Source organism: Parasteatoda tepidariorum, chromosome 7 (assembly GCF_982258835.1).
Source record: "Parasteatoda tepidariorum strain Cologne lab strain chromosome 7, Ptep-v5.0, whole genome shotgun sequence".
NCBI classification, from domain to species: Eukaryota; Metazoa; Arthropoda; class Arachnida; order Araneae; family Theridiidae; genus Parasteatoda; species Parasteatoda tepidariorum.
In genome coordinates, this window is record NC_141761.1 from 70740576 (window position 1) to 70855911 (window position 115336).

Here is a 115336-nt window from a genome sequence, read left to right on the forward strand (position 1 = left end):
AAAAATTTTTTTTTTGGTAATTGCCACTGAAAGTACTTTAAAAACGTTATATTAACTATAATAAAACGTTTATATAGCATACGTAAAAACGTTATATTAACTATAATAAAACGTTTATATAGCATACGTAAAAACGTTATATAAACGCTATATTATAGCTAATATAAGTGTTTGATGAAGTTGATATACTTACGCGATTCAGAAATAAACATATCAGATAAAAGAATCGCTCTGAAGCAATTTATAAGCCTGCTTTGACAGAACTTGTTAGTTAAATGATTGTTAATGATTTTTGAAATGCCAACAGGAAGAATGAAGTTTGGGCGAGAAATAATTTAATATTATGATAATACTATTCAATTCCTTTTTTAATAATGTTTTTGCATAATGCTGAATTATTTTTTCCCTATAATGTTGTGTTTTAAAAATTTAATTTTTTTCGGTAAAAATTAATAATTTAAAAAGTAATTATTTTTCAGACTGAAATTATACCAATTTTTACTTTGGTAGAAATACCTGGTGCGAAAGCAAATATTCATATATTGCAGGTATTTATATGACATTCAATATTAGATTTATATATCTGTGAAAATATTCATATTGCAGAAATATGTTATCTGAAATCTCAAAAATGCCAATCATAGTAAAAAAGAAAAGAAAAATAGTTAAAAACAAACAAAATAGAATAAATAAAAGGAGGTAAAAAAGCCTGGTTCTAGAATATGCTCACAGTGAATGTTGCTTAAGTATTGGTTACAATGAAACTCAACAGATGTCACTACTTATTGGGAATCATGTAATGTTTTCTCAACAATCATTTCTGTTTTCTAGATAATGATAAGAACCAATTTTATTTTTGCTACTCAAAAAAATAACCGGACTAATCCAATTGAAACGCTATCTTTGTCCTCTGACCATGTTAGGTTACAGCCACAAAAGGTGGTTAGGTTGAGAACTAAGTCTTTATTTTTCAGAAACCAGCTCTTTCTGTTTTATAAATTATTTTGAAATTTGGGGAGAGTGTGCACGCATGTGGTTTCCTGATAGGAACGTCACAAACTGGACATTTCCCTCCACCCTGGCCTCCTATTTTCCATGTGGTGTATTTTTTAATGTTTTTTTTCTTTTAAATGTGGTGTAATTTTTTGGAAACCTGTTATTTTCCTGTTACCTGTTATTCTTTATGTTCCTATATTATACATAATATTTGTTTCCCAGATTGCTGAAGGACAGATGAAGAGGTGCGGAAGGTCGGATGAATGTGCTGAAGATGAATGTTGTCAAATTGTAGATACCAGTACAATTGTTAGAAAAGTGTATTGCAAAAAACTCCACACGAAGGGTAAATAATTTTCTAAGAATCATTTTTAAATCATAGAAAAAATGAATTAAACTAAATCTGATGGATATTTTTTAAAAAAATTTTGTTTAATCTTATCGAACAAATCCTTAAAGTTAAAGCTAAAATATTACATGATTATTAAATTATGTAAAATTAGATAATTAGTATTAAATTAAAAATAAACAAATATCTTACTAAGCTAAAACTATATTGTTAAATCATATAGCTATTAATTATATATAATATGATAATTAACAATAAACTGTGGGAGATATTGAATCTATTCTTTATTATCTAAACAAATTTTCCTACAAAATAAAACATTCTTTCTCTTTTCAAATTTAAATATTTGGTTTTTAAAACAATAACTTTTTTTAATAGCAGAAAAGCAGAAAATATTAAAAAAAGTTACTTTTTTGAAAAATAAAATAAACGTGAAATAAAGAAATTGTGAGAAATGATAGATTTAAAAAAATTCCATTAGGGAATGTGACAATGGAAAAAACTAAATTATTTGTGAATTAAAATTCGTATATTTTTATCTGAATAAATATATAAATGGGAATCCAGTGTATCCTTTTATATTGGTATTGTTTATATTTGTACCAAACTGGAGAAATAAAAAATAACAGAAAATAATTAAATATCGTTTTGTAGTTTTTTCTGGCTTCAAAGGAAGGAAAGCCTTCCCGCAACAGCTTGCTTTGGGACAAGAGATCAATAATGTTGTAGCTTCATAATTTTGTGAACAACGGTTTGATTATGGCGATGTGGTTACCATCGCACTCAGTTACTAACTGATAACCATCGATCTAAAACTGGATGGGCTGCAAGACTCCTCTGGGAATAACCAAATTGAGCAAATTTTGAACGAAATGTAAATTCAGCACAATAAGGGAATGCATTATTTTTATTTGCCACATTTGCATAGCAACTAATTAAAAAACTAGTTGTGCGAAATTCCAACACATTGAAAAGTATTACCTAATTGAGAATTGAATTCGCTTCAAAAATATACAAATATGAAATAGAAATCGACATATTTCAGGCACTTCGAAATGGGCATCCATTTTCACGACTTGCCAGACGTGGATATAAGGAAAAAAATGTTTCAAAGTTGCTAACAAGAGATTTAAAAATAAAGGGGAGAAGCATAGCTAGAAAACCACAGCAGCATTACATATATATATGTATACATATATATATATATATATATATATATATATATATATATATATATATATATATATATATATATATATATATATATATATATATATATATATATATATATATATACATATATATATACATATATATATATATATATATATATATATATATATATATATATATATATATATATATATATATATATATATATATATATATATATATATATATATATATATATATATACATATATAATTTTTCTAAATTACTTAAGGGGACAATGGACGTTCAAAACCAAAAATTTTAATTTTCCTCCTAGCCATATGAAATTTTTATTGAATATTGGTAAGCTCAATAGAAGCCCGTGTATAATTTTTTTAAAGAAAACGTTAATTATTTTTCAACTTACAGCTAAAAGTATATTTTTAATTAACGATAAATTAGCAATACATAAAATGTCCCTTGCGCATCAGTTTTGCTTTTTTCAAAATTATTTTTGTACAAAAAAGGAGGTTATAAGTACTTTAATGTATTTAACTTGTTTCAGGTACTACAATATGGAGCAATAATGTGTATCAAAAGTTTTTTTACACATCGCTCTTAAATTTTCATCAAAAAATTACTATTAATAAACTTTCGTTTAAATATTAGCAACACAAATTTTTGTGCAATGCTAACTAATTGTAGTTTTATCTTTAGAACAAACATCAAATAATCCCTGAAAAAAATTTCAGAGCAATAGAGCAAAAATTGATGCACAAGGAACTTTTCGAAGATGGAAAATCGTCCAAAAATCTTATTCTGAGAAAAATCTATCTTTTTCAATGCAAATGACTTACAACATACAAATTGAAACTCTTATAACTCGTTAACAAAAGCTCCAATTTGAATTCTGTTTGCTGTATATTATTCAGAAAAGCATGATTTTTTTTAATATCACAAAAAACAAAAACCCAAAGTTTTAAGGATTTTTCGTATTTTGAACGTCCATCATCCCCTTAATTTCATAATTAATTGTTTAACATACATTAAATCTTCAAAAAATCACGTTTTATTTTTTTCTATTCGCGTTTGATAGATTTGAATTGCGAATAACCAGGGGAGGAAAGTTATATAAATCTAATTTTCTTTCATGTTATTAGTGGAGTAACTAAAAATTGAGGTATTTTAGTATTAGCTCAGTTATGAAATGATCGGATGATATCTCGAGAATTGGTAAAGCGAATTGAGGCATTGTTACACTCAGTTTAAATTTCGTTTATCCAGAGATAAGTCAATGCAAAAAATAACTTTTAGTCAATATTTATTATTTTTTCTTACTTAATTTAAAATAGTCGAAAAATTTTTAATTGTTGAAAAATGTTAAATTTTGGTCACGAAACAAATTAGATGTATTTCCCAAAAAAGTTTTCATTTAATAGCAACCTATATATCTGACACAGCTTCTAAATAAGTCTTTTTTATGTGCTTGCCGTGCTTGTTTCTGAAGTAATGGCCATTTCAGGTATCAAATATTCTCGAATCTGTTCGACATAGCATTTATTGATCTAATACAGAGTTAGTCATCCCTTAGTATTACCACAGCTGACGCTTTTAATGTCACTTTTAGTGCTAACATTTATTTAAGAAGGGTTTAAAATGGTTGAAAGTGTAAGGTATAAAATTTTTTGTATCATTTGAACGAATGTAATTTTACATGGCAAAATAGAAAATTAGAGCGAAATAGGTTGAGCAGTTCCTAGGAAATATAATTTCAAATAAAGTCAGATATTTAAAACTCAATTTTTCTGGAACTATTCGACCAATTTGCGCTTAAATTTTGTATTTTGCCGTGTACAATTACATACTTTAAAATGATTCAAAAAATTTTATAACTTACAATTCAAAATTTTTCGACTATTTTAAATTAAATAAGAAAAAAATAAATAAATATTGACTGGAAGTTATTTTTTGCATTGACTTATCTTTGGATAAACGAAATTTAAACTGAGTATAACAATGTTTTAAATCGCTTTACCAATTCTCGAGATATCATCCGATCAAAAGTTATTCAGAGTGGCCCGTGTTTATTTATTTATAATTTTTTTTTTTTTTTTTTTTGCGCACTGTACCATCAGAAAATAAACCTTATAACTTTCAGAGTGGTTGCACAGAATTTCATTCTGTAAAGTGCTTTGGTGAAATCTTTTGGATAAATCTTTTAAAGCTCAAGAACCTCAGGAAAATCTTTTAAAGTAAGTGCAGCAAGTTACATGCTATCGTATCCGAATATGGTTATTTATACCGAAAAACGCACTTTTTGGGGGGAAACAAAGCTTTTTTTCCTTATGAAATTTTAATTTATCTTCCCCAAAATTTGGTGGGGGATGAAATTTTTCAAAAAGCTTGCCTTCATAGTTTAACATTTATAACCGATCAAAAATTTGCCACTCTAATATTATTTAAATGTGTCACGTTTCTCGTCATGCTTAGTTAAACGACAATAATTCTTACACAAAAAGTTGTATGCCCACGGCCCATGGATAAAAATGTAATTCCATGGAGAATTTAGACGAATGAAATAATTTTAATTAATTACTTTGCTAATGATAAAAAATTAATTGTATGGATTTATATTTTTGATCCTCAAATTATGAAGTGATGAAAAGTGATGACGATGTTTGAAAAATATGGTCCGAATAGTTCAAGTATTAACATTATTGCATTTTCGCTTTATGTGAAAAGATTTTTAAACGAATTGAAATCTTTTTTTCATAATTATTAAATTTTTTTATCTAAGAATAATTCAATGTAATTTCTGATAATTTTTCATAATTATCTACTACTTTTTATTTAACTTAATAAGAGTTGAAAAATTTGAAATTATAAGTTATAAAAATTTTTACATTCAATTTCTTAAGAATGTAATTTTAAATAGCAAAATATAAAAAGTGAGTGTAATCTATTCAATGGGTTTTACTTACCATTTTTTTTAAAGTGCGGGTTTAAAATTTGGTTTCTTAAAAACTATTTGACCAATTTCGTCCATTTTTTTTTTACTTTACGTTTTAAAATCGAATTTTTTAGATTGATGTAAAATGTTTATAATAATTTTTTTTTTGCTTCCATTAAATAAAAGAATAAAAAATAAATAGTTAGTAAAATTAATTTTATTTTGCACGGTGTACGAGGATTGTCAATATATCTTTGTTGAAGTTTATATGCGTTTTTGTTTGAATCAAAGCTTTGAAATCAGTAATTTGAAAGACAGTCTGAATTATCCAAAAACCTTTATGCATGCACCTATTCTTAAAAAAGCCTTATTTACCAAAGTTATACAGTGGTCTTAATATTTATTTGTAGCCAGTGAATTAGTTTCGGGAACGAAACAGCATTTCCTTGTAAAATTGAGTGGACAGTTGGGTACTTGCACTTCAAGAAGAAAAATACCACGGATACCCACAGATGCTCCAGCTGATCGTTTATAATCAAAATGGCGTGTTAAATTTGAGCAAAATTTCTATACATAAGTTGGGATATCCATTAACGTGAAATTAGTTAAATACAGCTACTACATCGAATTCGTTGAAATGTAAAGTTTTCACGTCTACGTCTTTTATTTAACTTAGATTTATTATTTATTTTTGTATTTTATTGAAACAGTGATTAATTTTTGTTTCAGTGTACCTGCAACTTCTTTTCATAATTAGTTTGTTTATGTTCTATATGGCTTCCTGCCTGTCTCTGTGTTAAGTATGAAATAGTGAAATAATTGAAATCTTTGAGAAATAATCTTTTTGTAAGAATATAAAATGTGTCTCATAAGAGAATTGATACTTGACGGGCTTTGCTTACTCGAAATAGAATAGAAAGAAAAGCTGCTAACTTAAACAAATACCACGTTTCAGCAACCAATCAGGATTGAGATACCCACATTACGTCACTTGCAGGTATCTCATTGAGTTTAATTTCTTCCCCATCAAAGGAGTTACATGAGCTTCCATGATGAGTTCAATGATGAATGAGTTCCATAATGAGCTTCCATAATGAATGAAAAATAAAACAAAATACGCAAAATATTTCGTACTCATAAAAAGCAGTCGTGTCCTGTTCGCGGGAGCAGGACATTCCGTTTTGCAGTTCAAATCAGAATTAGTTAATGATGTCAGTGCTCTTGATTATAAAATAAGCAGCTTTCAACACACAAAATGATTTATTTTGCAGTTTTACTTACAAAAATATAAGTGGATGGTAACGAAGAAAAGAAATCTTATACACTTTTTATAACAGAATCTTTACAAGGAACAGATCTTTACGAAAATTTAAGGTATATTTAAGGTTGATTTGAGGTATTTTTGAGGTATTAAGGTTGATTTGAGGTATATTTGAGGTATATTTAAGGTTGCTGAGAAAACAGCAATAAAAATTATACCTCGTAAAGGTTGTAATTAAGATGTACGAGGTTGTAATAAACCATACCCATATTAAAAATTCTACAAGGAAAAGTTAATCCTAAAAAAGGAAAATATATACAATATATATACAATATATATATAAATATATATATACAATATATATATATATATACAATATATATATATACAATATATATATGAATTAAACAGAGCAGTCCATTGGATAAAATAATAAGTACTGAATTCGAATATTACTCATAATAAAAGAAATGTACTTTATAACAGTATTTATTTTATCGTGAGTAATTATTGACCATAAAAGAATAAAAGCTAAAATATTTAACAGAATACTAGCAAGTTGAATATTTTTTTGTGAAAAAAATAGACTAAAAAAAAGTCAAATTTTTCTCACTAATTTAACGAAATTTTGAGGCTAATGATTGCATGAAATGATAACAGTATGATATGAAAAACAGTAGATGTAGTGTAGTTTCGAAGATATAATGAATGAGTGTTGAGAGGAAGTATTTCAATGGTATTAGATCAAAAATTAATGACATTTGAATATAAATGAAGTTTTTTACAGACTTCTAAACTTTTAAATGTTATTCGCTTTCCAAATGCGTTATAATTTATTCATTATTTTTTAATTGATTTTCCCAAGTTAAAAATGCCAAATTACAGCTTTCTTTTGCTATTACGAATAGCTGAACAAAACTATCTAGTAAGATTTTTTAGTCTTCATCCTAATGGAAAGAAACAGACATTAATTTATATAGATACAGATTTAGTTCAACAATTATATACACTGGGTGGCCAAATTATTATGACCACCTCAGAGTTTTATGCAAATGAGTTATTGCGTCACAGCGCTGCCGCTAGAGGGCAAGATAACTATAACACGTGAATGCTGGACAAGTAAGTCATCAGTTATACTGTGTTGCTTGCTCAGATATGGGAAGGAAAAGTGATTTAACTGAATTTCAAAGTGGAATGATTGTGGGTGCGGGATGTGTCGGAACGAGTATCAGTAAAACGGCTGCACTTGTGAAGTGTTCTAGTGCAGCAGTTATTAATGTGTACAAAGAATGGACAATCAAGCAAAAAACCGGGTCTCAACGTCAGACTTGTGGTCGTCACAGGGTACTGAATGCTCGATCAGAGAAAAGGCTGGCCAGGGTTGTGCAGCGCTACAGGATAGCAGCATGAAGACAAATTGCAAGTGATCTTAATCAAGGAGCAACAGTGAACGTCTCTAAACGGACTGTTCGACGCACATTGCGCCGTATAGGGGCGCTATGCGTCGTACTGATGGGGTGGTCATAATAGTTTGGCCACTCAGTGTAAATCCAGAATAGATTGTATTGTTTGCTCCCATTTACCGGAATTTCAATATAAACACTATCATTAGGTAAAATCCTATGAATCATATGCAATAATAAGCCGACCGGCCTGCGTAGGGGTTAGGGAACTGCCCTTGTATCAGAAAGGTTCTAGGTTTGAATCTCGGGCAAGGCAAGGATGTTCTTTAGTTTGTATTAATTTAAAGGATACATATCTGATGAAAGTTCAATCTAGTCAATGAAGACAACTCCAAAACCAAACACAAAACCATAGACGAGATTTGATAGGAAAATAATTAGTTTCTTCTAATGATGAATCATAAACACCAGAAAGTTTTAGGAGAAATTGAAGCAAACTATTTTTTAACAGGACCATATCTGGAGGGGGGGGGGAACGTCGAATATCCAAGTAAACCAACCATCTTATACCGTTCCAAAATAAAGAGAGGCTATTTTATTCCAAAATCATTTCGAAAAGTATTCGCAGCTGCACGTAACCACCGCTCAGTATTCTTCTTCAATTTGTAGTAGCCGTGAAGAGAAAAAGAATTTTGAAATTTTGAATTGAAGACCAGAAGATTTTTAACATTGTTGTTGTCAACCCAACTTTGCTCTGTGTGTTTTTAGGCATTATTTTTATGTAGACTTTTTATTCCCGTTAGTCTTTGTAATGTTCAATTCCTTTTATGGAAGAACTAGTTGGTCCAGTTGGGGGGATTTTTCGTTTGTTTGTGATTTTTGTAAAAAAGGGATTTCCTCCTGAGAAGTTGAACAAAAATTTTGTACTATTACTTAAAGAATAATTGTGGAAAATACAAATATTGCCGCATACAGACAGTAACAAAATAATAAGCAGCAGCAAGAAAAATTTGGTCACATTGAAAACCATAACTTAGTACAAATTTTAATAACGCCATGCACGGTCGCAATTATATTTTTATATTTTCCTTTTTAATTTAATTTCTATTATGGTATATGTGATGCCACACAAGGCATTACATGTTTCCCACCTTTTAAAATTTCTTTAACTTCTTAAACTTATTTTTTTAATCATTCTTAACCGAATTTTAATTAAACTAAATCAATTATTCAATTTTTATCAAAATTTATAAAAAGTGAATATAACATATTTGATTCTTTTCTTAGCGATGAAAGTAGCCGCTAACTTTTTTTATTTCAATACTAATGTAGACTCATTAATTCACTAAATCGAAAAAGAAAAATCTATTTATAACTCTTTCTTCTGTATTTCTTACCACGAATATGTTTCAGTTTCATGGTTGCAGTAATTCTAACATTTTTTTGGGATTCGCGATATCTAAATTATTTCAAATATAATATTCATTATATTTGTTTTATTTTTGGCAAGATTATCTTTCCATTATTCACCAACCTTGGATCACATTTCATGCTCCCTACTCTCCGTTGGGAACAACTTTTTGGGAAACACTTTTCAATATCCATTTTTTGGCGATTAGGGGTGCCCTTTTGGGCCATCCAGTCCCAACGGTTGGATATCAATCTTAACAAAAATTCTCGATATGAAGAAAATTATTTATCGTCATCCCTTTAAGGGGCTTTTCTCTATTTTTATATTTTGAATTATGGTCATTTTCTTTTAATAAACCAGTTTTTCTTAAAGGATTTTATTAATTTCTCTGATCATTATATTACATCGAAATTAAGATGTATCTGTAACGGCCAAAAGTTAATGATGATACCTGAACTAGCACTAAAAATTTGGAATGATGATCACCGCCTCCATAGTATCAATATGCCCCCAACAATAAAATGTAATCCTTCCTTTGTATGTACAATAACAAAGGTATTGTTATACTCAATGCACCGAGGTGCATTATCAGTAGCCTGTGTAAATCACTTGCTGGCGAACTTGTTTTCATAATACCACTAACCGAGTAGCATTGATTTTTTTAAATAAAGTTTCTGATATATTCACTTAAAAGGACTTATATCGAGACACGAATCCTATTTTCCATCTGCCGCAATCAGTTAAGTTCGCTATTAAGTCTCCTAAAATTATCCATCTTCTTGAAGGTCAACTTATAGTTCATCAACAAGGAATATTAAAAATAATAAATTTCTTAAGCAACTTATCTCCAAGCAAAACAGTCTTGATAGAGAAAATAAATCTTACTCAAGTTCATAATACAGAAAGTTAGAAACAGCTGCTTTTTCAGGGACCCAAGGAAATTGATATTTTCAATTCGATACTAATTCGATTGGTCACAGATTTTCTAAAAGATAGCATTTTCGTGCAATATTAAATGCATCGAATGATATTCAGTGTTTTTCAACTTAAAAATTATAAAAGATTTTCCAGAAATAATTATCGAAACTCTAATTATTATAAGTATTTAAATATGTGTTATCTTGTTTTTCCTATGATTTTTACTTTATATCTCGAAATTTATTACTATTTGGAATAAAATTACGAAACTTTTTCTTAATGTTAAGTCAGGGTTTTTTAAAAAATTTTTTCTCATTTTAATGACTTTTTCGTGAAATTTATTAAAAAAAATCATTTTAATTTGATTTTTTAAAAATTTTTGATTTTTTAAAAATTAATATTCAATCTTCACTAAACCCCAAAGTAAATTGCAGTCTTAATGAAGACGAGGTGTTTGCAAAAAATTTTAAATTCCTGGAATTATAATCTCGGCAAATTAGCTATCCAATCTTACCGTCAGATGGGGTGACATTGTACATTGAGGGGTGACTTTGTGCAAACTGTTAATTATTTAATAACTAGCATTATAATAATTAAAAACAAAATTAATGCATGATTTGTTATCTCAATTTATAAGACTTTTGAAATGTATCCTACTTTCCTGGCCAGGATAACTTGAACTTTCCAGCCTCTGATTTTGCAACGTTAAAAAATTTGAAATTGTTTGTAACTTGGGCTCGCAATTTTTCAGGAACGATGATCTTTACATTGCCAGTTCATGGTAAACCACTAGTTCGTTATGTTGACAGCTCAAATCAGTTGACACCGAACTTTAAAAAATACCTCTAGATGGCACGACGCAAAAATTGAAAAAATGACAGTTTGCACAAAGTCACCCCTCGTTGCACAAAGTCACCCCACATGACGGTGCATACAAAATAATTGAAAAATGCACCTAAATGCACCTTTCCATTTTAAATTGAAAACAACAATTTATGTAATAATAACTAAGACAGCAAATACTATTACTACTTTACGGTCAGAACTTCTTTCTGTTTGTTGTAGATTTTATTATAACTGTTATATATGCATGTATATCGGTTTCTTTATATCTGCATTACTTATATCGAAAACTCTAACTAGAACAAACCCAACCGTGGAAAAGGGAACTTTTGAATAAAATATGCGAACGCATAAAACTTTATTTTGGAAAACCTTTTTTTGAGTTAATCGTATAAGCATTCAAGAACAAATACACAAACTTTTCCAGAGGGGCGCAGCTCAAATAAGTATTTATTAAAATATTTAAAAAATGCGTGTAAATAATTATTTTATAGATTCAAAATATGTGCTTATTTTCAGAGAATAAAGAGTTCCAATCTTTTCCAGGAACATTATAATAGCAATATGAAATAGAATTTGCTGTCAGAGATATTTTGTATTGTATGTCACGATCCACTGGTAATTATAAAATGCTTTTTAGAAGAGCGAAAAATCGATTTTTCAAACAATACACTGAGTCGCTCTTTCGTGAATGAAGTTAGTTGGCCTTTAGCTAAGTTTTATATTTGAACAAATCCCATGTGTGAACTTATATTCGATAAAATGCTGCTATTCTAGGAAAGAATTAAATCAATAGGCGTGTGTGTAAGAATGTATGAAAGCCATTGACTCTATAAAAACAGGAAGTACAAAAAACAAACTGTTTCTCTGTAAAAAATATTTTTTATTATTATAATATTTACCAATTAAATTAGAATAATTTTATAAAACAACAAATAACGCAACTAATTTTCGGGCAAAACTTCTATCTGTATGTTGCAGGTATTATTATATCTATATCTTTATAATTTATACCGATATCTATGTTTATACCGATATCTATGAGTTTCAATTTATATTATTGAAAAAATTAATTATCTAAGACCTAACCTTAAAGGAAATCAAAATTTTCAATAAATATATGAAGGTATTATATTTGATTTAAAAAAGGCTTTTTTCAGCGAATCATACACGAATTTAACACTAGCTACAATGTTCTCAGAGCATACAGCTCGGCTAAATATTTAATGAAATATTTCTTTTCTAAGTGTGTGTAAATAAGTTTATTTTTGCAAAGTCTGCAAAATAATTTGGGTGAAAGCATTAAAACATTTCCCACACAGTTTTAAATATTAGTTTAATGCTGCCAAACCAAAAGTTTTTGCACACAATTTTAATGCATATTTTTTTTAAAAAAATGAATGAAAAGAGTGTTTCTTTTTATTTAAAAAAAATAGACATGCGTTATAAGCACAAAAGAAAATACAGAATGTTCCGTGAATTTATTATTCTTTTTTTAAATTTTTTTATTAACATAATTTTTTTAATTCAGATCACAAGGTAAACTCACTATTGAAGGCTGTTTTTCAAAGGCTCTGAAGTCGCCTGAAACTACGTGTTTTGCTTGTTTTTTTTTGTGTGTGAATAATATGCTATTTTTATAACTGAAGTGAGTTTGAAACAGCTACTCATGACGGTTAAATTTCAGCTCATCTTTAGTCAGCCTCCTCCGTTTTTATTCTGTAAATGACGCACAAAGTCAACATGGCCACAACGCCATAATTTTGAGAAAATGAAAAGAGCGTATGGTCTAATTTTTTTATATTTAGAAACTTACTCCATCGCTACATTACCTGTGCTCTTAAAAATTTTGAAAAAATTTAAATAAGGCATTGATTTGATAATTTTCATCTAAGTAGAAAAATCTCGACAAAATTAGCGATTTTGAAAATGTTCAATACTTTAAAAATATTTTAGTTATTTGTTCGCTCTAATGCCCAGCTAATTCTTTACAGCAAGAAGAGATAAACAGTTTAAAGTTATATTTTTGCTCCGAGAGTAGGGCAATTTAAATATGTTTAATTTTTTTATTTATTTTCCTTGGCAAAAGAACTCCGAAAAACCTTCTTAATAATAGCATAAAACTTAAAATAATAGCTTCATTAGTTTCTGACTAGGATTTAATTCAATATGGAGCAACGTTGTAACGAAAGAAAAAGTTCTAATTATGAGCACAGAAGAAAGCAGAAAATGTTCCAGTAATTTATTATTAATTTTTTAATCCTGTATTATCATAATTTTTTAAGCCAGGCAAACGCACCAAACATATTATTTAATTAAAGTATAAAACTTAGAAAAGAACCACCAGCTTCTGACTAGCAGTGAATTCAATATGGAACTACATTATGACGAAAGAAATAGTTCAAATTAGAGAAAATAAAAAGTTACAGAAAATGTTAAATTTTCATGGGGTTTAAAGGGCACCTTCTTGTTCTCTTGCACTTATTTAAGTTCAATTAAGAGAAAAACTGTGGAGCTCTTTCAATGATATTGTAGAAGCATTAGCATTCTTACTCTTCACTGGGGATTATTTGTTCTTGTGAAGATAGTTAGTAAGAGTTGGAAGGAGCTTTCAGCCCTCTGTCTTCGGGATTGAACTCCAATATAGATTTTGATCTATTTATAGTAAAATTAATGCAGCTTAACAGCAAGTCTTATAAGGATCAAAAATATCTATATAAATCGGTTACTCTTAATCTAAGCTAATTTCTTACGTGATTAGTTTTATTCGTTAGAAAATCATTTTTTGTTGATTTCATATTGATAAGAAGAAATAAATTATGGAAAGTAAAATAAGCATAAAAAAATAAGAATAAAAATTACACCCAATATCTGATATTGATTTGGAATCTATTTTAAAATGCTTAATTTTCCAGTCATTTATCAGTCAAATTTTAATTTCAAAAATAAATTGCTTAAACGGAGTTCATTAGTAGCATTGATTGCTTACAACTATCGTTCTTTTGTTGCATTAAAGTAATTTTTTTTTAGTTTTAGCCTTTTAAAGTACAATTTATTGGAAAAAAAACAGATCAAAAAGAAAAGATTCTTGAAAGCAATTTTTGGAAACAATGATACAGTCTACAGAGTGAATGAAATTGAATTCTAAATTCGTGGTAAAAACTGTATGATTAGATCTAAATTGCATAATTGCGAATATATAATTATATCTAAATTAGTTATTACTTCTAAATTGACAAAACAAGTATTTTATATATTATTTTTTTATAATTTATTTTCTGTGTATTACTTTTTCATATTATTTTTTCAACTAATAATATAACTGGAAAAAAAAACACTCAACACCCTCTGCGAGTAATACCTCTGGTATCATCCTTCTAATGAAAAACACCCTTAAAAGTTAAAATTATTCCTGAAGGTCATTGCTCAATTTTACTTCAATTTTCCCCATTTTTAATTTGTTTTTGTTGCTAATTCCAGATGACAAAAAGAGAAGAAAAAACTGTTGCTGTTTCATATTACTTTATTTTGGAATACCAACCGAAATCAAGCTACCCAATTCTTCCGAAACAAACAAAACAAACAACAACAAAAAAGGGGGGTAAAATTTCGAGCATATAGTTTACCGCAGGGCTCGAAAAACCACCCGTCCGCCGTCCTCGGCGGTCAAAAATTCCCTGCGGACAACAAATTTCTCGAATCCGACGTCCGCGCGGACGGCCATTTTTCCGTTAATATTCGTGATACATTTTCAGTTTTTGTTGTCTTACAAGAGTCTAGAGCCTCACTTCTAAAATGACCCTCTAATCTGGAAATATAGCAACATACTGCGCTGTTTGGAATTGATGTTTTCTCTGTCTGGGAGTACTGCAGCGGTTGAAAGGGGCTTTTCAGCAATGAGCTTACAAAAAAAACACATTACTTACTGGTCTTAAACAAGAAGCGTTAAACGCAATTATGAACATCCACCTAAATGGAAAACCCCTTTCATATTTCTGTGCAGAAACCTCTGTAAATCATTGACTTGATTGTGGAACTGCTAACGTCATATTTGTTTCATTTTAAAAACGAAGTACCCTCGGATAAATTGACATTCCAGATAACTTGACCTTTGTCATTTAAATTATTTCATAAAAGAAATAAATTATTTCATAAAAGAAATACAAGGTTTTACTATTAGTAACCTAGTATTTGTAATCCTAGTAACTACCAATTCATTGTTTAATCTATATAAATGTTTGTAATAAATAAGAGAAAATTATATTTTTATTTATTTAGAAGCTACGGGTTAGTTTCAAAGGAGGACGGGTACATTGTTGGACAAGCCGTCCTCGGGGACGGGTAAAATTTCTGACTTTCTTCGAGCCCTGGTTTACCGGTTTCACTCTCTCATTTACTCGATATAAACATTCTCAGCATTCATATAGCACACTTCTTTACAGAACTCGCATGAGTTTGACGGGGTGATGCATATCTTATGAACATATTCTGCCATGACGTCGTGGTCTGTCTTTGACCAAAAATGTCTAAAACTCCCTAACGAGGTTTGTGGGAAAAACATTTTCAACTGTCCTGAATATTGATTCAGAATTTTCTTATTCACTTTACTGGTGTGTCAACTATGAACGTATCAATAATTGTCGTATAAAATGCGTTTTTGTAAGTTATTCTGAATGTGCATATTTGTATCTTACGAATCAGTCTTTCGTTTCTTGGCCAACAAGTAAGCCTTTCCGTTACGATCAGATCTTGCATGCTAAGGGATCTATTGAAAAATAATAAATTTATTCCGATTTCTAAAGAAAATATATCGTGGAATTCTAATACAATGATTTTTAGTAACAAACTGAATGGCTATGTTTTAAATCAACCAAAATGGTTTCTCTAGAGAAGCGAATCAGAAATTTTTTAATGCCAACGTAATAGCTTAGATTTCATGATTGAAATTTGACAGGAAACATCCCACAGGTGAACATTAGTAAAAGAGTTCATGGGGACGCAATACTTGGGTAGTCCAAAATTAAGCAAAATTTGAAATGAATGGAGAGACAAATTCAGTTTATCGTCATTGTCAGAAGATACCGGTAACAACAATTACCAAAATTATTTAACGCATGGAACTGACAACTCAGAAAAACTACAAAACAATATTTTCAAAATGGTACGAGGAATAACATTTGGACAACATTAATAAAAGTTACTGCAAATATTTCAATCGGAATGGGCTGATATGCAGCAGAAAACATTGTTTTATTATAATATAATAAAGGTTTTTTGTAATATAAATTATAAACAATTTGTTATAGGGTAAAATCATCGTAAACAAAATGCGGTTAAATGAAATTTTCTCTCGTTTTGCATTTTTATTTTTTTTCCTTAATTAGCATTTTTATATCCCATTTGTTTCTTCTTTAATTAATATTTTAAATCCCATCTTTTATTTTTTTTCTTTAATTAATATTTTTAAATTCCATTCGATCATTTTGGGGACACCTGTTAATTCGGCTTTGGTAGAATAAGCAAATTGTTCATGGTAGAATAAGCAGAATTAATTATAGTACCAAAACGCTGAGTGAAACTCTGTTCTGCGTTCTTCCCTGGAATATAGTGATGAATAAATTGTACTTAAATTATACTTACAATATTATTATAAGTTGGTATTATTTCTAAGTTTTAATCGGCAGTTCTTTTTGGGCTAGTTAAAAATTGTTAATAACCGTTTTGAATAGGAAAAAAATAATTATTTTATACTATACTTATGAACATGATTCCCACATTTGCATGTTTGATATTCTGTATTCACGATATATTTATTTTTAATATGCTAAAAAACAGAAATAATAAATACGAAATTATTACAAATAAGATAATTAAAACGAAATTATTAAAAACAAGATAAATCCTTTTGTAAACGATCTTTTTTTTGCGCGAAAAAAAAGTATTTTTTTATTTATTAAAAAAAAAGCATTTTGTAATGAGCATGGTTTTAATCTTGAAACGAAAAGTATTTAATCTTTAGGTACTCATGACATTTACATTTCAATTAAAGGTACATTTTAAAAGACATTTAATTACCCAACAGCAGGTACATTTTAAAAGACTTTTAGGCACACATTGGCAGACATATTTAAAAAAAACTACATTTGTTGTTCTGTCTTAAGACATTTTAAACAACTTAATGATACTTTGTGATCAAAAACATAATATTTTACAAGTATGACCACCAGATGACAGCATCATTCAAAAATATTTCTCTGGGTTTTTAATTCACACAAGATGGCAGCAGTAACTTGTAAAATAAACACGCACTCTCATTACTGTAATTCAATTTAACATATTTTAATTTTTTGTACCAAAAAATTCAAATAATTGATCATGATAATTTAAAAGCTCTTCGTAATAGTTTCATGACAAATTTTACTTTAAAGCTCCGAAAATATAACTTTAGAACATAACAGAATAGAGAAGAATATAACTTTAAATGTATCAAAAATTGAAGAATGAGACTATCTCGAATTTTTTTAACATTGTCCAATTAATATGTAATAAATTGGAAATAGTTAGATAATCTTTCTTTCCTCCTTTTATTCCACATTTTCATTCGATTTTTTTCATTTTTTTTTTTTTGCATATTGCATCATTTTAAAATTGACATTTACAGTTTCATTGTTGAAAAGTATTTCTTACTTATAGATATATTTCAAAAGGCTATATATACAAGGTTTAATGCAAATATGTTTCACTGCGTGTCTTTAATATGTAACTTCAAAAAAGAACATTGTTTCTAGATTAATTTTATTTGTTAGCCAAGTAAGTAGAAATTTATAGTTTCTGTCTTAACATTTACATTAGCTTATATAAGTCAATTATCTTTAAAGATTTTCGATATATTGAAGTGATTTGAAAGATGCATGATAAACAAATAACTAGATGAGCAGATTATTAAAAAATAATCTAAAGTTTAATAAAATGTTACGTGACATTATATATAATTTATTTTTGAGTAAGAGGTGTAAGGAAATTTTAAAAGAGACAGTTTAGTAAAAAGATCTCTTAAAAAGTAGAGAAGCTTTATTTTTTAATTTTTTAAAATCAAAATAACTGACATATCGAAATTGAGGAAAGAATTGGGTTTTTTAATTAGTTCGGTTAGTTTTGTTATTTTATCGATAGCTTATAGAATAATTGTTAGAGAATAATATCGCTGCTTATAGCAGTCACAGCTATAAATATTTAATCAAGCAGCTAGCAAGTTTCTCGAATAAAAATAAAGGCTGAAAGATTACCCAAAATCTAGCCATGTAGCCTTAACATAAATTTGAAAGATTTATCAGTCACCTTGTTTTTCCTAAAAGAATTATTTTGAAAAATAAAAAGAGATAGAGAAAAATTTTCCTACATTGGCGCAATTATTATCTACATTATTGAGACTATAAAATAAAGCCATATAATATAAATATAAATTGAAAACTAAAATAATTAAAAAAATTTCAAAGCAATATTAATTTTGACTAGGTTTTAAGGTGAAATGCAACTAAATTTTTATTACATAGTTTTAAAATAAAAAATGCTATCAACTGCTTTACAAAATGTTTAAATTGATATCTTCATTTATTTAAGAAAGTAATATTTATAATGATATTTTTAGGAAAAAATCTCTGGATTATGATGAAAATCGGCTTTGGTTTTTTAACAGTTGAGGTGGCATGGTACGTAAAACTAAACTTAATATAGCTGGAATAAATGTTATTATATTTTTTATATAATAACATTTATTCCAGCTATATTAAGTTTAGTTTTTTTCGTCATCTGAAAATTAGATAAAAGTTAAATCAGTTTGTTAAATACAGTTTTAACTCATAGTTAGATTATATTTTCCGTTATAGTTTAAATCACCATAGAAACAAATAAAATGTTAAACAAGTAAAATCATTATTCTAGTAACCGTAACTTTTTCTTTAAAAAAAACATTTGGATGATGCTACTAGAAACATTTTGACAGTAGCTCCTTGAATAGAGATTCTATGTCTCAATTCAAGCACTTAAAAATTAAATAAGCTTTATTTGCTTTCTTAATAAGATTTGTATGAAATACTGAAATTGCAACGATAATTATGTTCTTGGGGTTCGGGGTTCTAGCTTGGACATTGAGGGTGGGCACTTAAATAAGTAAGAGGAGGGGGGAAAACAAATAAAACAGCAAAAAAAGCTGAAATCAAACAAAATATAATGGAGGAAGGCACATTTAATAATCATCAAAATAGGCTTGATTTGAATCGTTAGTTTGTGCTCATCACAAACTAACGATGTGAAATATAAGTATAAAAAGAATAAAAAATCCACCCATTTTTCTAGGTAAAATCCTCTACTGCCAAGACTATACGGATTTTGTCTAATAATGAAAAACATAGTTCTAAGATATTATTTTAAATTTAACAAAGCACGAGTAAACCAGACTGTACTTCCTTGTAAATTTTAATCTCTACCAATAAATTTACTATGCGTATTTTTTCATTTTTGCTACATGGTTATATTTAATAAATGTATGCAAAAATATTCGAATTATTATTTTAAGTACTTGCAGCCATAAACAGTCAGTAGATGCCAAAAGTGAAACTCATAATTGACCCTTACCTAGCAGCAGCTGCAATAAAGAATGTTATTGAATGATCTCCAGACCACGATTTTAGATGATGGAAAAACGAAATTATAAGGCTTTGCTTTTTATCTGAATGCTGAATCTGAACCATATATTCAATTTATTTGTTGTATAATTCTCGTCATTATTTAAGTAGCTTAAGTATTATAGAAACTTATATAAAAGAAAAAGAAAGAATTTGTGTAAATGTCACATTTATTTTTACTGTTTAACTGTTGTATATAAAAGGGAAACAATTGCAGAAAGTATATAATCTACCATTAACATGTTTCAACTTTCTTATATTAATATACGCATGATATATATATGTATATATATATATATATATATATATATATATATATATATATATATATATATATATATATATATATATATATATATATATATATATATATATATATATATATATATATATATACTAGCTGACCCGGCAAACGTTGTTTTGCCATATGATTTATTTCTAGAGTATGAAAATATATCTTATTTATTGTAAGTGTGTGCGTATGTGGTATGTGAGTGGCAGTGGCATGGAGCGCTGTGAACGATGACGGAAGGTGAAAATAACAACACACCAAATAATAATTTTTTAAATTTATTGTAACTTTTTTTTATAAATTATATATACAACTAATTCTGAAAATATTAGTAAACAATATTAATCTCTTAGTGCAATGGAGTGTACAATATTTTTTGTCATTCCGTCTTTTGCTAACACAAATAAACTGGATGGTTTACCCACTCGAGAGCATGCCACGTATAATTGTCCGTGTGAAAAACATGGTGTGCTCAAATCTAAGCCACAAACAGACATTGTTTGGCCTTGAGATTTATTAATAGTCATTGCAAATGCCAATCTAATGGGGAATTGAATGCGTTTAAATTGAATTGGCACATCTGTGGGTATAATAGGGATTCGTGGAAGTAATACACTTTCACCCCGGAATTTTCCATTTAAAATAATGACTTCGATAACGTTGTTCATTAATTTTTTAACGACCAATCGCGTGCCGTTGCACAGCTGTGGTGGGTTCAAATTACGAAGCAAAATAACAGGAGATCCAACTTTAAGTACTAAATTATGCGGTGGCATGCCTGGTAAATCCAATGAATTTAAAAACTCTGTTGGAAAATATGCAGCTTCCATAGGATCGCAAACTGCATCAACGGATTTGTATGTCACCATGTTACCTGGCAATAACTGTTGTATTTTCAGATTCAATTCGTTGACGTCCACATTTTTTGCTGCTAAAATCGCCCTTTCTGCAAGCCACTCATGATTAATGTATTGCGTGTGTAAATCGGGAAATATAAGGTTAATGAGAGCATCTTTTGAATCAATGATTGTGCAGAAATCCTCCGGTAATTTTATGCATCCTGTCTCATCCTTGGTAACTTTTCCATCACCGATATCTAGCAATTGTTTTGAGAATGTTTCAGCAGATGGATCCTGAAGCATTTGGACTCGCATATTTACTGTTAGTTGAACTTTTTCAACATTATACCACAGTGGAGATGATTTCAAGCAAGCATTGATCTCATCAGCGTACGTTGAACGCGGAATGACGGGAAGTGTTTGCCTGAAATCACCTGAAAGGAGTAGCAGAGTGCCGCCAAATAATTTGTCATTGTTCTTTATATCTTTCAATGTCCTATTTAACGCCTCAAGCGAATGTTTGTGAGCCATTGTGCATTCATCCCAGATGATAATTTTACAGTGTTTCAACACTGTGGCCATAGACGATTGCTTTTTTATGCTGCACGCTGAGTCCGGGTTGTTTTGAATATTTAGTGGCAGCTTAAATACTGAATGAGCTGTTCTGCCTCCATCCAATAAAGTTGCCGCAATGCCAGATGATGCAACGGCCAACGCGATGCCATTATTTGATCGTATTTCAGCGAGAATTAGCGAAATAATAAATGTTTTGCCAGTTCCACCTGGTGCTTCCAAAAAAAAAATCCACCTTGACCTGCCGAAACTGCGAGCATAATGCGGTCATATATGTTCCTTTGTTCCTCATTCATCAGTGGAACATTGCGAGTCACAATAGCTGCCATTTCTACTGTATTGTAATGAAGTTCACGATTCATGTCATTGTTTAAAAAATCAGATGCACTTCGATTTGGCGAAAGCATACCGAAATGACTGAGAGGCAAGTTGGCAATAGTAATGCAAAGATCCTCAATAGCAATCAGTGCTTCATTGTACATAGCATCGCTGAATGCTATCGTTAGATCGTTACAACGTGTGCGATGGTGATACAGTATATCATCAGTCATCGAATCTTTGTGATTATCCCATAAAGTTTCTATTCTGCCCGGGAAACATGTAGTTAATACTATAGCGAATAGTACACGAATTTGCTTAGCAGTACAGTTCAATGCTGCTTCAGCAAGCATACATTCCCACTGGTTGTCATCTTCCAGCAAGCCGAGTGCAAGGCATGCATCTTTATACGTTGGATGCTGATGCCCATCGACTTTACGTATATCGCGGAATGACAATGAGCCGGTGACATTAACCAACAACAGTCGAAGATAAAAGCACTCAGTCTGCCTTGGATTGACTGTAAATACTCTCCCCAAGGCGTTTGATTTGAATAAACCGGGACATGCTTCAACCGGTGTGCCTTGCTTGCGGGGTATCCATTTTTTTGTTTGAGACCATATGAAATAGTGTGGTACTTCTGAGTAAAGTAATGTCCGTGCAAAAGCACCAAAAGCATCAGCACGATTACACAATTCAAAAAATTCGGTTAGTGTAGTTCTTGGTGGATTTATAGCTCTGTCAATCGCTGTCTCGTTCGTGAAATATACGCGCTGACCGTTTTCAAGATGGACGGCTAAATGAATAACGGTTGGATCCCGTTCATGAATTGGGAAACCAAAGATACGCCAAACTGCTTCATTGGAGCTGATGTACCGGCCAATTTGGTACAGCGTTATTTCATCGTTGTTATTCACTGGAGGGGCAGTCACATTGGTATTTTCAACTCGAAATACTGCCATATCACTGCCTTTATTCACATACTTGCAAATATATTTGATGCTCTTCACTGAACTACAAAACTCTACATTAATATGAGCTTGGAATGTTTTGCTCAGTAGAGGTGAATAAGGCACCACCCAACGATTGTCAATGTCAATGTCGATGTTGCTGATATTTTTAATAAACGATTGTCCGCCATTATCGGAATTTCTTCGACGATAGATTGGATATCCGTCAACATTTGTGATCGTATCGTTAGTGAAATTTTTAGGAAACCCTTTGGTACATTTTCCATTTGCCATACACGGCGATAAACGATTAAAATTGCCGCATGGGCCATGAATCATGTTAACTGTAACAATATCAAACAGCAATTGATCAGTAGACGGATTTGGAATTTCCGCAGAAATTACACTATCGATTTCTTCAGGACGTATTTTGTTGATTAACCAAATCAAAATGTGCGCATGAGGTAATCCCCTCTTTTGCCATTCAACCGAATACATCCAGCAACGTGTAGGACCAAATACTTGTAATTTCGTAATGAAACTTATTAAAGACTTTAACTTTTGTCTGAATACACGTGCTGTAATGTCATGACGATGTATTGCATTTTGGCCGGGAATTAGCAATGATGTAATCTCTGGCCATTTAGGATTACACGTGAACGTGATAAACAAACACGGTCGTCCGTACTCGCGCACGTAAGCCAGAGCATCCTGGATATATTCTTGCATATGACGTGGACTGCCTATATACGATGATGGTAGAATGACCGAGTTACCAATTTCGGCGGCATCGGCGCTGCTGACAATAGCGTCTCGCAAGTGAATGTATTCTTCAGCACGCAGCTGTTGTTGATTATATCGCAAGTATCGTAGTCGTTCACTCTCTATCTTCACGTACATGTCGACCATGAATTGTTGACAAAGCTCACGATATCGTAGAATGATGTTGTCCTGACCGCGTCTATTCATCAACTGATACGCATAATAATCCTTCGCACTAACATTCTTGTTTGTTTCGGCTCCTGTAATAATATATACTAATAAATATAATTATAAATAAATAATAAAAATATAATTATAAATAAATAATAAAAATACAATTATAAATAATTCATGAATAATTATAAATCATTAATAAATATAATTGAAATTAATTAACATTAGTTTAGTTTGATAAATTGAAATTAATTAAGTTCTTTGTTAAATGAGTAATGTTCAAGTCCACAATGAATGAAGTACCTGTTGCGGGATCACGTTGTTTAATATTTACGCAATATCCATCTTGTCCCTTCCAAAAAATTAGCGGATATTGGAGAGCGTCATATGAACGGTGTGTTTCAGCAATGAACTGGAGATTATTATTTCTTCTACGAATCACGATTTGTCGTGCAGTTGTTCGATCGCCAACCATGATTCCAGCAACGTCGTCAACAACAGGTGCATTGAATCTACGAATATGCTCTCCAACAGGTGTTTTATCAGGGCTGATGACAATAGCGTGATGATCACTTTGTAATTTAGGCAAGTGTGATTTGAATATTTTCAATAATTCATTGTGCTCATTCAATAGAGCGTCCAGCTCACCAACGATGCGTTTGGCAAAAAATGAATTGAGGTGATTGTATTCACAACGTGCGTCTACGCGCGCATCTTTGCCGCCCATGAAATAGATTTGCAAAAATTTATGCGCTTCGTTTGGCATTGGCAGCAATGAGCCCACTTTGTGATAAATTTGACCTTTGACTTTAAATGTTGAATTGAATTGTTGACCATATACCGTATTATTTTTAACTATTTCTGTTGCTCCGAATGATGTCATTTGGAAACAGGAATTGAATGTCCGAATTGATTTCAGGAACACATTTGAATCTGGATTCGTGCCAAACAGTAAACCCTTTAATGGTTCAGGTGGTGTATCAATTACATGTAGTTGTACCTTTCCTGATGAGCAACACATCCCGGCTGGCTCATTTTTGAACTTAAGAGCATTGCAATGCAGGCATTCCTTGTCCATAGCACCAATTATGACTTTTGAATGAGCATAATATTCAACATTAGGCTCATACTCGAATGCTAGGCGCAGGAAAGACTGAGAGTTAAAAGATCGATGTGCCTGTTGGCGTTGTTGTTCATTTACTCTTAGTCTGTTAAATGTGAGTCGGCGCGATCGTCTTTGTTCCAATCTTCTTTCTTCATTTCGGTCAGCTCGTGCATCTTCTGATTCTACTTGATGCAATCGTGCCATGCTCTCACGTGCATCAGTATTGTCTTGCTGGATTTGTTCTGCGTTTCTCTCGGCTCTTGCATTCTGCATGAATGTAGCTTGACATGTTTTACGGCCCAAAGAAGCCCCTCTACGTCGTTTTGGCATTGTTTGCTGTTAAAAAAAATTAAATTACTTAATGATGAAAAAAAGTATTATGTATTTATTTATATTTTATTTAAGTTATAATTCTTTTGGAGCGTTTGGATGAGAGTAAACTTTGTGAGCTGCGCGCGCAGAAAACGACAGGATAAAGTTAGCCATAGAATGGAATTAATTAAAAATATATATTTTTACTTAAATAATACCTTTTTGATTGATTTTAATATTTATATTTGATCATTACAGCATTTTTATTATTTTAAATTTTTTTCCATACGCCAAAAAAGTATAACTTCTAACGCATATACATAAGTACACACACACTTTTTTAATTTAACATACTTTTCATGATATTTCTCTTTTGAAATAACAGAGCAGAATTACTCTTAAAATCAATAATTGTATCAATTATTTATAAAATAGGAATGAATAATGACAGCTCTGCAGATTAATAAATTAATAAAAATTTACTTGAGAATAACACTTAAATAGTAAAATGATATTTGTAAACGTATGATGAAAAACAGCATAGTAGTAATGTGTTTATTTATCTTTTATTACTTAACCTACCTTTCACAATATTTTTCCTTCAGAATAATACAGTAGAAATACTCTTAATATTAATAATTATTATTAATATTTACAGCACTGCAAATTAATAATAATTACACGGAAATGATAATTGTAAACGTCACAACGGCGTTCGATGTACAAACAATAATAATGGCCGAAATTTTTCCGAAAACTGCGTGAGAAGTGAGATACTGCTTATTGCAAACCTGCCAACTTTTAATCCTTTTGAGGATGATTTTACCCTGCGGTAGTTAAGCGGAATTTAAATTATAATTTTAGACAGAAATATTCGCTGTATTTAAATCAAGCTTATGCGTACTTCTACAATAGTATTACATATTAATATATATGCTTAATTTTTTTAAAAATAGTAGTGGATCAAAAAGATAATAAATTAAGTTTATAAATGCAAGGAATATATAGAAAGCATACATTTTGCTACTAATTGAAATAAAGAAATAAAATTCTACCTGGTTGTCGTCTTCCAGCAAGCCGAGTGCAAGCCATGCATCTTTATACGTTGGATGCTGATGTCCATCGACTTTACGTATATCTTGAAATGACAATGAGCCGGTGACATTAACCAACAACATTCGAAGATAAAAGCACTAAGTCTGCCTTGGATTGACTGTAAATGCTCTCCCCAAGGCGTTTGATTTGAATAAACCGGGACAACGGCCTTCATCGGTGTGCCTTGCTTGCGGGAAGTCCATTTCTTTTTGTTTGAGCCCATGTGAAATAGTGTGGTACTTCTGAACAGAGTAATGTCTGTGCAAAGGCATCAAACGCATCCGCACGATTACACAATTCAAAAAAATTCGGTGAGTGTAGTTCTTGGTGGATTTATAGCTCTGTCAATCGCTGTCTCGTTCGTGAAATATACGCGCTGACCGTTTTCAAGATGGACGGCTAAATGACTAACGGTAGGATCATGAATAGGGAATCCAAAGTTGCGACAAACAGCTTCATTGGAGCTGATGTACCGGCCAATTTGGTGGAGCGTTATTTCGTCGTTGTTATTCACTGGAAAAGCGGTCACATTGGTATTTTCAACTCGAAATACTGCCATATCACTGCCTTTATTCACATACTTGCAAATATATTTGATGCTCTTCTTTTAAGGGCGAGCATAAGTATTAGAGTTTAAAGTGAATTGTTGCAACGTGCGTGAATATTACTTTTTGATTTATCAGGTTTCTATGTCTAGTTTGGATTGGAATATGATTAAATAAAGATATATTTAAAATATACGTTAAATCTGTCCAAAAAATGGACAAAAAATTAGTTATAAACCTATTCTCATACCTACTGAATATACATATAAAATTTCATCAAAATCGATCCAGCCGTTTAGGAGGAGTTTAACCACTAAAACTGTGACAAGAGATTTTTATATATATATATATATATATATATATATATATATGTATCTGTGTGTGTGTGTGTGTGTGTGTGTGTGTGATACCACAATTTGGCATTACATATGTATTTCCTATCTTATTAAAAATTTCCTTCATTACTTAAGCTTATTTTTATTAATAGAATTACATTTAAAATATTTATTTCTTCTCTTCCAGATCAATGTAACGGATACTTTCTTTTTATTTCATTATTATGCAGACATATTAATTCACTGTCGCCTCTAATCGAAAACAGAAATCTATTTATAACTTTTTATTCTAATTTTCCAACGGCTAAATGTTTCGGTTGCATGGTTATAATATTTCACATAAATTTGTTGGCGACTCGTGATCGCCAAGGTGTTCTTTTAAACCCATGTGGATATGCTAGTTGGCTTTGTTTTTGGCTATGATATATTATGATAAGTCGCCAAATTTTGGAATAAATATATTGACTTTTAATTTCAAATTTGTGGAGGCTGGGAGCCCTTTGGGGCCTCCCAGTCTCAATTTTCTAACCGTCAGAAAGGATGTTCTGGCTTTATAATCTCTCAATAGAGAGTATTGTTATTTCATCCCTTTAAGGGATTTCTTATTTTTTTTATGAAGAAATGGCCATTTTCTAATTCACAAATTAAGCTTAATAAAATCTAAATTTACATTCAACGATTTGTACATTATTTCCTGGAAACTCAATTGTTCAACTCATTCATTAATGGCCTAAATGAATATTCATATATTACACTATACAACTATACGGCTAATGACGGAGAGGCAAAGCTTCCCTCACAATATATATATATATATATATATATATATATATATATATATATATATATATATATATATATATATATATATATAATGCACCTATAGATAATGCACCTAAAGTGCCGGTACTTTATATCATAATTTTATCCGAAATTTTTGACAGTATAAGGGAGAGAAAAAAAAGTAATATTTTTTAGATTCTTTTAAATGAAAGCTACAATTTTTCAATTATTACAAATCAAAAGTATTTAATTCATTCCTTAATTCATCCATTTTGTCTAAACACACCATATCATTTTTTTTTAAAAATATTATCTCTTTTATACAAAATATAAGGATCCTCTATAAGCACAACATAAAAATGATTTAAACTAAATATCTTAAAATTAATTAAGCATCATCATGTTATCAGAAGCGGAGTTTCAGCAAAATTGTACAATTGTACCATTTGTCGGTAAACTAAGGGGGCCCCGATTCGAAACAAAGACTTTTCCTTTACAAATTAGTACCTTCCTTTACAAATTAATTCTGTTTCTCCTTTAGTTTTCCCTTTAAATACTTAACTTATTATTTTTTCTTTCAATTATGCTGATTTTAAATTATTCAGTTTTATAGATTTGTATTTTTAAAACATAACATAAGTAAATAAATACGTGGTTTCATATAACTTTAGGCATACTAATTCGGAGACGTGATCCGCCAAGGCTATCAGGTTCATGCAGATCATGAAGTTCACCTGACATAGTGAATAAAAAATAATTAAATTTTAATGTATGTGCAAAAAAATCCTTTTTTTTTAATGAGAGCAAAATATTACTGATGTAATGTTTAAAATAATTGGAAATGAAGAAAATCGTCTGCAGCAGTGTAATTTTTATCAATGGCGAGTTCTAAACCAATGAAAATTTTTATTTTTCATTCACGGCCAAACCGATCAAATTAATTAAAATTTCAGGATCGGACGCAAAATTTGCCCATGCAGCAACTGTCCAAATTTTAGGATGGTAGAACAAGCCATTCTTGAATTATAAAAAAAAACGCACACACAGACAAACTCTTTATTTAATTATTGCAGATAAGAAATATTTGAGTAGTTCAGTTTCTTTATAAAAAAAACAAAAACGATACAAAGTGTTTCTTCTAACATCAAAATGATTCTGAAATAAAGGAATTAAATAATCTTATATATTTAAATGAGTATTTCTGGTTAAAGTAATACGTTTATTCTTTGCACTTTCATTGAAAAATTCTTTAATGACATTCCACTTTGACAATTTTAGCGAACTTTAATCTTAGTTATTGAACAAAAATATTATTAGTTATTGAAATTAGTTATTTAAGAAAAAACGCAAAGCGCATTATTAAGTACGGTGCTTTCAGGGTAGGTTTCCAAACGAAAAATAAAAATAAAAATTAAAAAAAAGACATTTCTCCTTCCTACAATCATTGCGTTTAAATCGGTACCTACACAAATACAAAATAGGCATGTACTTAAAAGAAAGAGAGAAAATAGTTTAATTTTCTAAGGTAGAAATCAAAATGTCCTCACAAAAAAATTTAAACTTGTGAATGTATTTTCGTTAACAGCTTTTCCTCTATAATAATTTTTATAAAATATTTAAGAAAAACTTGATATTCGTCTGCAAATGAATAAATGTTAAGCGAAAATTATGAAAAATGATGTCACATTTTATATAATGGTGTATCATTTTATACAATGAAGTTTTAGTTTATATAACAATGTTTGATAATTGTAAAGTTTTTACTCGTTTGGGGTGCAGAAAAAAGTATAGCTTTGAATCTGGTGAAAGTGCAGAAAAATGGGACCAATAAATAATTGTGAGGAAGTATTGTGGGTAATTGACGTTGAAATCTAACTAGAATCATAATGTTGGTTTAAGCAAAATGTATATCCCTTCCCCAAGAGCCATTTGACAAAAATATTTTTTATAAACATATTAATAGAAGGATTATATTCAACCTGATATTTTAAATTTTGATATGCATTTAGTTTTAACGAAATTAAATTCAAATGGTGTAAGAATAATTGTATGGTATAAATGAAAACAATACTTATGGGTTTTTTTAATAATAAAAATAAGAAACGCAATTTCCATATAAATAAGAAATTCCAAAACACGTGAAGCATTGAGAGATAGTTAAATTAGTTAACAAATGAATAAATACTTTAGTGTAATATATTAAATGCTTTGTATTAAATTAGGCTTCAAATCGAGCCATTAGTTTTGTGATCATTTGGTATTTGTAGCCAAATTAGGAAAATCAATATGTTTAGTAATCAAATGGTGTAAACTGGTGTAAGTGGTTTAACTATTAAGGAAATAATTAGTTCAATATTTCATTCAAAAGAGCTAATTAATCTATTTCTGAATATTTAATACTTTTATATGTATATATGTTTATATATTTTATAACTAAGTATTGCATATCATTATTTTTTATTCGTTTGCTGAGTTTTATTCGTTAAACTTTTATTTATCCATCTAAGATAGTTATAAAATGTTTCTTTTCAAATGTCTTTCTTTATAGTTCTCTGGAAAAAAAAATTTAAATTCTACATTATTTAGATTTTTTATAGGGTACAGTTTCCTTTTTTTGAAATTACAAAAAAAAACATTTTATTACCAGACAACTTTTTGATCTCATATACAGCGCGTGCTTAAGGTTTTTATTATTTTCCCTAATACAAAAATACAAAATGTCAAAACATTTAGGTTTGATGAATATGTTGATCTAAAATATATATAGGTTATATAAATATAAATAAATATAATCTAAAATATATGCTAAATATTTTAGATCATTTTTTACATAAACTGAAAGGTAAGCAATATATTATATATATATATATATATATATATATATATATATATATATATAATACTTATTTTTTTTATTTTCAAGGAATTGTTTTTAAAATTTAAATCTCATTAAAGGCATTCTCATCTTGTTTTTGATGCTCTTTGGGCAGCTGGGATGATCAGTTGTAGACAATTGACTGCACACGACTCTTTTATTATCAGTTTAACATTGTTGGCTCATCTGTATACAAATTCTTTTTTGTTCAATTGGACAAGATATGAATTCGTCAAATCTTCCCTTTATTCTAACTATAAGAGAATTTGACTGTATTTCTATATATATTTATGCTCAAAATATATATTGATAACAACTATAAATTTCTACCTAATTTCCGTCCTTGTATTTTCCTCATTTCATATTTAAAGTGACTGAATTAAAATTTTATTTTGTGAATTGAAAGTGATATTGAGACATTACAATGAGGAAAATTTATGGTATGATTTATAATAAACTAATAGCATACTTGACAAACTCTGACGAAGCGATAATTAATGACATAGCATTTAATAAAAAACATTTTGCGTAAATCCCTGCAGAAAATGTATTAAAATATCATATAACAACTCGCTTCTCGAGCAACAGATATAAAATAAACTAACATAGACATCTGTGTTCCTACATTATCATATTTGATGCCAATTAAAACAGCACAAATTACCATAATACTGGTAGTGTATATTACCAGAATTAATTATAATCATTAAACATCACGATCAATTAAATACCACTGGATAGTGCACTTTCTTAAGAACCTTTTATCCATCAATTTAGCTCTTTAATTTACTACTTATTTCGTATAACAATGTTAATACGAAGGTTTCAGCTTCGGCGTAATGCAAATTGTAACGCTTGTATACAATTAATTAACAAAGTAATTTATTAATAATACAGAATCATGTTATACTTATTCATTCCATTGCAGTGATTTAAGCGTTGAATATTGTTTTATAGTACTTAAATACTTACCATTTTGCTTTAATTTTATATCTAAAAGAAAAAGTACAAAAAAGAACTCTAGAAATTAATTTAACTTTAAGTTCATTGCATATTTATTTTCAAGACAATTTTATAGAAGAACAATTTGCCTCTTGATTTCTTTAGCAATATATTTGGTCATAAATATTTTTCAGAATCCTATTTTTCACATTGCTTACTCCAGTAAAGTAAATCTACCAAAAAGGAAAACAAATAATATTAAACAGAAAATATAAAATTTTCATATTAATTGAAAAGCTTAGTGGAACAACTAGGTAAGTGACATTTTCAGAACAAACAAAAAAGTTTCCACTGAACTATTTCATTAAAAATTGGCAATAAAAAGAATCGGAGGAAACTTTAAGAAGGTGAGATTAATAATTCTTTGCTTTAACCATCGCCAAATTTGAAAACAAAGTCATACAAACATTTTGAAAATGGATGTGATTAGTTATGTTAGATTTACGTAAAAGCAAAAACAGTTCTGTTGCATTAAACATACCCATATTGTCACAACCCTAATAGTTATTTTCTCTGATTCATTCATTCCTTCTAAATTACCCCGCCCCCCTCACACCTCAGAATGACTTTGCGTCAATTTTATAATTTACATCCCAAGAAATTTTGCTTACAGGAAAAACTTTGAACAGAAAAACATCTCTTCTCAAATTTTTTTACCCTACAGCATGAGGATTTTTTCCCAAATTGCAAGTAAAATTCCTCCCATAGAGAACAAATATGTAAATGAATTGGGATATATGGTTTTAAAAATTGATGTGAATGAATAATAATAGATAGTGGATCAAATAATTTATTGTAATTGATAATGGATAAAAAAGGAGTTGCAGAAGAAACTCTTTTATTATATAAAAAGATTATTCATACTTACATACAAGTAATTAACCAATTGTTTTGGAGAAAACATTAATGCGTAAGTTCAACTTGCCAACATACTAGTAATTAACCAATTGTTTTGGAGAAAACATTAATGCGTAAGTTCAACTTGCCAACATACTAGTAATTAACCAATTGTTTTGGAGAAAACATTAATGCGTAAGTTCAACTTGCCAACATACTAGTAATTAACCAATTGTTTTGGAGAAAACATTAATGCGTAAGTTCAACTTGCCAACATACTAGTAATTAACCAATTGTTTTGGAGAAAACATTAATGCGTAAGTTCAACTTCCCATCTCTTAAAATGACTCATATATCGAGACACGAATCCTATTTTCCATCTGGCGCAATCAAATAAGTTTAAACGCTATTGCGTCTCCAAAAATTATCCATCTTCTTGAAGGTCAACTTGCAGTTTATCAACAAAGAAAGTTGAAAATAATGAATTTCTTACGCAACTTATCAATCAGTCTTGATAGAGAATATAAATTTTACTCAAGTTTATAATACAGAAAGTTAGAAACAGCTGCGTTTTCAAGATCGAATCAAGGAAATTGATATTTTCAATTCGATGCTAATTCGATTGGTCGTAGATTTTCTGCAAGATAATATTTTCCAGCAATATCAAATGCATCGAATGATATTGAATGTGTTTTAAACTTGAAAATTATAAAAGATTTTCTAGAAATAATTATCGAAACTCTAATTATAATTATAATTATATAAATATGCATTATCTTGGTTTCCTTATGATTTTTACTTCATTATAACTCGTAATTTATTATAATTTTGAAAAAAAAACTACGAAACCTTTTCTTAATGTTAAGATAGGATTTTTGGTAAACATTTTTTCATGTTAATGACTTTTACATGAAATTTATAAAAAAAAAATTATTTTAATTTCAACTAAAAAAATTTCATGTGAGATGAAGAGTTATTAGTTTAAAAAGAATTTTTAACTGAAAAATGTTTAATTTTAAATTATCAGACAGAGAATAAACTTAAAATGTTTCATTTAGCAATACATTTAGTTCATTTTCCAGTTGTTAATAGAATATAAAGTTGCGACTAGTATATCCTTTGATTCAATATATTTTAACTGCATTAAAAGTAACGCCAATGTATACATTTTAAATTTGCTGATATTTTAGAAACCTTTTTTGTAATCTTTTGTTTGCAGCCAAATCTATTTTTAAGCCTACAACTTAATCGAGTGAAAGTTAAACTTAAAAATTCAATAGACCTTTATCTCTGATCGACGCAATTGAAATTTATAACACAGTTAAACAATTAGGATTTTATTAGCAGATGTAACTTTGGAATTTTGCATCAGTTAATTTTGAGAAAATAGTTTTTTTGTGATTTAGTATTGAAATATATGGCAAAATATGTAATTGAAAAGCATTCATTTCGTATCAAAAATAAACTGAAAATATATAAATATACAATACACCTAATTCTTTTAATGCTATAGTTTAAACTTAAAAAATATAATTTATTAGAATTTAGAGATTATTTCTTTCAATACTTAAATTTTAAAAATTTCTTAGTTGTAGTTAAATAGCATGGATCAATGATTGACTCTAAAACAATGATTAGCCACAAAAATTTTAAAAATGTAGTTTTACTTGTTTTAACTACTATTTAAATTTTAAAAGTTTATAATAAAATAAACTTTTAAGTTATACATATTTCTCACAACAAATATGCATAGTTATTATTCATTCTTCAACCCATTTTTGAAAATACATGAAATGCAATAGGGAAAGGATTGGGGAAAAGGAGAGAAAAATATTGTTATTAATTGTAACAATGATGCTTTGAATTTTATTAATAATAATGTAGTTTCTAATAATAATACTTTCGACTTTGAAAATTTGAACACCAGTATACCACATGCACATATAATTGAAATTTGTAGTGGCATTTTCGATAAATATTTATTTAACGAAAATATTGATAAATCTTATTGGATGGATATTTGTGAGTTTATCTTCTTTGAAAATGTACTTTTTAATGGTCTTAATTTTTATAAACAAAATATAGAGATTCCACTAGGTAATTCTTTTTTATTTGCTTTTGCTAATATTTTTTTACTTTTTTTAAGCTAAATTTCTTGAGGAGCATAATGATTTTAATGCTTTTAGATACATATTTATATATTTAGATATACATTTATATATTTAGATATATATTTATATATTTAGATATATATTTATATATTTAGATATATATTTATATATTTAGATATATATTAGATATATATTTATTTTTAATATAAATCCTAAAGATTTGATTTTGAAGAAGACTAATGAAAATTGTTTAAATGCTGAATATTTAAATTTTAAGATTGATATTATTGACAAGCAAATTTAAACTGCTGTTTACGATAAATGAGAGGATTTTAAATTTATAGTCATTTTTTCAGTAATTTTTAAACTAATTTGTGCTGTAAAATTTTCCAGAAATTTAGTTTTTTCTCAATTGTTTAGAATTAATAAAATCTGCAATAATGGTTCAAAATTTTCACGAGGCAACAAGTAAGTTTTAAAAAATTTAGAAAATAATGGCCTTTCTTTTTTTTGTATTATTGATTTTAAAATTAAGAAAATGATTGAGAATTATTAGTTTTGTCTTCTTTTAATAGGGCAAAATGAAGTCTTAACCGAGTTGCCCCAGTCAAGCAATTCTATTAATGATGTTACCATTTTCCCGATCTTTTTCTCTGTCCTTTTTTTCTTCCTTCTGTGCAAATTAAGGGGCGTTGTTTTTATGTTTAATTCAATTTAGTTGTTATGTGGTGGTCAGTTGTGTAATTTGGTTATTGGATTTTTGTTTCAAGTAAGCTTCTGTGCGTATTATTCTTATGTATTTACTTGATCTTATACTTCTCTATTTGCTTTATGTATTTTATATATTTTGTATTGTATTCTCTTCCAGGACTTTGACAAAACCTTTGGGATACCGAGAGAGCAATTTAGACATTTGTCATGCTCTCTCATTAGAAAAAAGTTTGCTTTTAAGGCTTTCGGAACTGGTACCCCCTGAAGACGCCAGCTTCGGTTGTCATATTTATTCATTTTTTTCATTTTTCATTGTTTCTTTTATATCAAACTAAACTTATTTTTGTAAAAAAAAATTTGGGGGAAAATTAGACTGGACAAAATTGTTCTAATAGAATAATGTACAGTTTGCAAAAGAGAGTAAACACTTATAATAAATTTTAATCTTATCCGCACAGTTTCTGCATAGCTCTTCTGCATAGCTCTATATTCTTATCCGCATAGCTTCCGGAGCTGGTACCCCATGAAACCGTCAGCTTCTGTTGTCATATTTATTCATTTTTTCATTTTTAATTGTTTCTTTTATATCGAACTACCTCATTTTCGTTAAAAATCAAGTTTTTTTTTGGGGGGGGGGGAGATTAAACTGCACAAAATTGTTTTAATTGAATGATGTACTGTTTGCAAAAAAGAGTAAACACTTATAATAAATTTTAATCTTATCCGCACAGTTTCTGATTTTTATGAATCAAAATTTAATCATCAAGTTTCAAGAGTCTAACCTGAACTACGCAAAATAATTTGGCCAGACGGTATTTTAAGTTACGATATTAGACGACGCAAAAACGTACTTTCAGCGAATAAACATGATTTTTATGACGAATTTGTATATTTATCTTCAAAATATGGAGGATATTTTCAATCTGGAATTTATGTAGTTTAAGCAGGAGAGAAGTTGAATTTATGAACCAATGTTGGTTTAAATTTTTGCGTATTTCGCTGCATATCGATTTTTTTAAAGAATTCAAAGATTTTTTTTTTTCAAAATTATAGAAATCACTTATGTAAGGATCATTCAAAAAAAATTTTCATATTTTTCTTATGATTATTTACTATTTGATTATTATTTTACTTAAAAACAGGTGAATAATTTTAATTTTGTTCAAATTTATTATTTAATATAACATTTTTTCCTAAATGATGCAAAAATTTGTGTATTTATCATCTAAATAAACATTTGTTAATATTAATTTTCCTCTGTTTTTAAAAGATCTTATTTACCTGAGATTTAATTTTGTCATAATGTTCACTACCATTTAATTTAATACGTGTCTTTTTTCATCATGTCTATAAAATAAATAGTTATTTGGATGCACAAATGGAACTCATTATTGACCCAAACAGCTGCTGAAATACAAAATTTCATTCTTTGACTCTAAACCACGATTTTAATTTATGGAAAAATAGAATAATCAAGTTTAGCTTTATATCTGGATGAATAATCTTAATCATGTTCAACTAAGCTGTATAAAAGGAAAGCAATGGCTTGAAATTTATAACTTATCTATCCAGACATATAACCTATCAATAACTATTAAAATAAAATGAATTTCTTTTGTCTCATTCTCATATTGAGCTTGGCATTCATGTGGGTAAGTACTATAAAAATGCATTATTCCTTATGAGAAAATTTTTAAAAAGAAAACATTGTTTTCATATCTAAAATTTTCGTTTAAGGTATTACATCAAAACAATGTCCCTATCTACAGTAAGAAATAAACATTAGCTGTAATAAAGAATAAATAAAGAATGTTGATAATTTGAAATTGTATATATTTTCAACTTTTCAGTAAATTTGATAATAGGATTAAAGGACAGAAATCAAAAATTCTTTTACCCTGTTTCTCATCATTGTTACAAGTTTTTTAAGCTCATTTTTAACAGTTGAAGGACGATGCCTAACCTCCCCGGACTGTAGCTTAAAGTCCATTGTACGATCCGATTAAGACGAGTTGACGAGTTATGACAAATTTACGAGCCGTCATTGCAATTCGATAGGAAAGAATGCTTAGAACAGTTAATATATGATACGGGACCTGTTTTTAAAGTTTAAAATACTAGTCAAAATATATGTAATCAAAGTTGAATTTATTCAGAAAAAAACTTGGGGCAACCTTCAGAAAATAGCATTTGTGAAATAAAATTCGAAATATATTTAATCAAATTCTCCAAAACAGTGTAGTTGACAAGCAAGTACTCTATTCTGTCATGTCATTCATTCAGAACTAAATCATCGCTATCTTTAATTTGATTCCCTTGATTCTTCATAAAGTCGGCAATAGTTTAGTAAAACTTAGAGTTTCAATTTTATTAACACCTCGGATTTTTCTTATCTCCTCATTGTGTATACAAATTACTCACGTAATAGTAATTCACGTTCTGATAACGAGTGTTAAAGAACTTGTTACTCAGGCAAATATCTCGAAGATAATGAGAACTAAAAGAATAAAAAAAATTATGTACAGAGGAGTTTCGAAAATAAAGCTTAATGACATGTTTGATTGTTGTTCTAAATTGTTACTATTAGTCACTAGCTAAATACCCGTTCTTCGCACAGCATGAAAAAGTGAAATAAGGAATTAGTCAGAATTGGCCAATATTACAAAATAAAGCATAAAACTGAAAGACAGTTGCTAACACAATAAATGAAATTAACTAAATTCTATTTTTCATCGATTATTATTTTTTTCTTGGTAACTTTCCGTTATAAGATTGAGAAAACTCCATTTTTAGAATCCATCCCAGCAAAACAAAGTATATCTATTTTCAGAATTATTCGACATGATGTTGTTGCTCGAAACCAACACATGATTGTTAAAATTTATTATAATCAGGCTATTTTCTCTTATAATTATTTTTTGGAGGCATGTTATAACATGTAACTCTCATTATAACATATAACATTAATGTCATATAACATTAGTTTAACTCTCCAGTTCAAAACATAATTCTTATTCAAATCATCATTTATTTGAAACTATAGAGTTTTGTTTTATAGAAATGCATTTCAAAAGGGTAACTGCAATTTAAAAATAATTAACTTCATACTGGTATTATCTTTTAAATATTTATTGGACGGAATCAGAGTCGTTAACAGTTAAATTTATAACAATTGATAATGCTTTGTCCAATTAGAAAATTCTATTTATCAAAAATCTCTCAAACAACCAAATTGAAATTTTTAAACGTCTTTTAGGTTTGGAGATCAAAATTACCTGTTAAAGCTACAGTCTAAAATTCCAGATGATAGTAAAAATGATTTTAGAATTGACCACAACCACGTGTAAACTCTTCACTTTATTAAAGACAAGCTGAATACCCGTTCTTTGAATGAGATTAAAAGTATATAAAACAGTTACTGAAACACTATCGAGTAATGCTACGAAATCATGCACAAAATTCATAGGCATGTACCGACGCAATTAACAAAGCTAAAATAATTAGATCATTAAAAGCTTATTTTCATTGGTTCATACTATTAAAATAAAGAATAAACTTTATTCAGAATCATAAGACATAATACTGTTTCTAACTGTCAAATCATATTAGTTAAAACTTTCGAAAATTAAGCAATTTTATTCAGTACTTATCTCTTTCGCAGAGCCATAAATAATGCATTTCCACTATTATATTATAAAATTGCACAGTGTTGGGCCAGGTATCATCACCGATGATATCTTTGAAATAAACAGAAAATCAGAAAACATAAATATATAAATCAAATCAATTCCAACTCTCTTATATTAGATTTTTTTTTATAATTATAAGTAAATGTTTTTTCCGTCATATTTTTATTTATTTTTGCTCATTTCATTAAATAATATAATCATTTTTACTATAAATAAAGAACAGAATATTTATTTCATCATTAAAATATATTTAAGAACAAGAAATAGGGCGAGAATTAAATTTAAAATAAATTGTAATACAAAATGTATTCTCTTTTACATTCTTGCTTACATATTGCATATTCTTAATGTAATAGCATCGTAAACGTTTATATATATATATATATATATATATATATATATATATATATATATATATATATATATATATAATTCTCCGAAGAAAAATATAATGAAATTTATTATTTTATTTAGTAATTGTCTAAAATGTTTTGAATTTTGAATTGAATGTAGTATGCAATTATTTCGTCAATATAAAATATATAATTTCACATGGCAAAATTCAAAATTTGATTGAAATTGGTTAAATAGCTCTTGAGAAATCGAAATTTATATATAAGAATTCTCGATTTCTCAGGACTATTCAACAATCCCCACTGAATACCAGTATTTTTTCGGGTTTTTTACAGCGAATTTTAGCAAAAAAATGGAAAATCTAAAATTTGTATAAAAAAAAAAATATGAATATATATTTTTAAGGAGAGCTTCATGCGTGAAATTAACTTCTACCCTAAGACGATTGACAACAACAATAATTACTTATTCGAATTCTTTCGATTCTCTTAAAAAAAACAGAGCTATGCTTTTTATTATAAAAAAATTGTCAAGTTGTTTTTTTATAAAAACATTTTAAAAAATCAGTTTTAAAAAACGAAATGATTTTAGCAATTAATTTTTTTCTTTGGAAATAAAGCTGATTTCAACTATAAATATTTAAAATCAAAGTTTAAAAAAACGCAAAATAATTTTGATTTAAAAAAATTATATTAAGCTTGATTTTTGCTTATCACGCTACTAAATTAATACGGTAATTTTGTGAGTTAATGAAATGAATAGTTATTTACATATACTATACAGATTGAGTCAACAAATATTGTGTAATACATTATTGTCAGTACAGTTTCCTCCACACATATTCATTTATACGCATACGTTTTGTTAAATTTTTTTAAATATTATCCACGTCCTATGAGTGTATTTTTCTCAAAACGATTTCCGAAGTATTATTTTAAATTTTATTTCTTTACTTCTGATGTATTTTAACTAGACTGCTGTAACTGGGTGTATTAGAAACGGTAATTGCAAAGAGGATGAATGTTGTAAAGGAGGTGGAGTACAAGGAGTGTGTACTAAGCTAGGATCAGAAGGTGAGGACCTCTGTACTAATATTTTATCACAAAAATAGACTTTTTAATTATTAACATAATTGAAGTTATATCTATATCATTCAATTAGCAAAAAAATCTAAATTTTTTCTACGTTTTTTTCTTCAACAGATTTTCTACATAGAGTCAAAAGGGAAAAAATACTGTAGTATTTCGTGTTTTCTTTCAAAGTTTTAAAAAAAAGAGAGCGAAATTAAGTTGATAGGGCTAACTACAAGAGGATTAAATTTTTTAAAATTATAATTTCAGATATTTGTAAACTCTTAAATCTTCCAAAACATTACTTTTATTAATTTCGCAACTATTTTTATTTTTGTGGATATCAATATTGAACTTATCTAATTTGCAAATTCAATAAAATACATCACCAAAAGAAAAAGTAAGAAATGTTTGTAACTCTAATAATTTCTGAAATCGGCTTCTACAACTTGGTTGTGCTCCAGTTAGATTAAGCCTAAGTTAAGTGTGAATATAAAAATAGGTAATTCTGGATGATTTCGTGATCATTTATTTACGCTAATAATTTACTTTATTTATTCTGAAACAGTTTGTAGTCCAAAGCAATAATGAGAACAGATTTAGCTTATCTTAAGTTTTAGGTGGCGATATTAAAACGTTTTTGTGGAATAGCTGCACGATGACACACTTAAACATAGGGCATTAAATATCCTCTCAATAACTGAATTTTAAAGATACGTGAAATGTTTGCAACCTAACGAGCACCGAACATGTTTTATTTGCCTCTTTACTGTACAAAGCATTATTTCTTACGTCTAATAATTTATTTTGATTCTAAAATATACTCTGAATTAAAGGTATATTAGAATTCTCTTAAAGATATTTAATTTTTCATTTCATATTTTATAATCGTTGTTGAGCACACTACTCAATTCTCAGCTTATGATTTTTAAGCCTTGTAACTTTGAGCCCAACCTAGAAGACAAATGAATTCCTGGATCAAGCATTGGGAAAAATTAGCTTTCGTGGAAGACTTTTCGATGGAAAAGAAAACGATGAAAATCTACCACGGTTAACCTGAAGCCAATGGGAAGTATACCCTAGAGCCGTCAACCAATGAGGGTATTTTAAGTCAGCACTGTAAACAGTGCAAAGTGTTAGCAGAAGTTAAACAGTTAGCCACTGCTGTGATTCGAACCTAGTCGCCATTCTGGGAGACGAATGCTCTATATACTGACCAATTACAAAGTAAGCAAAGAATGTCTAAAGCATTAAAATAATTTGAAAAAGAAATTCAAATTTGTAAATAGACTAAGAGACCTCTTCTGCTGACTGCACTCCCCAACCGGCGGTATTGGTTTTTATTCATCATTGTTTTTATTTGCAGCACACTGGCTCTCATAACATTTTTTACTGCAAATTCAACAGTTAATAATTATTAAAATAATTAGTAAATGTTGTTTTTTACTCATTCGGTACTTGTTATTTTTTTCTACACCTGACATAACTCAATTTTTAGGTCATTTGAAGAAAACCAGTAAAAAAAATTGCAAAAAAGCCCTCAAAATTGAAACAATTTTAAAACATATCAGAATTTAGTAAAACACTCCTGTAAATTTCATAACGAAACATAGATATTTAAATAAGCCAAATTCTTCAAGACCTTTAAGCAAGACAAAGTATTTAAACATACTTCTTGTACACTTGTTCAAACACGATTCTATTGCAAGGTTTCTAAGTCTACAGACTTTTGGGCACCAAAACAAAATAAACATAAAGTTCAATACCAATAGCGGTACTTACGAGTTTATTATATAGAAATATATTCTTGTTGTTTGAAACAGATAACATCTAATCTAGAAACTGAAAAAATTCATATTTAACAATGAAAATTAAAAATGCCATTGGTGATGTGTAAATGATCATCAAACATGAAATGGACTAGTAAATACACCTTTGTATACCAGGTATAAGAGTATGAATTATAATATATATTATATTTCATTCTCTCTATATATATGAATAATAATATTTACAATGAGAGATCCCTATATATATAAATAGAATAAAAATTTTAAAGCATATTGAAATTTTGAAAATTACTCCTGCGAAGTTCATAAGTAAATGTAGTGCTTTAGGTAAAATACATTTAAATTTTTTAGTTTCCTGTCTATGTTCTGTCGTGTAGCTCGTATGATATATTTTACTCCAAGTTAAACAACTATTAATTACCTAATTATTTATTGCATGCTAATCGTTTTAGTTCATTGTAATCCATGTACCTTTTAAAACACATTCCTATTATTGATACCACCTGCCAAGATATTTACAGATTCTCTCTGGGATATTCAACTCCTAAATTACAAATAATTCTGGAAATAAAATATCTCTGGAATAATAAACTTCGTATAAATTGGGTCAGGGCTCACATTGGTATGAATTATAACATATGTAGGATCTATATATACAATATATATATATAGAATTTTGAAAAATACTCTTGTAAAGTTCATAAATAAATATAGTGCTTAAGCTGAAACACATTTAAGTTTTTTAGTTTCGCGTCTACGGTCTGCCGTGTAGCTCGTATGATATATTTTACTAGTTAAACAACTAGTAATCACCGAATTATTTATTGAATGCTAATCATTTTATTTCATTCAAATCCATGCACATTTTGAAAGACATTCCTATTTTTAAAGATTCTCTCTCCTCCACTGGAATACTCAACTCCTAAATTACAAATAATTCAGGAAATAAAATATTTCTGAAGTAATAAACTTCGTATAAATTAAGACTAGCATCGCATTGGAATAAACGGTAACGAGGAGGAAGATTGGATGCAGAAGCAGCTACTCAATTCTGACGACAGGATATAAAGGTCCCAAGCAATAAATCTCAGATCAAATCTGTTGCTAAGCAGATCACTACGAGAGTTTTTAAACATAATCCTAGGGTAAGCGACAAAAGCAGATCGACGCACACTCCTTAAGGATCCTAAGATTTGAAGACTGCTTACAAACTTTTATTTCAACCAATTTCTTACAAGTCATGGAGTGTTCGGGTTCTATCATCAGAGATTCTTTAACAAAACATCAGCAGCATGCAGCTATTGTGATGCAGTCCAAGACAATACTCATTTAATAAAATACCTTCCCGTATTCTGGGATCTCTAAGGTTCAAACTTTAAGGATATGGAAACTGAACACAAGTGGTTTGCTATTCTGGCCAGTAGAAAAGTCATTATTAACATCATAAAGCAAATAATAGAAGACCCGCTGTTCCCTGATACACTGTTCCCTATTCACTTGATCTAAGGGTTGCACCATTTCAACTCAACAGTTCATCGTAAATCAGCTTGTGATTTTACACCTATGGACTTTAGTTCATCCCAAGGGTCTTAAATAAGCTTGACTTTTAGTTTCTTTTTTTCAAGTTTATATGAAACATTTTTAACTGAGCAATTTTATAACAATATAAACCAGCTTTTTTACTACCTATAGAAACTATTTTTGGTTTCATGAACTTAAGCTAATGATTGGATTTAGTTTTTTAATTTAGTTCTTTAATTTCTCTTTGATTCCAGGTAATGTTTTCTTTCTTTTAACTACATATTTTAACAATCTAATCTTAATTTTTTATATCAAAGTTTTTCAAAGGGGGAATTCGCTAAGTCCCTCAAAAAGGGAATGTTCCGGTTGAAACCTGCACCTCATTTCCTGAGGTGCAGGCTAAACTTTTACCTGAATACTATACTTCAGGGGAAAGTGGTGAAATTATATTTTAAATCGAAATATATTCTTGCTGTTTAAAGCAATAAAAAATCTAATCTATGCACTGAAAAAAATTAAGATTTAACAGTGAAAATTAAAAGTGCCAATAGTGATGTATAATATATTATCCACCTTGAATCGGGATATATGGAGCCCTATATAAACAGTAACAAGGCAACATGTTTATGGATTATATAAATATGCATTAGGAAACTATATATAAATATATTTTAGACAGCATATTCATACTTTTCAGGTTCATCTTGCACCCTTCGTAAGCACCATGTTTACTTGACTGGTGATTGTCCCTGTCTACCAGATTTGATTTGCGATCCTGTTGATGAGGTAAATGCTGATATATTTTCAATTGATTTTTTGATATTTTGGTTTTCGTTTTGAATGCATCTTTTATCTTAAAAATTTGTTAATGTTTCAATTTTCTTATAAAAAAATATATTAATTTATGTTTATTTTTTTTCGTAAAAATTCAAAGGTTACAATTGAGTTAATTTTTTCATATAAATCATTGAGTCAAAATAAATTTTGATGGAAATGGCCTTATTTTTACATACTCTTAGGTATCGACACAATAAAAATAGGTCAATGATCGAACTGTTAAATTTCGCATGAATCTTCAACTCGAATGATGAATTAATTACGGAATTCGAAAATATAACTAATTACATGCTATCAATTTCTTGATATAATTTTGGCAAGCATTGATTAAAAGAATCATGTTTGCATCTTAATTATATGAATTAATTATTACAAATAATTATGATTACTGGTAATTATGATAGCAAGTAAACATTAGTTTACGTAATCATGTAATATTTTAATTGAAATTCAACTATATATATATATATATATATATATAAGCTGAGATAGGTCAACCTTCATCTTTTGCACTAAATGTAATGTTTTTCACTTGTTAGCATTTCTTATCTAGATTTATCATACAGGTTTCTCTCGACCTGGAAAAAAAATAAAGGACTGGTATCTAAGGTTTTTGAAGATGATAGAATATGACTCGCACTTGAGAAATAAATATCTATTCCCGAGAAGTTTTTGCACTCTTTTGTTAGGTTTCTTTTAACTTAAATATTTTGTAAACATTAAATGTCAAATTTTATATCACTTTTAAAGACCATGGAAACATGTCATACACTTCAATTTCTCTTGTATATCAACATTCCCACCCTGAAAGTATAAAACTGGCACATTTTCTGATAAATACTATAAGTGCTGTATAAATTCCTTCATTTCGTTTCCTTAAATTGTCCCGCCTGATCTTTCACACTTGAAGAGAAAAATTTTAAGACAGACCACTCTTTTTAAAAAGAGATGATTTAATTTTATTTATTTTAATTATCGCTAAATGCGATTTCAGAAGTTTTATTTCTAATTAGACGGAGCTACATGAGAGCCGTCTGTCATTGTGGAAGTTTCAAAATCTTCTGCCGGTTGGGGCGCTGACGCGCATGCGCGCCAACATCCCGCTCGGCCTTGCAATGTTCATGCAAGAACTTAACATATAAAATTTTAAAAATAAAATAAAATATTACATACTTGACAATATATAAATCATAAACACTATAAAATGTAGGACACAGAATATATAACATAATGAAAAATAGTCTTTTTTTTTTTTATGTATCAATTGGCAAGACAGCTATTTTAGAAGCAGCTTTTTTAAATATTCCTGCTTTTGTACGAATTTTAACTACACGCACTTTATTATCCGAACCATGATAAACATAAATTATTCGGCCTAAAATCCAGGTATTTAAAGGCAAGAAATCTTCTTTTACAAGTACCATTTGTCCTATCTTTAAATCGTTTTTTGTTACCATCCATATTGATTTAGCTTGTAATGTATTTAAGTAATTCGACTTCCATTTTTACCATATAAGTTGTACAACTTTAGTAGTTTTCTGCCACCGACTTAGACAATTATCATTGAGATTAGTTAAATTTGGCTCGACAATTGATGTTATAGGCCTCCCTATTAGGAAATGACCTGGTGTTAAAACATCAAAACTGTCATTATCACCGCTTAAGGAGCAAAGGGGGCGACTATTTAGAATTCTTTCGATTTGAATAACTATTGTTTCCATCTCTTCGTAAGTGAAATGAAATTTTCCAACTGCTCTTTTAAGAGGATGTTTTACTGATTTTACACCCGCCTCCCAAAGACCACCAAAACGGGGTGATTTTAGTGGAATAAAATTCCATTCTATGGCTTCAGAGGTAAAATAATTAGCCAAACTCTGATCTGAAAAATTAATTAATCCAGTGTGGCAATCATCGAATCGAAAGTCAAATCAGACAACTGTTCAAGATGGATGGCTTTTGTCGAAAAACAAATGAAAATACAAATATATACTTTGTTGAGAGTACCCTTACGTTGATGTTTATATTTAACAGCAAAAGGGCAGCTCAGGTCTTACCTGTGACGGAAAATGGGGGTGACATGTTGACTCTTTCACTTGGTAAATTACCCATAATTTGAGTGGAAAGGAAGGGCTTAGATTTGAAACATGTTATACATTGATGTACAGTTTGAAGTGCAAGATTACGGCCTCCTAAAGTCCAAAATTTTAACCTAACTGCACTTAACAAACCTTAAGGGCCAATATGAAGTAATTTCCTGTGTAAACTATCGAAGTAAATTTTACTTAATTTGGACTTTTTCGGTAAGATTATCTGATGCTTTTGATCAAAGGATACTCAAGCATTATCTAGCCTTCCACCTACTCGTATTAAACCTTCCCTATCTAGAAAAGGATTTAAGCTAGAAATATTGTGAGAAAAACTTTTCTTATTTACCAGTGTCTTCTGAGAATACTTAATCAGGATACTTTCTGAATACTTTACCTCGTCAACTGTCAAGGGACCCATTTTTTCATCCTTATGTTTACAATTATGAAGAAATCTGCAAATATAACACAAAATATGATTAATTTTATAATAATTATTTAAGAGTTCTAAAAGTTTATCAATCAGGATCTTTGAGTCATCAGTTAGCAAAACAGTCTCTTCCATATTCTCGGCTGAGGAAACAGTTTTTTCTTCTCAGAGTATTGTTTCTTTTTCGCCTTCTGCAAGAGATTCTATATCAGGAAATGATTAATCTAAAGTTTCTCGAAAATCAGATTCCATCAAAACTTCAGCACCTTTTTCTTCACTTCACACCACGAGAGAGAATATCTGCAGGATTATCTGTACCTGCACAATGGTGCCAGGAGTTTGGATATGTCAAAGTGACTATTTATTTAACTCGATTAGCGACGAATTGTTTCAAACGAGTTGTCTTTCCCTTTATCCAGTAGAGTGCAATTTTAGAGTCAGTCCAATGATATGCAATTGAAGACCTTTTCAGATTCACAATTTTTTTCTCTTTGGATGTCAAGCGAGCTGCAACTAGAGCTCCCAGCAATTCCAGGCTAGGCAGAGTCACACTGTTCAAAGGAGCTACTCGGCTTTTAGAAGTCAAAAGTCTAATGATCGGTCCATTTGGTGTGTAAACTTTCAAATATACTGTAGCACCATATGCGTTCTTACTGGCGTCACAAAAACTATGAATCTCGACGATATCCTCCTTGGATATTGAATTAATAACCAGTCTAGGTATCTTAAGATTTTCCAAAAAAGGTATCTCTTCACACCATTTTATCCACTCTTTCTCTATTTTCGGAGGCAAGGATTCATCCCAAGGAATTTTTTCACTCCATAGTTCTTGGATCAGACATTTCATTCGTATGGTGAAGCATGAAATTAACCCTAAAGGGTCAAATATCTTCCCTATAGCTTGGAGTATCGAACGTTTCGTACTTTTCTTGAGGAGACGAATTTTACGAGACTTCCGGAATCCACAGAAAAATAATCTTCACTGGTGTTCCATAAAAGTCCCAACACTTTAGTCTGATTGGAGCCCAGACTAACACTAGCGTTTGCAGGATGAGTATCTAATCCCTCATTCTTCCACTGCTCCATCAAATCAGCGTCATTAGTAATCCACTTCCTTGGAGTCATTCCAGCAGCTTCTATTATTTTATTAGCATCTTTAGATATTTCTAATGCTTCATCAAAATCATTGCTACCGGAAATAAAATCATCCACATAAAGATTTCTATCTAGAAGTTGAACGATAACAGGAAGATCATTTTCATACTTTTAATATGGTGTCTGATAGTAGCAGCGAGTAGAAATGGACTTGAGTTGACTCCTAAGTTCATTCTATTAAAATGAAAGATAATTATTTCGGGATCTTTGGAAACACTTGGTTCATCATTGCTCCAAAAGAATCTTACTTCGTTTTTGTGTACCTCAGCAAGACCTATTTGAAGAAAAGCCTGCTTCACTTTAGAATAGTAAGCTGTTCAGTTGAGTCTAAATTCAATAAGTATGTCCAAAAGATTGGGGTTTAAATTGGATCCTGGCCACAAACAGTCATTGAGAGAGAGTTCATTGACCTCGTGTGCCGCAGCGTCAAACACAATTCTTAACGATGCTGTTAAACTTTCTTTTTTAACGGCCATATGGGGTAAATAAAATATAGGTCTTTCACATTCATCATGTATACTATCAGGTTAACTATTTCTATAATGCCTTGACTTAAATAATCCTGTATAATTTCGCGGTATCTATCATTGTGGGTGAATGACAGTTTTGTGTTCTAATAGACCAGGGTCACCCATTGAAGAGTGCTGGACAGTGAAAACTTATCATGTACTAAAGGAATGAGAGCTTCATTACTGGGATACGAAACCCTGTTCAAATATTAATGAGATTGGCTGATTAGCCCTTTTAGCGACAGAATGCACTCTGTTGCACGCATCAAAAGGGTTCAGAATGCACTCTGTTGCATGCATGAAGAATTTAAATCTGATTTTTTTTCATATGTCATGATGCAGAAAAGCTTCTATTAAAGAAGTGTTTGTTTTTAACTAAATGAGTATTTAAGTTCTCACAATGTCCGTGATGTATATGTTCTGGTAGGTCAAAATTAATTAACCGTATTAGACAAAAGCAACGTCAATAAGCATTTTTCCTCGCCTTTAACAGCTTGAGTATCATATGGCATCTTGAGGTATGGCTGGTATGGTATGGTATATGGCTGGTATATCATCTGGTATGGCTATTCGATTGCTTTGGTTGAATATGGTAAAATTAAATAAATTGTTATTTTAACCGTTTTTACTGAGACCTTTCCAACAGTGTAATTGCATTATTATTTTATGGAATTTGGTTAGTATTGAAGCTTTGCTGTAAAACTTTTGTATTTGAGTACTGACGCATCAATACAAGAAAATCGAGGCGTTTTTCGTAAGAGTATAATTTCAATTTGTACCTTCATTGAAACTGCTTAAAAGTGCATTTTCATTTGGTAGCAAAATATCCATATTCAGTTCTTTTGGCAAACCAAAAAACGGATTTAGGTATATTATAGCCACCTTTGCAAATGACAGTAAAGGAAAAATAATTTTAAAAAAATCACTTTTGAACACTAATGCAGCATGTAGTGTACTTTAAAGCACTTGGGATATGTTAATTCACTATTTAACATACCCCTATTTGGACAATGATAAAACATAATCATTCGTCACCTGATTGCTGAAAGTCGAGTGAAGGCTTCAGAATGAGAATAAAGAATAAAATGAGATGATTAATATGAAGAGACAGGCACCGGCTTAATGATGCCGGTTATAGTGTGTGTGAGTCAGATTATTTACACGAATTAGTGTAGTATCTGTTCTATACTGTTACAAATTGCTCGGAAAAATTGTTAAATAACAATTTATTTAAATGTTATCATATTCAAACAAACAATCAAATGATTATAAATGAAATGTTAAGAGAACTGTGAGAAAAACCGTTTAATAACTGCTTTCGCGAATATGGTTAAACAATCAGAATTTTATCGCACTGACTACGCTCTCATAATGAAACTACTTAGCTCTTTTCAGCTGCATACCTATTACAGACAAGAGGACTAATTTTTCTGTCTTATGACCGACAGAACTGAGATTCAAGTCGCAGCATCAAGTCGCGGCAGCATATTATCTCCATCCTCTTCAACACGTGACCAATTTTCAGTTCCCTGCAAACTCTAATGCCCATTATCTAACGAAGAACTTAGCTCTAATATCCAGTATGAATTTCCTCTTTGCGGTTGTAAATTGTTTAAAAAAAAACAGTATAGTTTCGTATTTACGGTTTTATAACCATTCTAGTTGTAAACGGTTACAAAACAGTAAAGGTAGAAAGAATGTTTTTACCCTAAACTTAACTATTAGTCAGATGGACAGACAGTTGCCGAATATTTTATCATAATTTTAGAATGAAACTTACGGCAGTGTATTATGTGGACTTCTAACTTCAAAAGAAAGTTAACTGTAAAAGATGAAATTTATAAATATTTAACAAACAGTTTGTTTCCTTAGGTTTTTTAGAAAGCTGAATTTGAAATACAGAAAGACAAATCTCGCTAATTTAACGAAATTTTGCTGCTAAACATGGCTTAAGAAGTATAAAAATGCAATAATATTTTTAAAAAAAGTATAATGATTATAATAACTAATATAATAATTATTATAATAATTATTATAATTAATGTAAAGAGTTTTAAATGGAAGTATCTGAATGGTATAAGAAGAAAAGTATTATTTCAGCTTAATAATGATTTTTTTACATATTTCGTAACTTTTAGCCCCACCTCAAGATACCATTATTTTGTTTACTGTACTATGTATCTTAATTTAAGAATAACAAATTACCTTTATTTTTGTATTATAAGTCTCTAATTAAAGATGTCAATCTTCAGCCCTCCCTAACATCTATGCAGAGTTAGGACAAAATTATGAAAACACTTCTATCTAAATTCATTTTTTTCCATATTTCTGAAGAAATACTGAGAGATTTGTTTTAAAACTTTACAGTTGTTAAAGTCGTTCTTTTCATTAGGTCATCTAAACCTAAGATTTCTCTTACGTATCAATAACATTTAAAACTTTTTGAGTTTCAGTGACCAGCAATAAATTAAGAACAAAAAATAGTGTATTTAAACATAAATATGCCAAGAATACAGCTATAAACTTGTATCTTGAATCAATTACTCTGGTTATAATATGCAACATCTGCTCAAATCAAGCTTATAAATATCCATGGAGATATGGACCTTTTTATTAGAAATAACTTCTTATTTAACTTAAATTTTCTTACCATAACTTCAGAAATATTTAATGAAATGAAACAAAACTTTTGGTGTAATTTTTAATCTAGCAAAAATATCATTTTAGAATTTGTAGAAAAGTGATTAAAATAGTTTAAGATTTGAGTATTTTTCAGAAGTTGTAGAATTTGGCTCATGATTTCAATGTCATCAACGTTTCTGCTGTAGTTAGATTAATTTTCCCCCTTAATCGTTTTCACAATTTAATGACGCGCCCAAAGAAATGTATTAAACTTGCAAGTCAAACACGATGACAACCAAAAACATTATACAAACCATAAAGTATAAGAACCGAAGAAATATAAATACTTTGTATTTTTAATAGTTTTTAATGCCATTCTGTTGATATTTAAATGATTTTTTTTTACTCAAATTTGATTTATTTTTATTAATAATTATTAATTTTTTTCCTTTCTAGAAGATGTTTAGAGCTTTTTCCAATATATTGGTAAGGAATATTTTTCTGGATTATCAAAGAACAAGACTAATGTTAACTAAACTGTACATTGATTCGATGTAAAGTAAATGGTAATTAGAATCAAACATATCGCAACAAAACTATTTAAACTGTTTACATTTAAAGAAATCTCAGATTAAAATTTCAAAACAGTATTCTTCGGAAACAAATTTTCATGTTCTTTATGTAACATGATGTTAAAAATTAATGGTAAAGACAAATTTTAATTTGAAAAAATCCAAAATAAATAAAATTTTAATCGTGATTAATTAATTTCACTCGATAATAAATTAAATAAATGCTTTAAAAAATATTTTATTCGACGATTGCTCTCATATCAACATTTTTAAGTTATAATCAGAGGTCTAGAGAACAGGGTTGGGAAAAAGTGTAGTCATCTCTTCCCCAAATTCGTAAAAGGATTCCTCCAGTTAACATTTTTTTCTGTTTCGTTTCGGCAGTTTTGACAAGCAGGCGGAATAGAAAATATTTTGTCTAGGGACAAATTTCTTTATCATCTTTTGGCCCACAACGCTGCGTTCAAAACAAATGTCGGTCTATTAATAACTAAACTAAAAAGTATTTTCTAATCAGTTTTTTAAAGCGATTGGGTATGAAAGATTTGAAGGGAAAAAAGTAACAATTTTAACGTATTAAGAGAGGCCCTGTTTTGCGTTGGGCAAATTCTTTATTTTGCTTAGTATGCTCAATGTTCTAAAATACTGATATCAGTCAACATTTTCACTCTTTAAAAAACGTTTTCCTTGTGGAAGAAGTAAGGAAATGGCAATTAAGATTAAATGCTGACGTTTCGTTAAAATTTTGCCACCCATGTAGCATTTCACATAAGCTTTGGGAAATTGATAATGCACTTTATACTTTACTTTTACGTAATATTGACAGAATAATATTGCCATTGAGATATTTAATAAAAAAAAAAATTCTTATATTTTGCGTAATATTAGATGAATGGATTTTTCTAATTACCCTTAGGTAAGATTGCTTTCGTATATTTTACGAAAGATTGACGAAAGAATATTCACTATTTATACCTAGTAAAACTGATTTGGTGTATTTCACATATTATTTACAAAGCAAATTATTATTAAAATTTCGTTTCGAATTTATTTACTCAAATTTTCTGTTTTTTAAATAACCTCTTTTTGTATAATTTAGCGTTTTACCATACTCACATGATGACGTAAATATTATATAAAATAATGTACTTATTCCTACCTAGAAAAAATGTTTGGTAAAGTATTCGTAAGAAAAATAATTTATTTTCGGATAATTTTAAGTGAAATTTACGTTTTTTGGATTACCCTTTTTCTATAGTTCAGTTTTTCAGTCTTATGTAAATTTTACGAACACTCAGTAAAATTTAAGAGGTATGTAATATACGGCCTTAAATTGGTAGTTCTCTGCTACCTGGGCAACTATTTTAAAAACATTTTTGGCGATTCTGCAAGCCTACCATATAAAATTATTTAGTTCAATGTTTGTCGAATTCATTAAATATGAAAATAAAATTTTCCGATAAATTCAAAAGTTTAGGCCGGTGTTTAACGGAAAGAAGTAATGAGTAACAAAAAAAGAAAAAAGTTCGCAAATTATTTGCAGAGGCGAAATACGCTGCGAATCATGTGAATGTATAGGCAACGGTGTGTGATAAAGCTGTAGACGTTTAAAAATCAAGAAGACCTTAGATTTTTAAAAAAATGTCGCATTGCAGCATCATTTTTAGAACTAAAATTTTATATTTAGTACAATTGATAGATAGGGCAGAATCTGTAAAGGTAACTTGTTTATGTTTTAAAATGTAACTAAGTACGTTAGCATCAATTAGAAAAACAAAAGAATATTCAACAGACCGAAAAACCAGAAATATACAATAAATCACGAATTTTGAATTTAAAAAGGCAACTATGAAATTATTAATAATTCTATTTTATAGACAAAGCTAAAGTAATCTCGTTGCCACCTTGTCACATTTTTTAATCTTGTGAAAAAGTGCATGATGGAAAAGGACATATTTAATTTAGACCGATACTGCGAAGAGTTCATTTTGTAATTTGTCTTAGTTTAACAAACTGGCGCACTAGAAAAGATAGCTAAGAAGTTCTTTCGGAGGAACAACTCAGTATAAGCCTGTAAAAAAGAAAGATTTATTTAATTGTGCAATGATTGTAATAAATTTAACGTACTACATTTTTCTGTCTTATTGTACGGATTTTAGTTATTTACTAGTTACATTATTTAAATAGTTACATTATTAATTATTTCATTATTTAATTATGTTATACATACAAAAATTTAAAACATTAAATCTTATCTAAGACAATGACAATCAAAGACATTATACAAACCATAAAGTATAAGAACCGAAGAAATATCAAATACTTTGCATTTTTAATAGTTTTTAATGCCATTCTATTGATATTTAACTGATTTTTTTAACTTAATTTTTATTTTTTTTATTAGTGATTATTGATTTTTTCCTTCTTAGGGGCCATTGGATCTTTCTTCCCTTGGATTGGTAAGGAATATTCTTTCTGAATTATCATATAACAAGACTAATGTTAACAAAACTGTACATTGATTCAATGAACAGTGGTAGTTAGCATCAAATATATCGCAACAAACCTGTTTTAACTGTTTACATTTTAGAAAATTCCAGATTAAAATTTCAAAACAATATTCTTCGGAAACAATTTTCAGATTCTTTATTTTATGTAGTGTTAAAAATTAATGGCAAAGACTAATTTGAATTTAAAAAAATCCAAAATAAATAGAACTCGCGATTAATTGACATCACTCAATAATAAATTAAATAAATGTTTTTTGAAAAAAAAAACATTTTATTCGACAATTGCTCTCAAATCAACATTTTTAAGATATAATCAGAGGTCTAGAGCAGGGATGGGCAAACTTTTTTGGTCGAGGGCCAAAAATCGAGAAAAAAAATGTTTGGTGGGACAAATAAAACTTTCAAAATTTAAAAAAAAAAAAGCGATATACAAGTTTTAATTTAAATATTTAGTGAGATGAATGAAATTGCGATTTCGTTTTTAAAAGTTTCTTATATTAAGGTTCGAAGCGAGATGTTCCTATTTTACGGAACAAGGCTAAATGCTTTTCTGTTAGTCCACTTCTGAAATGATTCTTTCTAAGGTTCAAAGTTGAAAACTCTTGTTCACATATATAAGATTAAGCAAACATAGAGCTGATTTTCGGGGCATGAAATATTAAATTTTGGAAACTAGCTTTTGGTAATGATTTGTAAAACTTTGGCATATTTAGAAACAACTGCTTCAGATGATTGTTAGATTGTCCGCTCGTTGGATCTTAAAATGCGTAGTCTGCCAAATGTGAAGTACAATTTACCTATATTAGATTCCTCGAGAAAGACAAACGCTAGTTAGAGCCAATCTAAGACTATTCTATGAAGAACTTCTGCTTTCAACACTTTACCAATTGAAGCTGTCTGTGCTAACTATTTCCATCAATTTATGTTTTGTAGAACAAAAATAGAGAAAGTAAAAAGGTCATCAGTACTTTGTTAAAAAAGGAAGAACAGAAATAATTTTAAATAGTTGACAAGAAAATGGATGTATATTGTTTATGTATATTGCCACTGATCGGCAAATTAAAATTATATCCGCGGGCCGGATAAAACCTTCCGGCGGGCCACAGTTGACCCGCGGGCCGTAGTTTGCCCATCCCTGGTCTAGAGAGAAGGGTTGGGAAAAAGTGTAGTTATCTCTTCCCCAAATTGGGAAAAAGATTCTTCTAGTTACCAGTTTTGTCTGTTTTGTTTGGCATTTCTGACATTTTTGACAAGCAGTCTAAATAAAAAATATTTTGTCTAGGGACGAATTTCTATGTAATTGTTCGGCTCACAAATTAAAAAGTATTTTCTAATCAGCTTTTTAAAACGATAGGGTATGAAAGATTTGAAGAAAAAAAAGTAACAATTTTAACGTAGTAAGAGAGGCACTGTTTTGCGTTGGTCAAATTCTTTATCTTGCTGAGTATGCTCAATGTTCTAAAATACTGATATCAGTCAACATTTACACTCTTCGAAAAACGTTTTCCTTGTGGAAAAAGTAAGGAAAATGCAATTGAGATTAAAAGCTGACGTTTCGTTAAAATTTTGCCACCCATGTAGCATTTCACATAAGCTTTGGGAAATTGGTAAAGTTAATGCACTTTATACTTAACATTTACGTAATATTGACAGAATAATATTGCCATTGAGATATTTAATAAAAAATGCTACAATTTGACTTTTCGACTTACGTAAATTTTAACGTCGTTTTGATGTATGCAATATGCATAAATGACGTACTCATTCTTACCCAAGAAAAAGTGGTTGGTAAAGTATTCGTAAGAAAAGGGAATTTATTTGCGTATAGTTTTACATGAAATTTACGTCTTTTGGAGGAACCTTTTCTACAGTTCGACGTTTCAGTTTTATGTAAGTTTTACGAATGCTTAGTAAATTTTAAGTAATATACGCATTATACGTATTACATTACGTAATATACGTATTTTTGGTTTTAAATTGGTGGCTCTCCGCTACCTGGGCAGCAGTTTTAAAACAATTTTAGGCGAATCTGCAAGCCTACTATATATAGTTATCTAGTTGCAATGAAAAATAGTTTAGGCCGGTGTTTAACGGAAAGAAGTAATGAGTAACAAAAAAAGAAAAAAGTTCGCAAATTATTTGCAGAGGCGAAATACGCTGCCAATCATGTGAATGTATAGGCAACGGTGTGAGATAAAGCTGTAGACGTTTAAAAATCAAGAAGCCCTTAGATTTTAAAAAAATCGATTTCACTGGATCATCATTTTGAAAACTAAAATCCAATATTTAGTACAATTAATGGATAGGGTAGAATCTATAAAGGAAACTTGTTCATGTTTTAAAATGTAACTAAGTATGTTAGCATCAATTAGAAAAACGAAAGAATATTCAACAGATCGAAAAACCAGAAATATACAATAAATCACAAGTTTTGAATTTAAAAAGGCTACTATGAATTTATAAATAATTCTATTTTATAGACAAAGCTAAAGTAATCTCGTTGCCACCTTATCACATTTTTTAATCTTGTGAAAAAGTGCATGATGGAAAAGGACATATTTAATTTAAACCGATACTGCGAAGAGTTCATTTTGTAATTTGTCTTAGTTTAACAAACCAGCGCACTAGAAAAGATAGCTAAGAAGTTCTTTCGGAGGAACAACTCAGTAGAATCCTGTAAAAAAGAAAGATTTATTTAATTGTGCAATGATTGTAATAAATTTAACGTACTACATTTTTCTGTCTTATTGTACGGATTTTAGTTATTTACTAGTTACACTATTTAAATAGTTACATTATTAATTATTTCATTATTTAATTATGTTACACATACAAAAATTTAAAACATTAAATCTTATCTAATGAAAAGTTATCCCTCATTAGATGTACTCATAAGTTGAAAAAAATCATCCTTATTCAATTCCTTTTTTTTTTCAATAAATTTTAGTTATAATAATTATCTTAATTCTTATCTGCGATCAAAATAACAAAATGAAGAGGGCAATTAGCAAATGAGAACATTTAGCATTTTAAAAATAATTAAAAATTTACTCAGGACACAAACAAATTGCAAGCTGAATAATTTCATCCCACTTTCCTCCACTATTAAAACTTTCATTCTAAAATGAACTCAACTAACCATAAATCTAATTGACCGTAAAGTTTACTGTAAAGAACATTTTTTACCATTGCGGTTTTAAAAACAGTTCACAAATAATATGGTTAAAAAAAAACATGAATACAAAATTAGTCGGGTTTTTAACCATTTGCAACTAGCATAGATTCAAAACTGTAAAAGTGAAATTTTACTGGTTTAGTAGCTTTATGGTACCGCCATCTATATGTTATTGAAAATATGGTATTCTAATACCCAGTGTCACAAATTGTGGAGGGCAGGACACTATAAACTCTTCACGTGTTGAAATGAATAGAAAAAATATTGTATTGTCAACGCACGCAGGGACTCAAACCCCAGTTCTGTCGGTGTTCAGATTGATAAATCAGACCTTTCAGATCTGATATAAACCAAGTTGCAAGAAACTAAGTGACTTCATTAGGTTAAACTAGTTGGTTCAGGTTGTTTGAACGTGAACGTGAATGCAGTTAATATACGGTTTTTCATACAATTTAAATGAACGCAGAACAGTTTGAATAATACCATCTTATATCTGGTTATTAAAATGTTTTGTTTGACTATGGTAAAATGACAATTAAATAAAATGTTATTTAACCATTTTTTCCAAGAAATTTCAAACAGTGTGGAATAAGATTGTTGTTGGCGTTTTTTTTTTTTTTTTATATAGGTGATAATGTTGCCAAAATTTGAAGAAAAGGGAATTAAGTTATGAAGAAAGGTGGGGTTAACTCTTTCGAAAATAACGGGACACATACATCCCAAGCAAATTTCAAAAAAATCTTTCGGGACAGAAACGCTTCCCTGTCTAATGGGAAACTTTCCCACCATTCCTGCCAATATTTTTCAAAGTATTTTCATTCACAGAACATAGATGGCGCTACCGTACATAATGCTACCTTATTTGCATAATGTTTATGCTACCAAAATTGTTCTGTTGTAAAAAAAAAAAACTCGTCGCGAAAAGGTTAAAACATATAAGTACATTATTTTTCAATTGGTTTAAAATATATTATTTTTCATGTGAATAAAAACAGCTTTTCTTTTCCTCCAAATGTTTCCTTTCATTTCTTAGAAATGATCTCCTGTAAAATTTAAAAATACAGGAAAATAATTAATATCTGTGGAACGAGCTTTAAATTGAAAAAAAAAATCAAGCACACAATAGATACATTTAATTTGATCAGACAAGAAATTTTTATTTCAGCTAAATAGAAGACATTTTATTTAATTAGTTTAAATGCAATAGATAAAAAATAGAGAAATTTTGATGAAGAAAAATTCTTCATGAAAGATGTGAATTATGAAATGCGTCACATAGAAAATTGTTAAAAAATAATAACAATTGGCATAACGATGCCTATCTGAAAGCCTTTACGAAATACCATGTACTTTGTGTAAGAATTAAATCAAAATTAAGTATCAGACATGTCAGTCCGCTTCCCTCAATTCCCCGGATTGCTTGCCATACATAGTTGATTTCTTCTTACTATGCAATATTTTCTCCAAAAAAAAAAATAATAATAAAAATTATTTTCTGTGAAATATAATCTCGTAAAACATTTTGCTAACATGTGAATCAAAGTAAACCATTTCCTGGATATAAAAAATAATCAACTGCGTTATAAAAATTTCATGCTGTGAAAAAATTCCTTTCTGTACTAAAGTTTGTGTTATTTTCTGTTACAGTTTGGCAGCGTAAGTATTCTCCAGAGCACAGCATTTATTTTTAAATTTTTCTAGAATTCATTTAATTTTAACATTTTAGAAATAATTTACTTGATTATAAAAATCATTTTTGAAATGATTTTTTGAGTAAGAATAAAAAATTTGAAAACGTCTACACTATTTGATGCTTTAAGCTTATTCTTTTATTATTTATCTCTGTCAGTGGGAGTTGTGAAATCTGTGTATTAGAAAAATTTAAAAAAAAATGCAAGCTGTGATCATGTTTAATGGAAATTCATTATATATTTTTTTTAAATAATTTAGTAACAAAATACTTCATTAATATATATCCAGTAACTTTTATTAATAGATTAGAAAATGAATTTCCTTTCTTTAAAAAGCCTTTTTTATTAAAACCAAAGAATATAAAATAAGATATTTGGAAAATGAAAATGCTAAAAACTCTTAACTATCTGCCATTCAGCTTATTCTTTTGCTTTTTTTTCTCGATTAATATCAGTTATGGAATGTGCCATATAGTAAATTTTAACTAAGCAGAAATAATGCTCAACTTAAAGTTATTATGCACTAATATATCTAATTAAAATATTAACAAAAATATAGTCCATAGAAATGCGTTTAGTATCTGCAATGTGTAAATTTCAAAAAATTGCTTTCTGTTTTAAAATTTTAATCAAAATTTAAGAAAATATTTTTTTTACCTTTTAAATAATAAAATGATAGAAGATAAAAAAGATTTAAAACAAACAAACAATTTGAAGTTTTAAACTCTTTCTTTTGTTATTTGTCTCAGATTGAGTCATTGAATATACCAGATAGAGAAACTGAAAAATAATATGCAGTGAAATTCTTTAAAAGAAAGTTATTATGCATTATTAAATTTGTTTAAAATTTTAAATAAATAAAATGTTTCAAAGATGCACATAATGTTAATGTTTATTTTAGAAAAAAAAAATAATTTCTTTAGTAAATCTTTTGAATTAAAGCTTTTGATGCTCTTATTCACAGGAAAGTGAGGTAAGTTTTCCTTGGAACGTTATAGTACTTCTTACTTTCACGGCATTGTTTTTGTTTTCACGTTTAAGAAACTGCTCTTTCACATTAAAGTAAGAAAATACAATGACAGTATGTATCCTAACACAAACATTATTGCCCCACGTAATCCTCGAGATCTATTTGCTTAAAAAAATGAACACATAAGTTAAGTATTGAAAAAGGACTGACTGCTAATCATAATAGATATTAGTACTAAATGGAAACTATTGCAATTGTTATAGGGGCCAAAATATGAGTAGTATTTTTTTCATTTGCTTGCACCGTTGCAGATAAATGCACCGTCGTCAAACCAAAAATACCGGAAATGGCCTTCCTTTTACATACTCTTAGGAATCGGCACAGTAAAAATATGTTAATTTATTTCATATCGGCTGAATTTGAAAAAAAATGAGGCTAAAATAGGGGCAGGCATTAAAAATCCTTAAAGTTAAAAGGTGAGGAATATCGAACTGCATGTATTTAAAGAAGGATATTTTTGATAAGAGACTTGTAAGAGCAATAGAAAAAGTGCAGAGAGACATTTGAGAAAAATATTTTATAGAAATATTTCTGTGCCGCAATTCCGGTTGTTTAAAACATTTAAACCAGATTTATTTTCATATGTCATGACACAAAAAAGGCTCTTATTAAAGAGGTGATTTTTTTTAACTAAATGATTATTTTCTTCTGTTAGCTGCCTCTTGAGTTTTGGAAATTAAAAATCATCAGCTTGCTGTGAAAACAGTCCCTTTTTTAAATCAGAAGAATTTTCACAGAATTCTCACAATTCCCGTGATGTATATGCTCTGGTAGGTCGAAATGGGTTAACCGTATTTAGACAATAACAACGTCAATAAACGTTTTTCCTCACCTTTAGCAGATTGAGTATCATCTTTTATATGGTTATTTGACTGTTTTGGTTGAATATGGTAAAATTAAATAAATTGTTATTTGACCGTTTTCACTGAGACATTTTCAACTGTGTAATTATATTATTATTTTATGGAATTTGGTTTGCATTGAAGCTTTGCTGTAAAACTTCTGCATTTGAGTATTAACTCATCAATAGAAGAAAATAGAGGCGCCTTTCTTAAGAATATTATATCAATTTGTACCTTCATTGAAACTGCTTAAAAGTGCATTTACATTTGTTGGCGAAATATTCATATTCGGTTCTTTTGGCAAACCAAAAAACGGACGCAGATATTTTATAGCCACCTTTGCAAATGACAGTGAAGGAAAAATAATAAAAAAAAATCACTTTAAAGCACTAATGCAACATGTAATGTACTTTAAAGCAATAAGGATATGTTAAATCACTATTTAACCTACCCCTATTTGGACAATGATAAAACATAATGATTCGTCACCTGGTTGCTGACAGCCGACTGAAGGCATCAGAAAGAGAATAAAGAATTAAATTTGATGATTAAGATGAGAAGACAGGCACCGGCTTCATGATGCCGGTTATAGTGTGTGTGAGACAGATTAACTACGTGAATTATTGTACAATCTGTTCTATACTGTTATAGATTTCTTGGAAAAATAGTTAAATAACAATTTATTTAAATATTATCATATTCAAACAAACAATCGAATAGTTATAAATAGAATGTTAAGAGAACTGTGGGAAAAACCGTTTAATAACTGTTTTCACCGAATATAGTTAGACATCAGAATTTTATAGCATTGACTATGCCCATTTAATGAAACCATTTAGCTCCTTACAACTGCATGCATCTTAAAGACGAAAGAACTAATCTGTCAGTCTTATGATCGATAAAACAGAGATTCAAGTCGCAGCAACACATTACCTCCATTCTCTTCACGTGACGAATTTTCAGTCCCCTGCAAACTCCAATACCCATTATCTAACGAAACCCTGGCTATTATATCCAGTTGAATTTCTTCTTTGCTGTTGTAAATTGTTTAAAAAAAAACAGCATAGATTTGTATTTACGGATTTATAATCATTCTAGTTGTAAACGGTTACAAAACAGTAAAGGTAGAAAGAATGTTTTTACCCTAAACTTAATGGTTAATCGGATGGACAAACAGTTGCCGGATATTTTATCATAATTTTAGAATGAAAATTACAGCGGTGCATTATGTGCACTTGTAAATTCAAAAGAAAGTTAAATGTAAAAGATGAAATGTAAAAATATTTAACAAAATGTACGTTTCCTTTGGTTTTCTAGCTAGCTGAATTTGAAATACAAAAAGTCAAATCTTGCTAATTTAACGAAATTTTGCTGCTTAACATGGCTTAAAAACTATAAAAAGGCAATAATATTTTTAAAGACTGTATAATGATTATAATATAATATAATAATATAATAATATAATATAATATATAATATAATATATAATATAATATATAATATAATATATAATATAATATATAATATAATATATAATATAATATATAATATAATATATAATATAATATATAATATAATATATGATATAATATATAATATAATATATAATATAATATATAATATAATATATAATATAATATATAATATAATATAATGATTAGAACTAATATAATAATAAATATTATAATAATTATTATAATTAATGTAATAAAAATAAAAAGAGTTTTAAGTGGAAGTATCTGAATGGTATAAGAGGAAAAATATTATTTCAGTTTAATAATGATTTGGGAATTTTTTTACATATTTCGTAACTTTTAGCCCCTCCTCAAGATACCATTATTCTGTTTACTGTACTATGTATCTTAATTTAAGAATAACAAATTACCTTTATTTTTGTATTATAAGTCCCTAATTAAAGACGTCAATTTTCAGCCCTCCCTAATATCTATGCAGAGTTAGGACAAAATTATGAAAACACTTCTATCTAAACTCATTTTTTTCATATTTCTGAAGAAATACTGAGAGATTTGTTTTAAAGCTTTACAATTGTTAAAGTCGTTCTTTTCATTAAGTCATCTAAACCTAAGATTTCTCTTACCTATCAGTAACATTTAAAACTTTTTGAGTTTCAGTGACCAGCAATAAATTAAGAACAAAAAATAGTGTATTTAAACATAAATATGCCAAGAATACAGCTATAAACTTGTAACTTGTATCAGTTACTCTGGTTATAATATGCAACATCTGCTCAAATTTTTATAAATCAAGTTTATAAATATCCATGGAGATATGAACCTTTTTATAAAAAATAACTTCTTATATTGCCTTAAATTTTCTTACCATAACTTCAGAAATATTTAATGAAATGAAACAAAAATTTTAGTTTAATTTTTAATTTAACAAAAATATCATTTTAAAATTTGTAAAAAATTCATTTAAATTGCGCAAGATTTGAGCATTAATCAGATGATGTTGAATTTGGACCATGCCTTTAGTTTTATTAACGTTTTTGAGATAGCTTGATCAATTTTTAACCTTGATCATTTTCACAACTTATTAGCTTCCCACAGAAATGTGTTAAACGTGCAAGTCAAAGACAATGACAACCAAAGACATTATACAAACCATAAAGTATAAGAACCGAAGAAATATCAAATACTTTGCATTTTTAATAGTTTTTAATGCCATTCTATTGATATTTAACTGATTTTTTTAACTTAATTTTTATTTTTTTTATTAGTGATTATTGATTTTTTCCTTCTTAGGGGCCATTGGATCTTTCTCCCCTTGGATTGGTGAGGAATATTCTTTCTGAATTATCATATAACAAGACTAATGTTAACAAAACTGTACATTGATTCAATGAACAGTGGTAGTTAGCATCAAATATATCGCAACAAACCTGTTTTAACTGTTTACATTTTAGAAAATTCCAGATTAAAATTTCAAAACAATATTCTTCGGAAACAATTTTCAGATTCTTTATTTTATGTAGTGTTAAAAATTAATGGCAAAGACTAATTTGAATTTAAAAAAATCCAAAATAAATAGAACTCGCGATTAATTGACATCACTCAATAATAAATTAAATAAATGTTTTTTGAAAAAAAAAACATTTTATTCGACAATTGCTCTCAAATCAACATTTTTAAGATATAATCAGAGGTCTAGAGCAAGGATGGGCAAACCTTTTTGGTCGAGGGCCAAAAATCGAGAAAAAAAATGTTTGGTGGGACAAATAAAACTTTCAAAATTTAAAAAAAAAAGCGATATACAAGTTTTAATTTAAATATTTAGTGAGATGAATGAAATTGCGATTTCGTTTTTAAAAGTTTCTTATATTAAGGTTCGAAGCGAGATGTTCCTATTTTACGGAACAAGGCTAAATGCTTTTCTGTTAGTCCACTTCTGAAATGATTCTTTCTAAGGTTCAAAGTTGAAAACTCTTGTTCACATATATAAGATTAAGCAAACATAGAGCTGATTTTCGGGGCATGAAATATTAAATTTTGGAAACTAGCTTTTGGTAATGATTTGTAAAACTTTGTTATATTTAGAAACAACTGCTTCAGATGATTGTTAGATTGTCCGCTCGTTGGATCTTAAAATGCGTAGTCTGCCAAATGTGAAGTACAATTTACCTATATTAGATTCCTCGAGAAAGACAAACGCTAGTTAGAGCCAATCTAAGACTATTCTATGAAGAACTTCTGCTTTCAACACTTTACCAATTGAAGCTGTCTGTGCTAACTATTTCCATCAATTTATGTTTTGTAGAACAAAAATAGAGAAAGTAAAAAGGTCATCAGTACTTTGTTAAAAAAGGAAGAACAGAAATAATTTTCAATAGTTGACAAGAAAATGGATGTATATTGTTTATGTATATTGCCACTGATCGGCAAATTAAAATTATATCCGCGGGCCGGATAAAACCTTCCGGCGGGCCACAGTTGACCCGCGGGCCGTAGTTTGCCCATCCCTGGTCTAGAGAGAAGGGTTGGGAAAAAGTGTAGTTATCTCTTCCCCAAATTGGGAAAAAGATTCTTCTAGTTACCAGTTTTGTCTGTTTTGTTTGGCATTTCTGACATTTTTGACAAGCAGTCTAAATAAAAAATATTTTGTCTAGGGACGAATTTCTATGTAATTGTTCGGCTCACAAATTAAAAAGTATTTTCTAATCAGCTTTTTAAAACGATAGGGTATGAAAGATTTGAAGAAAAAAAAGTAACAATTTTAACGTAGTAAGAGAGGCACTGTTTTGCGTTGGTCAAATTCTTTATCTTGCTGAGTATGCTCAATGTTCTAAAATACTGATATCAGTCAACATTTACACTCTTCGAAAAACGTTTTCCTTGTGGAAAAAGTAAGGAAAATGCAATTGAGATTAAAAGCTGACGTTTCGTTAAAATTTTGCCACCCATGTAGCATTTCACATAAGCTTTGGGAAATTGGTAAAGTTAATGCACTTTATACTTAACATTTACGTAATATTGACAGAATAATATTGCCATTGAGATATTTAATAAAAAATGCTACAATTTGACTTTTCGACTTACGTAAATTTTAACGTCGTTTTGATGTATGCAATATGCATAAATGACGTACTCATTCTAACCCAAGAAAAAGTGGTTGGTAGAGTATTCGTAAGAAAAGGGAATTTATTTGCGTATAGTTTTACATGAAATTTACGTTTTTTGGAGGAACCTTTTCTACAGTTCGACGTTTCAGTTTTATGTAAGTTTTACGAATGCTTAGTAAATTTTAAGTAATATACGCATTATACGTATTACATTACGTAATATACGTATTTTTGGTTTTAAATTGGTGGCTCTCCGCTACCTGGGCAGCAGTTTTAAAACAATTTTTGGCGAATCTGCAAGCCTACTATATATAGTTATCTAGTTGCAATGAAAAATAGTTTAGGCCGGTGTTTAACGGAAAGAAGTAATGAGTAACAAAAAAAGAAAAAAGTTCGCAAATTATTTGCAGAGGCGAAATACGCTGCCAATCATGTGAATGTATAGGCAACGGTGTGTGATAAAGCTGTAGACGTTTAAAAATCAAGAAGCCCTTAGATTTTAAAAAAATCGATTTCACTGGATCATCATTTTGAAAACTAAAATCCAATATTTAGTACAATTAATGGATAGGGTAGAATCTACAAAGGTAACTTGTTCATGTTTTAAAATGTAACTAAGTATGTTAGCATCAATTAGAAAAACGAAAGAATATTCAACAGATCGAAAAACCAGAAATATACAATAAATCACAAGTTTTGAATTTAAAAAGGCAACTATGAATTTATAAATAATTCTATTTTATAGACAAAGCTAAAGTAATCTCGTTGCCACCTTATCACATTTTTTAATCTTGTGAAAAAGTGCATGATGGAAAAGGACATATTTAATTTAAACCGATACTGCGAAGAGTTCATTTTGTAATTTGTCTTAGTTTAACAAACCAGCGCACTAGAAAAGATAGCTAAGAAGTTCTTTCGGAGGAACAACTCAGTAGAATCCTGTAAAAAAGAAAGATTTATTTAATTGTGCAATGATTGTAATAAATTTAACGTACTACATTTTTCTGTCTTATTGTACGGATTTTAGTTATTTACTAGTTACACTATTTAAATAGTTACATTATTAATTATTTCATTATTTAATTATGTTATACATACAAAAATTTAAAACATTAAATCTTATCTAATAAAAAGTTATCCCTCATTAGATGTACTCATACGTTGAAAAAAATCATCCTTATTCAATTCCTTTTTTTTTTCAATAAATTTTAGTTATAATAATTATCTTAATTCTTATCTGCGATCAAAATAACAAAATGAAGAGGGCAATTAGCAAATGAGAACATTTAGCATTTTAAAAATAATTAAAAATTTACTCAGGACACAAACAAATTGCAAGCTGAATAATTTCATCCCACTTTCCTCCACTATTAAAACTTTCATTCTAAAATAAACTCAACTAACCATAAATCTAATTGACCGTAAAGTTTACTGTAAGGAACATTTTTTACCATTGCGGTTTTAAAAACAGTTCACAAATAATATGGTTAAAAAAAAACATGAATACAAAATTAGTCGGATTTTTAACCATTTGCAACTAGCATAGATTCAAAACTGTAAAAGTGAAATTTTACTGGTTTAGTAGCTTTATGGTACCGCCATCTATATGTTATTGAAAATACGGTATTCTAATACCCAGTGTCACAAATTGTGGAGGGCAGGACACTATAAACTCTTCACGTGTTGAAATGAATAGAAAAAATATTGTATTGTCAACACACGCAGGGACTCAAACCCCAGTTCTGTCGGTGTTCAGATTGATAAATCAGACCTTTCAGCTCTGGTATAAACCAAGTTGCAAGAAACTAAGTGACTTCATTAGGTTAAACTAGTTGGTTCAGGTTGTTTGAACGTGAACGTGAATGCAGTTAATATACGGTTTTTCATACAATTTAAATGAACGCAGAACAGTTTGAATAATACCATCTTATATCTGGTTATTAAAATGTTTTGTTTGACTATGGTAAAATGACAATTAAATAAAATGTTATTTAACCATTTTTTCCAAGAAATTTCAAACAGTGTGGAATAAGATTGTTGTTGGCGTTTTTTTTTTTTTTTTTATATAGGTGATAATGTTGCCAAAATTTGAAGAAAAGGGAATTAAGTTATGAAGAAAGGTGGGGTTAACTCTTTCGAAAATAACGGGACACATACATCCCAAGCAAATTTCAAAAAAATCATGCGGGACAGAAACGCTTCCCTGTCTAATGGGAAACTTTCCCACCATTCCTGCCAATATTTTTGAAAGTATTTTCATTCACAGAACATAGATGGCGCTACCGTACACAATGCTACCTTATTTGCATAATGTTTATGCTACCAAAATTGTTCTGTTGTAAAAAAAAAAAACTCGTCGCGAAAAGGTTAAAACATATAAGTACATTATTTTTCAATTGGTTTAAAATATATTATTTTTCATGTGAATAAAAACAGCTTTTCTTTTCCTCCAAATGTTTCCTTTCATTTCTTAGAAATGATCTCCTGTAAAATTTAAAAATACAGGAAAATAATTAATATCTGTGGAACGAGCTTCAAATTGAAAAAAAAGAATCAAGCACACAATACATACATTTAATTTGATCACACAAGAAATTTTTATTTCAGCTAAATAGAAGACATTTTATTTAATTAGTTTAAATGCAATAGATAAAAAATAGAGAAAATTTGATGAAGAAAAATTCTTCATGAAAGATGTGAATTATGAAATGCGTCACATAGAAAATTGTTAAAAAATAATAACAATGGGCATAACGATGCCTATCTGAAAGCCTTTACGAAATACCATGTACTTTGTGTAAGAATTAAATCAAAATTAAGTATCAGTCATGTCAGTCCGCTTCCCTTAATTCCCCGAATTACTTGCCATACATAGTTGATTTTTTCTTACTATGCAATATTTTCTCAAAAAAAAAAATAATAATAAAAATTATTTTCTGTGAAATATAATCTCGTAATAACATTTTGCTAACATGTGAATCAAAGTAAACCATTTCCTGGATATAAAAAATAATCAACTGCGTTATAAAAAGTTCATGCTGTGAAAAAATTCCTTTCTGTACTAAAGCTTGTGTTATTTTCTGTTACAGTTTGGCAGCGTAAGTATTCTCCAGAGCACAGCATTTATTTTTAAATTTTTCTAGAATTCATTTAATTTTAACATTTTAGAAATAATTTACTTGATTATAAAAATCATGTTTGAAATGATTTTTTGAGTAAGAATAAAAAATTTGAAAAAGTCTACACTATTTGATGCTTTAAGCTTATTCTTTTATTATTTATCTCTGTCAGTGGGAGTTGTGAAATCTGTGTATTAGAAAAATTTAAAAAAAAAAGCAAGCTGTGATCATGTTTAATGGAAATTCATTATATTTTTTTTAAATAATTTAGTAACAAAATACTTCATTAATATATATCCAGTAACTTTTATTAATAGATTAGAAAATGAATTTCCTTTCTTTTAAAAGCCTTTTTTATTAAAACCAAAGAATATAAAATAAGATATTTGGAAAATGAAAATGCTAAAAACTCTTAACTATCTGCCATTAAGCTTATTCTTTTGCTTTTTTTTCTCGATTAATATCAGTTATGGAATGTGCCATATAGTAAATTTTAACTAAGCAGAAATAATGCTCAATTTAAAGTTATTATGCACTAATATATCTAATTAAAATATTAACAAAAATATAGTCCATAGAAATGCATTTAGTATCTGCAATGTGTAAATTTCAAAAAATTGCTTTCTGTTTTAAAATTTTAATCAAAATTTTAGAAAATATTTTTTTACCTTTTAAATAATAAAATGATAGAAGATAAAAAAGATTTAAAAAAAACAAACAATTTGAAGTTTTAAACTCTTTCTTTTGTTATTTGCCTCAGATTGAGTCATTGAATATACCAGATAGAGAAACTGAAAAATAATATGCAGTGAAATTCTTTAAAAGAAAGTTATTATGCATTATTAAATTTGTTTAAAATTTTAAACAAATAAAATGTTTCAAAGATGCACATAATGTTAATGTTTATTTTAGAAAAAAAGAATAATTTCTTTAGTAAATCTTTTGAATTAAAGCTTTTGATGCTCTTATTCACAGGAAAGTGAGGTAAGTTTTCCTTGGAACGTTATAGTACTTCTTACTTTCACGGCATTGTTTTTGTTTTCACGTTTAAGAAACTGCTCTTTCACATTAAAGTAAGAAAATACAATGACTGTATGTATCCTAACACAAACATTATTGCCCCACGTAATCCTCGAGATCTATTTGCTTAAAAAAATGAACACATAAGTTAAGTATTGAAAAAGGACTGACTGCTAATCATAATAGATATTAGTACTAAATGGAAACTATTGCAATTGTTATAGGGGCCAAAATATGAGTAGTATTTTTTTCATTTGCTTGCACCGTTGCAGATAAATGCACCGTCGTCAAACCAAAAATACCGGAAATGGCCTTCCTTTTACATACTCTTAGGAATCGGCACAGTAAAAATATGTTAATTTATTTCATATCGGCTGAATTTGAAAAAAAAATGAGGCTAAAATAGGGGCAGGCATTTAAAATCCTTAAAGTTAAAAGGTGAGGAATATCGAACTGCATGTATTTAAAGAAGGATATTTTTGATAAGAGACTTGTAAGAGGAATAGAAAAAGTGCAGAGAGACATTTGAGAAAAATATTTTATAGAAATATTTCTGTGCCGCAATTCCGGTTGTTTAAAACATTTAAACCAGATTTTTTTTCATATGTCATGACACAAAAAAGGCTCTTATTAAAGAGGTGATTTTTTTTAACTAAATGATTATTTTCTTCTGTTAGCTGCCTCTTGAGTTTTGGAAATTAAAAATCATCAGCTTGCTGTGAAAACAGTCCCTTTTTTAAATCAGAAGAATTTTCACAGAATTCTCACAATTCCCGTGATGTATATGCTCTGGTAGGTCGAAATGGGTTAACCGTATTTAGACAATAACAACGTCAATAAACGTTTTTCCTCACCTTTAGCAGATTGAGTATCATCTTTTATATGGTTATTTGACTGTTTTGGTTGAATATGGTAAAATTAAATAAATTGTTATTTGACCGTTTTCACTGAGACATTTTCAACTGTGTAATTATATTATTATTTTATGGAATTTGGTTTGCATTGAAGCTTTGCTGTAAAACTTCTGCATTTGAGTATTAACTCATCAATAGAAGAAAATAGAGGCGCCTTTCTTAAGAATATTATATCAATTTGTACCTTCATTGAAACTGCTTAAAAGTGCATTTACATTTGTTGGCGAAATATTCATATTCGGTTCTTTTGGCAAACCAAAAAACGGACGCAGATATTTTATAGCCACCTTTGCAAATGACAGTGAAGAAAAAATAATAAAAAAAATCACTTTAAAGCACTAATGCAACATGTAATGTACTTTAAAGCAATAAGGATATGTTAAATCACTATTTAACCTACCCCTATTTGGACAATGATAAAACATAATGATTCGTCACCTGGTTGCTGACAGCCGACTGAAGGCATCAGAAAGAGAATAAAGAATTAAATTTGATGATTAAGATGAGAAGACAGGCACCGGCTTCATGATGCCGGTTATAGTGTGTGTGAGACAGATTAACTACGTGAATTATTGTACAATCTGTTCTATACTGTTATAGATTTCTTGGAAAAATAGTTAAATAACAATTTATTTAAATATTATCATATTCAAACAAACAATCAAATGGTTATAAATAGAATGTTAAGAGAACTGTGGGAAAAACCGTTTAATAACTGTTTTCACCGAATATAGTTAGACATCAGAATTTTATCGCATTGACTATGCCCATTTAATGAAACCATTTAGCTCCTTACAACTGCATGCATCTTAAAGACGAAAGAACTAATCTGTCAGTCTTATGATCGATAAAACAGAGATTCAAGTCGCAGCAACACATTACCTCCATTCTCTTCACGTGACGAATTTTCAGTCCCCTGCAAACTCCAATACCCATTATCTAACGAAACCCTATCTATTATATCCAGTTGAATTTCTTCTTTGCTGTTGTAAATTGTTTAAAAAAAAACAGCATAGATTTGTATTTACGGATTTATAATCATTCTAGTTGTAAACGGTTACAAAACAGTAAAGGTAGAAAGAATGTTTTTACCCTAAACTTAATGGTTAATCGGATGGACAAACAGTTGCCGGATATTTTATCATAATTTTAGAATGAAAATTACAGCGGTGCATTATGTGCACTTGTAAATTCAAAAGAAAGTTAAATGTAAAAGATGAAATGTAAAAATATTTAACAAAATGTACGTTTCCTTTGGTTTTCTAGCTAGCTGAATTTGAAATACAAAAAGTCAAATCTTGCTAATTTAACGAAATTTTGCTGCTTAACATGGCTTAAAAACTATAAAAAGGCAATAATATTTTTAAAGACTGTATAATGATTATAATATAATATAATAATATAATATAATATATAATATAATATATAATATAATATATAATATAATATATAATATAATATATAATATAATATATAATATAATATATAATATAATATAATGATTATAACTAATATAATAATAAATATTATAATAATTATTATAATTAATGTAATAAAAATAAAAAGAGTTTTAAGTGGAAGTATCTGAATGGTATAAGAGGAAAAATATTATTTCAGTTTAATAATGATTTGGGAATTTTTTTACATATTTCGTAACTTTTAGCCCCTCCTCAAGATACCATTATTCTGTTTACTGTACTATGTATCTTAATTTAAGAATAACAAATTACCTTTATTTTTGTATTATAAGTCCCTAATTAAAGACGTCAATTTTCAGCCCTCCCTAATATCTATGCAGAGTTAGGACAAAATTATGAAAACACTTCTATCTAAACTCATTTTTTTCATATTTCTGAAGAAATACTGAGAGATTTGTTTTAAAGCTTTACAATTGTTAAAGTCGTTCTTTTCATTAAGTCATCTAAACCTAAGATTTCTCTTACCTATCAGTAACATTTAAAACTTTTTGAGTTTCAGTGACCAGCAATAAATTAAGAACAAAAAATAGTGTATTTAAACATAAATATGCCAAGAATACAGCTATAAACTTGTAACTTGTATCAGTTACTCTGGTTATAATATGCAACATCTGCTCAAATTTTTATAAATCAAGTTTATAAATATCCATGGAGATATGAACCTTTTTATAAAAAATAACTTCTTATATTGCCTTAAATTTTCTTACCATAACTTCAGAAATATTTAATGAAATGAAACAAAAATTTTAGTTTAATTTTTAATTTAACAAAAATATCATTTTAAAATTTGTAAAAAATTCATTTAAATTGCGCAAGATTTGAGCATTAATCAGATGATGTTGAATTTGGACCATGCCTTTAGTTTTATTAACGTTTTTGAGATAGCTTGATCAATTTTTAACCTTGATCATTTTCACAACTTATTAGCTTCCCACAGAAATTTGTTAAACGTGCAAGTAAAAGACAATGACAACCAAAGACATTATACAAACCATAAAGTATAAGAACCGAAGAAATATCAAATACTTTGCATTTTTAATAGTTTTTAATGCCATTCTATTGATATTTAACTGATTTTTTTAACTTAATTTTTATTTTTTTTATTAGTGATTATTGATTTTTTCCTTCTTAGGGGCCATTGGATCTTTCTTCCCTTGGATTGGTAAGGAATATTCTTTCTGAATTATCATATAACAAGACTGATGTTAACAAAACTGTACATTGATTCAATGAACAGTGGTAGTTAGCATCAAATATATCGCAACAAACCTGTTTTAACTGTTTACATTTTAGAAAATTCCAGATTAAAATTTCAAAACAATATTCTTCGGAAACAATTTTCAGATTCTTTATTTTATGTAGTGTTAAAAATTAATGGCAAAGACTAATTTGAATTTAAAAAAATCCAAAATAAATAGAACTCGCGATTAATTGACATCACTCAATAATAAATTAAATAAATGTTTTTTGAAAAAAAAAACATTTTATTCGACAATTGCTCTCAAATCAACATTTTTAAGATATAATCAGAGGTCTAGAGCAGGGATGGGCAAACTTTTTTGGTCGAGGGCCAAAAATCGAGAAAAAAAATGTTTGGTGGGACAAATAAAACTTTCAAAATTTAAAAAAAAAAAAGCGATATACATGTTTTAATTTAAATATTTAGTGAGATGAATGAAATTGCGATTTCGTTTTTAAAAGTTTCTTATATTAAGGTTCGAAGCGAGATGTGCCTATTTTACGGAACAAGGCTAAATGCTTTTCTGTTAGTCCACTTCTGAAATGATTCTTTTTAAGGTTCAAAGTTGAAAACTCTTGTTCACATATATAAGATTAAGCAAACATAGATCTGATTTTCGGGGCATGAAATATTAAATTTTGGAAACTAGCTTTTGGTAATGATTTGTAAAACTTTGGCATATTTAGAAACATCTGCTTCAGATGATTGTTAGATTGTCCGCTCGTTGGATCTTAAAATGCGTAGTCTGCCAAATGTGAAGTACAATTTATCTATATTAGATTCCTCGAGAAAGACAAACGCTAGTTAGAGCCAATCTAAGACTATTCTATGAAGAACTTCTGCTTTCAACATTTTACCAATTGAAGCTGTCTGTGCTAACTATTTCCATCAATTTATGTTTTGTAGAACAAAAATAGAGAAAGTAAAAAGGTCATCAGTACTTTGTTAAAAAAGGAAGAACAGAAATAATTTTAAATAGTTGACAAGAAAATGGATGTATATTGTTTATGTATATTGCCACTGATCGGCAAATTAAAATTATATCCGCGGGCCGGATAAAACCTTCCGGCGGGCCACAGTTGACCCGCGGGCCGTAGTTTGCCCATCCCTGGTCTAGAGAGAAGGGTTGGGAAAAAGTGTAGTTATCTTTTCCCCAAATTGGGAAAAAGATTCCTCTAGTTACCAGTTTTGTCTGTTTTGTTTGGCATTTCTGACATTTTTGACAAGCAGTCTAAATAAAAAATATTTTGTCTAGGGACGAATTTCTATGTAATTGTTCGGCTCACAAATTAAAAAGTATTTTCTAATCAGCTTTTTAAAACGATAGGGTATGAAAGATTTGAAGAAAAAAAAGTAACAATTTTAACGTAGTAAGAGAGGCACTGTTTTGCGTTGGTCAAATTCTTTATCTTGCTGAGTATGCTCAATGTTCTAAAATACTGATATCAGTCAACATTTACACTCTTCGAAAAACGTTTTCCTTGTGGAAAAAGTAAGGAAAATGCAATTGAGATTAAAAGCTGACGTTTCGTTAAAATTTTGCCACCCATGTAGCATTTCACATAAGCTTTGGGAAATTGGTAAAGTTAATGCACTTTATACTTAACATTTACGTAATATTGACAGAATAATATTGCCATTGAGATATTTAATAAAAAATGCTACAATTTGACTTTTCGACTTACGTAAATTTTAACGTCGTTTTGATGTATGCAATATGCATAAATGACGTACTCATTCTAACCCAAGAAAAAGTGGTTGGTAGAGTATTCGTAAGAAAAGGGAATTTATTTGCGTATAGTTTTACATGAAATTTACGTTTTTTGGAGGAACCTTTTCTACAGTTCGACGTTTCAGTTTTATGTAAGTTTTACGAATGCTTAGTAAATTTTAAGTAATATACGCATTATACGTATTACATTACGTAATATACGTATTTTTGGTTTTAAATTGGTGGCTCTCCGCTACCTGGGCAGCAGTTTTAAAACAATTTTTGGCGAATCTGCAAGCCTACTATATATAGTTATCTAGTTGCAATGAAAAATAGTTTAGGCCGGTGTTTAACGGAAAGAAGTAATGAGTAACAAAAAAAGAAAAAAGTTCGCAAATTATTTGCAGAGGCGAAATACGCTGCCAATCATGTGAATGTATAGGCAACGGTGTGTGATAAAGCTGTAGACGTTTAAAAATCAAGAAGCCCTTAGATTTTAAAAAAATCGATTTCACTGGATCATCATTTTGAAAACTAAAATCCAATATTTAGTACAATTAATGGATAGGGTAGAATCTATAAAGGTAACTTGTTCATGTTTTAAAATGTAACTAAGTATGTTAGCATCAATTAGAAAAACGAAAGAATATTCAACAGATCGAAAAACCAGAAATATACAATAAATCACAAGTTTTGAATTTAAAAAGGCAACTATGAATTTATAAATAATTCTATTTTATAGACAAAGCTAAAGTAATCTCGTTGCCACCTTATCACATTTTTTAATCTTGTGAAAAAGTGCATGATGGAAAAGGACATATTTAATTTAGACCGATACTGCGAAGAGTTCATTTTGTAATTTGTCTTAGTTTAACAAACCAGCGCACTAGAAAAGATAGCTAAGAAGTTCTTTCGGAGGAACAACTCAGTAGAGTCCTGTAAAAAAGAAAGATTTATTTAATTGTGCAATGATTGTAATAAATTTAACGTACTACATTGTTCTGTCTTATTGTACGGATTTTAGTTATTTACTAGTTACACTATTTAAATAGTTACATTATTAATTATTTCATTATTTAATTATGTTATACATACAAAAATTTAAAACATTAAATCTTATCTAATAAAAAGTTATCCCTCATTAGATGTACTCATACGTTGAAAAAAATCATCCTTATTCAATTCCTTTTTTTTTCAATAAATTTTAGTTATAATAATTATCTTAATTCTTATCTGCGATCAAAATGACAAAATGAAGAGAGCAATTAGCAAATGAGAACATTTAGCATTTTAAAAATAATTAAAAATTTACTCAGGACACAAACAAATTGCAAGCTGAATAATTTCATCCCACTTTCCTCCACTATTAAAACTTTCATTCTAAAATGAACTCAACTAACCATAAATCTAATTGACCGTAAAGTTTACTGTAAAGAACATTTTTTACCATTGCGGTTTTAAAAACAGTTCACAAATAATATGGTTAAAAAAAACATGAATACAAAATTAGTCGGGTTTTTAACCATTTGCAACTAGCATAGATTCAAAACTGTAAAAGTGAAATTTTACTGGTTTAGTAGCTTTATGGTACCGCCATCTATATGTTATTGAAAATAAGGTATTCTAATACCCAGTGTCACAAATTGTGGAGGGCAGGACACTATAAACTCTTCACGTGTTGAAATGAATAGAAAAAATATTGTATTGTCAACGCACGCAGGGACTCAAACCCCAGTTCTGTCGGTGTTCAGATTGATAAATCAGACCTTTCAGCTCTGATATAAACCAAGTTGCAAGAAACTAAGTGACTTCATTAGGTTAAACTAGTTGGTTCAGGTTGTTTGAACGTGAACGTGAATGCAGTTAATATACGGTTTTTCATACAATTTAAATGAACGCAGAACAGTTTGAATAATACCATCTTATATCTGGTTATTAAAATGTTTTGTTTGACTATGGTAAAATGACAATTAAATAAAATGTTATTTAACCATTTTTTCCAAGAAATTTCAAACAGTGTGGAATAAGATTGTTGTTGGCGTTTTTTTTTTTTTTTTTATATAGGTGATAATGTTGCCAAAATTTGAAGAAAAGGGAATTAAGTTATGAAGAAAGGTGGGGTTAACTCTTTCGAAAATAACGGGACACATACATCCCAAGCAAATTTCAAAAAAATCTTTCGGGACAGAAACGCTTCCCTGTCTAATGGGAAACATTCCCACCATTCCTGCCAATATTTTTGAAAGTATTTTCATTCACAGAACATAGATGGCGCTACCGTACATAATGCTACCTTATTTGCATAATGTTTATGCTACCAAAATTGTTCTGTTGTAAAAAAAAAACTCGTCGCGAAAAGGTTAAAACATATAAGTACATTATTTTTCAATTGGTTTAAAATATATTATTTTTCATGTGAATAAAAACAGCTTTTCTTTTCCTCCAAATGTTTCCTTTCATTTCTTAGAAATGATCTCCTGTAAAATTTAAAAATACAGGAAAATAATTAATATCTGTGGAACGAGCTTTAAATTGAAAAAAAAAATCAAGCACACAATAGATACATTTAATTTGATCAGACAAGAAATTTTTATTTCAGCTAAATAGAAGACATTTTATTTAATTAGTTTAAATGCAATAGATAAAAAATAGAGAAAATTTGATGAAGAAAAATTCTTCATGAAAGATGTGAATTATGAAATGCGTCACATAGAAAATTGTTAAAAAATAATAACAATGGGCATAACGATGCCTATCTGAAAGCCTTTACGAAATACCATGTACTTTGTGTAAAAATTAAATCAAAATTAAGTATCAGTCATGTCAGTCCGCTTCCCTCAATTCCCCGGATTGCTTGCCATACATAGTTGATTTTTTCTTACTATGCAATATTTTCTCAAAAAAAAAATAATAATAATAAAAATTATTTTCTGTGAAATATAATCTCGTAATAACATTTTGCTAACATGTGAATCAAAGTAAACCATTTCCTGGATATAAAAAATAATCAACTGCGTTATAAAAAGTTCATGCTGTGAAAAAATTCCTTTCTGTACTAAAGCTTGTGTTATTTTCTGTTACAGTTTGGCAGCGTAAGTATTCTCCAGAGCACAGCATTTATTTTTAAATTTTTCTAGAATTCATTTAATTTTAACATTTTAGAAATAATTTACTTGATTATAAAAATCATTTTTGAAATGATTTTTTGAGTAAGAATAAAAAATTTGAAAAAGTCTACACTATTTGATGCTTTAAGCTTATTCTTTTATTATTTATCTCTGTCAGTGGGAGTTGTGAAATCTGTGTATTAGAAAAATTTTAAAAAAAAAGCAAGCTGTGATCATGTTTAATGGAAATTCATTATATTTTTTTTAAATAATTTAGTAACAAAATACTTCATTAATATATATCCAGTAACTTTTATTAATAGATTAGAAAATGAATTTCCTTTCTTTTAAAAGCCTTTTTTATTAAAACCAAAGAATATAAAATAAGATATTTGGAAAATGAAAATGCTAAAAACTCTTAACTATCTGCCATTCAGCTTATTCTTTTGCTTTTTTTTCTCGATTAATATCAGTTATGGAATGTGCCATATAGTAAATTTTAATTAAGCAGAAATAATGCTCAATTTAAAGTTATTATGCACTAATATATCTAATTAAAATATTAACAAAAATATAGTCCATAGAAATGCATTTAGTATCTGCAATGTGTAAATTTCAAAAAATTGCTTTCTGTTTTAAAATTTTAATCAAATTTTTAGAAAATATTTTTTTACCTTTTAAATAATAAAATGATAGAAGATAAAAAAGATTTAAAAAAAAAACAAACAATTTGAAGTTTTAAACTCTTTCTTTTGTTATTTGTCTCAGATTGAGTCATTGAATATACCAGATAGAGAAACTGAAAAATAATATGCAGTGAAATTCTTTAAAAGAAAGTTATTATGCATTATTAAATTTGTTTAAAATTTTAAACAAATAAAATGTTTCAAAGATGCACATAATGTTAATGTTTATTTTAGAAAAAAAAATAATTTCTTTAGTAAATCTTTTGAATTAAAGCTTTTGATGCTCTTATTCACAGGAAAGTGAGGTAAGTTTTCCTTGGAACGTTATAGTACTTCTTACTTTCACGGCATTGTTTTTGTTTTCACGTTTAAGAAACTGCTCTTTCACATTAAAGTAAGAAAATACAATAACTGTATGTATCCTAACACAAACATTATTGCCCCACGTAATCCTCGAGATCTATTTGCTTAAAAAAATTAACACATAAGTTAAGTATTGAAAAAGGACTGACTGCTAATCATAATAGATATTAGTACTAAATGGAAACTATTGCAATTGTTATAGGGGCCAAAATATGAGTAGTATTTTGTTCATTTGCTTGCACCGTTGCAGATAAATGCACCGTCGTCAAACCAAAAATTCCGGAAATGGCCTTCCTTTTACATACTCTTAGGAATCGGCACAGTAAAAATATGTTAATTTATTTCATATCGGCTGAATTTGAAAAAAAATGAGGCTAAAATAGGGGCAGGCATTTAAAATCCTTAAAGTTAAAAGGTGAGGAATATCGAACTGCATGTATTTAAAGAAGGATATTTTTGATAAGAGACTTGTAAGAGCAATAGAAAAAGTGCAGAGAGATATTTGAGAAAAATATTTTATAGAAATATTTCTGTGCCGCAATTCCGGTTGTTTAAAACATTTAAACCAGATTTTTTTTCATATGTCATGACACAAAAAAGGCTCTTATTAAAGAGGTGATTTTTTTTAACTAAATGATTATTTTCTTCTGTTAGCTGCCTCTTGAGTTTTGGAAATTAAAAATCATCAGCTTGCTGTGAAAACAGTCCCTTTTTTAAATCAGAAGAATTTTCACAGAATTCTCACAATTCCCGTGATGTATATGCTCTGGTAGGTCGAAATGGGTTAACGGTATTTAGACAATAACAACGTCAATAAACGTTTTTCCTCACCTTTAGCAGATTGAGTATCATCTTTTATATGGTTATTTGACTGTTTTGGTTGAATATGGTAAAATTAAATAAATTGTTATTTGACCGTTTTCACTGAGACATTTTCAACTGTGTAATTATATTATTATTTTATGGAATTTGATTTGCATTGAAGCTTTGCTGTAAAACTTCTGCATTTGAGTATTAACTCATCAATAGAAGAAAATAGAGGCGCCTTTCTTAAGAATATTATATCAATTTGTACCTTCATTGAAACTGCTTAAAAGTGCATTTACATTTGTTGGCGAAATATTCATATTCGGTTCTTTTGGCAAACCAAAAAACGGACGCAGATATTTTATAGCCACCTTTGCAAATGACAGTGAAGGAAAAATAATAAAAAAAATCACTTTAAAGCACTAATGCAACATGTAATGTACTTTAAAGCAATAAGGATATGTTAAATCACTATTTAACCTACCCCTATTTGGACAATGATAAAACATAATGATTCGTCACCTGGTTGCTGACAGCCGACTGAAGGCATCAGAAAGAGAATAAAGAATTAAATTTGATGATTAAGATGAGAAGACAGGCACCGGCTTCATGATGCCGGTTATAGTGTGTGTGAGACAGATTAACTACGTGAATTATTGTACAATCTGTTCTATACTGTTATAGATTTCTTGGAAAAATAGTTAAATAACAATTTATTTAAATATTATCATATTCAAACAAACAATCAAATGGTTATAAATAGAATGTTAAGAGAACTGTGGGAAAAACCGTTTAATAACTGTTTTCACCGAATATAGTTAGACATCAGAATTTTATCGCATTGACTATGCCCATTTAATGAAACCATTTAGCTCCTTACAACTGCATGCATCTTAAAGACGAAAGAACTAATCTGTCAGTCTTATGATCGATAAAACAGAGATTCAAGTCGCAGCAACACATTACCTCCATTCTCTTCACGTGACGAATTTTCAGTCCCCTGCAAACTCCAATACCCATTATCTAACGAAACCCTGGCTATTATATCCAGTTGAATTTCTTCTTTGCTGTTGTAAATTGTTTAAAAAAAAACAGCATAGATTTGTATTTACGGATTTATAATCATTCTAGTTGTAAACGGTTACAAAACAGTAAAGGTAGAAAGAATGTTTTTACCCTAAACTTAATGGTTAATCGGATGGACAAACAGTTGCCGGATATTTTATCATAATTTTAGAATGAAAATTACAGCGGTGCATTATGTGCACTTGTAAATTCAAAAGAAAGTTAAATGTAAAAGATGAAATGTAAAAATATTTAACAAAATGTACGTTTCCTTTGGTTTTCTAGCTAGCTGAATTTGAAATACAAAAAGTCAAATCTTGCTAATTTAACGAAATTTTGCTGCTTAACATGGCTTAAAAACTATAAAAAGGCTATAATATTTTTAAAGACTGTATAATGATTATAATATAATATAATAATATAATATAATATATAATATAATATATAATATAATATATAATATAATATATAATATAATATATAATATAATATATAATATAATATATAATATAATATATAATATAATATATAATATAATATATAATATAATATAATGATTAGAACTAATATAATAATAAATATTATAATAATTATTATAATTAATGTAATAAAAATAAAAAGATTTTTAAGTGGAAGTATCTGAATGGTATAAGAGGAAAAATATTATTTCAGTTTAATAATGATTTGGGAATTTTTTTACATATTTCGTAACTTTTAGCCCCTCCTCAAGATACCATTATTCTGTTTACTGTACTATGTATCTTAATTTAAGAATAACAAATTACCTTTATTTTTGTATTATAAGTCCCTAATTAAAGACGTCAATTTTCAGCCCTCCCTAATATCTATGCAGAGTTAGGACAAAATTATGAAAACACTTCTATCTAAACTCATTTTTTTCATATTTCTGAAGAAATACTGAGAGATTTGTTTTAAAACTTTACAATTGTTAAAGTCGTTCTTTTCATTAAGTCATCTAAACCTAAGATTTCTCTTACCTATCAATAACATTTAAAACTTTTTGAGTTTCAGTGACCAGCAATAAATTAAGAACAAAAAATAGTGTATTTAAACATAAATATGCCAAGAATACAGCTATAAACTTGTAACTTGTATCAGTTACTCTGGTTATAATATGCAACATCTGCTCAAATTTTTATAAATCAAGTTTATAAATATCCATGGAGATATGAACCTTTTTATAAAAAATAACTTCTTATATTGCCTTAAATTTTCTTACCATAACTTCAGAAATATTTAATGAAATGAAACAAAAATTTTAGTTTAATTTTTAATTTAACAAAAATATCATTTTAAAACTTGTAAAAAATTCATTTAAATTGCGCAAGATTTGAGCATTAATCAGATGATGTTGAATTTGGACCATGCCTTTAGTTTTATTAACGTTTTTGAGATAGCTTGATCAATTTTTAACCTTGATCATTTTCACAACTTATTAGCTTCCCACAGAAATGTGTTAAACGTGCAAGTCAAAGACAATGACAACCAAAGACATTATACAAACCATAAAGTATAAGAACCGAAGAAATATCAAATACTTTGCATTTTTAATAGTTTTTAATGCCATTCTATTGATATTTAACTGATTTTTTTAACTTAATTTTTATTTTTTTTATTAGTGATTATTGATTTTTTCCTTCTTAGGGCCCATTGGATCTTTCTCCCCTTGGATTGGTGAGGAATATTCTTTCTGAATTATCATATAACAAGACTAATGTTAACAAAACTGTACATTGATTCAATGAACAGTGGTAGTTAGCATCAAATATATCGCAACAAACCTGTTTTAACTGTTTACATTTTAGAAAATTCCAGATTAAAATTTCAAAACAATATTCTTCTGAAACAATTTTCAGATTCTTTATTTTATGTAGTGTTAAAAATTAATGACAAAGACTAATTTGAATTTAAAAAAATCCAAAATAAATAGAACTCGCGATTAATTGACATCACTCAATAATAAATTAAATAAATGTTTTTTGAAAAAAAAAACATTTTATTCGACAATTGCTCTCAAATCAACATTTTTAAGATATAATCAGAGGTCTAGAGCAGGGATGGGCAAACTTTTTTGGTCGAGGGCCAAAAATCGAGAAAAAAAATGTTTGGTGGGACAAATAAAACTTTCAAAATTTAAAAAAAAAAAGCGATATACAAGTTTTAATTTAAATATTTAGTGAGATGAATGAAATTGCGATTTCGTTTTTAAAAGTTTCTTATATTAAGGTTCGAAGCGAGATGTTCCTATTTTACGGAACAAGGCTAAATGCTTTTCTGTTAGTCCACTTCTGAAATGATTCTTTCTAAGGTTCAAAGTTGAAAACTCTTGTTCACATATATAAGATTAAGCAAACATAGATCTGATTTTCGGGGCATGAAATATTAAATTTTGGAAACTAGCTTTTGGTAATGATTTGTAAAACTTTGTTATATTTAGAAACAACTGCTTCAGATGATTGTTAGATTGTCCGCTCGTTGGATCTTAAAATGCGTAGTCTGCCAAATGTGAAGTACAATTTACCTATATTAGATTCCTCGAGAAAGACAAACGCTAGTTAGAGTCAATCTAAGACTATTCTATGAAGAACTTCTGCTTTCAACACTTTACCAATTGAAGCTGTCTGTGCTAACTATTTCCATCAATTTATGTTTTGTAGAACAAAAATAGAGAAAGTAAAAAGGTCATCAGTACTTTGTTAAAAAAGGAAGAACAGAAATAATTTTAAATAGTTGACAAGAAAATGGATGTATATTGTTTATGTATATTGCCACTGATCGGCAAATTAAAATTATATCCGCGGGCCGGATAAAACCTTCCGGCGGGCCACAGTTGACCCGCGGGCCGTAGTTTGCCCATCCCTGGTCTAGAGAGAAGGGTTGGGAAAAAGTGTAGTTATCTCTTCCCCAAATTGGGAAAAAGATTCCTCTAGTTACCAGTTTTGTCTGTTTTGTTTGGCATTTCTGACATTTTTGACAAGCAGTCTAAATAAAAAATATTTTGTCTAGGGACGAATTTCTATGTAATTGTTCGGCTCACAAATTAAAAAGTATTTTCTAATCAGCTTTTTAAAACGATAGGGTATGAAAGATTTGAAGAAAAAAAAGTAACAATTTTAACGTAGTAAGAGAGGCACTGTTTTGCGTTGGTCAAATTCTTTATCTTGCTGAGTATGCTCAATGTTCTAAAATACTGATATCAGTCAACATTTACACTCTTCGAAAAACGTTTTCCTTGTGGAAAAAGTAAGGAAAATGCAATTGAGATTAAAAGCTGACGTTTCGTTAAAATTTTGCCACCCATGTAGCATTTCACATAAGCTTTGGGAAATTGGTAAAGTTAATGCACTTTATACTTAACATTTACGTAATATTGACAGAATAATATTGCCATTGAGATATTTAATAAAAAATGCTACAATTTGACTTTTCGACTTACGTAAATTTTAACGTCGTTTTGATGTATGCAATATGCATAAATGACGTACTCATTCTAACCCAAGAAAAAGTGGTTGGTAGAGTATTCGTAAGAAAAGGGAATTTATTTGCGTATAGTTTTACATGAAATTTACGTTTTTTGGAGGAACCTTTTCTACAGTTCGACGTTTCAGTTTTATGTAAGTTTTACGAATGCTTAGTAAATTTTAAGTAATATACGCATTATACGTATCACATTACGTAATATACGTATTTTTGGTTTTAAATTGGTGGCTCTCCGCTACCTGGGCAGCAGTTTTAAAACAATTTTTGGCGAATCTGCAAGCCTACTATATATAGTTATCTAGTTGCAATGAAAAATAGTTTAGGCCGGTGTTTAACGGAAAGAAGTAATGAGTAACAAAAAAAGAAAAAAGTTCGCAAATTATTTGCAGAGGCGAAATACGCTGCCAATCATGTGAATGTATAGGCAACGGTGTGTGATAAAGCTGTAGACGTTTAAAAATCAAGAAGCCCTTATATTTTAAAAAAATCGATTTCACTGGATCATCATTTTGAAAACTAAAATCCAATATTTAGTACAATTAATGGATAGGGTAGAATCTATAAAGGTAACTTGTTCTTGTTTTAAAATGTAACTAAGTATGTTAGCATCAATTAGAAAAACGAAAGAATATTCAACAGATCGAAAAACCAGAAATATACAATAAATCACAAGTTTTGAATTTAAAAAGGCAACTATGAATTTATAAATAATTCTATTTTATAGACAAAGCTAAAGTAATCTCGTTGCCACCTTATCACATTTTTTAATCTTGTGAAAAAGTGCATGATGGAAAAGGACATATTTAATTTAGACCGATACTGCGAAGAGTTCATTTTGTAATTTGTCTTAGTTTAACAAACCAGCGCACTAGAAAAGATAGCTAAGAAGTTCTTTCGGAGGAACAACTCAGTAGAATCCTGTAAAAAAGAAAGATTTATTTAATTGTGCAATGATTGTAATAAATTTAACGTACTACATTTTTCTGTCTTATTGTACGGATTTTAGTTATTTACTAGTTACACTATTTAAATAGTTACATTATTAATTATTTCATTATTTAATTATGTTATACATACAAAAATTTAAAACATTAAATCTTATCTAATAAAAAGTTATCCCTCATTAGATGTACTCATACGTTGAAAAAAATCATCCTTATTCAATTCCTTTTTTTTTTAAATAAATTTTAGTTATAATAATTATCTTAATTCTTATCTGCGATCAAAATAACAAAATGAAGAGGGCAATTAGCAAATGAGAATATTTAGCATTTTAAAAATAATTAAAAATTTACTCAGGACACAAACAAATTGCAAGCTGAATAATTTCATCCCACTTTCCTCCACTATTAAAACTTTCATTCTAAAATAAACTCAACTAACCATAAATCTAATTGACCGTAAAGTTTACTGCAAAGAACATTTTTTACCATTGCGGTTTTAAAAACAGTTCACAAATAATATGGTTAAAAAAAAACATGAATACAAAATTAGTCGGGTTTTTAACCATTTGCAACTAGCATAGATTCAAAACTGTAAAAGTGAAATTTTACTGGTTTAGTAGCTTTATGGTACCGCCATCTATATGTTATTGAAAATATGGTATTCTAATACCCAGTGTCACAAATTGTGGAGGGCAGGACACTATAAACTCTTCACGTGTTGAAATGAATAGAAAAAATATTGTATTGTCAACGCACGCAGGGACTCAAACCCCAGTTCTGTCGGTGTTCAGATTGATAAATCAGACCTTTCAGATCTGATATAAACCAAGTTGCAAGAAACTAAGTGACTTCATTAGGTTAAACTAGTTGGTTCAGGTTGTTTGAACGTGAACGTGAATGCAGTTAATATACGGTTTTTCATACAATTTAAATGAACGCAGAACAGTTTGAATAATACCATCTTATATCTGGTTATTAAAATGTTTTGTTTGACTATGGTAAAATGACAATTAAATAAAATGTTATTTAACCATTTTTTCCAAGAAATTTCAATCAGTGTGGAATAAGATTGTTGTTGGCGTTTTTTTTTTTTTTTTTTTTTTTTATATAGGTGATAATGTTGCCAAAATTTGAAGAAAAGGGAATTAAGTTATGAAGAAAAGGGGGTTAACTCTTTCGAAAATAACGGGACACATACATCCCAAGCAAATTTCAAAAAAATCTTTCGGGACAGAAACGCTTCCCTGTCTAATGGGAAACTTTCCCACCATTCCTGCCAATATTTTTGAAAGTATTTTCATTCACAGAACATAGATGGCGCTACCGTACATAATGCTACCTTATTTGCATAATGTTTATGCTACCAAAATTGTTCTGTTGTAAAAAAAAAAAACTCGTCGCGAAAAGGTTAAAACATATAAGTACATTATTTTTCAATTGGTTTAAAATATATTATTTTTCATGTGAATAAAAACAGCTTTTCTTTTCCTCCAAATGTTTCCTTTCATTTCTTAGAAATGATCTCCTGTAAAATTTAAAAATACAGGAAAATAATTAATATCTGTGGAACGAGCTTTAAATTGAAAAAAAAAAAATCAAGCACTCAATAGATACACTTAATTTGATCAGACAAGAAATTTTTATTTCAGCTAAATAGAAGACATTTTATTTAATTAGTTTAAATGCAATAGATAAAAAATAGAGAAAATTTGATGAAGAAAAATTCTTCATGAAAGATGTGAATTATGAAATGCGTCACATAGAAAATTGTTAAAAAATAATAACAATTGGCATAACGATGCCTATCTGAAAGCCTTTACGAAATACCATGTACTTTGTGTAAGAATTAAATCAAAATTAAGTATCAGACATGTCAGTCCGCTTCCCTCAATTCCCCGGATTGCTTGCCATACATAGTTGATTTTTTCTTACTATGCAATATTTTCTCAAAAAAAAAAATAATAATAAAAATTATTTTCTGTGAAATATAATCTCGTAATAACATTTTGCTAACATGTGAATCAAAGTCAACCATTTCCTGGATATAAAAAATAATCAACTGCGTTATAAAAAGTTCATGCTGTGAAAAAATTCCTTTCTGTACTAAAGCTTGTGTTATTTTCTGTTACAGTTTGGCAGCGTAAGTATTCTCCAGAGCACAGCATTTATTTTTAAATTTTTCTAGAATTCATTTAATTTTAACATTTTAGAAATAATTTACTTGATTATAAAAATCATTTTTGAAATGATTTTTTGAGTAAGAATAAAAAATTTGAAAAAGTCTACACTATTTGATGCTTAAAGCTTATTCTTTTATTATTTATCTCTGTCAGTGGGAGTTGTGAAATCTGTGCATTAGAAAAATTTAAAAAAAAAAGCAAGCCTTGATCATGTTTAATGGAAATTCATTATATTTTTTTTAAATAATTTAGTAACAAAATACTTCATTAATATATATCCAGTAACTTTTATTAATAGATTAGAAAATGAATTTCCTTTCTTTAAAAAGCCTTTTTTATTAAAACCAAAGAATATAAAATAAGATATTTGGAAAATGAAAATGCTAAAAACTCTTAACTATCTGCCATTCAGCTTATTCTTTTGCTTTTTTTTCTCGATTAATATCAGTTATGGAATGTGCCATATAGTAAATTTTAACTAAGCAGAAATAATGCTCAATTTAAAGTTATTATGCACTAATATATCTAATTAAAATATTAACAAAAATATAGTCCATAGAAATGCATTTAGTATCTGCAATGTGTAAATTTCAAAAAATTGCTTTCTGTTTTAAAATTTTAATCAAAATTTTAGAAAATATTTTTTTACCTTTTAAATAATAAAATGATAGAAGATAAAAAAGATTTAAAAAAAACAAACAATTTGAAGTTTTAAACTCTTTCTTTTGTTATTTGTCTCAGATTGAGTCATTGAATATACCAGATAGAGAAACTGAAAAATAATATGCAGTGAAATTCTTTAAAAGAAAGTTATTATGCATTATTAAATTTGTTTAAAATTTTAAACAAATAAAATGTTTCAAAGATGCACATAATGTTAATGTTTATATTAGAAAAAAAAATAATTTCTTTAGTAAATCTTTTGAATTAAAGCTTTTGATGCTCTTATTCACAGGAAAGTGAGGTAAGTTTTCCTTGGAACGTTATAATACTTCTTACTTTCGCGGCATTGTTTTTGTTTTCACGTTTAAGAAACTTGCTCTTTTGCATTAAAATAAGAATATACAATGAATGTATGTTAAAAAAGAAGCCTAATTTAGTTAAAGCTTCAGAATGTTTCATTTGGTATTTATCATTTGTTCGTTGATTCGTTAAAAAAATATAATATTACCAAATAATAATATTTTTTTATTAAATAAAAATTTTCTTCTTTTATTTATCTCTATCAGTGTAAGTTATCGAATATGTCATATAGAAAAATTTATAAAAATTGAGCAGCAATAATGCTTAAGGAAAAACCTTATTGATTGCTGTATATTTGTTTAAAATATTCAGCAAATAAATACTCCATTGATATACATTCAGTAACTCTAATATATATGTTAGAAAAAAATTCATTTCTTTACTAAACCTTTTTAATCAACGCTTTCAATGTTTTCATTCATAGGAAAGTGGCGTCAGTATTCCTTAAAACAAAACAATGCTTCTTAATTTATTGGCATTGTTTCTGTTTTCCCTTTTTAGAAACTGCTCTTTTGTTATAATATTAGAAAATAAAATAAATATATGTAAAATAAAAATAATGAAATAAAAGCATAAAATAAAGTTTCAAGATTTTTTTTTCTGTATTTATCTTTTTATTGTTAATTCTTTCAAAATATATATATCATTACTAAATAATAATGATATTTAATTAATTAAGATATTAAAATTTTCGACTAAAATCAAAATTTATAACTAATTCCTACTAATATCTTAAAATAATATTAAGAAAATTTTTAAAAAGGGTAGTTTTCTAATTTTTTTAAAACAAAATGAGAAATACAGAATCCATTAAGTGAGATCTCAGAAAAAAAATGCTGCTATTTCAGATAGGCATTCAGGGCTTTAAATGAAGGTGGCTTGCGTGCCATGCTTCCTATAGCCCGCCTCCCTTTGACTATAAACCACGAAAAAGATGGTGCAGAGAACACCTGTCTTGGACAGAGGAAAATTGGGGCCGAGTTCTCTTCGGTGATGAGTCAATTTTAAGACATGAAAACTACTCGAGACGTGTACTCATTTGGAGAGAATCCAGGAGTCAATATCAGCATTCTAACATTGTCGAAAAGGATGGTCAGGGCAGGCATCGTGGCCAAAGACCATAGTGACCTCCATGTGTTCGATGTTTTACTTTGCCAGACCAGCGTACAGGGACGAGATATTTGCAACCTATGTCAAGCATAAGCACCAAATTTCATTTTTATTAAAGATAACACACAGGGCACAGCACGAATACCTTCATTCAGAGGATTTTCAATCCTTGGAGTGGTCTGTGATGTTCTCTATCTCTTATGGGTACCCCCCTTATGGGCCATGGTACAAGAGCGGATGCGGTTGCCACAAAGATTGTTTAGTATCTTTCTAAACAGAATGAAATACTAATGGTAGAGCTGCGCTTCTGTTACAGGCAATCATACTCCCTATTAAACATTTTTTTCTGACTGACAGAATGTTGGACAGCTGCACCACCTACACATGCTGAAATTACATAATGAAAAACATTTAAAAAAGGAATTGATTGAGGTTTAATAATAATGAAATTTAATTGATATCTGAAATCAGTTCTTTACAATTATATTCAGATACGGAGAAAAAAAACTTATCACGACTAATTTTTATGCTTTATGTTTTTATTTTATTCCAAACAATAGAAATTAAAAATTTAAAAATTACCGTTGTTACTTTAGGTTTGATGCATTCAAACTTCATTAATTAGAATAAGAAAATAAGCTGCCATGTTGCTCTTAATGATAGTTCTATAACATTGAATTTCATATTGTAAAAGATATTATTATTAATTGCTACAAAAGAATTTATTAAGGAAATGTTTTTAGAGAATGACGCAATAACAAACTTCATTGACGTAAAAGATACAAGAAAATATAAGTTCTTTATTTCTTTTTTGTTATGATTTAATTTCAATTTATTTTCTTTTAAATATTTTGCTGCAAATGTTCAAAAAAACTTCGTCTTTTTGTAGCCAACTACCACTAGAAAGCCTGTGAAATCCAAGGTAAGGAGCACTTATTTTGCTCACTTAAATAAGTAACATGGCTCTTGTAAATATTTATCTAAACACTGATTTAATGCCCAGAAAATAACACTTAGCACGAGCTAAAGAGGGAATATCTATTTTAAAGAGCATATTAAAATTTTCATATTGAAAATTAGATAATTTAGATTTATGTTTCCAATAGTTAGTAAATTAAAATAGTAAAGAATCCATTGTAATAAGCCATTGTTCTTCAACTGAATTTTCTTTCAACTCAATGTTCCTTCAATGATTTATTTTGTATATTTTAATTTTATTAAACACATTCCTTTTTTAAATTATTAAATAAAATAGTTTTAAAAATTTTCAAGAAAAACATGAAATCTTATTTGTAAACATCGAGTTGATAATAGGACTGTTATTCTTCTAGGCATTACGCTCATTTCAAATAAAGTTTATCTTAAAATGCATTGCAATAATTTTTTATAAAATTTTTAAAGAGACCAATTGTAAATTCAAAGGATAATTTCTTGTCATCATTGTTATTTAAAAACCACTGAGTTCACATCTGCTAAAAAAACATTTTTTTTCACTTTATATTTTTTTTGTTTTAGGAATCGTTAAGTGTTTAAAAATTTGAGGTTTACCCTTCACCCAATATTGCTTTATCTTTGTAAATTTGGTTTCATTGCAGACCTTTATTTCAGGACTATTTGCATTTTGTACGAATAAAAAAATGTAGCAATACAATTATCAACACTGTTATTTGTAGATAGAGCAGGTAACTAAAAATTGAGGAATTTAAATAGTAGATTTGCAGTTTGGTTTTTAATTAAACTAAAATAACGTTAAAATGTTAAAAGCAGATATCGTAGCATTTAATACTTTCTTGAGATTCGGTAAAAAGCTTGAATTGAATATGAATCGAAATCAAATCTGGAGTCGAAAGTTTGGATTTGGTGTTAGATTCGAACATTTCCACTTCCGACTCTACAGCTTTGATCACAACTATGAAGTTTTGCATAAAACTTAAAGGTACACTTACAAAATTAATTTAGCTAAAATATTTTTTTCACTTATTTCCCTGGGAGTTGGCTTTACCTTATTATCTTAAACAAAATATTTTTTAGAAGTTTATTACATTAAAATAAAGTTTTAGAGCGATCAGAATGCTGCTTCTCAAGACCAAGTCATGTCTGTCCAAGTTGTTCATAATCATTCAATTTTCTCCAGTATTCATGCCTTCCCTTTTGGTGCACAGTAATTATAAACTTATTACCATAATGGTTGTTGTAGCACCTATATTTATCCTATTGAAAACAGAACTAATTTACCGCAATACAAGCAATACTTATTAACAAAATTAATTTAGTATCATTGGAGTCAATAATAGTGGGGTGCTTTTTTAGTTTCTCCTAAGCAAATCTGCCTATTTCTTTCATTAACTTAGCTTTTTAGTACATCCTTTTTTTCAGTTACTGTTGATTTTAGCTTATTTAATTTTATAAAAAAGCGTTTATATCACAACAGTAAACGAAATAAACATGCAATTATTTTGTAATATTTTTAGTTGAAATAATATCACGTAGTATCACCGGATTACGAAGTATACACATTTGAATATTTACATTGCGTTTGGCATTGGTAAAAGATTCCCAAAGAGAAATATTGATTCAATTTATAAGAATCTGGGTGCATGCAAAGCCTTGTTCCACCGTTTCATTAGATTAGAAGCTACAGATTAAATTTTTCACCAAGGCAAGAAATTTGCGAGAGATCATTGAAAATTTTAAACTTCTATTAAGCTTTAATGGCATATTGTATGACAAGAAAATTGTTAATTTTGACAAAATGAATGAAGCATTTTTTGTCAAAAAAGTAATTTGGAAGAGAATCATGTATCAACGAAGAATGTCCTACACCAAACACTTCAAGTGGGTAACATATCATGTAATGTTCTACCAGATAGCATTAATTTGTGCCATATCCGGAAGGCGGGTGTTTGACTCATATAGTATAGCCATTGAATTATGGGTCTCTGTAAGGAGATCATTTCCAAATGCTTTAAAAGCATGTATTGAGTCGATTACATGTCATTTTCAAGGTCTGATAGTAATACTTACAATACTGCAGTATAAAATTATACTAAACAGGTAAACGTCAAAGTTTGAAGTTTATATAAGTAATTTAAACAACAATCTTCATCAAACTCACCATCTTCTAGATAGAATTTATATCATTTTTAATTGTACAATCAATGTAATCAAAATGCTAACATAACCTAGGAAAAACGTTTTCGTTTCTCTCTTCATTTTGAGGCAGTAAAAATATTTTTGCTCTAAAAAACCGAGATTTAAAGTGCTTGAAAAATGAACGTAGACTATTAGACAATGAAGGCTGACGAAATGATTTTTAAAGTTTGTATCACAAAAGTGAAGCAATTATAATTCTTTTCTTTCAATTAAGAAGCAATTTCAGAAGCAAATATTAAAAAACTGGTGCTTAATATGTGTTTATCTCCTTGCAATATACATTTCAAAATTTATACATCAAAAACAAACATAAAAACTTTAGCCTTTTCCGATACAAAATATGATTTTTTCAATTCAATACTTAGAGCATAGTTGAAATAAATAAATAAATAAAAAAGAATAATTTTTCTTAATCTTATTAGTTTTTTAAACGAAAGCAAATCAATTTTTTGCTCAGGTGTTGCTTCACTTTTTTCAACGGAAACAAAACGATTTTGGTTCTTTTTACTAGATAATTCCGGTCTCTGATCTTTCCAATTTATATTACTATATTAGTTTTAGCATAATTGAAAGCTGAAACTATTTATGCATCATACAGTTTTAACGATATAATAAATTAATAAAAAAGGATCGACATTTTTTCCCTTGTATTTGCTAATGTGTCTTAAAGGTTTGATAGACAAAGACAAGTAGGATTTTTACTGAAAAAGACAACTACTTTTTACGATAAATAATTTATAATTTCACAATGAAACTATTTTTATCTTTGAAAAAACTAAATGAAAGTTAATATTTTTCACATGCTTCAAAATAGCACAATTATTTTTCCCTTTAAGACTTTTCACGATAAATAATTTCGCAAATAAACTGGTTTTTTTTCTTTGAAAAAAGTAAATAAATGTTAGCATTTTTGTAAGTTTCAAATTAGTACAATTATTTTTCTCCCTTAAACTTTTACGATAAATAATTTATAATTTCACAATTGAACTATTTTTTTTCTTTGAAAAAACTAAATGAATGTTAGCATTTTATTTGTATGTTTCAAAATAGTTCAATTATTTTTCCCTTTCAGACCAATGGAATTTGTAAAAAGCCAAAGGATGTATCATCGACTGCTTGAGTAAATTGAAAGAATAGGAGCAAGCTAAAGCACTTCACAAAACACGGACTCAATAAAGAAATATCATTAAAAAATCCAAAATTTTGATAACAAACTAGGTGTACAAATTTTTCTTTACTATTCTGAAGTATTCGAAATTAAGAAATTTCGATCATTCGAAAGTTTAAAAACATTGATTTCATATAAATCATGATACATAACTTGTCATGTTTAATGACACAAAGTAATTATTGCTTTGTCATAAACTATTCTTGAGCATAGAATTTTTAATTTATTAATTTCAAATTAATATCTTAACATAATTTGTTTCATTAAATATTGTTACCGAAATTATTTATAAATCCAATTTACGCCAAAACTTATTTGATTCTATAATAATATTCAGCTGCTTATCCTGCTTAAATTAAAATTGATCCTTACAATTTGTAAAAAATATATAGATGGTCATTTATGCAGATTTTTTTATGAATTTTATTATTAATATATTTTATAATTAATATAAATTTTATAAATAATATAATTAATACAATCTATAATAAAAAGTAAAACAAAAAGGATATAATTAAATATTGATTCAAGAAAATTTCATACAAAAATTAACATTCTAACGAATTATATCTAACGAATTATATCTAATTATAAAATTAGTCGAAAATTTTAATTTTTCATGTCTGATTATCGAGAAAAATGGTTTTTCTAATGATATATATGTTAGAACTGTAAAATGATGCACTTAAAGTTATAAAAACATTGCATGGGGTATTCAATCAATGCATAAAAATATTAATAAATTATATATTTGAAAAACTGCCTTCTTGATTTCAATTTTGTCTCTCTTATAATTGACGAGGTATTAAATAAAAATAATGAGTTAAGTCAGATTAGGAAACTATCTATGTTTGCTTGCTGTAATTTGTAACTAGAAAATCGAATCTTAAGACAAAAAAAGGGAGGATTCGGAAACTATATATGTCTTAGCATGCTTTGTATTAAATTAGGCTTCAAATCGAGCCATTAGTTTTGTGATCATTTGGTATTTGTAGGCCGTTATTTTGGTATTCGGTGGTTTAGGAAAATCAATATGTTTAGTAATCAAGTGGTGTAAACTGGTGTAAGTGGTTTAGCTGTTAAAAAATAATTGGTTCAATATTTCATTCAGAAGAGCTAATTAATTTATTTTTGAAAATTTAATACATTTATGTATATAATGTGTTTATATATTTTATAACATATAATTGTATATCATTATTTTTAGTAATGCATATCATTATTTTTTATTCGTTTTCTGAGTTTTATTCGTTAAGCTTTTATTTATCTATTTTAGATAGTTATAAAATGTTTCTTTTTAAATTTCTTTCTTTATAGTTTTCTAGAAAAAGATATTTTTATAAATTCTTCATTATTTAGATTTTTAAAGGGTGCAGTTACCTTTTTTTGAAATTACAAAAAAAAATTTTATTACCAAACAACTTTTTGATCTCACATACAGCGCATGCTTACGTTTTTTATTATTTTCCTTAATACAAAATGTCAAAACATTTAGATTATTTTTTACACAAAGTAAAAGGTAAGCAATATATATATATATAAATATATATATATATATATATATATATATATATATATATATATATATATATATATATATATATATATATATATATATATATATATATATATATATATATATATATATATATATATATATATATATATATATATATATATATATATATATATATATATATATATATATATATATATATTCTTTTTTTTCGCTCATATGACATGTAAGTGACATTAGACTATATTATTTTTCCTTCTTCCTCTTGATATTTTTATTTATTTTCAAGGTTTTTTTTTTCTAAATTTAAATCTTATTAAATCTCATAATTCTCTTTTTGTTTAATTGGACAAGATATGAATTCTACAAATCTTCCCTTTGTTCTAACTATAAGAGAGTTTGACTTTATTTCTATATATATTTATGCTCAAAATATAAATTGATATTGACTATAAATTTTCACCTAACTTCCGTTCTTGAATTTTCCGCATTTCATATTTAAAGTGATTGAATTAAAATTTTATTTCGTGAATTGAAAGTGATATTAAGACCTCACAATGAAGAAATTTTATGATATGATCTGTCATAAATTAACAGCATACTTGCCAAAACCTTACGAAACAATAATTAATGACATTGCATTTAATGAAAAGCATTTTGTGCACTACAGAAAATGTATTAAAAAGCATATGACAATTTAGCTTCTCGAGTTTTAGGTACAAAATAAACTAACATAGACATCTGTGTTCCTACATTATCATATTTGATGACAATTAAAACTGCACAAATTACCATAATACTGGTAGTGTATATTACCAGAATTAATTAATCATCATTAAACATCACGATGAATTAAATACCACTAGATAGTGCGTTTTCATAAGAACTTTTTATCCATTAATTTAGCTCCTTAATTTACTACTCTTTTCGTATAACAATGTTAATACGAAAGTTCAGCTTCGGCGTAATGCAAATTGTAACACTTGTATACAATTAATTAACAAAGTACTTTATTAATTTGTAATACAGAATCATGTTATACTTATTCATTCCATTGCAGTGATTTAAGCTTTGAATATTGCTTTATAGTACTTAAATACTTACCATTTTGCTTCTAATTTCTATATCCAAAAGGAGAACTATAAAAAAGAACTCTAGAAATTAATTTAACTTTAATTTCATTGCATATTTATTTTCAAGACAATTTTATAGAAGAACAATTTGCCTCTTGATTTCTTTAGCAATATATTTGGTCATAAATATTTTTCAGAATCCTATTTTTCACATTTTTTAGTATTCTGAAAATAAAAATATTTATGCATTAGGAATATTTTAAAATTTCTACTTAAACTATTACAGACTTGCTTCAATTTATTCTTAGATTTAACGTTTACAAGTATAATAATACTTACTTCTAAATCGCACTTCAATCCATCTGCGCACGGGCAATTGCCTATATATGAATATGCGCGGTCATTATAGGGGAAAAAGCATTCTTGTCCTAAAATGTAAAATTATATTATTTAAATTTCTTTATCTAAATAAAATGTAGACACTCTTAAGACCATAGACAATTAACATTTTCTGATTTTGTTTTTCTTACGCCTCTGAAAAAAAAGCCTAACAAAACACACATATGGACAATTATCCTTAAATGCTACAAATTTTTGTCTTACAGCAAATTACAGCGTAATTTTTACAATAATATAACAATATTTATTTAATAACATTTACTTAGTAAATAATACTGTAATACAATATAGAGTTTTTTTCGCAAAGATTTACGATAAAAATACAGGCATGCTGATTGCCGGTACTTTTTCTCGTAAATTAATCTGGAATTTTTCCAGTATTAAACAATATTATTACAATATGTTTGCTTTTAATTTTAATTTATACTATTATTAATATTTTTTAATGATTTTGTCTCCTCCCAATTTCAACAATTATATGTATTTAATAAAGAATGTTTAAGCGTTTAAACATAAAAATGTCATTTTCCTGGCATGTAGCAACAATACTAGCAATGAATACATAATTTATTTGATTTACAACTTTTATATCAGGCCAAAGTTTTACAACTAAACTCATAAAAACGTTTCTAGAAAATTCTCACACTAGTAGAAATTTCCAATATATTTTTAAACAAATAAGTTTCCCAGATAGTAACTTTAGGTTTAACGAAAGTATGTCATTTTCTATAGCCACTTATTTTATTTCTCTATATGGGAAGCAAACATCCCCTGATAGAGAAATAAAAAACAACCTTACATAGGGGGAGCTAGCTTTAATTATTTTTGCATAAAATTTTTGCGAGTGGTAAGCTATCTCGTAAGAAAATGTTTTAAAGTAGGAACAGAGAAGAAAGCTTTATTTAAGGAGATTTTAAAATTAAACAGGTTTTTATGTTGTAACTTATATGATTGCTTAAAACCATTAATTCCATTAAACTATGTATTCAGTCAAAGATCTTACAAAAAAAAACATGTTATTAACGGTACAAAATAAAAGTGTTTGACCAAAAAGAGAAGAAAAGGGAAATATTAAGCTATAAAATTAAAAATATCATTATCTTGTAAAGTCATTATCCTTAGGATGTCAGTAGGGCCATTATTTTTTAAAGTTGTAAGTTTGATGGTGGCTTACTTGAATACTTTATCTCCGAAGCGTTCCATCTATTCAGCATTGTAAAAACTATTATTTAGACAAATTTGTTATTTTTAAAAATATATGTGAGTGATACCTAACCTTTTATTTTCATAGCTAAAAGTAATTTCAAAATAAAAGAATGGGTAATATTATAAATATAATCTTGGGTGTAAGTCTGTGTTAAACATTTACGAATAATTACAATTACGAAATAAATATTTCCCTAAAACAAGTTGAACTGCTATAATGAAATTAGTTTATATTCCTTTTCTACAATCCTTTTATGTTGCGTATGCTCAGAAAAGATCAAAATAATTTTATAGTAGGTATAAGAAGGTACGATGGGAAATTGGGGCATAAAGGAAATAGTAAATATGTATGTATAAGGTAAATATTTGAAAAGGTTTGTAAAGTGAGTGAATGTCGTAAAACTATTTTTCACAAATATTCCCAAGAAACTGGTGTGGTAAAATATTACCTGATTAAAAAAATAACTTCACTCGCTTTGAAAATATACAAATATGAAATAATGGTCGACATGTTTCAAGCGTTTCAAAAATAGGCGCCCATTTTCAAGACGTGAATGTAAAGAAAGAAAAACAATTTCAAAAAAGTTGCCAACGAAAAATAGAAGTGAGAAACAAAACTAGAAAAACCACTGAAGCCGAGGTAGAAAAAGATGGAAAACAGAAAAAAGAAAAATGAAAGAAAAAAAAGCAGCTCGCTCACTGATCACTGTGAATTTAACCTTTCTATAGCTGATTCAGCTCTTACTAAATTCACTACACCCCATTCATCCCTTTTCTTCCAATCTTTACAAAGAGCTTGTTATGTTACCGTTGTTTTCTACCGTTTGTTATAAAATTGCTAATATCTTCTCATGCGTAAGTTTTAAAATCATTTTCAGACCTGTTATCAAAATCAAATTTAGCACTCTCAAAGATCCTATTAGCTTTGTTAACAGCTGAGACATTTGATACATTCTTTGTCAGTGTGGCCTTATCTACATTGGACAAACTAAACGCGCTTTAAAATTTGATTCTAAGGAACCAGATAAATATGTCCGTTATCAAGAATTCGAGAAATCTTCGGTTGCTTCACGTAGTTTGAATCTTAGTCGTAAATTCAATTTCGTTGATGCTAAAATTATATCTCTCCTATTTACATCAGCTGCCCTTGATTCCCTGGAATCTTGTTTTATCCATTTGAATGCTCATTCGCTTTTTAACGACATTAGTTTCTCCGACTCTCCATATCACATGGAAATGCATTTTACCCTAATTTGTTTCTCGGCACTGTTATTTTTCTTGCTTTGTTTTTATTCTTTTTTTCTCTATATGCTTCTATGGTTTTCTAGCTATGTTTCTCTCCTTTATTTTTAAATCTTTTGTTAGCAACTTTACGCTTTTCATTTCAAATCATTTTTTCCATATATCCACGTCTTGCAAGTCGCGAAAATGGGTGCCTATTTCGAAGTGCCTGAAACATGTCATTTTTTATTTCATATTTGCATATTTTTGAAACGAATTAAATTTTCAATTAGGTAATACTTTTCAATAGGTTGAAATTTCGCACAACTATTTTTTAATTAGTTATTACTATACATCTATGCAAATGTGACAAATAAAAATAATGTATTCCTTTATTCCGCTGAATTTACATTTCGTTCCTCAATTTGGGCATTCCCAGAGGAGTCTTGCAGCCCACCCAGTTTCAGATCGATGGTTATCAGTTGGTAACTGTGTGCAATGCTATCCATATCGGAATAATCAAACCGTTGCTCACAAAATTATGAAGCTACAACACTCATGATCTATTGTCCCAAAACGAGCTGCTGCGGGAAGGCTTTCCTTCTTTTGCAGTCGGAAAAACTACAAAACAGCATTTGATTATTTTCTGTTATTTTTTATTTCTTCAGTCTGGTACAAATATAGACAATACCAATATTAAAGGATACACAAAATTTGGTCCCTTTTACATATTTATTCAGTTGAAAATAAACGAATTTTACTTCACAAATAATTTAATTTTTTCCATTGTCACATTCCCTAATGGAATTTTTTTAAAGTCCTATTTCACATTTATTTTATTTTTCAAAAAAGTAACTTTTTTATATTTTCTGCTATTAAAAAAAGTCATTGTTATAAAAACCAAATATTTAAATTTGAAAAGAGAAAGAATGTTTTATTTTGCAGGAAACTTTGTTTAGATAATAAAGAGTAGATTCAATATCTCCCACAGTTTCATGTTAATTATCATATTATATATAATTAATAGCTATATGATTTAACAATATAGTTTTAGCTTAGTAACAAGATATTTGCTTATTTTTAATTTAATACTAATTATCTAATTATACATAATTTAATAATCATGTAATATTTTAGTTTTAACTTTAGGGATTTGTTCGATAAGATTAAACAAAATTTTTTAAAGAATATCCATCACATATAGTTTAATTCATTTTTTCTATGATTTAAAAATGATTCTTGGAAAATTATTTACCCTCCGTGTGGAGTTTTTTGCAATACGCTTTTCTAACAATTGTACTGGTATCTACAATTTGACAACATTCATCTTCTGCACATTCATCCGACCTTCCGCACCTCTTCATCTGTCCTTCAGCAATCTGAGAAACAAATATTATGTATAATATAGGAACATAAAGAATAACAGGCAACAAGAAAATAACAGGTTTCCAAAAAATTACACCACATTTAAAAGAAAAAAAAAACATTAAAAAATACACCACATGGAAAATAGAAGGCCAGGGTGGAGGGGAAATGTCCAGTTTGTTACATTCTTATCAGGAAACCACATGTGTACATATTCTCCCCAAATTTCAAAATAATTTATGAAATATTTTAACAGAAAGAGCTGGTGTCTGAAAAATAAAGACAAAGTTCTCAACCTAACCACCTTTTGTGGCTGTAACCTAGCATGGTCAGAGGACAAAGATAACGTTTCAATTGGATTAGTCCGGTTATTTTTTTTTTGAGTAGCAAAAATAAAATTGCATTTTTAATCATTATCTAGAAAACAGAAGTGATTGTTGCGAAAACATGACAAGATTCCTAATAAGCAGTGACATCTGTTGCGTTTCATTGCAACCAATACTTAAGCAACATTCAGTGTGACCATATTCTAAAACTAGGCTTTTTTACCTCCTTTTGTTTATCTTCAAATTATTTTTTTTTATTATGATTGACATTTTTGAGATTTCAGATAACATTTAAAACAATATGAATATTTCATATATATATATGAAGTTTTTGAGAATTGAGATAACATATTTCTGCAATATGCATATTTTCACATATATATGAATCTTATTATGAATGTTATATGAATATCTGCAATATAAATTTTATATGAATATTTGCTTTCACACCAGGTATTTCTACCTTGGTAAAAATTGGTATAATTTAAGAAATAATTACTTTTTAAATTATTAATTTTTACCAAAAAATAAATAAATAATATTTATCATAATTTATGTGATTAAACGTCCTTTCGTATTCAAAGATTTGATGGAATCTCATTAACGTTTCACTTAGCAAAGTATCCAGTATTGGTTTAAAAATTTGTATCAAGAAAAGTGGTGAAAGTTAGTTCTTAAAAAAATTCAAAAATCAAAGTAAATTTTTGTCATGAAAATTGAAACTCGAAACACTGTATAATCCCCGAGAGAAAAAATTTTATTCTTAACATGATAAAAGGTAATTCAATTATTTGAAAATTTTTGAAAATTACATTTGATGTTGAATCAAAATTTTTACAGCTGATAGGTCCGAAAGTTATATTTTATTTAATAAGCTTGTGCTTTTCTATTTTAAAACTAAGAACATATTATAAAAAGAAATCTCGTATCTTTTTAAATATCAGGTATTCAAATGAAGCTTTACATTATAAATATGATATTAAAATTATTAACTTCATGACGAAACTTATTTATTGCCTTTTTATTTTATTAAAATATAGTTTTGATAAAAAAATTTAAATCATGAATTAAAATATAGTTTTGTATTGCATCAAATAAAATCATTTACTTTAACAATAAATTCATTCGTTTCAATCAATCATTCAAGGAATCATTTAAAGTTTCCATTTTTTAATAATTCTATTAAAGTTTGGAAAACTTTCTTACAAGCACTCAGCAATGAAATTAGGTTAGTTTCGCTATCAACATTTTTGTATTGCATTATTATTCGATGCAAAGATAAAAGCAATATTTAAGTAATGGATTATAAATTTATTTTTATTTATTTATTTAAAAAAAATTATCACGAATTTGTAATTATTTAAATTATTAATTAGTTTTACAATAGAATAAATTTTCAGTTCTTCAGTTATTTATTTAAAAAAACTCAACATTATTGGGCAAAAATAATTTAGCATTATGCAAAAACATTGTTATAAAAGGAATTGAGTAGCCTCATAATATTAAATTATTTCTAGCCCAAACTTCATTCTTATTGTTGGCATTTCAAAAATCATTAACTATCATTTAACTTACAAGTTCTGTCAAAGCAGGCTAATAAATTGCTGCAATGCGATTAGTTTATCTGATATATTTATTTGTGAATCACGTAAGTATGTCAATTTCATCAAGCACTTATACTAGCTATAATATAACGTTTATATAACGTTTTTACGTACGTTACTTTCAGAGTCAATTACCAGGAAAAAAATGTTCAATTTTATAAATATTGTATTTAAATCACTACTTACCCAGATGCAAAATAAACATGTTACAAGAACGAAAAAGAGCAGTTTCATATTTTATGGTTACTGGCAAACTGTCTCTACAAAAAAAGGGTGTAAACTTGTTAATATATTTTCCTTAAAACTTTTCCTCTATTATATCTTATATAAAATCTAAGTATAAACTTGATATTTGTATGCAAATGATTTAGCGGAAATCATGAAAAAATGATGTATCATTTTTTATTATTAGGCATGTTTATCATTAATATAACATTATATTTTTATTATCCAGAATTTCACAGATCGAGAATAATTAGCAAAGAAAAACTATGCATTTTATCCGTTTTACTGATGATGGAAAGATATAAAATAAGGATAAGGAACAGGCTCGTCAAATTATCGACAAAAATATACTTCGTAATAGTATTTAACAACATATCACACTTTTTTATAACTTACAAGAAAAATGTTTTGTTTCTTCATCTAGAGTGATGATCAGTATGAACGACAAAACAGTTTATAAGGTAAAAACGAGTCCCAAGAGTTCCAGCAGTTTTTGGTGTTTACATTACATACGCAAAACACATTTGATGATCTTCGATAAACGAAGATCAATATATGCAAAGATATCATAAATGAGTATGAAATCAATGATATTCATCACGATATTCTTCTCGAAATAAGTTTAAAATTACTAAAAGTAATTTTACTTTTTTAACTGCGTTTAGTAATCCTCTGGAGTCCGGTAAAAGCAAAATTTCTCACACGTTTGGGTTGTATAAATAAAATATAAAAGTATGGATATGAATCTAGTGAAAATGTTTAACATCAAATTCATTGTTATTGATTATTTTTATGTAACCTGAAAAGTTAACAAAAAATTTGTATTTTTTTGTACAACAAAAATCCAAATATTCACCTTTCATTAAGAAAAATGGTTATAAATTAACTAATATTCAAATTTCCTTAAAATAAAAAAAAATATTTCTTAATTCTAAATTAATAAAAATACTTCTTTGATTCATCCTTTATCTTTTCTGCCTTCTTTTCCTGTTATGCTCATATGACGAGCAAAAGATGTCTGAATATCTTTTTTTCCCATTCATATCGATGTTTTTATTCATTTTTGAGGAATTATCTTCATATAATCAATTAATAAAAATACTTCTTTGATTCATCCTCTATCTTTTCTGTTTTCCTTTCCTGTTGTGCTCATATGACGAGCAAAAGATGTCTATCTTTTGAGGAATTATTTTCATATAATCAATTAATAAAAATACTTCTTTGATTCATCCTTTATCTTTTCTGCCTTCTTTTCCTGTTGTGCTCATATGACGAGCAAAAGATGTCTGAATATCTTTTTTTCTCAATCATATCGATTTTTTTATTCATTTTTGAGGAATTATTTTCATATAATCATAGGTTTACGTACGAAATTTAAATTTTCTTGTTAAAGTCAACTTGTTTTTGTTTTTTTTAACTTTAATTGACTAAATGATATCCTGATAATGATTGCTTTTTAATAAACTGCGACTAAGAAAGGGTTATTTGATTTAAGCGTGATTTTTTTGGCGAACATATTTTTTTGGTATTTCATGATGAACGTGCTTCAGGAGTGTAGCTGACTCTGTTTCTGCACTTTTGTTTTGAATTTATAGACCTTCATCAATCTACTGTCTGGAATTTTAAGACATTTTAGAGATCCAAAAGTATTAATGTATAAATTTATCCTAAGTAAGTCATATCTTTACCTTCTCAAATTTTAAATATTTTGATGATTTAGGGGGAGTCTGGGATACGACAAGTGTATTATATCTTTTTAGCAATCCGTGTCATCGCCTTATGAGCACGCGTCAGACTCAACTTAATACAACTAATGACGATGCACTACTGACAGTATAGTATACTACTACTGGTATATGGTAATTGGGACAGTTTTGATAAGAAATTCTACAACGTGTTTCCCGTACTTTCAGAAAATTATTTTTCAGTGGTAGCAAAGATAATGCATTAATATATTAATGAATTAGAATTTCAAGAAAATTTGTTTCTTCTTTACTCATAAATATTTTAAGAGTAAATTAAAGGTCAGATACAGAAATGGCCATTATCCAAAAACCTTGTCAAGTTCTAATAAAAATTCTATTTTATTTTTTTTTAAATTTGTCTTTAGTTGTCTGTCACTGACAAATGAATTTTTCACCAAACTTAAATTTTGAAGGGTTATGTAATAAGTACCAAATATACTAATATAGGTATAAAATATCTTATTGATAGATTTGGTAATTATTACGGTCGACCAATACTAAGCAGTTTTGAAACTGATACTTCGGAAATAAGTTGTTAATGGCCTCTCAAAAGGGATTCGTACCAGAGAAAATTATTTGACAGGGCAATAGTATCATGCCAAGTGATGCTAAATACATTTTAATTTATTCTAATGAGATGAACTACAGAAGACGAGATTTGTTTTCTACGTAAAGCTACCAAAAAGGGAAACAAATAATATTTAACAACAAAATTTAACTTGTTTTAGCTACATTTATTGAAACATTTAGTGGAACAACCAGGTAAGTGGCATTTTCAGAACAAAAAAAAAATTTCCTCAGAACTATTTTATTAAAAATTGACGATGAAAAAGATCGGAGGAAACTTTCAGAAGGTGACCCTCATAATTCTTTGCTTTATTTTATTTACCATTGCCTAATATTAAAAATGGATGTGATTAGTTATGTTAGATTTAGGTGAAAACTAAAATAGTTCTGTTACATTCAACATACCCATATTGATACACCCCTTATTGTTATTTTCTCTGATTCATTAATTCCCTTTAATTTACCCCCCTTCTTCCCCCCGCAGAATGACTTTGCTTCAATTTTATAATTTGCATCCCTAAGAAATTTTGCTTACAGAAAAAGTTTGAACAGAAAAACCTATCTTCTCAAATTTTTTTCCCTTCTGCATGAGGACCTTATTCCTAAATTTCAAGTAAAATTCCTACTTTAGAAAACAAATATATAAATGAATTGGGATATATGGATTTTAAAATTGAAGTGGATAAATAATAATAGATAGTAATAGATAATGTATCAAAGAGGCGGTGTGAAAGAAAATCTTTCATTATTTTAAAAGATTAATCACACTTACATACAGGTAATTAACCAATTGTTTTGGAGAAAATATTAATGCGCAAGTTCAACTTCCCATCCCTTAAAATCATTCATATATCGAGACACGAATCCTATTTTCCATCTGGCGCAATCAACGCCATTTAAACGCCATTACGTCTCCTAAAATTATCCATCTTCTTGAAGGTCAACTTACAGTTTATCAACGTTAGAAATAATGAATTTCTTAGGCAACTTTTCTCCTAGCAAAACAGTCTTGATAGAGAAAATAAATCTTACTCAAGTTTATAATACAGAAAGATAGAAACAGCTGCTTTTTCAAGATCAAACCAAGGACATTGATATTTTCAATTCGATGCAAATTCGATTGGTCACAGATTTTCTAAAAGATAATATTTTCGTGCAATATTAAATGCATCGAATGATATTCAATGTGTTTTCAACTTAAAAAATGTAAAAGATTTTCCAGAAATAATTATCGAAACTCTAATTATTATAAGTATTTAAATATGCGTTATCTTGCTTTTCCTATGATTTTTACTTTAACTCAAAATTTATTACTATTTGGAATAAAATTACGAAACTTTTTCTCAATGTTAAGTTAGAACTTTTTAAAGTTTTCTTTCTCATTTTAATGACTTTTTCGTGAAAATTATAAAAAAAAATCATTTTAATTTGATTTTTAAAAATTTTTTCACGTGAATTAAGAGTTATTAGTTTAACAAGAATTTTTAACTGAAGAATGTTTAATTTTAAATTATCAGACAAAAAATAATCTTAAAATGTTTCATTTTGCAATACACTCAGTTCATTTTTCAGTTGTCTTAATAATATAGGAAGTTGCGACTGGTATAGCCTTTGATTTGGTATATTTTAACTGCATTGAAAGTAACGATAATGGATACATTTTAAATTTGTTGATATTTTAGAAACATTTTTTAATTTTTTGTTTGATTTAAATCAAATTTCGTTTTTTTTTCGCAACCAAAACTATTTTTAAACCTACAATTTAAGCGAGTGGAAGTTAAAGCTAAACTTAAAAATTCAATATAAACTTTTATCACGGATCGACGCAATTGAAATTGATTAGACATTAAACAATTAGCTTTTTATAAGCAGATGTAACTTCGGAATTTTGCATCGGTAATTTTATGGTTCAATGTTAATTTTGAGATAGTAGTTTTTTTATGATTTAGTATTGAAATAAACCGCAAAATATGCAATTGAAGAACATTCATCTCAGATTAAAAATTAACTATTAATCATGCAACTGTAAAAAAAGAAAAAAGAAAACTCTTGACAACGTCTATTTTCTTCTAGTATAATACTCGCAATAACATTTCGCCTGTTTCTGCAGAAATATTATTTAAAACAACTTAAATATAAATAAATATACAATACACCCAATTCCTTTAATGTTATGGTTTGAACTTAAAAAATATAATTTATTAGAATTTACCGATGATTTCTTTTAATATTTAAAATTTAAAAATTTCTTAGTTGTAGTCAAATAGCATAGATCAATGATTGACTCTGAAACAATGTAAAGCCACAAAAATTAAAAAAAATGTAGTTTTTCTTGTTTTAACTACTGTTTTAATTTTAAAAGTTTATAATAAAATAAAATTTTAAGCTATACATATTTCTCACTACAAATATGCATAGTTATTATTCATTCTTCTACCCATTTTTGAAAAAAAACATGAAATGCATTGAGGAAGGGATTCTGGGAAAGGATTCTTCTCTGCTTTCCTGGGGATCAGGCTTGATGGAATCTGCATCCGTTCACATTGCATGCAGTCTATTTCACATCACAATCAGTTTTGTTCTTGGTAGTAGCTCTGCATGGAATGAAGTTGGGCAGCATCAGTAGTTTGTCATAATCTTGTTAAGTAGGAATGAGTTTTAGCAGTGGTTGTTCCGCCGCTTATCAAAGCAATATGTTGCTGGATCATCTTCATATAAAAAACCAAGGCAACTTATATAAATACAACTTAGATTGCAAATATCTCTGCAGTTCGATTTATTGCTGTTTGGAGATTAAAGAATGATAATGATTCATTTTGAATTTCTGAATAGTACAATAAATAGGTTGATAAAATTGTTTTGTCCTTGGTCAAGCAGCCCTAATGTGGTAGTCACCGACTAATCGCAAGAAGAAATGAAATACAAATGGCAATATTGAATTTATGATTGAATAATCTGATAGAGTTATAACTATCTAGCATTTTTCCTTTCCCACATTTCCGGAAAAAATATTACTGTGTGTTGGTGTTAATGTTGTAAGAAAAAAAGAAGATCCTCTCCAAAAGCATGTTCAATTCACAAACAATTCAACTATTAGTCGATATAGAGCAATAACTGATTGAGAAATGATTTTTTTTCTTATACATTTCTGTTTTGGAAAAAAAATTCAAATTCAAAGAACTTTATCTCATGAAGTCACACAGATATTAGTGTCATGTTGATTTTAAATTGTAGCTAATTTGGTTAGGTTAAAAAAGGAACTACCATTTTTTCGTAACACCAATACTTAACGAGAAATTGGGAGGAAAATAAGAAAAAAAATCCTTTTTTTAACATGGTGAAGCTCGAGATGCTGGGAGGAACTAAAGAACTTGGATTTTCCATCAGCACACGAAACACACACTCAACATATCAAAAAATAGTCTCACAACATATCAACATATAGTTTTTTCATAGCTAAAATTTCTAGGAAATATCATTGGCCCGTTGACGATTTTACAGAACTGAAAACAAAAATAGTGGCAAAAGTTAAATATAATTTATTTAATTTCAGGTTTTGTAATTATCCTAGTGGTACCGTTATTGATTATGAATTGTTTAAAAAGATTAAAATGCTTAAAAATAAGTTTATTATTACTGTTGTTGATAAAGCATCCAATAACTTTTGTATTATGTGTAAATATTTTCTTTAAAAATTAATTATTGGGGAATATAATGCTAATAATACTTATTTTAAATTAACGGAAGATATAAAGGTTATTAAAAGAACGATTATAGCATTTAGTAAATAATTTTAATTTATATTGAATAGAATTACTTTTCTATATTTATTTCCAGCTGTTAAATTACATAAAAATCCAGTAAAATTTAGATTTATTGCATGTGGTACAAATTGTTATAATTCTAGTATTAGTAAAAAGTTTTTTAATTTTCTTAAAATAATTTTGCTTAAGATTAAAGAAGAGAAAAATATTGTTATTGATAGTAACGTTGATGCTTTGAATTTTATTAATAATAATGTAGTTTCTAATATTAATACTTTTAACTTTGAAAATTTGTACACCACATGCACAAATAATTGAAATTTGTAGTGGCATTTCTATAAATATTTACTTAACGAAAATATTGATAAATCTTATTGGATGGACATTTGTAAGTTTAATCTCTCCGGAAATGTATTTTTTAAATGCCTTAATTTTTATAAACAAAATATAGGGATTCCACAAGGTAATCCCTATATTTTGTTTATAAGGTTTTGCTTTTGTTTCTAAGGTTTCTTTTTCTGGTGCTTTTGCTTATATTTTTTTACGTTTTCTTGAAGAACGGAAAAGAGGCATTAAAATCATTTTAATGCTTTTAGATATATTAATGATTTAATTTTATTTAACTGTAATAATTATGATTTCATTTTTAATATATATCCTAAAGATTTGGTTTTCAAGAAGACCAATAAAAATTGCTTAAATGTTGAATATTTAGATTTTAAAACTGATATTGTTGATCAAATTAAAATTGGTGTTTATGATAAAAGAAAGGCTTTTAAATTTAAAGTTATTTTTTCAGTAATTTTGATACTAATTTGTGCAATAAAATTTTCAAAAATTTCGTTTTTTCTCAATTGCTCAGAATTTATGAAATTTGTAATAATGTTGAAAGTTTTCAAGAGGTAACAAGTAATTTCGTAAAAGATTTAGAAAATAATGGTTTTTCCTTTAATTTTTGTAATTCGCGATCTTAACGCTCGAGTACGCCCTCTATCGGGAGCCTGTAAATATCAGACATTAATTTATCACGTTTTCATTTAGTTCCATCAAAGTCATCGGCCATGACGGACGCCATTTTCTTAGCAGCAAATAAAAATCAAAATTTCTCTAAGGAACAGCTGAAGAGCTTGAAAAAACTAACCAGAACATGCCTAACATTGAAGCAGAACACGCCAAGCATTTGAAGAACAATTTCTCAATAATTTATTACCTTTCTATTACCAACAACATAACTTACAATTTCATGATCACTTGCTGTTACAGATGTGTCTATTACGGTAAAATAATTTTTTCTGTCTTCAATTCATTACAAATTAAAATGAAGTCAACATTGCTTTCGTCCTTCCAATAAAGAAATGTGAATTCAGAACGTCAAGAACTGCAATAGTTATAGAATTCTTCTTTGTTATAGAGCAGTATATATTTCTGTATCTATATAATTCGGAAAACAACAATAAAGAATCAACCAAATTACTTGAAATAGTGTCAGTTGTGCTGATGATTAATACATTTTTTATCGTTTTCTTGGTAAGTATTTCTTAGTTTTGAAAGAATAGATAATTTCAACTAGAATTCAGCTGTTCTGTTTTTAAGCTACATATTCAAATTCTTATCGAGATCTTACAATTATAAAATTTTGATGTGTGGTATGTTATCTAAAAGTAATAAAGGGATAATCTATGCACATATTATTTGAAAGTAAAACTTTCAAACGAAGAACATTTCATTTGGAACTCTACGGATTTATAAAGAAGGTAAGTGTTGTGATTTTTATAATAAAAAATTAGCTTGTAAAACTTTTTTTTCTTATTTGATGATAGTTCTCTACAGAATGGTTTCTTACGTCTGATTAAGAACTATAAGAATAATAAAAAAAGAAACTATACGAAAGTGTTTATTTCAATGTAAAGAATTCTTAAAATCGTTTTTTTATCCTAAGAATTCTTTATTTTCCGTTTTATAGTTTATAATTTTTTGATAAAAATTGTTGTCAAAATACTTTTTTTGAAAACATAAATGGTATAACATTACGTGTTTATGTATACTTCTCGAATATTCTAATGTTTCAAGTAATATGATTCAGAAAAGTATGAATAAAAATTCGGTACTTATGTATTAACGCCACAGCAGCTACAGATTTGGCTGTTTTTAAGTGCCGCCAATCTACACCTAAAATTTTTGTGACAAATCATAAAACGAAACACTTTATTTAAAACCAAAGTAGTTTATCGGATTTCGGTGGACAATGGGCAAAATATTTCGCTCCAGAAAAAATAAAATTACATCCTTTTCTATTTTTGGCAAATCCCAAAGACGCATTTTCGTAGCACTAAAAAATGGTAACAAAAAAATTTGAAGAACAAATCATTTTGGAATTCTTCTGATTTATAAAGCAGGTAAGTGTTAATTTTTATAAAATAAAAAAATTTTCTTTTAAGTAGTTTTTTTCTTGATGATAGTTTTCTATAGAATGGTTTTTCTACGTCCGATTATGTATCAAAAAAGAAAAAACATTAAAGTTGTTTATTTTAATATAAGGAATTTTTAGAATTGTTTTTTTTTGTTTTTTTTGTTTTGTATCGTAAGCATTCTTTACTTTACGTTTTTTAGTTTCTAAATAATGATTTTTATTAAAACTTAAAATTTTTTGATAAAATTACTTGTCAAAAAACTTTATTTATAAAATTAAATTACATAAAATTATGAAGCTTATGTAAAATTTTTGCTTATTTTAATGTTTTAAGTAATATGATTCTTAAAACTATGGAATGTAAAGTTTAAATAGGCCTTTCACGTTATATCATTAAATTTAGTAAAACTATTTCTCAGGCATTAGGTTTTAACTCTAATAAGAAGATACATATTTTTTTCTGTTTATTTACAAATATTTTTCAGATGTTCCTTCTTTAAAAAAAAAGAGATATCATCTTGTTTTCGGTTGTATAAGAAAGGATATCAAACATTTTTCTTTTTTAAATTTAATAAGCCACATTAAAGACGGAACGTTACAATGCTACACGCTACATTAAAGACGTCTCCAGAGTAACTGAATGACGGTTCATATAGAAATCGCAGGTATGCGTCTCATACAACAACGTCCCCTATAGTTCGTTGCGATCGCGAATATTGATTTAAAGATTAAGAAAATGATTGAGAATTATTAGTTTCGTTTTTTGAAGTTATACTTCTTATGCGACTTCCAACAAGGTTGCGTTAAACGTTTAATGCTACATTTTTATTGGCCGGGAAATCACGCGGCAGGATCCAGTTTTCCCTCATTCATTTCCATATTGTTTTGGTTCTCAATAGCATAAAAATAATAAAAGTCATAAAAGTATTGTTTTTCTATAAATATGTTGTTTAGTTTGTTTTGATACACATATAATTTAATAGGGTAGTACTTCTTATTTTCAAATTTAGTGGATAACAATTGCAAAAAATGAGTGAAAACAATCCCACAGACAATGCGACGGATTTAAGGTCATGTCAAGTTTATGTGAATATCAATTGATTGTTAGATTTTCTCTTCTGAAATTACATTATGACGCATTCACATACATTATTAATATAAATACATTTTCCAGGGCGAGACGATGAGGCAACCACAAGCTCTTCCACTGGTTCAAGAGGGAAAAATGCACAATATTACCGTGATTACAGAGCACGGAAGCGAGCGGAGCAGGAAAAAGAGTCGTTGAATAGAACTAGTGATCCTTCTACGACTGCTGATTCTTCTATAATTAACGTCAAACTATAATTAACGTGACTTCTATAATTAAGTTTAACTTCTTCCGCGTGGAGGGACTCCACGCACTATTTTCTTCTTTTAATGGGGCTTAACCGATTTGCCCCGGTCAAGCATTTCTATTAATGATGTCACTATTTTCTCACTCTTTTCTTCTGTCTTTTTTTTTCTTCCTCCTGCGCAAATTAGGGGGCGTTGTTTTTATGTTTGTTTCAATTTAGTTGTCTGGCTGTCAGTTGTGTAATTTGGATTTATGTTTCAAGCAAGTTTCTTTGCGTATCATTCATATGTATTTGCCTTGATTTTATACTTCTATATTTGCTTTATGTATTTTATATATTTTGTACTGTATTCTCTTCCTAAACTTCAGCAAAACCTTCGGGGTACAGAGAGAGCAATTTATACATTTGTCGTGCTCTCTAGATAGAAGAGGTTTTGCTTTTATAAGTTCCGGAGCTGGTACCCCCTGAAGCCGCCAGCTTCGTTTGTCATATTTATTCATTTTTTTCATTTTTCATTGCTTCTTTTATATCAAACTACCGCATTTTCGTAAAAAATCAAGTTTTTTTTTTGGGGGGGGGGGAATTAGCCTGGATAAAATTGCTTTAATTGAATGATGTACAGTTTGCAAAAAAGAGTAAACACTTAGAATAAATTTTAATCTTGTCCTCGGGAGTTTCTGGTTTTTGCGAATTAAAATTCAATCTTCATGTTTCAAGAGTTTAATCTGAATCTAACCTGTAATTCCAACCTGAATTACGCTAAAAAATTTGGCCAGACAGTATTTTAAGTTACGATACTAGACGACACAAAAACGTACTTTCTCCGAATAAACAAGCTTTTTCTGATGAATTTATATATTTATCTTCAAAATATGGAGGATATTTTCAATCTGGAATATATGTAGTTAAAGCAGGAGAGAAGTCAAATTTATGAACCAATTTTGATTAAACTTTTTGTGTATTTCGCTGCATGTCAATTTTTTTAAACGAATTGAAAGGTTTTTCTTCAAAATGATAGAAATCACTTTTGTAAAGATCATTCAATATAAATTTTAATAATTTTTTTATGATTATTTGTTTATTACTTTACTTAAATCAGTTGAAAAATGTTGATTTTCTTCAAATTTATTATTTAATAACGCCGGCCAGGTGGCCGAGCGGTTAGCGTGCCTGACTGCTGAGCCAGTGGCTGCGGGCTCGAATCCCGCTCTGGGCATGGATGATTCTTTCTCTCTATCTGTGTTCTATGTCCCTTCTCCTTTGTGTGTGAATGTGCGAATGTGACCCGCCCTAGAAACGGGTTGTGGTAGTGTGACGTGGGCGATGCTGCTCCACCGCCGTGGCTTCGCCACAGGTGCCCACTGGGTAACGAAAAGAGAGTTAGCAGTTCTGGCACTTTCTGTGGCCAATGGACAATAAATCCAAGTGCCCGCCATTAAGAAAAAAAAATTATTTAATAACATATTTTTTCCTAAATGATGCAAACATTTGTGTATTTTATAATTCAATTTTTTTTCAAATAAATTTTTTTCAAATAATTCAAATAAAATACTAAAGAAAAATAATGATTACAAGCTAATTTTATTTTGCTCGCTGTACGGTAAATCAGTTTTTTATCTTCTGAAGCTTGCTTGCACTTTGCTCGAATTAATAATTTGAAATCAATACCTTCGAAAACTTCAATATAATTCATCTAAATAAACAATTGTTAAAATGAATTTTCCCTCTGTTTTTAAAATGTCTTATTTACCTGAGATTTATTTTTGTCATAATGCTCACGACAGTGACATATTGGATTTGTTAGTGGGGCAATGGGTTTCTTTGTAAAATAAAAAAATTTTAAAAAAATGAAATGTATACAATAAAAATTATAAAAAATATATACAAAAAATGCTCGCTGAGAGCAAAAATTTAAAATTCGAATTAGAAAAAAATATTGTAGT

The 115336-nt window shown here is 28.4% G+C and overlaps 3 protein-coding genes across 7 annotated transcripts; 1 reads left to right on the forward strand and 2 right to left on the reverse strand.

Moving 5' to 3' along the window:
• Positions 1 to 7643: 7643 nt before the first annotated feature.
• LOC147807240 (uncharacterized) lies at positions 7644 to 25310 on the reverse strand. The gene is made up of 3 exons (XM_087168840.1): positions 24179 to 25310; positions 23018 to 23961; positions 7644 to 7655 (listed from the first exon to the last, which is right to left on the reverse strand). Exons 1-3 carry the CDS (start codon positions 25308 to 25310, stop codon positions 7644 to 7646), a joined length of 2088 nt encoding a protein of 695 aa, XP_087024966.1.
• An 11769-nt stretch (positions 25311 to 37079) lies between these two features.
• On the forward strand, positions 37080 to 95394 carry LOC107441800 (U8-theraphotoxin-Hhn1c 2). Of its 4 annotated transcripts, XM_087168036.1 has the most exons (8): positions 37080 to 37238; positions 40603 to 40702; positions 44708 to 44796; positions 52104 to 52133; positions 54649 to 54678; positions 64233 to 64262; positions 91204 to 91236; positions 94540 to 95394. In XM_087168036.1, exons 1-8 carry the CDS (start codon positions 37191 to 37193, stop codon positions 94585 to 94587), a joined length of 408 nt encoding a protein of 135 aa, XP_087024162.1. In that variant the 5' UTR covers positions 37080 to 37190; the 3' UTR covers positions 94588 to 95394. The 4 variants fall into 4 exon arrangements, 3 of the variants coding, with proteins under 3 accessions (XP_087024162.1, XP_087024164.1, XP_087024163.1); XR_015435569.1 differs by lacking the exons at positions 91204 to 91236; positions 94540 to 95394 and adding an exon at positions 59552 to 60657 and having other exon boundaries at positions 64233 to 64423; XM_087168038.1 differs by lacking the exons at positions 64233 to 64262; positions 91204 to 91236; positions 94540 to 95394 and adding exons at positions 73710 to 73739; positions 78612 to 78763.
• Positions 95395 to 97301: 1907 nt separating this feature from the next.
• LOC107439719 (U3-aranetoxin-Ce1a) lies at positions 97302 to 104065 on the reverse strand. 2 transcript variants are annotated; one of them, XM_087168040.1, is made up of 4 exons: positions 103967 to 104065; positions 101306 to 101429; positions 97564 to 97652; positions 97302 to 97449 (listed from the first exon to the last, which is right to left on the reverse strand). In XM_087168040.1, the coding sequence occupies exons 1-4, from the start codon at positions 103988 to 103990 to the stop codon at positions 97426 to 97428; spliced, it is 261 nt and encodes an 86-aa protein (XP_087024166.1). In that variant the 5' UTR covers positions 103991 to 104065; the 3' UTR covers positions 97302 to 97425. The 2 variants fall into 2 exon arrangements, with proteins under 2 accessions (XP_087024166.1, XP_042912595.1); XM_043056661.3 differs by lacking the exon at positions 103967 to 104065 and adding an exon at positions 103532 to 103690.
• Between the last annotated feature and the right edge of the window lie 11271 nt (positions 104066 to 115336).

Bases quoted from the DNA above. Each gene is read 5' to 3' on its own strand.
- LOC147807240 (XM_087168840.1), bottom strand. From the start codon at position 25,310: ATGCCAAAACGACGTAGAGGGGCTTCTTTGGGCCGTAAAACATGTCAA. The intron at 23,962-24,178 runs GTACTTCATTCA...ATATTATTACAG, and splicing joins ACAACGTGATCCCGCAACAG to GAGCCGAAACAAACAAGAAT.
- LOC107441800 (XM_087168036.1), top strand. From the start codon at position 37,191: ATGAATTTCTTTTGTCTCATTCTCATATTGAGCTTGGCATTCATGTGG. The intron at 37,239-40,602 runs GTAAGTACTATA...TATTTTAACTAG, and splicing joins TGAGCTTGGCATTCATGTGG to ACTGCTGTAACTGGGTGTAT. The intron at 54,679-64,232 runs GTAAGGAATATT...TTTCCTTCTTAG, and splicing joins ATCTTTCTTCCCTTGGATTG to GGGCCATTGGATCTTTCTCC.
- LOC107439719 (XM_043056661.3), bottom strand. From the start codon at position 103,579: ATGAAACTGCTCTTTTTCGTTCTTGTAACATGTTTATTTTGCATCTGG. The intron at 101,430-103,531 runs GTAAGTAGTGAT...TTTGTTTCTCAG, and splicing joins CATGTTTATTTTGCATCTGG to ATTGCTGAAGGACAGATGAA. The intron at 97,653-101,305 runs GTAAATAATTTT...TTTACATTTTAG, and splicing joins CAAAAAACTCCACACGGAGG to GACAAGAATGCTTTTTCCCC.